General features: G+C 43.3%; 11 protein-coding genes across 17 annotated transcripts in view; 2 read left to right on the top strand and 9 right to left on the bottom strand.

The window, feature by feature from the left end:
* Positions 1-986, bottom strand: part of LOC109901794 (uncharacterized) — a 5,434-nt gene extending 4,448 nt beyond the window's left edge. The window contains exons 1-2 of the mRNA XM_020497753.2: positions 562-986; positions 1-102 (exon numbers count right to left, since the gene is read on the bottom strand). The exon at positions 1-102 is cut by the window's left edge and continues 4,448 nt beyond it. Coding sequence (XP_020353342.2) covers positions 1-102; positions 562-952 — 493 coding nt within the window. The 5' untranslated portion in view covers positions 953-986. The remainder of the gene's footprint in view (positions 103-561) is intronic.
* Positions 987-1,260: 274 nt separating this feature from the next.
* On the bottom strand, positions 1,261-10,147 carry LOC109901801 (RNA polymerase II degradation factor 1-like). 4 transcript variants are annotated; one of them, XM_020497766.2, is made up of 9 exons: positions 9,846-10,147; positions 9,515-9,678; positions 9,192-9,412; positions 8,939-9,026; positions 8,633-8,781; positions 6,271-6,412; positions 5,257-5,986; positions 4,674-5,099; positions 1,261-4,547 (listed from the first exon to the last, which is right to left on the bottom strand). In XM_020497766.2, exons 7-9 carry the CDS (start codon positions 5,510-5,512, stop codon positions 3,607-3,609), a joined length of 1,623 nt encoding a protein of 540 aa, XP_020353355.1. In that variant the 5' UTR covers positions 5,513-5,986; positions 6,271-6,412; positions 8,633-8,781; positions 8,939-9,026; positions 9,192-9,412; positions 9,515-9,678; positions 9,846-10,147; the 3' UTR covers positions 1,261-3,606. The 4 variants fall into 4 exon arrangements, with proteins under 4 accessions (XP_020353355.1, XP_031693862.1, XP_031693860.1 ...); XM_031838002.1 differs by having other exon boundaries at positions 4,674-5,072; positions 9,846-10,097; XM_031838000.1 differs by having other exon boundaries at positions 8,939-9,023; positions 9,846-10,097.
* A 37-nt stretch (positions 10,148-10,184) lies between these two features.
* LOC109901654 (C-type lectin domain family 4 member E-like) lies at positions 10,185-11,649 on the top strand. The gene has a single exon (XM_031838009.1). It carries the CDS (start codon positions 10,309-10,311, stop codon positions 11,137-11,139), a length of 831 nt encoding a protein of 276 aa, XP_031693869.1. The 5' UTR covers positions 10,185-10,308; the 3' UTR covers positions 11,140-11,649.
* Positions 11,650-12,109: 460 nt separating this feature from the next.
* prss1 (serine protease 1) lies at positions 12,110-13,575 on the top strand. The gene is made up of 5 exons (XM_020497789.2): positions 12,110-12,245; positions 12,407-12,569; positions 12,687-12,940; positions 13,069-13,205; positions 13,334-13,575. Exons 1-5 carry the CDS (start codon positions 12,206-12,208, stop codon positions 13,481-13,483), a joined length of 744 nt encoding a protein of 247 aa, XP_020353378.1. The 5' UTR covers positions 12,110-12,205; the 3' UTR covers positions 13,484-13,575.
* Positions 13,576-16,849: 3,274 nt separating this feature from the next.
* LOC109901810 (zinc finger protein 54) lies at positions 16,850-19,269 on the bottom strand. Its single transcript, XM_031838012.1, has 3 exons — positions 18,548-19,269; positions 18,017-18,287; positions 16,850-17,853 (listed from the first exon to the last, which is right to left on the bottom strand). The coding sequence occupies exons 1-2, from the start codon at positions 18,771-18,773 to the stop codon at positions 18,019-18,021; spliced, it is 495 nt and encodes a 164-aa protein (XP_031693872.1). The 5' UTR covers positions 18,774-19,269; the 3' UTR covers positions 16,850-17,853; positions 18,017-18,018.
* Positions 19,270-20,643: 1,374 nt separating this feature from the next.
* Positions 20,644-33,622, bottom strand: LOC109901821 (uncharacterized). Its single transcript, XM_031837992.1, has 3 exons — positions 33,350-33,622; positions 27,594-27,750; positions 20,644-25,433 (listed from the first exon to the last, which is right to left on the bottom strand). Exon 3 carries the CDS (start codon positions 25,386-25,388, stop codon positions 21,486-21,488), a length of 3,903 nt encoding a protein of 1,300 aa, XP_031693852.1. The 5' UTR covers positions 25,389-25,433; positions 27,594-27,750; positions 33,350-33,622; the 3' UTR covers positions 20,644-21,485.
* Positions 33,623-34,105: 483 nt separating this feature from the next.
* Positions 34,106-36,720, bottom strand: LOC109901807 (zinc finger protein 135-like). 2 transcript variants are annotated; one of them, XM_020497776.2, is made up of 2 exons: positions 36,440-36,638; positions 34,106-35,950 (listed from the first exon to the last, which is right to left on the bottom strand). In XM_020497776.2, exons 1-2 carry the CDS (start codon positions 36,467-36,469, stop codon positions 34,742-34,744), a joined length of 1,239 nt encoding a protein of 412 aa, XP_020353365.1. In that variant the 5' UTR covers positions 36,470-36,638; the 3' UTR covers positions 34,106-34,741. The 2 variants fall into 2 exon arrangements, with proteins under 2 accessions (XP_020353365.1, XP_020353366.1); XM_020497777.2 differs by having other exon boundaries at positions 34,113-35,950; positions 36,596-36,720.
* Positions 36,721-41,845: 5,125 nt separating this feature from the next.
* Positions 41,846-59,122, bottom strand: im:7147486 (uncharacterized). Of its 2 annotated transcripts, XM_020497752.2 has the most exons (3): positions 58,960-59,122; positions 52,253-52,422; positions 41,846-46,732 (listed from the first exon to the last, which is right to left on the bottom strand). In XM_020497752.2, exon 3 carries the CDS (start codon positions 46,656-46,658, stop codon positions 43,587-43,589), a length of 3,072 nt encoding a protein of 1,023 aa, XP_020353341.1. In that variant the 5' UTR covers positions 46,659-46,732; positions 52,253-52,422; positions 58,960-59,122; the 3' UTR covers positions 41,846-43,586. The 2 variants fall into 2 exon arrangements, with proteins under 2 accessions (XP_020353341.1, XP_020353340.1); XM_020497751.2 differs by lacking the exon at positions 52,253-52,422.
* A 5,316-nt stretch (positions 59,123-64,438) lies between these two features.
* Positions 64,439-109,766, bottom strand: LOC109901790 (uncharacterized). 2 transcript variants are annotated; one of them, XM_020497747.2, is made up of 4 exons: positions 107,278-109,766; positions 73,918-73,983; positions 73,364-73,695; positions 64,439-73,117 (listed from the first exon to the last, which is right to left on the bottom strand). In XM_020497747.2, the coding sequence occupies exons 3-4, from the start codon at positions 73,644-73,646 to the stop codon at positions 65,427-65,429; spliced, it is 7,974 nt and encodes a 2,657-aa protein (XP_020353336.2). In that variant the 5' UTR covers positions 73,647-73,695; positions 73,918-73,983; positions 107,278-109,766; the 3' UTR covers positions 64,439-65,426. The 2 variants fall into 2 exon arrangements, with proteins under 2 accessions (XP_020353336.2, XP_020353335.2); XM_020497746.2 differs by having other exon boundaries at positions 64,439-73,695.
* A 1,664-nt stretch (positions 109,767-111,430) lies between these two features.
* On the bottom strand, positions 111,431-121,605 carry LOC109901796 (zinc finger protein 271). The gene is made up of 2 exons (XM_020497762.2): positions 121,447-121,605; positions 111,431-114,772 (listed from the first exon to the last, which is right to left on the bottom strand). The coding sequence occupies exon 2, from the start codon at positions 114,678-114,680 to the stop codon at positions 112,659-112,661; it is 2,022 nt and encodes a 673-aa protein (XP_020353351.1). The 5' UTR covers positions 114,681-114,772; positions 121,447-121,605; the 3' UTR covers positions 111,431-112,658.
* Positions 121,606-124,079: 2,474 nt separating this feature from the next.
* Positions 124,080-127,512, bottom strand: fpr1 (formyl peptide receptor 1). Its single transcript, XM_020497778.2, has 2 exons — positions 127,278-127,512; positions 124,080-126,061 (listed from the first exon to the last, which is right to left on the bottom strand). Exon 2 carries the CDS (start codon positions 126,046-126,048, stop codon positions 124,912-124,914), a length of 1,137 nt encoding a protein of 378 aa, XP_020353367.2. The 5' UTR covers positions 126,049-126,061; positions 127,278-127,512; the 3' UTR covers positions 124,080-124,911.
* Between the last annotated feature and the right edge of the window lie 15,904 nt (positions 127,513-143,416).

The raw sequence follows: 143,416 nt of genomic DNA, 5'->3' as shown, positions 1-143,416 counted from the left end.
CAGAATGTGATTTTTCCTTTTCCACATCCTCTGCATCTGAGATATCTTCAATAATCTTATCCTGCTGCACCTCATGAGTCATCCCCATCTTACCATTACGAACTGTAAATACAAAAGTAATACAACATTGCCATTGTGAAGCGTTCATGAGTAAGCATGAATACAAACGCTTTGAGACTAAATATGAAAACAGGCCTACTACACAAATCAATCTCCACACAAATTATGAATAAAGGAATTTGACGACGAAGGGTAAGGTCAGTGTACTATTTTGAGTCGCCTGCATGATCAATATCCTATTGGATAAACGGTTGGCCAATAACAAAGCTAGCTCATTAAGTGCATGAGACAACTAGCTAGCATCTTGGCAATTAAAGTGAGCATGAGCACATTTACAGTCAATGCTGCATCCTGCATGTTTCCAGGGATACCCCGTAGATTTCAGTCTGTTTTTGCACACGACTGTTTTCCAAAATAGACGAAACTTAGATAGCTAATATTGATAAGGCAGGCTATTCGAAGAAAGAAACATAGTCAACGCTAGCTAGCAAACAAACTTACCGTTTCCATTCTCTTTTGCATCCGTGCCGTCTTCCTCGTCCTCCGTCTCAGACCAATCGAAATGCCGCTGCTTGTTGAAGGAAACGTCGGTGTTGTGGGTCTTTTCTTCAGAAGATGTTAAATATACCAACTCATTACATATCTCTGATCTATCATTAGCTCGAAGCGCAATGCTACTTTCAGTCTGGCTAGCAAGCCCATCGGTAACAATACTAGATTCTCTATTTTCATTTGAGTCCTTGGCAATTCTGTCTAATTCAACAGCAAAAGTGTTATCGGGGTCTGTCGATTTATAGTCAGATGTTTCGCATTTCTGTGCTGCACCCCCCGGGTCCCCCAGCTCATCGTTGGGGTCGCCCTGGCGTCTCTCTGACGAATTCACAGCAGCCATGTTTTACCCATGTAGCACTCCTCCAAAGATGGTTCTCTATGACCCCTCTTCCTCAACGTGAAGGCAGAAGGCGAAACGAATTGTATATTATGTTACTGGCCGCTAGAGTGTGATGGTGTGAAGTGAAAGGTCTTCGCCTGCCCTGCATTCTGCAGGTGATGTTGTGTTTATCCACTTCAGATTGTCATGAGTATTGAAACGAAAGCAATGCATTTTACGTTTATCCATGAGCATTCACTCACATCAGTCAACAGATTGCACCATCAGCACTTGTCTGAATAAAGAGCTATTGAAGAGCTGTGGCGAGATATAGTTCAGGGTTGCCTTTATTCATCTTTAGTCAATACATGTCTCAGAACAGAGTCAGACCCTTCAACTATATTTAGGTGTATAAATTGTGCAAAATGGTACACAAATGATTAATTTGTTTACAGATCCCTTGCATTTTATTGTCTACACATCAGAAACTGCATGCAAGATAACACATACATCATACTTGTAGATAATGCTTAATAAATTGATAACATCACGAGAAACAAATAATGAAAATCTGAAGCAAAATACATACTGATGCAGATTTTCATTTAAGAGCTATGTAGGGAAACATTTCCATATCTTAAACAGCCCAATTTTAATGATTTATCATCACATGTTAAATACACATTGTATAATACTTATTTTTTCTAAGATTTGCATGTGTATGTCCAGCCTGTCACACAATGCATGTTTAATATGCATCATAAAACTGGATGAGCAATCAGAACATGTACATATGCATTGGTATATTACATTTCAATGGTTTCATTTACTAATATGCTCTAATGATAGATTGCTGCAGACTCCAAAGTGCTTTCTGTAAATGTAATGCTGATTGTCTATCTACAAGATTTGGGCAAAACAGAAATCGCTGACATTTCTTGGTTCTATTGCAGCAACTTCCAACCAATACATTATGCTAATATATGTGGATGAGGGCTGAACCTTCAATTAGCCTACTGTGTTTAGTTTGAATAATATATACAGTGCATTCGGAAAGTATTCAGACCCCTTGACTTTTTGCACATTTTTGTTTCGTTACAGCCTTATTCTAAAATTTATTAAATCGTTTTTTTCTTCCATCAATCTACACACAATACCCCATAATGACAAAGCAAAAAAATATATATATTTTTTAGAAATGTTTGCAAAAGTATTAAAAATAAAATACAGAAATATCACACTTACATAAGTATTCAGACACTTTACTCAGTACAGAGCACACTCTACTTACTTTGTTGAAATACCATTGGTCGCGATTACAGCCTCAAGTATTTTTGGGTATGACGCTACAAGCTTGGCACACCTATATTTGGGAAGCTTCTCCCATTGGATGGGGAGCATCACTGCACAGCTATTTTCAGGTCTCTCCAGAGATGTTCGATCAGGTTCAAGTCTGTGCTCTGGCTGGGCCACTCAAGGACATTCAGAGACTTGTCCCGAAGCCACTCCTGCATTGTTTTGGCTGTTATTGTCCCTTTGGAAGGTGAACCTTCACCCCAATCGGAGGTCCAGAGCACTCTGGAGCAGGTTTTCATCAAGGATCTCTCTGTACTGTGATCTGTTCATCTTTCCCTAGATCCTGACTAGTCTCCCTGCCACTGAAAAACATCCCAACAGCATGATGCAGCCACCACCATGCTTCACCGTAGGGATGTTGCCAGGTTTCCTTCAGACATGACGCTCGGCATTCATACCAAAGAGCTCAATCTTGGTTTCATCAGACCAGAGAATCTTGTTTCTCGTGGTCAGAGTCCTTTCAGGTGCCTTTTGGCAAACTCCAAGCAGGCCGTTATGTGCCTTTTACTGAGGAGTGGCTTCCATCTGGTCACTCTACCATAAAGGCCTGATTGGTAGAGGGCTGCAGAGATGGTTGTCCTTCTGGAATGTTCTCCCATCTCCACAGAGGAACTCTATCAGAGTGACCATCGGGTTCTTGGTCACCTCCATGACCAAGGCCCTTCTCCAATTGCTCAGTTTACCCGGGAGGCCAGCTCTAGGAAGATTTTGGTGGTTCCAAACTTCTTCCACTTAAAAATGATAGAGGCCACTGTGTTCTTAGGGACCTTCAATGCTGCAGAATTTTTTTGGTACCCTTCCCCAGATCTGTCTCGGAGCTCTACAGACAATTCCTTTGACCTCATGGCTTGGTTTTTGCTCTGACATGCACTGTCAACTGTGGGACCTTAATTTACCACAGTGGACTCAAATCAAGTTGTAGAAACATATCAAGGATGATCAATGGAAAAAGGATGCACCTGATATCAATTTCAGTCTCATAGCAAAGGGTCTGAATATTTATGTAAATAAGTTATTTCAGTTTATTTAAAAAAAATGGCAAACATTTCTAAAAACCTGTTTTTGCTTTGTCATTATGGGGTATTGTGTGTAGATTGATGAGGAAAAACAGTAATCGAATACATTTTAGAATAAGGCTGTAACGTAACAAAATGTGGAAAAAGTCAAGGGGTCTGAATACTTTCCACACTCTACATAACAAATGTGCTAAAGAAACAACTTTTTCGACTTTGGTTTAAATTAGAGGGACACAATTATTTCAAATCAGATTGTATTAGAGAAAATAAATAAAGTACATCAAAGCTTATTTTCATCTTTATCTAACGCCTTCTTCTTCGTCTATGGTCAACAATTCTCCCCCGCCTTGGCCGTTGGACGGTTCCATTAATGACTACGGGTGGATCTGGACGGGTGGTACCATCAAGAATATCTGGGGGTGGTGGTACAGGGGCAACTGCTAAAGTTGGTTGATTACTTGGACTCTGGGGGTGGTGCTGCTGTGGTTGCTGTGGTAGCAGTTGTATTTGTTGTTGTTGCTGCTGCACCAGTTGGGGTTGCTGTAGTAACAGTTGTTGCTGTTGTATCTGTTGTTGTTGCTGCTGCTGCACCAGTTGGGGTTGCTGTATCTGTTGTTGTTGCAGCTGCTGCTGAATTGGTTGTTGAGGCTGTGGTTGCTGCTGCTGTAACTGTTGTGGTTGCTGCATTATTGACTGTTGTGGCTGTTGTTTTTGGGAATGATGTGGCTGCTGCTGTGGTGTTTGTTGTTGTTGTTGCTGCTGTGCCTCTAGGACTCCCAGCAGCCTTTGCAGGAGAACATTGTTTTGCTGTAGGCTGGTTGCCAGTGCCTCTTGAGAGGCCACTAATGTTCTCATATCACATCGGAATCCCTCCCCAAACTCCCGAAGACTCTGCTCCACCCGATCCCCCAGCTGCAGAGCTGCCTCCCCCACGCCGCGGAGCTCGTCCTCCAGCCATAAGCCGCGAGGAGGGGCCTCCAATGGTCCCTGCTGGGCCCCTAGTGATGGCTGGGGACTAGGCTGAGGGGTCCCATTGAGGAAAGGGGCGCTGTAGAGGGGAGAGGGAGGCAGCCAGCGTTCCGAGTTAGGGGGAGGTCCTATCCCCAGTCCCAGTCCTAAACCCAGCTTTTCCTCCATACTGCTCTCTGCCCCCTCGCATTCCGCCTCTCCCACCTCCACTTCCTGCTCACCACTATCCTCATCCTTCTCAAAGCCATCCCTCTCCAACCCTTCACCTCCACCCACTGCAGTAAACAAGAGGACATAGTAGAAAGCAGTGGTTAAAAAGTGCCATTTTTATATGTATTATCTGAATGTTCCTACAAGGCTTGAATCTAAGGCTTTACCTCATTGTTAGTGTTCAGATTTACCTGGTTCTGCATCAGTGAAGCACGTGAAACTGGCCTTCCCTCTGGTGCTTTGCTTCTGTCTGGCCTGGTGAAGTCTGGGGCTTGCCTGAGCTGACCGTCCCAGCATGGAAGCCCCTCTGTTGGATGGCAGGTAACAAGTGCGGTGCCTAGCGTCTGCCAGCCTGCCTCCATTGCGTCTCTTCAGGTCGTCCCAGCGCTTCTTGACCTCGCGGAGGGTACGAGGGACTCTGGACACAGCGTTGACCCGCTCCAGGATCCCTGCCCAGATCCTCTCTCTCTCCCTGCGCCGGAGCCTCCCAGCAGGACCAAAAAGCTCTCCCTCACACCGCGTCACCTCAGAAACAAGCACCTCCAGCTCTGCACCGCTAAAACGACTCTTCCTCTTTCCTGCACCCCCTGCTGTCAACACAGAGGACAAACCTCTGTCTACAGAAAGACAGAGTTGATCTATAGGTGTTTACTATGTGTCATATGAGGTGAAACATAAAAATGTAATAGTCAAAACATATTTATCATAACAGTACAGAGCACCACTGCAACATCAAGACATGCGTTTAATAGCTAAAAGTTGGCTAAAGCTTACGCTGTTCCATGGATAGGAGGTCATCTGAGGACATGCCAGGGGTCATGATGTTAGGATGCACCACCACCACGTTGAAGGGGAGTCCACCAGGCAGCCCGCTGCTTTGGTCACAGCTGCCTTCCGAGTCCTCATCCTCCCTGGGAAAGCCGTCCTCTGAGACGCCCCCTCCGAAGGGTCCCTCCGGAGACTCCACTTTGATGTGCATGGGAGGCGAGTGCTCGTACAGCAGCCCCCCCTCCTCGTAGTACTCAGTCATGAGTCAGGCCTGGTTTACAGACGGACCAACTGACAGTTCCATTCACACCGCGACAGATGGCCGGCCGTACCACAGCATTGTTGGGGACGTGAGCAATATCTACCTGACAACTAACTAATCTTTCAGTGAGGGCAGCATAAGGCATATGTTCACAGGATACAACTAAGTGGCACATTAAAAAAATAGGGGCGCTAGGAGAGCATCATGTGCAGGGACGTACTGAGATCAACATTCACTATAATGTGCATTCGTTTGCATACGATATTATTCATTCATACCAGGTAGCCTACAGCTAAAGTCCTGGAGCAGACGTTCATCAACTGTAAAATGTGGCCAAGAGAGACATGCACTCTCTCTGAAAACTAGAATTTAAATTCCTTTATATTAGTGCAAAAACAACTATATGAAAGTACCCATCAACAAAGATATGCAAAAGTGCAGATACACTTGAGCAAATAGAGGATCGAGGGAATTCTACAAAAGAGAGAAATATAATACATGTTACCAAATAGTTTCACAAATGACAAATAATTTACAACATAAGTTTCAACTTGATGATGATTTCTAGCACCTTTATAATTGCGTTTTTGTCGCAGCGATGCGCATTTTTTTCTGCACCACATCCGCAATGGTTGCGCATTCCGCATATATTACTGGTGATGCTGATATAGCTATGCAGGGCACTGCGCTTCAAGTTAGCTAGCTTTAATCTCGAAAATGTCAATACACTTAGTGGGATAAAATCTTATTTTACTCACCTCACGATTATAAGACAAAACAAAGGCACATTTGATGCAGTTGTCCTAAACGTAACCCTCCCATCAAGCTTGAAATTGTACACAAACCGTAGAGCGTCGCTGAATATTGACGTCACCATTCCACTGTCACATGTTCCCAGCGCTAGATAAAGGGAATAGGAATATGTGAGGCATTTGCTATAAGGGAAGAACAATATGTATGTCAGGAGAAGTGCAGTATTATCATAAGGAGACGTATACTTTGAATGCGGAGGAGGAATGGAGGTCAGCAGGGGTCTAAAAGAGAGAGATAGGGAGGGAAGACGGAAAAGGATGAGCTTGAGTCGGTTAAAAATGACGGGAAAAGGGAGATGGTTTGTTAAATAAGAATGTTAGAAAGTGTAAGCAGAGCCATCTTAAGACAGGGGGAGAAAGGTGAGTTAATGAGGTCGAAGCATCGGAGGTGGTAGGTGTGGTGAAGTTCTCAGGGCCTAGGGTCAGATTAAAGATGAGTCTGTGATTGTAGGAGTGACATATTTGTTAAAAGTGGACCCTTGCCTTTTGGGTGATCCGTTTGTGGTTTCAGGGTGGGTGAAAACAGAGTTTGGTGCTGTGGAATCGGTAAGGGTAACCAGAAGTGGTCTGTGATAATTGTTTGTTTCTGCTGGTCAGAGGGAGAAGGCTCTCCACATTAAGTGAATGGAGGCAAGAAATGTGAATTGTTTTGCTCTCAATGAAGGTGTGCCATTGAAAGGAGTGATTTACTGGGGTAGCAGTAAATGTAAAAGTTGACCAACTGAAGGGGAAGATTCCCAGTGTTTTTGAAGGTTGTCGTTTGGTGTGACGCAGACAGGGTGGCGGGAGTGGTGAAACAGAAGTCATTGTCTGTTCTTTTGAGTTTTGATGCGGTCTTTGCCCGACAGGGATGTTAGGATACATTATCCTGTATGAGCTTCTGTGTCCCGAATACATTACTTTATTACAGGTGTCAAGCTCATGTGGCAACAGTGTGTAGGAGGAAGGCTCCTAGGTGTGAAGTGTGCAGAAGGACATGTGACAAAGGAATGTGTAGTATTGTGGAAAGTAGTGGTATGTGTTAATTGTAGTGGTGTCTATGGGGCTGGGGATTAGAAATGTCCCATGCGAGAGGCAGGTTGAGGTTTCCAGGGTTAGAGAAGTGCAGAAGTTATCATAACTGAGGCAGTGCGGAAGATTGGTCAAGGGGAGGGATCCTGAGAGGAGTGGTGTGAGTTGTAGATCTGTACCAGTACAGAGGGATAGGCCAACAAGTGATGTTTCAGTCAAATTGGATTTGTAGCATTTTATAGCAATGGTTATCAACTGTACTGCAGGGATGGAACGTAAGTCACAGAAAATTGAGGTAGTGGTGGCAGCTGCAGAGAGGTATTTTGGTGTGCGAGGCTTGACATCAGAGTTACAGGGTGTGTTAAGTGGTGTCCCATCCTTTCAGGTTGTTGGCCTGAGGTAGGACTAAATATATTTAAATTGTGGAGTATGGTGGTGGTATTTGAGTGTAGTGTTAGATGGTAGGGTATTTTATTTGTTTTTCAAGAAAAGTATAAGGGAGTTTGACTCCAGTATAGTAAGTGACAGTAATGCAACATCTTTTTGGATGCCAACCTTGTTAAACCTCATTGAAGAGGCATTTGCCATTTGAAGTTCACCAATTTAAGTCAGCAGACAAACGAACACAAACCTTTATACAATAACTGTCTTAGCTGAATAGCTACACATTTAGGTTAATTGTATGCATATTGTCAAAATATTCTACTAAATAAAATGAAAAATCTGCACTTTATTCAACCAGGTAAGCCAGTTGAGAACAAGTTCTCATTTACAACTGCGACCTGGCCAAGACAAAGCGAAGCAGTGCGACAAAACAACAGTTACACATGGGATAAACAAACATACAGTCAATAACACATTAGAAAAATATATATACAGTGTGTGCAAATGTAGTAAGATTAGGGAAGTAAGGCAATAAATAGGCCATAGTGGCAGCTGAAAGACTAAATTTGGGTAAGTTCCATTAACCTAAGAAGCGATGAACAAAAGTATTTTCTACTCATGTCTATTGCAGTTGCTAGTTCACAAGTCATCATATTTCCACTGACAGAAGTTCATTCACATGTCATCAAGTTTCCAGGAAACAGCTTACCAGCTAACAGTGCATTTTAGCATGGAGAGGAAACGGATAGGACAGTGGACAATCAGCATTGAACCAATTTAGCTGTTGTCTGCAACTCTTGCTTTACAAGTTACACATAATAAGCACTATCCAGATACCTGTTTCACACCTTCCTAAAAGCACATATTGCACTTTAAAAGAATGAATAAGTCAAAGACGGTTATTTTCTCATACCAGTTATCATGGGTTTCTGTCTTAGAATGTCTCTTCCAGTCTAAATCAATTATTTGGAAGACATGGTGCTGCTGATCCAGGAGTTGTAGACACCAGGCTTGTTCCTCTGGGCACAGCTGTAACCCAAGGACACAGCACCCTTCAGCTGCCTGCCACCGGCGAATGAAGATGGGGCAAGAGAAAGGTGGTTAGAGGTGCATCTATCAATATTGGTTGATGCTGGTTAATCACAACAGAGGAGAGCTTTTAACAACTCAAATGAAAAGGACAACAGTAGAAATGTGCTATGAATTCAACTCTGTGTACCTGGCAAGACTCCTTGCCTCCCTCCATGAATCCAGTGCAGAACATGTTGGAGGTGATCTGTCCAGGGTCGGTGCTATTACAGCTGCTGCTGCTCAGCATGGGGAGATCCAGGCAGAACAGTGGGTTGGGGTAGAAGGCTAGTATGTCAAACATTCTCCCTTTGGTTCTGAGTGGTCAGTGATATAATTTATAATTGGTTTGATAAACAACAAATACCAAAAGTATTTCTGGGCATATTGTTGATGCTACTCACAGCCTCTGCTGGGTAGGTAGCCCCAGCCAGCAGGTGCCAGAGCTGGCATAGCGGCAGGGCATGACCACAGTGCACATGTAGCTGTTCAGGGAGGCAGGCTTGTTCAGCTTCAGGTCATTGTCCAGTTTGCGGCTGTTGTAACTGGGGTGCATGATGACCTTCACTGAGTTGAACAGCTCAGTGACAATGTTGTGTGGTCACCTAGACATACCTGAATGTGGCTGGGGAGAGAGGGTTAATCAGATGAACAAATACAGTTATGTCGAACATACTCTAGATGGCTTTGGTAAATGTTTTTGAAGAAAGTTTCATCAGTCACTTACGACTTGTAGCAGTGAGCAGCAGACACCAATCATGTGCTGGAGATCAGGGAGCCACCACAGAAGTGGTAACCAGACTGCAGTGATGCCTGGTAGGATGCAGAGTTCTTTCTGCAATCATACCCTCCAACAATCTTGTCATCCTCATTGTCAAATGGGGGCAGCGACTGAAATACAGACCGAAAGAATCAGTGTGAAATTGCATGGAAATACAACTCATGCAAACAGAACGGTACCCGTGTTCAGTAAGTATTCACTATTCAGAGTATTATCACAGGATGGACACCAATGCGAACTTAAACAATTTCTCTCAACGAGTAAAGCAAGGACTTACATGCAACAGCAAACAGAGCCAGGAGAATAAGGTACTTCATGATTGTGTTTTTTAGCTGCAACACAGGACTCAATCACGAAGACAAACTTGTTATATACCCACTTCACCAGCCACATTATCTGACCTTCTCAAGGATTTGCACTTCTGTGAATAGTAGGCCTATATCTGACGCTCAGACGTTGCTCTACCTGGGAAAGAATTATGTCCATCTGAAGTGACACAAGCGTCAGCATTTTTCTTATTCTTATTTTCATACACACAACTTAGGTGGCAGCTTAGTTGAATATTTTCTAACACTTTTAACAATGGCACGGTGGGTGGTTCTGTTGTTATTTCCTGTCTCACTGGTGTCTTCCTGTTGCCTAGGGACTTAACCCCAGCACAGTGAGTACAGTGCAGTCACAGAGACACATTAGAATACAGTGTATGTTATAGTTGAATTGGAATAACAGAGGAAAATAACATGATTTCTGAGTGTATCATTGACAGCACAAAATGCATTAAAAGGGAGGAACGAGACTGTGGTGATTCTGATGAGTGGACTATGGTCCTATTTATCAGTGCAGAGACCCTGAAAGGACATGATTCTGGTACCAAGACAGAAAACACCACACCAAAGAGTAGACCTGGAGAAAGTAACTACGGCTCTGAGAGCTCGATGAGGAGATGTTCCAGAGTTGCTGCAGTGTGTCTGGGCCTGCTGTGCCTTCTCCTACTGGCTGGGATCATGGTGCTGTTTGTCTACTATAATGGAGTCACTGTCCGTTTGGAGGAGAGGTTGTTAGTTTATAGAACCAGCAACAACAACCTGACTGAACAGAGAGACGAGCTACAGGTCCAAAACAAAAACCTGGATAAAGAAAAGGCCGATCTAAAGAGAAGGTACAATATGCTGAATCAAACCTGCCTTGAAGCATGGAAGAAGTTTGGTTCCAGTTTGTACTACATCTCTGACTGGACTGAATCCTGGGATGAGAGCAGACAGGACTGTCTAAAGAGAGGAGCAGACCTGGCGATCATAAACAACAGAGCGGAACAGGAATTCATCTGTACATTTAAAAGGTTTTTCTGGATTGGTCTGACTGACAGAGAGACAAAGGGGACTTGGAAATGGGTGGACGGGACACTAATGGCCACAGGATTCTGGTCTCCTGGTGAGCCAAATGGTGCCTCTATCGACTCTACTGAGGACTGTGCTGAGGTTAACACCTTCAATGACCCAGAGAAAAACTGGAATGATCTCAGGTGTAGTGAACGGCGGCACTGGATTTGCGAGAAATTGGCTGATCAGTAGCTCAACTTGGTACATGCTTCAGATAAACACGCACAAACACACCTACATGTCACACACCACCTGCAAGACTGAAACAATTCCCCATGACATTATCTCACTGAGCCAACAGTACCAACTGTTCTTGTCCAGACTAAACATCTATTCTATTTGTGTTCACATTGTACCAAACATATTAACCGTATGTTTATTTTTGTCATATCTGTCATGTTTTTCCTGTAATATACCAAGATAAATCCCTAATGTATAATAGAGCATTACATTATTCTATTTCATTTAAATACATTCTAGTGACAATCTAAAAATAATTTCCTGTCCCTGAATATTGAAAAAGAAAGCCTTTCAGGAATTTTTATGCAATGAAATACATTCTGAAAATGTACAAATGATGAGTGACATTCTGCTGTATTTGTAACACCATCTATACTGTACAGCATCTATAGGTATTTCTGAGGTCAATAAAACATGATATCATTAGATTACAACAATTAGATATCATGATCATATGATGAATGTTGTTATACTGTTTGTTTTATAGCACTTTTTATATCAAAGAAACAGGCTCTGTAACAAACAGCCTATATTGATAAATGAATCTGAGGAACCCTTAGACACACTCTCCTTTCTGACCAATACTTGAAACCAGTTGCAAAATGCCAGGCTTACTTCAAATGCTAGGTCATGAACCCCCCCCCCCCCCCCCCCCCACCCACCACCGTGGCCTCATAGTGAATCTATTTTGGAGAAAGTATGTGACACAAAACCAAGCACTGTATGAATAAACATTTCTATATTCCTTCAATGAGGAGTCGAGAAAAGGGGCAAATGTCTATTCATTTGAACATGATAGGAATTGACATAGGGATGCAAGGTAATGCCGTTTAGCACACATCCTCAGTTGAGGAGCCTCGTTAGCCATATGTCCGTTCACACGCAAGTTACTGTTTGACAGGTACCAATGGAAATGTATACATGTATGCCCTTGAGACTGACCAATGGCAGAGGACAGAGTGGGTTTATAAGAGGGCTCTGACAGTGGCTCAGTACCGAGGCAAAAACGGACACAACCATGAAGGTCATCATTCTTCTCGCTCTGTTCGCTGTGGCATGTGAGTACCGGTTTATTCAACAGGAAATAATATGTGGGCCAAAAGATTGGAGACTGCATGAAAATACAACTCTGGATTAAGCTATAACTATACACTGTTTGAAAAGTTTGGTACATTTGACCTTTTTCTTTACAACGATTTCTCCTTTACATCCCACTCAGTCGCTGCCCCCATTGACGATGAGGATGACAAGATTGTTGGAGGGTACGAGTGCAGAAAGAACTCTGCATCCTACCAGGCATCACTGCAGTCTGGCTACCACTTCTGTGGTGGCTCCCTGATCTCCAGCACATGGGTGGTGTCTGCTGCTCACTGCTACAAGTCGTAAGTGACTGGTGAAACTTTCTTCAAAAACATTTACCAAAGCCATCTACAGTATGTTCGACATGAAACTGTATTTGTCTGAGTACATCTGATTAACCCTCCCCTCTCTCTCCCCAGCCGCATTCAGGTGCGTCTGGGTGAGCACAACATTGCCGTCAACGAGGGCACTGAGCAGTTCATCGACTCAGTAAAGGTCATCATGCACCCCAGTTACAACAGCCGCAACCTGGACAACGACATCATGCTGATCAAGCTGAGCAGGCCCGCCTCCCTGAACAGCTATGTGAGCACTGTGGCTCTGCCCTCCAGCTGTGCCAGCTCTGGCACCCGCTGTCTGGTCTCTGGCTGGGGCAACCTATCCGGCAGCAGCAGTGAGTAGAATTAACAATATGCCCACAAAGACAGTTTGTTTCTCAAACTGATGATACATTATATCACTGACCACTCAGAACGAAAGAGAGAATGACTGAGAGACTAATCCTCTTCTGCCCATCTCTAGGCAACTACCCTGACACTCTGAGGTGCCTGGATCTCCCCATCCTGAGCAGCAGCAGCTGCAACAGCGCCTATCCTGGACAGATCACCTCCAACATGTTCTGTGCTGGCTTCATGGAGGGAGGCAAGGACTCTTGCCAGGTAAGCAGAGTTGAAGCACTTCCACTGATTCATTAACATTTCCAAAAACCATCCTTCAACCTAGATTGACTGATACCCTGAAACAAATCTGCTCACTTTTAATTTCTGTCTCCCCATCTCTCTATTAGGGAGACTCCGGTGGCCCCGTGGTGTGCAATGGTCAGCTGCAGGGTGTTGTGTCCTGGGGTTACGGCTGTGCCCAGAGGAACAAGCCTGGTGTCTACACCAAGGTCTGCAACTACAAATCCTGGATCAGCAGCACCATGTCCTCCAACTAATTGATCTAGACTGGAGGAGACATCTTCTCTCAGACAGAAATCCATGATAACAACAACTGTCATGAGAAAATAAATTATATTTTACTTTTAAACACTGTCATCGGTTATTTTATCACTAACTGGTTGGATTCTGCATGTTCTACAGGAACATACACTATATATACAAAAGTATGTGGACACCCCTTCAAATTAGTGGATTCGGCTATTTCAGCCACGCCTGTTGCTGAGAGGTGTGTAAAATCGAGCACACAGCCATGCAATCTCCATAGAGAAACATTGGCAGCAGAATGGCCTTGTTGAAGAGCACAGTGACTTTTAAGGTGGCACCGTCATAGGATGCCACCTTTCCAACAAGGCAGTTCGTCAAATTTCTAGGAGCAACAACCGCTCAGCCACGAAGTGGTAGACCCCACAAACTCGGGACAGCCGAGTGCTAAAGTGCGTAGCGTGTAACAATTGTCTGTCATCGGTTGCAACTAGGGCTGTGGGGTTCATGAAATTGTGAATCTCAAGCAAATATCTGTTGGTCTCACAGACTGTTAATGAACATAAATACATTGAGCATCTCCTGGCTCCCACACATGGCCTACAAGCCACTGATGCAGACCTTTGGAACATCTACATTTGAAAAAGTCTAATAAATCCATTTAATATAGCCAACACCATCATAATAAATCCATTATTTATTTTAGACAGGTATAAAGAAACATGATATGAAGAAAATGTAGTCTATTTCAGAAGAACAGAATAGCATTTTTCTTATGTTAGGTCCTGATCTGGCTATGCCATTTGGCTGTGGGCTACACTAGTTCATTTAGCAGACAAGATTTTCTTAGAATTCCGTAGCATTATTTATAGTATGAAGAATACAATTGGACATAGCTGAATAAAATAGAAAATATATTTTCTCCAAACAATGAGGGAGTTTCCACATGCAGCTATTCTGTGTTGAGCGGTTAACAAAGAAACAGGTCCTGCTATATGCTTCATTTAAAGTTATTTATATAACTTTAGCTGTCATAGAAATGTTGAGCAATATATTTAGATTTTAACACATTCTAAGGCTGCGTGATGCGACTCTAATGATGATTTGAAGAAAGTTGCTTGAAAGGCATGAGCTCTGCTTAGTTTTTTTTGCGTAGGCTATACACACTTCATCAGTCTCTGATTCACAATTTGAGTAGCCTTGAATTTCCCAGCTGCATCCCCTTTGTATGGCCGTAATGCCCCCTAAAAAAAATCCATGCCTTTTGCGGCCAGTGACCGTTGTTCCCTTGGGCTGAATACAATAATTATAATTCCCTTCCCCGGCTGCGTGCCTGATTGGTGGAGTGCTGCAGAGATGGTTGTCCTTCTGGAAGATTCTCCTATCTCCACAGAGGAACTCTAGAGCTCTGTCAGAGTGACCACCAGGTTCTTGGTCAGCTCCCTGACCAATTCTCTTCTCCCCCGATTGCTCAGTTTGGCCAGGTGGCCAGCTTTAGGAAGTCTTGGTGGTTCCATCTCTCTTTAAAAATGATAGAGGCCACTGTGTTCTTGGGGACCTTCAATGGTGCAGACATGTTTTGATACCCTTCCGTGCCTCGACACAAACCTGTCTCAATTCCTTCGACCTCATGTCTTGGTTTTTGCTCTGACATGCACTGTCAACTGTGGGACATTATAAAGACAGGTGTGTGCCTTTCAAAATCATGTCCAATCAACTGAATTTACCACAGGTGGATTCCAAACAAGTTGTAGAAACATCTCAAGGATGATCAATGGAAACAGGATGCACTCAAGCTCAATTTCGAGTCTCATAGCAAAGGGTCTGAATACTTATGTAAATAAGGTATTTGTTTTTATTTTTAAATTTTGCAAAAATTCTAAAAACCTGTTTTCACTTGGTCATTTTGGGGTATTCTGTGTAGATTGCTGAGGAGCATTTTTTAAAATCAATTTTAGAATAAGGCTGTAAAGTTACAAAATGTGGAAAAAGTAAAGGGGTCTGAATACTTTTCTGAAGGCACTGTATACTAAATAACATATGTGTGAAATGTGTTTTGGTTTATATTGGACCATTATCATGCAACTGTCTCGAAACAGGGTTTGCAGAAAAAAATACATGTAATCTATGCACTTAAATAGTGAATGGAGGATGCTTTTCTCGTGGTTCATTTTCATTCCAGCCAGATAGGATATACTCCTGTTTTAAAGAGAAGCACGAATAAAAATGGCATACATGGCATACAAAGAACAGCATACAAAAAACAGCATATGATCATAAATTCATTTTAGACTACACAAGCTTACAAACAATTACAATGGCAAAGTCGCAATAATCAAAAGAATGGCTTCAGATCAAAGTCTACATTGAGACTGAAGGGAGCAAGGGTCTTTAAGTTAAAGATCCAGGCAGCCTCTCGTTTTAACAATAGATTATCAAGGTCACCCCCTCTCCTAGGGAGGGTGACATGTTCGATTCCAATATAACGCAGAGACGAAATCGAGTGGCCAGCCTACTAATGACCATCAGCAGCATCAGAGCTTGGAGAAGCCTAATTACCGTGACTAAATGGTCACGTGGAATTTGACTGCCCTCATGACACGTGACCGCCAGTGTGCCAGTAATATAGTCACCGTAACAGAACTAGTTGCAACACTCACTACCGAGTTCCAAATTGCTTCTGGAAGCAACATCAGCACAAGAACGGTTCACTGAGAGCTTCATGGCATGGGTTTCCATTGCCGAGCAGCCGTACACAAGCCTAAGATCACCATGTACAATGCCAAGCGTCAGCTTGAGAGGTGTAAAGCTCGCCACCATTGGATTTGGAGTAGTGGAAAAACATTCTCTGGAGTGATGAATCACGCTTCACCATCTGGCAGTCCGATGGATGAATCTGGGTTTGGCGGATGCCAGGAGAACGCTACCTGCCCCAATGCATAGTGCCAATTGTAAAGTTTGGTGGAGGAGAAATAATGGTTATTCATGGTTTGTGCTAGGCCCATTAGTTCAAGTGAAGGGAAATCTTACCTCTACAGCATACAATGACATTCTTGACGATTCAGTGCTTCCAACTTTGTGGCAACAGTTCGGGGAAGGCCCTTTCCTGTTTCAGCATTACAATGCCACAGTCCACAAAGCGAGGTCCATACAGAAATGGTTTGTTGAGATCGGTGTGGAAGAACTTGACAGGCCTGCATAGAGCCTTGACCTCAACCCCATCGAACACTTTTAGGATGAATTTCAACTCAGACTGTGAGCCAGGTCTAATCGCCCAACATCAGTGCCCGACCTCACTAATGCTCGTGGCTGAATGGAAGCAAGTACCCACAGCAATGTTCCAACATCTAATGGAAAGCCTTCCCAAAAGAGTGGAGGCTGTTATAGCAGTAAAGAGGGGACCAATTCCATATTAATATCCATGATTTTGGATGAGATGTTCGATGAGCAGGTGTTCACATACTTTTGTTTATGTAGTTTACATGTCATAGTAGACATTATTGCTATCAAAATGATCAAAAGCTGGTTTGGTCTGTTTTCATCTTAAATCAGGGTACAGGAGAATTTTTTTTTTTTTATGTGAATCTCTAATAAATATGGTCAGGCTTTTATTTTGAAAACTACTCCATTTTGAAACGGGTGCTTTTCAAGATGTTAGGGCCAGGAAGGTACCAGTATCGTGGCAAGGAAACAAAACACGAAGTGGATTTAACTTCTTTGGGGAAACAGCCTTGAAGTTGGAAACAAACACCATTAGGTTTTTTATCCAGAATCATATGTATTTATTTCTAACCTATAGCTTGGAAAATAAAAGGACCAAAGAGTCTGTTCTGCTTCATGTTTTCATTTTTGCCATGGAAAAAATATTGCGACACTGGTATCATCACAGCCCTAGAAGAGATATGAATTCAAAATATATTTTGTGAGGATTCTGTTGGTGTTGGAGAAAGTTGGCATAAGGGATGACACGAAGGCCTACAATGAAATTATATTTGATTTATACTAAGTTACACGTAATTTCTTCATTAAACAACTTGGTATAAAGTTAGTCAAGGCCCTCCTGTATGAATCTCTCTCCACAGGATGAGCAGCGATAGGGTCGTAGTTGACCCCTGGCAGGTCTAGAAGTCAGGTAGGCATTCCCTGGTGAAGTAGGTGTCGACAGGGATGGGGGGGGGGTGCTTGGCCATCATGTGAAGTTCCCAGGTTCGAGGGTCATTGAAGATGATATGACAGTGCTCACAGCTCATTGGACCAGCTCTGTTTTTTTCATTGTCTATACCTGAAATAACATGCCGACACGGTGAAAGATCTGTCGATGTGTCCTTGAGCAAGACAGTTGACCCCTATTTGCTCCAGGGGTGCCGTACTACTATGGCTGACCCTGTAAAATAACACATTTCACTGCACATATTCGGTGTGTGATAATAGAATCATTGTAATATTTTTTATAAAATACAGAAAATAAAGAATTATAAAGCATGTGAAAACTGAAAGAAATAGTAAGTACATAGACTGTATTAAAAACATTAAAAAATTCTATATACCCTCAGCCTCTCCTCCATCTGTGCTTTCTTGGAGAGTCTTCTGGTCCAGTAGGGGGCAGATTCCACTTGCTGTGGGTGCGTTGGTGAGCTGAGAGCAGGCGGGAGGAGGGGAATGTTCGGTCGCAGACACAGCAGGCAAACACTGTGCGACCTCTGAGATGTCTCTCATACTTCACTGGGTGCTTGAAGCGTAAATGCCTCTCTTCTGTCTCTGCATCCTGAAAGGTCATGAAACACTGGTGGCACTGAGGAGACTGGGGAGGCTGGGCTACTAGAAGAGAAAGCAATTAGACAGGGTCAGGAGAACCAGTGGATACACAAGTGATGTGGTGATTTGCTGCAAAGAGGAAAGATTGTCAAATACAGGTAAATATTGAGTCATTGAAAAGAGAAAATAACAAGATGCATATCATATCTAGATCAGAATAATTGTATTCAAAACACAAGTTCACAGACTTCCAAGTACCTTGCAAATGAGAGGTGAATCCATAGCCTAAACAAGAGGAAATACTAATAAAGAACCAGCCTTACCTGAAACTCTGGTTGAATCATTAGAGATTACTGCAGTGCTTCCCTCCTCTTCCTCTCTCACCGCACTGTCCTCCTCATCCTCCCAGTTCCTCTCCTCTCCGTGCTGTCCCTCCCGGTGGCTTCTGAGTGCCAGCAGGTTGCAGAAGCTCTGGCTGCAGTCATGGCACTGCTGTCGTTCAGCCACAGTCCCGCGGCACAAGTGTGAGCACTTGTGGGAGGGCAGCATGCACAGGCTCTTGAGCGTCCGTCCACGGACCCCAGACGTACTGGGACTGGCCCATGTGACTGCGCTTGTGCATGATGAAGGCGTGGATGAAGCGGTCGCCACACACTGGGCACTGGAACTCCAGTTTGACCTTGTGGCCGTGGGCGACCCGGTCCTCCCCCGCGATGCCAGTACAACAGTGTCCCGTCAGCTGCCAGGAGGAACTGAAGCAGCGCTGACACAGTCTGCAGCACCAACTGGAGTCTGACCCAGAGACATCCTCAGTCTTAACAGCAGACCAGCACCTCTCCTGTCTTCCCTTCCTTCTCTGTTTCCTCAGGGAGTTGGTCATCTGGAGCTGAAGCGCAACCGTGATTAAGTGGGATAGCAGGAGCGAAGGAAGAAAATGTGTTGAGAATCAAGGTTGAAAATAAGAGACTAATATATTGTATCATGTTGTAAAACGATCAATACCACAATTCCGTTTCTGTGCAAGTGTTGGCTTGCAGGCTCCTAAACCCTTATTTGGACCCACCTGTAGTGCCTTGTTCTAGGCCCTCTTCTTGCTCCTGTTTGATGAGCGTGTCAGATGACAGTGGACCATTGGACATCTGCTCCATATGGGGCGGCAGGGTAGCCTAGTGGTTAGAGCGTTGGACTAGTAACCGGAAGGCTGCAAGTTCAAACCCCCGAGCTGCCCCTGAACAGGCAGTTAACCCACTGTTCCTAGGCCGTCATTGAAAATAAGAATTTGTTCTTAACTGACTTGCCTGGTTAAATAAAATAAAAATATGGTCTTCTTCCTCTTGTTTAACGATGACCATCAGCATGTCACCAACCAAATGTCCCTCCTTTACCACATACGGTCTCCATCCTATTGTATTCTTTGAGATTAGTAGGCACATCAATAGGGTATGATTAAAAAGAAATGGCTTGAACATTTGGTCCTCATTGCTAAGGCTTATTATAAACAGTTTGTCAGCTGTAGAACCATACTCTGGTCACCGATCAGACTACTTTTCCAGCATAACATATGTGTGTCATTTCTTCAGTTTATAGCCTTCGCAGTAAAGATAACATATGTTGGTCAAAACAGAACACCTTCACGCAGGATAACTCGGTAACTAATTGGTGCAAGATTGCATGGATAGAATATGTCTGTGAACGTTAATAACCTCAAATTCTGTCGCCTACCTTGCTTGCTCCTCAATATTCAATGGATCCTCTGTCCCTTGCGGTTTATTGCAATGGTGTCAAATATTTCAACGATACGGGTAAACTCTTGCTTTCAGGAGAATACACATATTTACATTATAACTAAATGATATGCATCTTTTTCATGTTTGATGTCAACCGGTGCGCATCCGATAGAATTGCGAATAAAAAAATGTTCACCCCAATGTTTTGACCGTGGCGTGACTGATTTACTGCCGCACATTTGGATCACGCCCCATTGTCGTCTGTAACCGTAATAAACCATTAGCGGCGCCTCACCATTATAATAACGCTTTGTTACAATTTTACACTATACACAAGGGCGCCAAAAAAATGAAATTCCTAAATAGTAATTACATTTAGTAACAATTGAAATTAGCCTCACACATGTTCTTAAAATTAAAATGGAGTCCATAACACATTAATCTGAATTCAAAGTTAGTCTTGCAAAATGTTGAACCTTTTCATTGACTCCCTATCATCTGGGGAAAATTAGTTTGTTCTCCACAGTGAGCAAACTACAAAACCATTCAATAGTTCCATGAGAGCAGTGCCTTTAAAAGGGCATTCGACAACAAAATCATTCGAACCAGCATGTGAATCCCACACGATGTGTCCTGTATGCTTACATATGTACTTGTGCTAGGCAATATGTTTGCAATTAAATAAGCACAACATTAGAAAGGTGGCTTTTATTTGTCTGACACATTAATAACTGAGTGAAACTGGAAAGTAAAATATTACAGTATGTAAACAGCTGTCAGTTCATCAGCAACAGAACAAGAACTGCTTTTCTAAACAAAATAACTTTCTGTAAACATGAGGGAATGTTGGCCTATTAGTTAAAAAGACTAGAGTACTGGCAGTGAAAATATTATTTTTGCATAAGTTACAAATGAACACAACCACAGAATAAAAGACTAACATGCAAAACATGAGGTTTATAATTTTCTTTTAAATAAATGGACAGAATTAAAATAGATGTTAATCACTTGTATTGGTAGCCTAAATTACATAAATCATCAATTGAGAATCAGAGTCTGACAGGAAGAGGTTAACAATGACATTGTCATACCTCTTAATGTTCCATGATCAAGCATTGCAATTTACAGTCAAACTTCCATTGAAAAATAGATTGCAGGCCATGATCTGTCCTCGTCTCAAAACCTGCTAAAACTACTGAAGTGTATAAAAGCACTGACCATCTTTTCAGATTAAGGGACACTTGCCAACGAAAAATAAAATACTGTCAATTTAAAATTGATCATAGTGTAAGTAATTCAAATAACAACCAAAAGTAATCAGCTTCCCTAATGACCAACAAGCAACCAGAGTAACAATCTCCATTCAACAGAATATTCACTCAAACACATCAATACAACAACCTCTTATGTGTTAAAAATGCCACTGTTGGTTGACGTATGAGTAATTTCTAAACTGATAGAGGTAAACCTCTGAGAAAGAGATGGGGGGATAACGTACCTTTGTGATAGAAAAAGGTTCCTCATTTTCACTTCTTTACACCTCTCCCCTTGCATGCTGCAAATAATGCTCATAGAGTTGTGAGACAGCAGGAAACTGAACACCACACTCCGCACAATCCAAACCTCTCATTGTCGCCTTGTCCTCCTTGGATCTAGCAGCACGTTTAGTCGCATTCCCATAAATTCTACTCCGCTTCCTGTTTACATTCCCATCTTTTCTGTTAGGGTATGGAATGGTCTTTACCTGTGAGTACAGTGGCGATAGAGGGCTTGTGAGCGGCTGGGTGGAGTCATAAGACCGGAGGCCTGGTTGGAAACCTGGGTGTTGCATTGGGGGAGGCACAGGTATAAGGGGTGACAGTGAATGTAGTAGGTCTGAATGATTGGAAAAGTAATGAAGGAGATGTGAACCTCGTGGGTGGTTTGCTTGTAGAGGCGGAGAAGGGTAGTAGGTATGGTGGAGTTCCTGATGGGAGTGTGTTATGCCACTGTTCATGTGAGGGTCAAATCCATTCATGTTGGAAGGTACACCATGTTCATGTGTCGAGGGAGAGTAATCATAGCAGTCGTCCTGTACCAACATACTGTGGTCACCTGGTGAGGAATGGCAAAGCTGATGATTGAAAAGCATATCTAGTGTCCTGAAGCTGGCGTTGCACTCCTCACATTGATAAGGCAGGCACTGCTGCTGGTCAAGTCCTTGGAGAGTTTTGTTTGGTCTCTCATCGATCCACTGGTACTCCGGGTGTTCCCGCAGCATGTGCTGCTTGTAGGGCCCAACGAAGCGGAAACCTTGGCGACACTTTGGACATGAGAACCGTCCTAGTTTCTGTCTGTGGACTCGCTGGTGAAGCCAAAGCTTTTTCCAGCTTTCCAGGGTCTTTCCACAGCAGTCACAGGTGTAGCTCTGACTGTGGGCATGAGTTAGCATGTGGGCTCGGAGTCTCCCTGTGTGTCTGAAAAGTCTTCCACAACGTGGGCAGAAGTACTTCCTCGGGTCAGATTTACGATCTAGACTATTCAACTTTGATACAAGGGAGGTGAGATTATTTGTGGGTATAATGCATGTTTGGAAGGGGCGCAGAGTTGTAGCAATGGCTTTATTGGCATGTGTTTGTGAAGACTGATGACCACTTGATTTTTGCTGTGGGGTAGGTTCACAGTTCAGCAATGAGGCAGAGGAAGCTGAACTCTGTCCAAGGTTCTGAAATGGTTGACTATCAGCAGCTGCAGGAAATACTAATTGGGTGACTGGTGAATCACTCTTGACACTTGGTTGCTGCGATCTTTGCTGATTAGGGGCTCTAGGTTTCCAAATCCTAAATTCAGATTTGGATGTCATCTTCTCCCCCCTAACTTTGGTGCAATATTGGTGGTGCTCTTCAAATTCTGACATCACACTAAACAGCTGGTCACAGAATAAACAGCGAAAGAGCTTCACACCAGCATGGGTTTTCAGGTGGGTTTTGTACTGACGCCTCTGAACAAATCTCTCTTCACAGATGTGGCATGTAAAAGATATGAAAGGCTTCTTCCGGCCCTCTCTGTCATTACTCTCCCTCAGACCCTTGCAGGGATGTTTTTTTGCAGACGACAACTGAGTGAAACTCTTCCCACACCGTGTGCAGTTGTAAGGCTTAATGGACCAGTGGGTCACCTCATGAATACGAATTGATGAGCGATTACTAAAGGCTTTCCCACATACTTTACAGATATATGGTTTTTCCCCAGTGTGCATACGTATATGAACCTGCAGACCAGACCAAAAGGGAAACATTTTCCCACAAATGTGGCATTTGAGTATCCCCCCCTTTCCCCTTTTTCTCCTTTCTTTCAGAGAAACAAGGGGTGTATGAGTGGCCTCATTTCTGTTATCCTTCGTTTTACTCCCAGGCTCAGAGTCCTGGTTCGGGTTCTGCGAGTGCCACTTGCAATGAGCAAGCAATTCCTTTGAATTACTGAACTTCATTTTGCAATAAGGACACTTCAGAGGCCGACAGCGCTTGTTATGTTTCTTGACATGACTTTTTAAGTTAGATAGCTGGGCAAAGTCTTGGTCACAATCAATGCACTTATAGGGCCTTTCGCCTGTATGAGTGCGTAGATGGACGGTATATACAGACACAAAATCAAAATGGCGACCGCAGTACTCACACGTTTTCCCTGTGCCTTTTGGTCTCCCTTTTGGTCTCCCCCTAGCCTTCAGGCCACAACTGCTTGTTGGGTTATATTCAGTTGCATCGCCTACACCATCTCTCTCTTCTTTGATTTTTTTACTTGTGAATTCTTCACCTTGTACGACATCTGATTTCGAAAAGGACTCATGCGACATAGTTTCTAATATGTTTACATCAGTGACGATAGGATTTTGGTGACTCTCAGGCAAATCTTTAAATCCTTCATCTGTTGACTTACTTCCATTTGAAAAGCTGTCATTTGTGTTACCCTCATACTCCCAAGCTGACTCGCCACAGTCCATCTCCTCAACAACATCACCACTGCCTTCATCGACCTGCTTTGACATGGTGTCTGGATCTCCCTGTGAGGTCACACGTTGGAGTCTACCTCTATCATCAATGAACCTTTTCCTCTTTCCTTTTTTGTATTTAGTTTTTCCAAAAACAAACCGGGATCGCTTTCTGGGAGCAGTGCCAGCAGTTTCTCCTGGTTTGTCGACTTTGGGTGGCTTTTTGAACTCAGTGCCTTCACAACTAGTATTACAGGACTCAACCTTCACACTGGTGTCAGTGTGGCATTGAAAAGACATGAGACAATTTGACTGTGCCAGGGAATTAAAATCACCCAGCTCTATTTCAATATCCTCACACTTCACATTAGAGATCATGTCAGCAGTCCCACTTCGCTGAGAATCAACGCGACTAAGTGACACAGACACATGCCTTGCAATATAATCTAGTGAACGCTCAGTCTCAATCTTCTGATGTTGTGGTGTAATATCCTGGGAATTCACAGATGCTGTAATAGAACATGATTTTCTCTGTGATTTTCTCTGTGCTAACGCAAACTGCCTCACGAGTGTTGTTTTCTTTGGTGGTCGTCCTACTCTGTGTTTAAGCTCAACAGGAGCTTCCTCAGGCTGAGGACCAATGTTTCCTCTCTTTTCCTCTTCAGATAGCATCTCATCAGGTTCCTTTTTAATTGCCATTTTTTCTTCTGTTACATGGGATTGTTGCACTGAAATAGTGTTCATGGTTTTTCCTGGTTGTTTCTTGGTCGACCCCTTTGGTCGTCCCCTTTTCCTTTTTGGTTCCAAGGGTGAGATAGCCACAGGGCTGGATTCAGCTGGTTGATGGTCTTGGGGGGACGAGTCAAGAACAGACACCGCTGTATTGCTTGGTTCACGGTTTAGAGGTATTGCTTTTGTTTCAATAGCTCTGAGAGATGTGTCATCCCTGTTCTCTACACAGTTTGTAGTAAAAGAAATGTAATTCGTTCTGTCAGACATTGTTTCACTCCAATCCTTTGATTCTGCAGTGCTCAGATGAGAACTTTCCACTGTTTGTAGCATAGTATGCAGCATCTTTGCCTTCTTGTGAGGGCGACCACGTTTCCTAACAACATTTACCGCTGCTGGCCTTGTTACACCCACCAGCTCTTTTGTGATACAGTTCAATGTTTGCTCACTCCCAGTAAGTGATAAATGCACTTCAGGATTAGCACTTTCACATTGAGTTTTAGCATGACCAGGTGCACGTGAATTAACATGCATTTTCTCCATGTTTGCCTGCATCTTTGTGCTCTTTCTTCTGTGATTAATGCCACCGGAGTTTACCTCTACAGGATTAGGAAGGACAGCCAAAACAGGGGTACCTGGTAGTGACCGTGTGTCAGAGGGTTCAGCCACCACTTTGTTCTGTTGGCTTCTACTTTCTCTCTGTAGTTGGGGTCTTTGTAAGGGCTCCTTCATAGGGGGCATGTTATGGCAGCTGTCCACCTCCTTGCTGATCTTCTCTTCAGATGGCTGTTAAAAAAAAAGTTTAAAAAATGATATATATATATATATATATATATATATATAGTGAGGGAATTAAGTATTTGATCCCCTGCTGAATTTGTACGATTGCCCACTGACAAAGAAATGATCGGTCTATAATTTTAATGGTAGGTTTATTTGAACAATGAGAGACAGAATAACAACAACAAAAATCCAGAAAAACGCATGTCAATAATGTTATAAATTGATTTGCATTTTAATGGGGGAAATAAGTGTTTGACCCCCTCTCAATCAGAAAGATTTCTGGCCCCCAGGTGTCTTTTATACGGGTAACGAGCTGAGATTAGGAGCACACTCTTAAAGGGAGTGCTCCTAATCTCAGTTTGTTACCTGTATAAAAGACACCTGTCCACAGAAGCAATCAATCAATCAGATTCCAAACTCTCCACCATGGCCAAGACCAAAGAGCTCTCTAAGGATGTCAGGGACAAGATTGTAAACCTACACAAGGCTGGAATGGGCTACAAGACCATCGCCAAGCAGCTTCGTGAGAAGGTGACAACAGTTGGTGCGATTATTCGCAAATGGAAGAAACACAAAATAACTGTCAATCTCCCTCGGCCTGGGGCTCCATGCAAGATCTCACCTCGTAGAGTTGCCATGATCATGAGAACGGTGATGAATCAGCCCAGAACTACACGGGAGGATCTTCTCAATGATCTCAAGGCAGCTGGGACCACAGTCTCCAAGAAAACAATTGGTAACACACTGCGAGGTGAAGGAGTGAAATCCTGCAGCACCCTCAAGGTACCCCTGCTCAAGAAAGCACATATACATGCCCATCTGAAGTTTGCCAATTAACATCTGAATGATTCAGAGGCCAACTGGGTGAAAGTGTTGTGGTCAGATGAGACCAAAATGGAGCTCTTTGGCATCAACTCAACTCGCCGTGTTTGGAGGAGGAGGATTGCTGCCTATGACCCCAAGAACACCATCCCCACCGTCACACATGGAGGTGGAAACATTATGCTTTGGGGGTGTTTTTCTGCTAAGGGGACAGGACAACTTCACTGCATCAAAGGGACGATGGACGGGGCCATGTACCTCCTTCCCTCAGCCAGGGCATTGAAAATAGGTTGTGGATGGGTATTCCAGCATGACAATGACCCAAAACACACGGCCAAGACAACAAAGGAGTGGCTCAAGAAGAAGCACATTAAGGTCCTGGAGTGGCCTAGCCAGTTTCCAGACCTTAATCCCATAGAAAATCTGTGGAGGGAGCTGAAGGTTCGAGTTGCCAAACGTCAGCCTCAAAACCTTAATGACTTGGAGAAGATCTGCAAAGAGAAGTGGGACAAAATCCCTCCTGAGATGTGTGCAAACCTGGTGGCCAACTACGAGAAATGTTTGACCTCTGTGATTGCAAAACATGACTTAGTACAAAACCCTTGTTGGCAGAGGGGTCAAATACTTACTTCCCTCATTAAAATGCAAATAAATGTATAACATTTTTGACATAAGTTTGTCTGTATTTTTTTGTTGTTATTCTGTCTCTCACTGTTCAAATAAACCTACCATTAAAATTATAGACTGATAATTTCTTTGTCAGTGGGCAAACGTACAAAAATCAGCAGGGGATCAAATACTTTTTCCCCTCACTGTATATATATATATATATATATATATATATATATATATATTTATATATATAAAAAAAAGATAACACTTTAATGCTTTCCTTTTGCGCCGGTCTTAGTTTTCATAATCAAATATAGAGAAACAGGCAGACGCAGCACATATCGCACAAATATATGGGTATATTGTATCAGATACACAGTTCTAGACATGAAAATACCCTGAAGGGGGACACATTAGAACAGTAGCGTCTCCATTGCCAGTATCAGCAGTTACAGGTTTCTTGTTAGTCAGGGCAGGCAAGGGTTTAGGAGGGTTGCTATGGGCAGCAGATAAGGCTGACTGTTTCCTCATCATTGACTCCTCTACTGAAGGAAATTTTACTTCCCATGTCAGTCAGTCTCTTGCTCTGTGTTTTCACATAGGGAAGAGGTGAATTCTCATAAAAACTAGATTCAGGATGGAGTTTTTCTAGCCTCTGTGATACTAGTAACAATATGCTACTATTTCCAATATACATGAGTGACTTTCTTATGCTATTTTAATACTTACTGTGTTTATTTTTAGGCAGGCTCTCTGGCGGGACTGATGAGGAAAATGTAAATGTTCAACGTAGATCCTCCAATAGCAGCCCAGGCAAGAACGATCATCCAGCTTTTGTTCAAACCACGCGTCTCGCGAGGTAACGGCCACTACCGTCTCCAGGTACCTTAACAAAAGAAACAGCAATTTAAGCCACGTGATTCTACATCATAACATCGAAAACGGTCTTGGTTTATCAAACAGTCATGTTATATTTTGAGTCAACTTCCCTTTTGCACGCAGAAATGTTAGTCAGTCTTTTTGGGGCCCCTGGCAACAATGGCCAAGAGCACCTCTTCTATAGATTGGACAAGACAGGGATGGGGCTGTGCTACTGACTTGAAATCATAAATAAAAAATGTAACAACCATACCACTGGTACCACTACATTTTGCATCTGTATTTTTCGCACCAGATTTAGCAGCCTGTGCAACATTTTATCCCATGCTGTCATTCAAAATGTCTTACCAAAAAACAGCCCACATGCATCTCACATACTGATGTAGTGTTGTTCTGTTGGGTTTGAATGTTCCAACTTGTGTCTTCCATGCCTTGAATCAAATTGATAGGTTGTAGGCACCACAACCCATAGAGGCTGTCTGACATCCAGATTATCTAATCGAAGTGAAAAGAACAAGCTACAGGAATTCCCAAATCAAATCTATTCTATTTGTCACTGTAGGCAGCTAGCTACAATGCCTTCAGAAAGTATTTATACCCCTTGACTTTCACATTTTGTTCTATTACAGCCGGAATTCAAAATATATATTTATTATTTATATACACATTTATTGAAAATGAAATACTGAAATATCTAATAATTTACATAAGTATTCACACGCCTGAGTCAATATATATAAGAATCACCTTTGGAGTCTTTCTGGGTAAGTCTCTGGCCCTCCATAATTTTATGGAGGGCCAAGTGTCTGCAGGTTCACATTCTTTCCTTGATTGATGAATTAAGGTCACAGATTTGTAAGGAGCTCCCCTCAACTGGTTGTCTAGGTCTTAATTGAAAGTAAAAGCACTTGGACCTCCATGTGAATGAGCTTCACTCACCTGCTCGAAGAACTTTGCACAGCTGGATTGTACAATATTTACACATTCTTTAAAAAAATTATTCAAGCTCTGACAAGTTGACTGTTGATCATTGTTAGACAGTCATTTAAAAAAGTCTTGTCATAAATGTTGAAGCTGATTTAAGTCAAAACTGTAACTAGGCCACTCAAGAACATTCAATGTCATCTTAGTATGCAACTCCTGTGTGTATTCTGCCTTGTGTTTTGGGTTATTGTCCTGCTGAAAGACTAATTTGTCTCCCAGTGTCTGTTGGAAAGCTGAGTGAACCAGCTCTATTCCGTTTATTTTTATTTACAAAATAAACTATAGTCCTTGCCGGTGACAAGCGTACACATAACATGATGCAGTTACCGCCATGTTTGAAAATATGAAGAGTGGTACTCTGTGATGTGTTGGATTTGCCCCAAACATAACGCATTGTTCAGGACATAAAGTTAATTTCTTTTCAATTTTCTTTGCAGTTTTACTTTAGTGTCTTACTGCAAACACAATGCATGTTTGGAATGTATTCTGTACAATCTTCCTTCTTTTAACTGTAATTTATGTTAGTATTGTGGAGTAATTTACAATGCTGATCGATCATCAGATTTCTCCAATCACAGCCATTATACTCTTAACTGTTTTAATGTCACCATGGCCTCATGTTGAAATCTCTGAGCAGTTTCCTTCCTCTCTGGCAACTGAGTTCGGAAGGACGCCTGTATCTTTGTAGTGACTAGGTGTATTGATACACCACCCCGTGTAATTTTTTCTGAAAGAGCTGCAAAATCTGAACCTCTACAAGTCAGCTGGGCTACACAATCTGTACCCTATCTTTCTAAAATTATCCACACAATTGTTGAAACCCCTATTACTAGCCCGTTCAACAACTTCCGTAACGTCTGAGATCCCTAAAGATTGGAAAGCTGCCACGGTCATCCCCCTCTTCAAAGAGGGAGACACAAGACCCAAACTGTTACCGACCCATATACACTGCTCAAAAAAATAAAGGGAACACTTAAACAACACAATGTAACTCCAAGTCAATCACACTTCTGTGAAATCAAACTGTCCACTTAGGAAGCAACACTGATTGACAATAAATTTCACATGCTGTTGTGCAAATGGAATAAACAACAGGTGGAAATTCTAGGCAATTAGCAAGACACCCCCAATAAAGGAGTGGTTCTGCAGGTGGTGACCACAGACCACTTCTCAGTTCCTATGCTTCCTGGCTGATGTTTTGGTCACTTTTGAATGTTTGCGGTGCTTTCACTCTAGTGGTAGCATGAGACGGAGTCTACAACCCACACAAGTGGCTCAGGTAGTGCAGCTCATCCAGGATGACACATCAATGCGAGCTGTGGCAAGAAGGTTTGCTGTGTCTGTCAGCGTAGTGTCCAGAGCATGGAGGCGCTACCAGGAGACAAGCCAGTACATCAGGAGACGTGGAGGAGGCCGTAGGAGGGCAACAACCCAGCAGCAGGACCGCTACCTCCGCCTTTGTGCAAGGAGGAGCAGGAGGAGCACTGCCAGAGCCCTGCAAAATGACCTCCAGCAGGCCACAAATGTGCATGTGTCTGCTCAAACGGTCAGAAACAGACTCCATGAGGGTGGTATGAGGGCCCGACATCCACAGGTGGGGGTTGTGCTTACAGCCCAACACCGTGCAGGAGCAGGACGTTTGGCATTTGCCAGAGAACACCAAGATTGGCAAATTCGCCACTGGCACCCTGTGCTCTTCACAGATGAAAGCAGGTTCACACTGAGCACATGTGACAGATGTGACAGAGTCTGGAGACGCCGTGGAGAACGTTCTGCTGCCTGCAACATCCTCCAGCATGACCGGTTTGGTGGTGGGTCAGTCATGGTGTGGGGTGGCATTTCTTTGGGGGGCCGCACAGCCCTCCATGTGCTCGCCAGAGGTAGCATGACTGCCATTAGGTACCGAGATGAGATCCTCAGACCCCTTGTGAGACCATATGCTGGTGCGGTTGGCCCTGGGTTCCTCCTAATGCAAGACAATGCTAGACCTCATGTGACTGGAGTGTGTCAGCAGTTCCTGCAAGAGGAAGGCATTGATGCTATGTAGGGAGGTCATACAGGCACGTGGAGGCCACACACACTACTGCACCTCATTTTGACTTGTTTTAAGGACATTACATCAAAGTTGGATCAGCCTGTAGTGTGGTTTTCCATTTTAATTTTGAGTGTCACTCCAAATCCAGACCTCCATGGGTTGATAAATTTGATTTCCATTGATCATTTTTGTGTGATTTTGTTGTCAGCACATTCAACTATGTAAAGAAAAAAGTATTTAATAAGAATATTTCATTCATTCAGATCTAGGGTGTTATTTTAGTGTTCCCTTTATTTTTTTGAGCAGTGTATATATCCTGCCCTGCCTTTCCAAAGTCATCAAAAGCCAAGTTAAACAGATCACCGACCATTTTGAACCCCCCCCCCCCCGTACCTTCTCTGCTATGCAATCTGGTTTCCGAGTGGGTCATGGGTGCACCTCAGCCACACTGAAGGTCCTAAACGATATAACTGCCATCGATAAAAGACAATACTGTCCAGCAGGCTTCATCAACCTGGCCAAGGCTTTCGACTCTGTCAATCACCGCATTCTTATCAGCAGACTCAATAGCATTGGTTTCTCAAATGACTGGCTCGCCTCGCCCACCAACCACTTCTCAGATAGAGTTCAGTGTGTCAAATCAGAGGGCCTGTTGTCCGGACCTCTGGCAGTCTCTATGGGTGTATGACAGGGTTCAATTCTCGGGCTGACTCTTTTCTCTGTATACATCAATGATGTCGCTCTTGCTGCTGGTGATTCTCTGATCCACCTATACGCAGACGACACCATTCTGTATACTTCTGGCCCTTCTTTGGACACTGTGTTAAGAAACCTCCAGACAAGCTTCAATGTCATACAACACTCCTTCCGTGGCCTCCAACTGCTCTTAAATGCAAGTAAAACTAAATGCATGCTCTTCAACCGATCACTGCCCACGCGTCTAGCATCACTACTCTGGACGGTTCTGACATAGAATATGTGGACAACTACAAATACCTAGGTGTCTGGTTAGACTGCAAACTCTTTTGCCAGACTCACATTCAGCATCTCCAATCCAAAATTAAATCTAGAATTGGCTTCCTATTCTGCAACAAAGCATCCTTCACCTATGCTGCCAAACATACCCTCGTAAAACTGACTATCCTACCAATCCTGGACTTCGGCGATGTCATTTACAAAATAGCCTCCAACACTCTACTCAGCAAACTGGATGTTGTCTATCACAGTGCCATCTGTTTTGTCACCAAAGCCCCATATACTACCCACCACTGCGACCTGTATGCTCTCGTTGGCTGGCCCTCGTTTCATATTCGTCGCCAAACCCAATAGCTCCAGGTCATCTATAATTCTTTGCAAGGTAACGCCCCGCCTTTTCTCAGCTCACTGGTCACCATAGCAGCACGTGCTCCAGAAGGTATAGATCACTGCTCATCCCCAAAGCCATATCTTCCTTTGGCCACCTAACCTTCCAGTTCTCTGCTGCCAATGACTGGAACGAATTGCAAATCACTGAAGCTGGAGACTTATATTTCCCTCTCTAACTTTAAGCATCAGCTGTCAGAGCAGCTTACCGATCATTGCACCTGTACACAGCCCATCTGTAAATATCCCACCCAACTACCTCATCCCCAAATTGTTATTCATCTTTTTGCACCACAGTATCTCTACTTACATTCATCTTCTGCACTATCCATCACTCCAGTGCTTAATTGCTAAATAGTAATTATTTTGCCACTATGGCCTATTTATTGCCTTTCCTCCCTAATGTTACATTTGCACACACTGAAGATATATTTTTCTATTGTGTTATTGACTGTACGTTAGTTTAACCCATGTGTAACTCTGTGTTGTACTGCTTTGCTTTATCTTGGCCAGGTCACAATTGTAAATGAGAACTTGTTCTCAACTGGCCTACCTGGTTAAATAAAAGGTGAACTAAAATAAAAGTAATTAATAACTTCACCATGTTCAAAGGGATATTCAATGTCTGCATTTTTTTTTTTTTACCCATATACCAATAGCTGGTCTTATTTGCTTAGCATTGGAAAATCTCCCTGGTCTTTGTGGTTGAATCGGTGTTTAATTCACAACTCAGCTGAGGGACCTTACAGATCATTGTGTGTGTGGGGTACAGATGAGGTAGTCATTCAAAAATTCAGTTAAACACTATTTCACAGAGCGAGTCCATGCAATTTATGTGACTTAAGCGCATTTTAACTCTTGAACCTATTCAGGCTTTCCATAACTAGGTTGAATACTTGACTCAAGCCATTTCAGCTTTTCATTTGTAATCATTTATATTAACATAATTACACTTTGGCAATATGGAATATTGTGCATAGTTCTGTGACAAAATCTCAATTGAATCTATTTTAAATGTAGGCCATAACATAACAAAATGTGGAAAAAGTCAGGGCTGGGAATACTTTCTGAAGACACTGTATGTAGCTGTCAACTAACGATAGCTATAACGAAATTCTGCAGGTAGGCCGACATGTTGGAAAACATGCTCTAGCTCCAGTTAGCTAGCTAAAGAGACATGCACGCAATAGCAAGATAGGTTAACCTAACACTCGCAGTTACTCACCCAAAAATGTGTTAGTGCAAACTTGTCCTCGAACCACCAGTTAGATAGCTGTCGACATGATGAAAGCTACTAGCTAGCAAATGTCAACATACCGTGTTGTAGTCCAAACCCGACAAATATCAATATTTATAAATAATGCATTGCACATAACATTGATGTTTTCGCCAACGTTCAGATACAGTGGTGTGCCATAATTTGAAATGTTAGCTTATTGTATTCGTGATTCAATTGTTTTTTCTCCTCACTCAACATCCGGTAGGCCGGAAATGGCGTCGCGGTGCCTGCCTACCTACCTCATCAAAGGTGGACAACCGGTGTAAAATAAAAATAAAGTTTGCCAAAAAAAAAAACTGTGCAGTGCCTATAAAATTCTCATGAGATAGCAAAATATTCTAAAGACAACAAAACCTTATTTTTGTGTGCTATGTGCATTCACAAGTGACAAACTATGTCTGAGCACTATCCCAAGTCATCAGTGAATATATGATCTGCATTTCCATCATGCTCTCTTGGCAGAGTCTATAAGAGACCCTGACTTGTAAAACAACTAACCAAAATCTTAAACTGTCTCTTACCTTAACCCTACCTCTAACCGTAACACAATTTATCTCTGGAGAAAAAAAATGTTTTGCAGATCAGGAGTGTCCGTATAGCCTTTTCCACCAATCACTTATGGCTGCAGCTATTGCTTTGGTCCCTGAAATACGAAAAACACACAGATCATTACACCGTAGTTGCTACAAAGGAAAGGGAGAGAGCGGAAACAAAACAATATTTTATTCCAAGACCACAGAAATGGCTAAAAAGAACCAACATGTTCTTGTGATATGGCCAATGCTGCTCATACCAAGTTTTCAGTAAAGTTACTGTAAAAAAAAAAACTATATAAAAAAAAAACTATTAAAAAAAAAAAAAACTGCATTTTCAAGACAAACTTTCATACAATGTTTGTGGTTATATGAACCATACAGACTGATTTGATACTGCATATGTAACATTTTCAATATCATTTGACAAACACACAATTGATAAAAAAAATAAAATAATACCTAGGCTACTGACAGATTAGTTGTATTTTGAGTAGTTAGATTAGAGTTAAACTGGTACCTTACAAAAAGGACCCATACCCATAGAAGACGTTTGTCTGTTGCAAATGCAGAGGGTTCACATTGGGAATGCTTTTTGCACTGTTCATGTCTGTAGTACTGAGAGGGAAGAGGTTAATTGTTGGTATGACAGCTGACTTGGTTTGGTGAATGAGCTTTTATGCCGCATTCACGTGCAAGTCAGAACAAGGAAACACAGACATTTTCGATTTACTAACTGGTTGTTATACACGTGCCGTGTTCAACCAGTAAGCAAGTCGGAAATTTCAGAGTTTCCTAGTTCCGACTAGCACGAAAGCGCATCCTCAATCACAAAACAGTCATCGTCTGAAGCCTCAGTCTTTACAGAAATGGCAGACAACCCGGTGCCCCTATCCGGGCCTACTGCCTTGTGGTCGTATACAGTTACATTCGCTGAAGTTTGAATGTTGAACGCCAGCTCCTTGTCACCATTCCTTCGAGGAAAGGAGTATGGGCTGGTCCCCTCCTTCCCTTTTCTGTGACCATTGAGCTGTTTGCCAGACGTTAGACCCAGTTCATGCGCAAAAAAGGACGCCGCCATTGTGCAACGGTGCCTCTCGAGCAGCTTGACAGTTTGGAAGGGCTCCTGACAAACTCTACACTTCAAGTATTTTGTTCCAGAAGTCCCTGGAACAGGCTGCTGTGAGACCATATGCATCCCTAGCTGCAGCTCCCCATTGAACGGGTCAGGACAGTGCTGACGCTGGACAACCTTCTGAGCCTTCCCCACAGGCTGTTTCCTGTTACTCAGCACTGTGGCAGTGGTAAATCTGGTTTCAGGAGTTGCCCGATATGATCCACACTGGTGGTGGCCAGGCTGTGGTGACTTGTTGTTACTGAGCAGGAGAACCCCGCACTGCAGGCAGCCATGGACTTTATTTCTTGCATGAGTGTTGTGGTGCCATACGAGTAAGTCTTTTGTTGCAAAGCCCAGTTCACAGTAGGCACACCTGTAGGGCTTTGTCCTTCCAAACTTGCGCAGGGTCTCCACCAACACCACTGGCTGGAATTGGTGCCAGAGGTCCGTTGTTGGGGCACTTGGACCAGGTGGAGGCTTTGTGGCTCGTGGCATAGTGGCCGATAGCATCGGAGTCAGTCCAGGTTTAGCCCAGCTTCCCTGCCCCGCCGTCAATACCAGCCTTGAAAGCTGCTCCTTGTACTCTCTCTCCCTCTGATATTGTTCCTTCTTTACAGTGCTATAATTAATTACAGTGTGACCTGGTTCATGTAACCCGCTGTGGTTCATCATATCAACATACATGGAGAACTCTGTTCCACAGGAGCAGATGTAACCAGCCGCAGGACAAAAGTGGTCATGAAATGAGATTTGGTCTGGAAAGATCCTTTCACAACTAAAGCAAAAGGGGGGTCCACCATCGCCACGCTCCCTTTTCCATTTCACATTGTTCCACTTTTGCATCTTGACCGGTCCTCGATGCGATGATTCATGTAGAATAGGGCCTCTCTGGAGTGTCTAAGGTAACGAAAGGATAATCGTTTAGAAAGCCTGTTCAACTGTACTGATCACAAATTATATATCAACAGGAAAGTATTACATAAAAAAGCGGGGCACATAATTCAGCAACACAACATTAGGTAGCTGTAGGGCGTGCTAGACTTTAGACTTAAATAACTAACTTGTTAAGTAGTGTGATATTGATAATTTCACTATGTAGCTAGCTAACACCGTGGTCGTAAATCACTATGAAACGTCGTCACCCCAAGCCCGGCGCTGGCCCACATTTGGGGGTCTTTGTTTCTTGGACCAACGGGTGTTCAAAAGCTTAAACCTAATTTGCAAACTAAAGCTTAATAATACATAGATACAAGTAATTATATTTGTCATATATACCTATGTTGCTAGCGAGCTATCCAGCCTAGGAAATGTTTGTTCGTATAGCTAGCTAGCGTCAGCTATCCATCCCCAAAACATAGCTAGCCTAGCTAACGTTAGCAGCATTACCTTACACCGGCGAGTCACTGCTGTCCACATGCTGTCCACATTCGGACATTTGTAACTTTGCTATAATATTGCTACGTGGCTTTATTCATATTTCATAAGCTTATCGGCTGAATTTTGGAACGCATCCGCGGCAGCGAGGTGGAAAATACAACTTACTTCGTTTCGTTGGCGGGTAAACTTCCAAATGCAATATAACACTGCCGCCTGTCGGGTTGGAGTATGCAAGTTGATTAGTTGAGTCAAAGATGAAGAGGCGAAGCGAGAGGGTTTACTACGCCCAAAATCTGTCCACAGAACATGAATTATAAAGCAAGGGAGTTGTTTTTGTTTGGAGTCAATGAGTGTCGAATTTAGTCAAGATAACATTAATAGCTGTTTTGATACGTGAGGTTAACTTGATCTAATAGAAGTTTCGTAATGCTTAGGTTGTAAAAAGTGTAACGACATAAGTGAGACGCACAGGACATCCTGTGCAACTGTGAAGTTATCCCTAGTGAAATTTGAGACTATGTATATTTATGAGGGCGGCATAGCATCTCCATCTCCATTGAAGACAGACGGTTGACGTCAACACCCCTAATTGAATATTCAAAATTATATTAAAGTGACGAGTTGAATCCACCAATCCAAAGAGAATAGACGGGAGCTTGACAGGCCGCTGTTCCACTCTGTGGACAACGAATCTCATTGTTAGGGCAGAGGCAAGCATCGTGTAATTATATCTAGTATCAATTCAATTCAATTCAAGGGCTTTATTGGCATGGGAAACATGTGTTAACATTGCCAAAGCAAGTGAGGTAGACAACATACAAAGTGAATATATAAAGTGCAAAACAACAAAAATGAACAGTAAACATTACACATACAGAAGTTTCAAAACAGTAAAGACATTACAAATGTCATATTATATATATATATACAGTGTTCTAAAAATGTACAAATGGCTAAAGGACACAAGATAAAATAAATAAGCATAAATATGGGTTGTATTTACAATGGTGTTTGTTCTTCACTGGTTGCCCTTTTCTCGTGGCAACAGGTCACAAATCTTGCTGCTGTGATGGCACACTGTGGAATTTCACCCAGTAGATATGGGAGTTTTTCAAAATTGGATTTGTTTTCGAATTCTTTGTGGATCTGTGTAATCTGAGGGAAATATGTCTCTCTAATATGGTCATACATTGGGCAGGAGGTTAGGAAGTGCAGCTCAGTTTCCACCTCATTTTGTGGGCAGTGAGCACATAGCCTGTCTTCTCTTGAGAGCCAAGTCTGCCTACGGCGGCCTTTCTCAATAGCAAGGCTATGCTCACTGAGTCTGTACATAGTCAAGGCTTTCCTTAATTTTGGGTCAGTCACAGTGGTCAGGTATTCTGCCGCTGTGTACTCTCTGTGTAGGGCCAAATAGCATTCTAGTTTGCTCTGTTTTTTTGTTAATTCTTTCCAATGTGTTAAGTAGTTATCTTTTTGTTTTCTCATGATTTGGTTGGGTCTAATTGTGCTGCTGTCCTGGGGCTCTGTAGTGGGTGTTTGTGTTTGTGAACAGAGCCCCAGGACCAGCTTGCTTAGGGGACTCTTCTCCAGGTTCATCTCTCTGTAGGTGATGGCTTTGTTATGGAAGGTTTGTGAATCGCTTCCTTTTAGGTGGTTGTAGAATTTAACAGCTCTTTTCTGGATTTTGATAATTAGTGGGTATCGGCCTAATTCTGCTCTGCATGCATTATTTGGTGTTCTACGTTGTACACGGAGGATATTTTTGCAGAATTCTGCGTGCAGAGTCTCAATTTGGTGTTTGTCCCATTTTGTGAAGTCTTGGTTGGTGAGCGGACCCCAGACCTCACAACCATAAAGGGCAATGGGCTCTATGACTGATTCAAGTATTTTTAGCCAGATCCTAATTGGTATGTTGAAATTTATGTTTCTTTTGATGGCATAGAATGCCCTTCTTGCCTTGTCTCTCAGATCGTTCACAGCTTTGTGGAAGTTACCTGTGGTGCTGATGTTTAGGCCAAGGTATGTATAGTTTTTTGTGTGCTCTAGGGCAACAGTGTCTAGATGGAATTTGTATTTGTGGTCCTGGTGACTGGACCTTTTTTGGAACACCATTATTTTGGTCTTACTGAGATTTACTGTCAGGGCCCAGGTCTGACAGAATCTGTGCATAAGATCTAGGTGCTGCTGTAGGCCCTCCTTGGTTGGTGACAGAAGCACCAGATCATCAGCAAACAGCAGACATTTGACTTCGGATTCTAGCAGGGGGAGGCCGGGTGCTGCAGACTTTTCTAGTGCCCTCGCAAATTCGTTGATATATATGTTGAAGAGGGTGGGGCTTAAGCTGCATCCCTGTCTAACCCCACGACCCTGTGTGAAGAAATGTGTGTGTTTTTTGCCAATTTTTACCGCACACTTGTTGTTTGTGTACATGGATTTTATAATGTCGTATGTTTTACCCCCAACACCACTTTCCATCAGTTTGTATAGCAGACCCTCATGCCAGATTGAGTCGAAGGCTTTTTTGAAATCAACAAAGCATGAGAAGACTTTGCCTTTGTTTTGGTTTGTTTGATTGTCAATTAGGGTGTGCAGGGTGAATACATGGTCTGTTGTACGGTAATTTGGTAAAAAGCCAATTTGACATTTGCTCAGTACATTGTTTTCATTGAGGAAATGTACGAGTCTGCTGTTAATAATAATGCAGAGGATTTTCCCAAGGTTACTGTTGACACATATTCCACGGTAGTTATTGGGGTCAAATTTGTCTCCACTTTTGTGGATTGGGGTGATCAGTCCATGGTTCCAAATATTGGGAAAGATGCCAGAGCTAAGTATGATGTTAAAGAGTTTTAGTATAGCCAATTGGAATTTGTTGTCTGTATATTTGATCATTTCATTGAGGATACCATCAACACCACAGGCCTTTTTGGGTTGGAGGGTTTTTATTTTGTCCTGTAACTCTTTCAATGTAATTGGAGAATCCAGTGAGTTCTGGTCGTCTTTAATAGTTGATTCTAAGATCTGTGTTTGATCATGTATATGTTTTTGCTCTTTATTCTTTGTTATAGAGCCAAAAAGATTGGAGAAGTGGTTTACCCATACATCTCCATTTTGGATAGATAATTCTTCGTGTTGTTGTTTGTTTAGTGTTTTCCAATTGTCCCAGAAGTGGTTAGAGTCTATGGATTCTTCAATTGCATTGAGCTGATTTCTGACATGCTGTTCCTTCTTTTTCCGTAGTGTATTTCTGTATTGTTTTAGTGATTCACCATAGTGAAGGCGTAGACTCAGGTTTTCCGGGTCTCTATGTTTTTGGTTGGACAGGTTTCTCAATTTCTTTCTTAGATTTTTGCATTCTTCATCAAACCATTTGTCATTATTGTTAATTTTCTTCGGTTTTCTATTTGAGATTTTTAGATTTGATAGGGAAGCTGAGAGGTCAAATATACTGTTAAGATTTTCTACTGCCAAGTTTACACCTTCACTATTACAGTGGAACGTTTTACCCAGGAAATTGTCTAAGAGGGATTGAATTTGTTGTTGCCTAATTGTTTTTTGGTAGGTTTCCAAACTGCATTCCTTCCATCTATAGCATTTCTTAATGTTACTCAGTTCCTTTGGCTTTGATACCTCATGATTGAGTATTGCTCTGTTTAAGTAGACTGTGATTTTGCTGTGGTCTGATAGGGGTGTCAGTGGGCTGACTGTGAACGCTCTGAGAGACTCTGGGTTGAGGTCAGTGATAAAGTAGTCTACAGTACTACTGCCAAGAGATGAGCTATAGGTGTACCTACCATAGGAGTCCCCTCGAAGCCTACCGTTGACTATGTACATACCCAGCGTGCGACAGAGCTGCAGGAGTTGTGACCCGTTTTTGTTGGTTATGTTGTCATAGTTGTGCCTAGGGGGGCATATGGGGGAGGGAATGCTGTCACCTCCAGGCAGGTGTTTGTCCCCTTGTGTGCTGAGGGTGTCAGGTTCTTGTCCGGTTCTGGCATTTAGGTCACCACAGACTAGTACATGTCCCTGGGCCTGGAAATGATTGATTTCCCCCTCCAGGATGGAGAAGCTGTCTTCATTAAAATATGGGGATTCTAGTGGGGGGATATAGGTAGCACACAGGAGGACATTTTTCTCTGTTAGGATAATTTCTTTTTGAATTTCTAGCCAAATGTAGAATGTTCCTGTTTTGATTAATTTAATGGAGTGAGTTAGGTCTGCTCTATACCAAATTAGCATACCCCCTGAGTCCCTTCCCTGTTTCACACCTGGTAGTTTGGTGGATGGGACTACCAGCTCTCTGTAACCTAGAGGGCAACCAGTGGGTCCATCTCCTCTATACCAGGTTTCTTGCAGGATGACAATGTCTGTATTACCGATTTCTTTGGTGAAGTCCGGGTTTCTGCTCTTTAGGCCAAAGGCAGATGACCTCAGGCCTTGGATATTCCAGGATAATATAGTATCTCTGGTTGAGTCTGGTAATGAGTGAATGAAGGGAAGAGGGGAGCTAGCCTATTACAAGCCTAGTTTACATTCCGTTTTGCTACTCGGAATGTAAGTTCCTGAGATCAGGATGGTTTGTACGACGCTAGGAAGAAGGCAAATGTTCAAATGATCAACATATTCATTATCAGACATGCATTCCTAAAAACAACTTTTAAGCCTTAATGGTTAACCAGTCAGTCCCCCTGTGACCCATTTACATTTCACCAAATAGTAAAAGCCTTCAATATGGGAAGATTCTGTAAATAGTATTTAGCCTTTACCGCTCACGTCATTCGTGACACACAAAAACTGACATTAGCCCCTCTAGAGTCGACTGACGCACCGTTGCATTAATCTAAATTACATTTATTGTAATTTTAAATCCTCATCAAAAGTCAGTTTAAACTAGAGATGTTTTTTTCTCTTCTTCACCGCATCCCCTAGGGTCGCACTTCCGCATCTGCAGTGAAAGAGCTTGAGTACCGTTTGTCAGACCATGAGACAACCCGAAAACAGGTCTTCTCACAAAAACTTCTGTGGAGTCTGAACGGTTTGACCGAAACAACTACTATGACCACTTTTTGGAAACGGGATACTCTTACAAACACCACAAGTGTCGAGACTCTTCTGAAGTCGGATAGGTCGACGTGTACACTTTGTATGGTAGCGTTCAAACCGTCTGGGTGACAAACTAATAGGACACCACTTAAGCAAAAAATACTTACGTTTTCATGTACCAAATACAATTAACATTCAAAAGGTTTCCATTGCATTAACTTGTGTGGCATATTTTCTTTTATCGACATTTGGACATTTTACCAATACATTTGTTGTTTCCATCAGGCCTGTCATGAGTATATTTCTGCATCAGGTAATTCATACACATAAAATGGTTGGAAACCTGGTTAGTGACAACAATCAACTCAAATCTTTCATCTCTGAATGGGGCTTTATTAAAACAAGGAGCAACACACTACATGCTATTTCCTATACATTTGTTTTGGTGTAAGTGTTCAAATATATACACACAAGTATGTGGACAGCCCTTCAAATGAATGGATTTGGCTATTTCAGCCACACCCGCTGCTGACAAGCGTATAAAACCAAGCACACAGCCATGCAATCTCCATAGACAAACACTGACAGTAGAATGGCCTTACTGAACAGCTCAGTGACTTTCAAAGTAGTACCATCATAAGATGCCACCTTTCCAACAAGTCAGTTCGTCAAATGTCTGCCGTTAGAGCCGCCCTGGTCAACTGCAAGTGCTTTTATTGTGAAGTGGAAACATCTAGCTCACAGAACGCAACCACCGAGTGCTGAAGCGCATAAAAATGGTCTGTCCTCGGGTTGCAACACTCACTACCAAGCTTCTAGAGGCAGTTTGGAACAACATCAGCACAAGAAAGGTTAGTCGGGAGCTTCATGAAATGGGTATCCATGGCCGAGCAGCCGCACACAAGCCTAAGATCACCAGTCCAAAAGACGAATCGTGGGTTTGCTACGTGCCCCAATGCATAGTGCCAACTGTAAAGTTTGGTGGACGAGGAATAATGGTCTGGGGCTGTTTTTCATGGTTGGGGTTAGGCCCCTTAGTTCCAGTGACGGGAAATCGTAACGTTACAGCATACAAAGACGTTCTAGACGATTTTGTGCTTTAACTTTGTGGCAACAGCTTGGGGAAGGTCCTTTCCTGTTTCAGCATAACAATTCCACTGTGCACAAAGCGAGGTCCACACAGAAATGGTTTGTCAACATCGGTGTAGAAGAACTTGACTGCACAGAGCCCCGACCTCAACCCCATCGACCACCTTCGGGATAAATGGGAACGCCGACTGCGAGCCAGGCCTTATCACCCAACATCATTGCCCGACCTCACTAATGCTCGTGGCTGAATGGAAGCAAGTCCCCTCAGCAACGTTCCAACATCTACATGAAAGCCTTCCCAGAAGAGTGGATTCTGTTATAGCAGCAAATATGTAGTTGGTCCCCCCAACTACATATTAATGCCCATGGTTGGGAATGAGGAGTTCGATGAGCAGTTGTGCACATACTTTGTAGTGTATATTCACTTACAAATTGTTTTGTCCCAAATGCACTGATAGCTACCACACTAAGATATAACCATCAATGTTTTTTCACAACCTAAAAGAGCACTTGAACAATAAGTGGTACATTTTAATAATGGCTGAGGAGTTAAAGGGATACTTCAGGATTTTGGCAATGAAGCCCTTCAATTTATTTCCCAGAGTCAGTCCGATTAACATGTCGATACCATTTTTATACCTCTGCATGCAGTTTGAAGGAAGTTGCTAACTAGCATTTGCGCATGATGAAGTCTACGGTAACTCCTTTGAACTTCCTTCATAGTGGGGAAGTAGATAAAGGGCTTCATTGCCAAAATCCCAAAGTATCCCTTTAAGAACATCATTGCATTTTACAGCACAATACAACAGTTTACAACTATGGCCATGAAAATAGGTTCACGTGAGCAAGAAAAGTCTACTCAGAGACAGTGAAAATAGAATCAAAGTAGAATAGTACAATAATGATTATATATGGTGACAAGACAATTAATCCCTCAAATCAATAACAGATCTTGCAAAAACATTTAGCTAAAATCATTGTTCATACATGTTCTGTTGGATTATGATTTTCAGAGTATTCACTCTCATTGTGTAACCTGCGCTGTGTCTCCAGACAAAATGCAATGGACCTTCCTGCGGTGGTCTTTCAGTGACCGTAGGCTGGGATAGAGGCGCTGGCAGATGAGGCAGCGAAACGAGTTGGTCTGGTCGTGTGTTTGCAGGTGTTTCTGGAGTCCCTCCACAGTGCCAAACCAGCGCACGCACACAGGGCAACGCATGGGCTTGAAGGCAGGCTTGCACATTCCATTTAGCTGGTGAAACTTGAGGCTGAGGCCATTGGGGAAGTCCATGCTGCATCGGGAACAGTGGTTTGCCTTCGCTGAAATAGCTCCGCTGTCACCTTTACACCGATTCCAGGAGAGGTGCTTTAGCAGCGCGCCGCGACTGCAAAAGGTGTTGCTGCATCGTATGCACACACAGCGCGGCTGTGGCTTCCTAGGCTTCCGCAGAGGTTGTTGATTTGGCTGAGGGCGCTGTGCTGGCAGAGAGTGTTGCGGAGGCGTATGTCGCTGCTTTGGCAGGGGCTGCCGACGTTGACGTGGCTGCTGTGGAAACCTCAGCAGTAGAGGTGGAGAGCGCTGCGGTTGCATTCCCCCATACATCTGGTGCCGAGGCTGCATGTGTACTTGTAGGTGGACTTCATAGTCTGCCCAGGAACTCAGTGTCTCACCGCATGTGGGGCAGGTATAGGCCTCCTGCGCATGCTTTTGCAAATGCTCTAGGAGGAGCCGTGGGGAAGTAAAGCCTGCCCCACACTCACACGTCACTCTCCTGGGAAGAACATTGGGCAATGACATAATACCCCAATTTGCCCCATTATCCTCCAGATTTTTACTACTTTGTGCCACGAGACGTTGCGGTGCCTGTGCTGCTGATATGCCCTGTTGTAAAAGTCCATTATCATTCTTGGCCATGGTTCTACTTAACTGGCACTTCTTCCTATGAATCAGCATGTTATCTTTGCGGTTAAAGCTCCTCCCACAGACATAGCAATCGAATTGGAATTGACCCTTGTTGACTTTCTGTGCTACCGCCCGAAAAGTAGATTGTGGCAGAAATGACCTATTTCCACACAGCCTTTGATGCTTTTTTAATGTGCACCCTCGACTGTATGTTTTCTGACATCTATAGCAGGGAAAACGTCTAGCACCATCTTTTATGAAATAAGGCACGCCATCCTTTGTGGACTTTACATGACCCTGAGAAATAGGTTCTTGTAGCATTAAATCATCGTCGTCTTCTGCATCTACTGCCTCAATCAGAACGTCAATCTCAGAATCATCTAAAGGCATTGTCCATTCTCCATCTTTACCTTCTTGTTTAAAACTACTTGCTGCGTTGTCCCCTTCACCATCTCCTTGCTGTAGTGTTGCAGATCCTGAATCAATTTCTCCTGGTGTTACATGCTTGGCAACTTCGGGATAGAAGGATGAGAAGCTTTTAGGTGAACCGGACCAGAGCAAATCAGGAAACTGTGGATATGGCCTTGATTCTGCAGAAATCGCCTCCTCCTTTATCTGACGAGTGCTGTCAGTGCCCACACCGATGTTTTTGGAGATTAGAGGCCTCTGGTTGACGCCTGTGACAGGCTCCCTTGCTTTAATGTTTTCCCCAAATGCAGTATTTTTGCACAGGGCAGAGTTGGAGGCATGCTGAAGAGGATGGGGTGGCCCTTGACACTTGTGCACATTGAGATTATACCTACGGGCATAGTTGTGCTTGCACACTTGACAAAAGTAAGGCGTCCTAGCTTTAACACTTTGGAAGCTTCTTTGCGGTTGTCGCTTCTTTTGCTTCTGGAATGATGCAGTCTTTTTGATAGAGTGGCATTTACTCCCCACTGAGGTAAGGTGGTGGGGAGCCAGGGGACAGATGTGGTTGTCTGGAAGGGGTGGTTTTCCAATCATCAGTTGTTTACAGTAACGACAACACTTCACTATCTCCTTCCTGTGTAAGGCATGATGCACTGTCAAGCTGTCCAAGTCCTGAAAAACACTTCGGCAGCGACCACATTGATATCTCCCCTGTGTGGCCCTATTTCTAGAATCAATAAGCTTTTGACGGGTCTCAAGAACTACTACAGGGCAGAAGGTCTGAGTCAAAGATATGATACCACTACTGCCAGATGGACGGGCTATTGTTTTTGCCCCAGACTTTGTAAGCAGGTGTCTTAACTGGCCAATAGAGGGCCCTGGTGTGGATGCTGCTGTGTGTTTGGATTGTGACATCACCTCCACTGGTATAAGCTCTTTTTTGGGGACCACAAGTCTCTTGTGTCTTAATGGGTAGTGTTGAGCAGGTTGATAACGTTTCATGTAGGCATTTGCTATCATCTTCATTATTGTCTCATTCTTAGGTGCGCCGGCATCATCTGAAGATGCACCGCTTGTAACGGGACAGTCTGCATCCTCAGGAGTCTCATCCTGGATGGATTGTGGCAAGGGTTCCTGTGCAGTAGAGATGTTCTCAGGTTGGTCAAGCCCATCAGGCTGTAATTCCTGCTCACTTGCACCTGGAGGGAGGTTGTTCAGCTCTGGAGGTCTGGTTAGGGCAATAAACCCCTTATTTGTATAGACTTCAGGAACAGTGGATGTGCTATTAAGCTGTGGGAGAATTGAACTACGAATGACAGGAGATAGGGGTGAGGGGGGACCGAGGCCCAAAATGGTTTGGCTAAGGGTTGGCTGAGGGGAGACTGGTTGGACAGGTTCAACCAGACTGCATTCTTCTTGGCCCGAATATCTGGCATCAGTCGTCTGGGTCTGCTGCTGGGGGGTTGAGACATGAGATCTTTTATGCTCTAGCATTTCATTAAAGTTCTGAAACTCATCCCCACAATCACAGATAAAAAGAGAGGGAGCCGGGGTCTCAGGTAGTGCTTTGCAGCAGTGCTGGTCTTGGAGCTCCTTGTTTAAAAACACTTCACCACAGTGAGTGCAGAGAGGCTGCTTCTCAGATTGTGGTGGTTGCTTGTCATATTGAACTGCATGAGAAGCTTGGTGCACCAACAAGGATGCCAATCCAGTAAAGGTGGCTGAACAAGCCACACAGCGATACATTTTAGGGGATGAGGTGCTTCCCTGAAGGCCAAGCATTGTGGTACAAGACAGTCACAGTACAAAGGGGGGCTCAGGTGTCCTCAACTGGCTGATCTTGGGTTGTCAGTTTCCTGAAAAATAAAGAGAACACATTTGTCAGGAATATAATTATCTCCTCAAACAATTTGTAAAATGTGTGAATCTCAACTCAATCCAAGCAAAATAAAGTTTAGATACACTGTATGTACAGTGGGGCAAAAAAGTATTTAGTCAGCCACCAATTGTGCAAGTTCTCCCACTGAAAAAGATGAGGCCTGTAATTTTCATCATAGGTACACTTCAACTATGACAGACAAAATGAGAGAAAGAAATCCAGAAAATCACATTGTAGGATTTTTTATTAATTAATTTGCAAATTATGGTGGAAAATAAGTATTTGGTCACCTACAAACAAGCAAGATTTCTGGCTCTCACAGACCTGTAACTTCTTCTTTAAGAGGCTCCTCTGTGCTCCACTCATTACCTGTATTAATGGCACCTGTTTGAACTTGTTATCAGTATAAAAGACACCTGTCCACAACCTCAAACTCCACTATGGCCAAGACCAAAGAGCTGTCAAAGGACACCAGAAACAAAATTGTAGACCTGCACCAGGCTGGGAAGACTGAATCTGCAATAGATAAGCAGCTTGGTTTGAAGAAATCAACTGTGGGAGCAATTATTAGGAAATGGAAGACATACAAGACCACTGATAATCTCCCTCGATCTGGGGCTCCACGCAAGATCTCACCCCGTGGGGTCAAAATGATCACAAGAACGGTGAGCAAAAAATCCCGGGACCACACCTAGTGAATGACCTGCAGAGAGCTGGGACCAAAGTAACAAAGCCTACTATCAGCAAGGGCATTGAAGATGAAACGTGGCTGGGTCTTTCAGCATGACAATGATCCCAAACACACCGCCCGGGCAATGAAGGAGTGGCTTCGTAAGAAGCATTTCAAGGTCCTGGAGTGACCTAGCCAGTCTCCAGATCTCAACCCCATAGAAAATCTTTGGAGGGAATTGAAAGTCCATGTTGCCCAGCAACAGCCAAAAAACATCACTGCTCTAGAGGAGATCTGCATGGAGGAATGGGCCAAAATACCAGCAACAGTGTGTGATACCTTGAAGACTTACAGAAAACGTTTGACCTCTGTCATTGCCAACAAAGGGTATATAACAAAGTATTGAGAAACTTTTGTTGTTGACCAAATACTTATTTTCCACCATAATTTGCAAATAAATTCATTTAAAAAATCCTACAGTGATTTTCTGGATTTTTTTTCTCATTTTGTCTGTCATAGTTGAAGTGTACCTATGATGAAAATTACAGGCCTCATCTTTTTCAGTGGGAGAACTTGCACAATTGGTGGCTGACTAAATACTTTTTTGCCCCACTGTATGTATGCGTGTGTATATATCTATATACATATATATAACTTCATTTCTGAAATTATTTACCAAATTACATAGGTTCCTTCACAATCTCAGCAATGATTATATAATATACACCATAACACTTCAGCTACACTGATGTCATGAGGATACCTGGGCCACCTATTGAGATGAGCCGTTTGTTCAGTAAATCAGGTAACAAAATAGGTGAAAAGGAGACTGGAATGCACCTTTAAGTTAATAGATATTATTCATGTATAAAGACTGGATCAGTGGTGCAGAACACACCCATGCGAGGCTCGCCTACAAAAAGGTTTACAATTACAGGAAAATATCTATAAAACTCAAATTCTCTCAGCCTCAAGGCAAAATGTGTAGAATAGCATGAGAAGCTATAAAACTGCAAAACAAATTCTCTGCTCCATGGAAAAAGTGTAGAATTGTGCTCTTCGTGGATGAAACCTGGTTTTAACTGTACCGGGCAGACGGCAGTGGGCCGGTGTAGTGTGGGCGAGCGGTTTGCTGATGTCAATGTTGTGAACAGAGTGACTCATGGTAGCGGTGGGGTTATGATATGGGAAGGATTAGGCTACGGACAACGAACACAATTGCATTTTATCGATGGTAATTTGAATGCACAGAGATACCGTTATAAGCAGTGGTGTAAAGTACTTAAGTAAAAACATTTTAAAGTACTCCATTAGTCGTTTTTTGGGGTATCTGTACTTTAAAAAAGTGTTTCACTTTTAAGTCACTATACTCCTAAAGAGAATAATGTACTTTTTACTCCATACATTTTCCGCAACACCCAAAAGTACACATTACATTTTTAATGCTGAGCAGGACAGAAAATGGTTCAATTGACACATTATCAAGATAACATCCACAAATGCTTTGTTTATAAATGTCTGAGTGTTGGAGTGTGCCCCTGGCTGTCCGTAAAAAAAGACAACTGTGCGTCTGGTTTACGTAACACCTGGACAAAAGGAATACTTATGTGAGAATGCTATTCATTGACTAAAGCTCAGCGTCCAACACCATAGTACCCTCAAAGCTCCTCACTAAGCTAAGGATCCTGGGACAAAACACCTTCCTCTGCAACTGGATCCTGGACTTACTGACGGACCACCCCCAGGTGGTGAGGGTAGGTAGCAACACATCTGCCACACTGATCCTCAACACTGGAGCTCCCCAGGGGTGCGTGATCAGTCCCCTCCTGTACTCCCTGTTCACCCACGACTGCATGGCCAGGCATGACTCCAACACCATCATTAAGTTTGCAGACTAACAGTGGTAGGCCCGATCCCCGACAATGACGAGACAGCCTATAGGGAGGTCAGAGACCTGGCCGGGTGGTGCCACGATAACAACCTATCCCTCAATGTGACTAAGGAGATTGTGGACAACAGGAAAAGGAGGACTGAGCACGCCCCCATTCTCATCGACGGGGCTGTCGTGGAGCAGGTTGAGAGCTTCAAGTTCCTTGTTGTCCACATCAACCACAAACTAGAATGGTCCAAACACACCGAGACAGTCGTGAAGAGTGCACGACAAAACCTATTCCCCCCCAGGAGACTGAAAATATTTGGCATGTGTCCTGAGATCCTCAAAAGGTTCTACAGCTGTAACATCGAGAGCGTCCTGCCTTACTGGTTGCATCACTGTCTGGTACGGTAACTGCTCGGCCTCTGACCGCAAGGCACTACAGAGGGTAGTGCGTACGGCCCAGTACATCACTGGGGCTAAGCTGCCTGCCATCCAGGACCTCTACACCAGGCGATGTCAGAGGAAGGCCCTAAAAATTGTCCAAGACCCCAGCCACCCCAGTCATAGACTGTTCTCTCTACTACCACATGGCAAGCAGTACCGGAGTGCCAAGTCTAGGACAAAAAGGCGTCTCAAAAGTTTTTACCCCCAAGCCATAAGACTCCTGAACAGGTGATCAAATGGCTACACAGACTCGTTACTTTTATAGCCTCGTTACTGTATATAGCCTGTCTTTTTACTGTTGTTTTATTTCTTTACCTACCTATTGTTCACCTAATACCTGTTTTGCACTATTGGTTAGAACCTGTAAATAAGCATTTCACTGTAAGGTCGACACCTGTTGTATTCGGCGCACGTGACAAATAAACTTTGATTTGATTTCACACACTCAAGTATTTGTGCTGCTAATAGAGAGAGCGACACAGAGGGAGACAGAGACACACCCAGTGAGACACAGAGAGAGAGAGAGAGCGAGACACACACACACACACACACAGAGTCAGAGAGACACACAGAGAGAGAGACACAGATACACAGACACTCAAGACAGGGACCGCCATAGTTGTGACTTTTCCTGTAAAGGGAATATAATATAATTGACTATTAGCATTTAAATGAATGAGGGAACAATCTTGCATATGTTCATAACTGCAAAAGCTTTATTTTTCTTTAAAAAATTAATGAAATTATAAAAAGTTGACATTCAACATTTAACAAGGTAAAAACAAACATACATATTTGAGTGTGAATGTTTGGTTTATATTTCTCACCCTGCACTAAATAATAATAAATATGATGTTCTGGGCATATGCCCAGTTTAATTTCCATGTTTTACAGTGCAGTTCAGGGTATGCCAGAATCACTCAAAACGTTTCAGAGGACCCCAGCCACAGACTGTTCTCTCCACTACCACATGGCAAGCAGTACAAGAGTTCCAAGTCTAGGACAAAAAGGCTTCTCAACAGTTAACCCCCAAGCCATAAGACTCCTGAACAGGTAATGCCCGGGTAGCCATTTGATTGTGTGCCTCCCCCAACCCCTCTTTTTACACTGCTGGTAATCTCTGTTTATGATATGCATCGTCACTTTTACTATACACGCATGTACATATTACCTCCAATTGGGCCGACCAACCACTGCTCCCCACATTGGCTAACCGGGGTATCTGCATAGTGTCCCATCCGCCAACCCCTCTTTTACGCTACTCTCTGTTCATCATATGCATAGTCACTTTAACCATATCTACATGTACATACTACCGCAATCAGCCTGACAAACCGGTGTCTGTATGTAGCCTCACTACTGTATATAGCCTGTCTTATTTCTTTACCTACCTATTGTTCACCTAATACCTTTTTTGCACTATTGGTTAGAGCCTGTAAATAAGCATTTCACTGTAAGGTCTACTACACCTGTTGTATTCAGCGCACGTGACAAAACTTTGATTTGATATGAGGAATTTCTCAAATATTTATACCTTTACTTTTGATACTTAAGTTATTTAAAACCAAAGAGTTTCAAACTTTTACTCAAGTAGGATTTTATTGGGTGACTAACTTGAGTCCTTTTCTATGACAGTATCTTTACTTTTACACAAGTATGACAATTGGATACTTTTTCCACCACTGTTTACGAGATCCTGAGGCCCATTGTTGTACCATTAATCCGCCTCTAGTTTCTGCATGATAAAGCACGGCCCCACGGCACAGGGATCTGTACACAATTCTTGGAAGCTGAAAATGGCCCAGTTCTTCCATGGCTTACATACTGATAGATTAAATGGCAAGTTAAGCCCGGGAATTTTGCTTAAATGCATAAAAGAAAAGTTAGCTTATAACATTGCACCTTTTTTTGTGGGATACACAAGGTGCCAAATCATATGTGAGGAATGCAACAAAGATGCAGAATCATCTGGCCAAGTGAATAAAGTTCCCTCAACGCTCACAACAAGCAACCTCTGACAGAAGTCCCTCCACTTCTATTCAAGGTGAAAATGACGAATCAGACACCTTATCGATAGCAACAGCTCATGGTCCTCCTGGAATCAGAAATGTATGACTCAATGGAGGAACGTAGTCAGAGAAATGCTGATGAATGTCTTGCTCGAGCTATGTTTGCAACTGATTCACCTCTGATGCTCACAGGCAATGTGTATTAGAAGAGATGTTTGAATGTTCTTCGCCCAGCATACACCCCTCCAACCAGACATGCTTTATCTACTAATTTTCTAGATGCAGAGTTCAACAGAGTTCAAGTGAAGGTCAAACAAATCATAGAGAAAGCAGACTATTGCAATCATCTCTGATGGGTGGTCGAATGTTCGTGGGCAAGGAATAATTATTTACACCAGCTCCACCCCTCAACCAGTATTCTACAAGAGCACAGACACAAGGGACAAGCGACACACTGGTCTCTATGATGCAGATGAGCTGAAGGCAGTCATCACTCACCTTGGACGACAGAAGGTATTTGCACTGGTGACAGACAATGCAGCAAACATGAAGGCTGCTTGGTCTAAAGTGGAGGAGTCCTACCCCCACATCATACCAATTGGCTGTGATGCTCATGGATTGAATCTGCTCCTCAAGGACATCATGACACTGAAAACAACGGATACACTCTACAAGAGAGCCAAGGAAATGGTTAGGTATGTGAAGGGTCATCAAGTTATAGCAGCAATAAACCTCACCAAGCAAAGTCAAATCAAATCAAATTTATTTGTCACATACACATGGTTAGCAGATGTTAATGCGAGTGTAGCGAAATGCTTGTGCTTCTAGTTCCGACAATGCAGTAATAACGAACAAGTAATCTAACTAACAATTCCAAAAAAAACTACTGTCTTATACACAGTGTAAGGGGATAAAGAATATGTACATAAGGATATATGAATGAGTGATGGTACAGAGCAGCATAGGCAAGATACAGTAGATGATATCGAGTACAGTATATACATATGAGATGAGTATGTAAACCAAGTGGCATAGTTAAAGTGGCTAGTGATACATGTATTACATAAGGATGCAGTCGATGATATAGAGTACAGTATCTACGTATGCATATGAGATGAATAATGTAGGGTAAGTAACATTATATAAGGTAGCATTGTTTAAAGTGGCTAGTGATATATTTACATCATTTCCCATCAATTCCCATGATTAAAGTGGCTGGAGTAGAGTCAGTGGCATTGACAGTGTGTTGGCAGTAGCCACTCAATGTTAGTGGTGGCTGTTTAACAGTCTGATGGCCTTGAGATAGAAGCTGTTTTTCAGTCTCTCGGTCCCAGCTTTGATGCACCTGTACTGACCTCGCCTTCTGGATGACAGCGGGGTGAACAGGCAGTGGCTCGGGTGGTTGATGTCCTTGATGATCTTTATGGCCTTCCTGTAGCATCGGGTGGTGTAGGTGTCCTGGAGGGCAGGTAGTTTGCCCCCGGTGATGCGTTGTGCAGACCTCACTACCCTCTGGAGAGCCTTACGGTTGAGGGCGGTGCAGTTGCCATACCAGGCGGTGATACAGCCCGCCAGGATGCTCTCGATTGTGCATCTGTAGAAGTTTGTGAGTGCTTTTGGTGACAAGCCAAATTTCTTCAGCCTCCTGAGGTTGAAGAGGCGCTGCTGCGCCTTCTTCACGATGCTGTCTGTGTGAGTGGACCAATTCAGTTTGTCTGTGATGTGTATGCCGAGGAACTTAAAACTTGCTACCCTCTCCACTACTGTTCCATCGATGTGGATGGGGGGGGGTGTTCCCTCTGCTGTTTCCTGAAGTCCACAATCATCTCCTTAGTTTTGTTGACGTTGAGTGCGAGGTTATTTTCCTGACACCACACTCCGAGGGCCCTCACCTCCTCCCTGTAGGCCGTCTCGTCGTTGTTGGTAATCAAGCCTACCACTGTTGTGTCGTCCGCAAACTTGATGATTGAGTTGGAGGCGTGCGTGGCTACGCAGTCGTGGGTGAACAGGGAGTACAGGAGAGGGCTCAGAACGCACCCTTGTGGGGCCCCAGTGTTGAGGATCAGCGGGGAGGAGATGTTGTTGCCTACCCTCACCACCTGGGGGCGGCCCGTCAGGAAGTCCAGTACCCAGTTGCACAGGGCGGGGTCGAGACCCAGGGTCTCGAGCATGATGACGAGCTTGGAGGGTACTATGGTGAGAAGAATAAGAGCACCACATTGAAGCTGCCCAGCAAAACCCATTGGGGTGGTGTTGTCATCATGTTTGACAGTCTCCTGGAGGGGAAGGTGTCTCCAAGAAATGGCCACCTCAGTCTGCCGATATGGACAGCCCCAACAAGAGTATCCTCCTGGAGGATGTATTTTGGGAGAGTGGTGAGCAGCCCGAAACCCCTGAAACCTATAGCAGTAGCCATTGCACGGATTGAGGTAGACAATACCATCCTGTCTGATGTTCAGACTCTGCTTGCAGATGTAAGAGAATAAATCCGTACTGCCGTGCCCACGTCACTGTTGCTCCAAGCAGAGGAAACCGCAGTTCTGAAATGCATCAAAAAGCGTGAAGACTTCTGCCTTAACTTCTTTGGGATAGGGGGTGGTATTTTGACATCCGGATGAAAAGCGTGCCCAAAGTAAACTGCCTGTTACTCAGGCACAGAAGCAAGGATATACATATAATTGGTAGATTTGGGATAAACACTCTAAAGTTTCTTAGATCTTTAGAAATAGTTTCAGGCTTGTTTTTGGAAAAATTTGCCAGAAATTGTAGTTTTTCTAGGTGGCTCCCATTATGGCTGTAGTCTTTCTAAGCGCGTTCTTTGGTATTTTTCTCAGGTAAAGACAATAACGACTCTCCATCTTAAATTGTATTTTTTATTTGCTTATTAGGGTACCTAAGTTTTGATTATAAACGTTGATTGGTAACATTTGGGATTAATTTTGTATGCATTTTGAAGGAAGGAAACCGAGTGGATTATTGACTGAAGCACGCCAGCTAAACTGAGTTTTTATGGATATAAAGAAGGCGTTTATCAAACAACAGGACCATTTGTAATGTAACTGGGACCTTTTGAGTGCCAACAGAAGATCTTCAAAAGTAAGGCATATATTATATAGCTATTTCTGACTTTCGTGTCGCAACTCCCTGGTTGAAAATTATTTGTTATGCATGTGTGTGCTGGGCGCTGTCCTCAGATAATCGCATGGTTTGCTTTCGCCGTAAAGCCTTTTTGAAATCTGACACGGCGGCTGGATTAAGCCCCAAGTATGCTGGCAAGAGCATCCTGTGTGGTGCAGAGATCAACTAGGCCTATGGTGTCATCACTACTGTGTCTCACCACCTTGGCCTGGATGAGGGCACGGTTCTTGGCAGTCTGGCAAAGTACACTTCTAAGCAAGGGCTTTGGGATGGAGATGCAATATGGCAGTCGTGCCAACATATCTCATCAGCCACCTGGTGGAAGGGGCTTTGTGGATCTGAGGCTCTTTCCCCTGTTGCCTCCATCACCCCCCAAATCCCACCAACATCAGCCACCTCAGAGCGCAACTGGTCTTGTTTGGGAACAGACAAAAGCAGGCAACAGGCTGACCAATACAAGGGTTGAAAACATCGGTGGACACCCGGGCAAATTAGGCTTTTTGAGCATGACAACGAGCCATCCTCAACAAGGTTGGAAAGTGCCAGTGTGGATGAGGCCTCAGAGTCTGATGTTCAAGAGGTGGACATTGAGGAGGTCCAGGGAGAAGACATGGAAGCCTGAGAGGAAGACAACTGAAGCTTTAGTTTCTAGACTATCATTTTACAGATGTATGTTGAAAACGTTTTTGGAAGATGCGATGATCATTCCAAATTCCCTTTTGTTGTTCAGTTAAATAATTAAAGTTCAATTCGTAACAATTGTTGCTTTTTTTCTATTGGAAGGACTTAATCATTTGCAATTATGTCTACTTATGGTAAACGGTTTGTTTCCTTCTCCATATGATATGGTACAATATATCCAATGCAAAAAAACATCTACATTTAAACAGTATTAATATTAATTTGCATATTTCTGTTAATTCCCATATATTCCCGTACATTCCCACATTAAGTTTCCATCTCTGAATATTCCCCAAAATGTGCAACCCCACATACTGACCAGACATGTCACGCATTGAGCAAGTTTGGGATGTCCTGGATCGACTTTGCACAACAGCATGTTCCAGTTGCCACCAATATCCAGCATTTCGCACAGCCATTGAAGAGGGACAGCATTCCACAATCAACAGCTTAATCAACTCTATGCCAAAGAGATGTGTCTCGCTGCATAAGGCAAATGGTGGTCACAACAGACACTGACTGGTTTTCTGATCCATGGCCTACTTAAAAAAACAAATTCTGTGACTAACCAATGCATATCTATATTCCCAGTCATGTGAAATCCGTAGATTAGGGCGGTAGGGTCTAATGAATTTATTTCAATTGACTGATCCTTTTATATACGGCGACCCAGTCAAATCTTTGAAATTGTTGCGCTTATATTTTTGTTCAGTGTACATCTCACTCTTTCTACAGTTCCACTGGATGATGTAAATAAATAGTGTTTATTGAAATGTTAACTATCAACGGTTGGTGACTTGTGTCATGTGATATAGGTGGCTTATTGTTAACAGTTTCCTATATACTATTGGCTGCCTAGTGATTGCAACATTATAACTCTCCAATGTGTATAGTTGGCAATGTTTCATTTCCAAGTGCTACTGAAAAAGCTTAAGTGAAATGAACTAACTGCGCGTGATACGTCATTACTCTACTGTAGTCTATCAATAAATTCCAAATCTTTATGCCATACATAACCCAGAGGGCGGCATATGCGAGGTGGTCACTGGACAAACTAGCTATGAGTTGAACATATTTGGCTGAAAAACTAGTAGCCAGTTGTTTCCCATGGTGGAAACCAGAGGCTGGTTGGAGAAGCTTTAGGAGGACAGGCTCATTGTATTGGCTGGAATGGAATTAATGCAACAGTTTCAAACATCAAACATATGGAAACCGCATGTTTGACTACGTTCCATTAGTTAATTCCAGCCAATACAATGGGCCTGTTCTCCTATAGCTCCTCCCACCAGCCAACACTGGTGGAAACGCATCTAACCCGCTGGCTCCTGAAACCCCTGTCCCCATGAGCTCCCGAGTCTAGCCAACTGAGCTGTTTTTAGAAGAAAACAGATGATCGGCTCTGCCGCACCAGCATGCTTTTAAGGCACAGTTGATAGCGCGCTGGACTTCGGGCTAGAAGGTTGAGACCTGCTCCCTGCTGTTTCATTACATTACCCATGCCTCCAAGGGAGACTGCGATCCCACTTCTGACACCAATGTAATGAAACAGAAGGAAGCCGGTCTCGACCTTCTAGCCCAGCGCGCTATCGACTGTGCCGCAAAAGCAGGCTCGTGCAGCAGAGCCGATTTCTGCGCTTATAAACCCAGGGTCGTTACAATATGAATCAAACTGTAGCTAGCTAGCATGCCCTCAACGTTATTGGGGCGTGGGATGGTCAGATTCATATTTACATTTTATGTTAACATTCATTGAAATTGGTGGTTACTACTGGTTTCAGATCCGCCATGTTTTCTGTTTTGGTAGGAAGTCAGAGCGATGTCGATACTCATGAATATTCATGAAATTGCCTAGCCCATCGCAGTAACGCACCCCCACATCCCATTGGTTCCTGCATTTGAGAAAGACATCTTCATGCTTGTGTGACACTTGAATGTGGCTAAAAAAGGGAAATAAACTCTGATAATACTTTTCACTCCAGACTGCTATGTACCGGAGTCCTCCTTACTAGCTGCCCTCACCGTCGTTAAAAACATAACTGTTCCCCCCGTCGTGTGGTAGGTGTACCGGAGTCTGCTGTGTACCGGAGACGTCCTTACTAGCCAATTGTCCTTTGCTCCCGCGTGCCAAATACACGCCCTCGTTGTAGTTAACGTATCTGAAAAAAATAGTGCCCGACAGGCGGGGTAGAAGGACACGGTCTACAGTTGTAGCTAGCCGTTGGCTATTGCTATTGTGCATTATGACCACCTACTGTACAGGAGCGGCCCTCTTTCCCGCCCGTCCTAGTTTAAAATGTTCCCAATATTAGTATAAAGAGGGATTTCTGCAGATACAGAAATGCCCACATGCAGGAACTCCCCGAATTGCGCAGCCCTTTGTGGACATTTCGCTAACGTTCCTGGCCACATAGCTTTCATTTAACATGAATGGGGCTCTTGTTTTTATCGCCCCCAACGTGCTATGTGGATTTCAGGTGATACGGGGTTAGACGGTATATGCTATATGGAGCAATGGTGTATCAAATCATTATTTTAGGATATTTATGCAAAAGTCAAGAAAAACGGTGGGCCCTGAAAGAAAGAAATGTATGAAATGATTTACTGCACATCAACACAATCTAGTAAAATCTATCGACTTCCCTAAAATTATGAACTTTGCACCTGACAAGAGCGCGCTAATAAGAAAAAAAGCATGCATTATTGCAATGACATTTATTTTTGTAGCAAAACCGCACTTCACGCCATATTGGTGGGGTATCTATAGCTTTATAATAATCCATTAAATGTCTAATAAATTCGCAAATTAGCTAAGTGTTTTGAAAAGTACATATAGTACAGAACAAGAACAAGAACTAGTTTAGAAATGCCACGAGTTTTTGGTAGCGCAATTCAATTCGACGATGGAAGACGTAACGTTAGCTAGCTAATGTTAGCCACACAAGCAACCATTGCATTAGCTAACTAGTTGCAGAAATGAGTGACCCAACTACTGTTTTTAAACTACAGCTAGCTAACAAAAACATATGTATGTGCCGTGTGTAGTTTAAAAAAAATACCTAGCAAAAAAAACAAACACGCATTGATGATGTCCAAGAAAACGTTAGTGTAGTGAACAAAAGCCAGCTAGCTTGCCAGCTACCTTGCCAACTAGCTAGCCTTGCTAACAACACACCATAATGTGATTAGGTAACGTTAATGTTACCCGACATCTTTCAATACAATTCTTCCAGATGATTGTGAAAGTTTCGCTTATTACGCATAACAGGTCAAATTAACATATTGACAAGATGTGGGAAAATGCTAACGTCAGAAAGCACGATTTAGGTATGCCATTCTGAAATGTCCTCGTCGTTCAATGACAAAGACAATATATTTAGTAAACTTACCATCAGTAATTTGTCATCCACGGCTACTTTCGTTCAATACCGATTAATTTGCATATTTGAGAAATATTATTTGCAGCCACGCTGCTGTTCAGGTCGTGTATTCGGTTGATGTGTGCTGCTGCACAGCTGTAGCAAAAATGGGTGCGTTCCAGGTGGTCTTCATCACCAGTCGCGCGCACTTGTATCGTCTTTGTGGCTCATGGACTTGTCAAATCTGATCATCTGCGCAGCGTGGCTACATTATAAACGGACTGGAACGTAACCAGTCGCTCTGGGGGAGTTTTTTCTAAATCCTCCCAACGAACTGGGCAGCAGACTGCAGAAATCTTAGAATATTCTGCCAATTTTCGACTCGGAGTCAGAGGGATAAACCCAAACTCATAATGGCATACTGACGATAACTGTAAATAATTATTCAGGTCAAAAACGTCGTTTAATGTAAGTTTCTATATTATAACTTTATTCTCTAGCCTACTTTTTGTACATCAATTTGATGGCGACTCACTGCATTGACAAATGTAATCCCTGCACATTATACCATTGAAACTGTGGCGCTTTATATTTACTATTGAGATGTGTTTTTACTGCCATTTAAAATATATATAAATGTTGTAGGCCTGAATGGTTATGGCTAAAGATTGTCAACACATTGGAAGTTGTATTCCACCTGTTAAGCAAATGGGGTCTTCTTTTCTGGTCTTTATTTGATTATGATTTACTCTCCAGTCAGAATACATGTATACAATACAGGAATACAGTACCAGTCAAAAGTTCAGACACACCTACTCATTCAAGAGTTTTTCTTTATTTTATACATTGTAGAATAATAGTGAAGACGTCAAAACTATGAAATAACCTATATGGAATCACGTAGTAACCAAATCATGTAGTAAACAAATCAAAATATATTTTATATTTGAGATTCTTCAAAGTAGCCACCCTTTGCCTAGATGACAGCTTTGCATATGCTTGGCATTCTCTCAACCAGCTTCAATTAACAGGTGTGCCTTGTTAAAAGTTAATAGTTCATTTGTGGAATTTCTTGACCAAGTCCATATTATGGCAAGAACAGCTCAAATAATAATCCCCTTTCATAGGACAATATCCTAAAACACATGGCCAAATCTACACTGGAGTTGTTTACCAAGAAGACAGTTAATGTCCCTGAGTGGCCTACTTATAAGGTTGACTTAAATCTACTTGAAAATCTTTGGCAAGACCTGAAAATGGTTGTCGGGCAATGATAAACAACCAATTTGACAGAGCATAAAGACTTTTGAAAAAAATAGTGGGAAAACGTTGCACAATTCCGTTGTGGAAATCTCTTAGACCTACCCAGAAAAACTCAGCAGTAATCGCTACCGAAAGGTGCTTCTACAAAGTATTGACTCAGGGTTGTGAATACATAGTTAGGTTGGAGTCATTAAAACTCGTTTTTCAACCACTCCACAAATGTATTGTTAATTAACACACTATAGGTTTTGTTAAGTCGGTTAGGACATCTACTTTGTGCATGACACAAGTATTTTTTCCAACAATTGTTTACAGACAGATTATTTCCCTTATAATTCACTGTATCACAATTCCAGTGGGTCAGAAGTTTACATACACTAAGTTGACTGTGCCTTTAAACAACTTGGAAAATTCCAGAAAATTATGTCATGGCTTTAGAAGTTTCTGATAGGCTAATTGACATAATTTGTAGCGGGGTGCATAATTGGCGGCAGAGAAGTCAGGCACAGGAGAGCAGAACTGGGTAATAACCAGAGATTTATTAAGCAAAACCAACGGCATCCAGACCAACAAGATAAATGGGCAAAAGAATAACCCGTCGTGCGCTCACGGGGAACGCGCACAAGCACTACAATAAACAATCCCACACAAAGACATGGGGGGAACAGAGGGTTAAATGCACAACAAGTAAATGAGGGATTTGAAACCAGGTGTGTGGAAAAACGACAAAACAGATGGAAAATTAAAAGTGGATCCACAATGTATTTCAAGGCCTACCTTCAAACTCAGTGCCTCTTTGCTTGAGGCACTGATTTTCATGGGAAAATCTAAATAAATCAGCCAAGACACCAAAAATTTTTTGTAGACCTCCACAAGTCTGGTTCATCCTTGGGAGCAATTTCCAAATGCCTGAAGGTACCACGTTCATCTGTACAAACAATAGTACGCAAGTACAAACACCATGAGACCACGCAGCCGTCATACCGCTCAGGAAGGAGACACATTCTGTCTCTTACAGATAAACGTACTTTGGTGTGAAAAGTGCAAATCAATCCCAGGACAAGAGCAAAGGACCTTGTGAAGATGCTGGGTACAAAAGTATCTATATCCACAGTAAAACGAGTCCTATATCAACATAACCTGAAAGGCCATTCAGCAAGGAAGCCACTGCTCCAAAACCTCCATAAAAAAGCCAGACTACCGTTTGCAACTGCACATGGGGACAAAGATCATATTTTTTGGAGATATGTCCTCTGGTCTGATGAAACGAAAATAGAACTGTTTGGCCATAATGACCATCATTACATTTGGAATAAAAAGGGGAGGCTTGCAAGCCGAAGAACACCATCCCAACGGTGAAGCACGGGGTGGCAGCATCATGTCGTGGGGGTGCTTTGCTGCAGGAGGGACTGGTGCACTTCACAAAATAGATGACATCATGAGAAAGAAAATTATGTGGATATATTGAAGCAACATCTCAAGACATCAGTCAGGAAGTTAAAGCTTGGTCGCAAATGGATCTTCCAAATGGACAATGACCGCAAGCATACTTCCAAAGTTGTGGCAAAATGGCTTAAGCACAACAAAGTCGAGGTATTGGAGTGGCCATCACAAAGCCCTGACCTCAATCCCATAGAAAATGTGTGAGCAGAACTGAAAAAGCGTGTGCGAGCAAAGAGGCCTACAAACCGGACTCAGTTACACCAGCTCTGTCAGGAGGAATGGGCCAAAATTCACCCAACGTATTGTGGGAAGCCTGTGGAAGGCTACCCAAAATATTTGACCCAGGTTAAACAATTTAAAGGCAATGCTACCAAATACTAATTGAGTGTATGTAAACTTCTGACCCACTGGGAATGATAAAATAAATAAAAGCTGAAATAAATAATTCTCTCTACTATTATTCTGACATTTCTCATTCTTAAAATAAAGTGGTGATCCTAACTGACCAAAGACAGGGAATGTTTACTAGGATTATATGTCAGGAATGGTGAAAAACTGAGTTTAAATGTATTTGGCTAAGGTGTATGTAAACTTCCGACTTCAACTGTATGTAAATGAGATCTGTATTTCATTTTCAATAAACTGCCAAACATTTCTAAAAACATGTTTTCACTGTCATTATGGGTGAGAAAATGTATACATTTAACCCATTTTGAATTCAGGCTTGAGGTCTACCGATTATGATTTTTCAACACAGATACCCATTATTGTAGGACCAAAAAAGCCCATACCGATTAATCGGCCGATTTAAAAAAATATATATATTTGTAATAATAACAATTACAACAATACTGAATGAACACTTATTTTAACTTAATATAATACATAAATAAAATCCATTTAGCCTCAAGTAAATAATGAAACATGTTCAATTTGGTTTAAATAATGCAAAAACAAAGTATTGGAGAAGAAAGTAAAAATGCAACATGTGCTATGTAAGAAAGCTAACGTTTCAGTTCCTTGCTCAGAACATGAGAACATATGAAAGCTGGTGGTTCCTTTTAACACGAGTCTTCAATATTCCCAGGTAAGAAGTTTTAGGTTGTAATTATTATTGGAATTATAGGACTATTTCCCTCTATACCATTTGTATTTCATTAACCTTTGACTATTGGATGTTCTTATAGGCACTTTAGTATTGCCAGTGTAACAGTATAGCTTCCGTCCCTCTCCTCGCTCCTCCCTGGGCTCGAACCAGCAACACAACGACCACAGCCACCATCGAAGCAGCGTTACCCATGCAGAGCAAGGGGAACAACTACTAGAAGGCTCAGAGCGAGTGACGTTTGAAACGCTATTAGCGCGTGCTAACTAGCTAGCCATTTCACTTCGGTTACACCAGCCTCATCTCGGGAGTTGATAAGCTTGAAGTCATAAACAGCGCAATGCTTGACGCACAACGAAGAGCTGCTGGCAAAACGAACGAAAGTGCTATTAATGTTTACACACCTGCTTCTGCCTACCACCGCTCAGTCAGATACTTATACTTGTATGCTCAGTCAGATTATATGCAACGCAGGACACGCTAGATAATATCTAGTAATATCATCAACCATGTGTAGTTAACTAGTGATTATGATTGTTTTTTATAAGATAAGTTTAATGCTAGTTAGCAACTCAAAAATACAGATTTCCGATTGATATGAAAACTTGAAATCGGCCATTCCGATTAATCGGTCGACCTCTAATTCAGGTTGTAACAAAAAAATTTGGAATAAGTCAAGGAGTATAAATACTTTGAGGGCACTGTATCATTAATCAAAAAATGTATGTAGCAACTGCCAATTGCCCCATTAACTGTTTGAATATGTTACAAACACAACCTTTGTCACAATCACTGATTACACATGGATGGACAGAAAATCTACAGTGTGCAAAACATTAGGACCACCTGCTCTTTCCATGACAGACTGACCAGGTGAAAGCTATGATCCCATATTGAGGTCACTTGTTAAAATACACTTCCAATCAGTGTAGATGAAGGAGAGGAAACAGGTTAAAGGATTTTAAGCCCAGATACAATTGAGACATGGATTGTGCATGTGTGCCATTCAGAGGGTGAATGGGCAAGACAAAATATTTAAGTGCCATTGAACGGGGTATGGTAGGTTTGAGTGTGTCAAGAACTGCAATGCTGCCGAGTGTTTCCACTCAACAGTTTTCCGTGTGTATCACTCGGTCTCCCGAGTGGCGCAGCGGTCTAAGGCACTGCAGCTCAGTGCAAGAGGCGTCACTATAGTACTTTGATAGAATCCAGGCTGTATCACATCCGGCTATTATTGGGATTCCCATAGAAACATTGGCCAGCATCCCTGTGGAACGCTTTTGACACCTTGTAGTCCATTCCCCGACAAATTGAGGCTGTTCTGAGGGCAAGGGGGTGCAACGTAATATTAGGAAGGTGTTCCTTATCGTTTTGTATACTCAGTGTATGTAGCATGGGCATTGCACAATTTGCCAGGTCACAATTGTAAATGACAACTTGTTCTCAACTTGCCTACCTGGTTAAATAAAGTTGAAATAAAACATTGATTTTACCCGTTCAAATTTCCAAAAGATGTAGTGTAAAATCTAATTAAGTCAACCTATATATATATATATATATATATAAAACCAATGCATGAGCAAACATTATTTTGCTTGTGACAACTACAGTTTCAAGATCCCCTTACTTTATAATCAAAAAGACTAATCATACACTCAGTTAAAAATAAAGTTATCAATAAGAATCCAACAACAGATGGCCAGTTGACTGGTTTATTTTGTTTAATGTCTTTTGATTGAAACACCATTCATACAAAAGTAACACCCAATAAGGAAAAAAAATGTCAAATGTTGCCCATGAACTACTACATCCAAAACACATATTTAAGGCATTTGAATGAATGATAAACATTCTAACACAGGGAAAATGAATAGCTTACAACAATGGTCAATTTCATGTCAAATACTTAAATGGTTTACGATCATGTAATATTTACATAATATACAATGCTGTGGTTTTAGATTTGGAAAGTTTTCAAATGTTTAGAAGAGCTACATGGATCATACATGGCTAAAAGTATCCCACATCGTTATTAAAGTCTAAGTGATAATATCTTTAGAAGGTTAGGCAGAGTAATGGATTAGCAAGCAGAAAAAGAAAAAAAGAGAAACTGGTCAATATGGATTCCTAAAACTGTCAATGACAGCCCATTCCACTTCTTCAGAGTCAGGAATTTATTCCATTGTCAAAAGCTTACATTTCACTTTGTGTAATGTGAACTGAAACTTTTATAATTGCATTCAGGGCACATAAGACATTTAAACAACTATATACAATTGAACATGGAGATTATTACAAATTAGTGCTCTATGGAAAGGTAATAGTATCAATGAACTGCAGTTCTGACCAGATATAAAATGTTAAAATAGGAGGAAATCTGTAAATATAATCTAAACCTTTTCACGAACCAGGTTGTAGGCCAAACATTTGAGAAGACATGGGGTAAAAACACAGTTAAGCATCTTGTGAGCCAATCAAAAACTTTAAACGATTAAGATGGAAGTGTGAACATAAAATTGCTTGTTGACTGCAAACAGCACCAGAAAAAGAAAAATTCTATGACATTACTGAGTTCATTGGATAATTGAACACAATCAGTGAGGCAGGAGGTCTTTTCTATGTCCATTGTCAAGCTTGTCTTTTTACATTTAGTTAAGTGGGAGGTTTTTGAGGGTGGGAAAAATACTTATGGTCCAGCAGCATGAGACATTTGATGTTCCTCTAGAAGATGTGGGAAAGCAAACGCTTTGTCACACTCTGTGCATTCATATACAACTTGCCCAACATGACTTTCTTGATGCTGCCTGAGAAGAGACAGTCGACTGAATGATTTGTAGCACATGTCACAACGGTGGTCTCCTCCAGATTCCTGTTCGGTGTGCACTTTCATATGCAATGACAGGTCGTGTGCCGAGGTTAATGTTTTGGGGCAAACTGAGCACTTGTACTGGCTCTCACTGTCTGTGGCTTTGTATGTCGGGTGGGCTCGTTCAGTGCCAAACTTATGTTGTCTTCGCTCATGGTCTCTGAGATATCTCTTCAGAGCAAAGGTCTTTCCACAAGACTGGCACTTGAATGGCCGTTCATTGTGATGCTCTTTGTTTAGATGCTGCTGGAGACTACCGCGAGAAGAGAATCGCATTAAGCAGACAGTACAATTAAAGAAGTCCTCCCCAACATCCACCTCTTCCTCCATTGACTGTCTATTAGACAGATGTGGGCGTTCATGGTCTATAACAGCATGTTGCCGACGTGCACAGTGGTGCTGGGGGAAATCACTGCCCAAGAAGCTCTGACCACACTCAGTGCACTCGTATTGTGTTGCAGCAGTCAGATGGCTCCGCTCATGTTCTTCAAGCTTGCTTTTGTTGGGAAATGTCAACTTGCAAACACTGCAAGCAAATGTGTTCTCTGAGTGTATTGAAAGGTGACTTGCCAATTCTATGGCATGAGCAAACCTCTGAGGGCAAATTGGGCATTTGTAAATTGTTCTCTTCTCTGAAACAGTTTCCCAAGCATTTGTCACTGAGCCTCCTTTCAGAGCTTCTGCTGCAGCCTCATCGTCACCGTGTTTATTTAAATGACTGACAAAATTGTGACGGTAGTTGAAACTCATGTGGCATTGATTGCACCGATACACGTATGATTGTGGTATTTGGTAGTGACTGAGCTCATGCTTATTTAAGTGAGACGCTTGCAAGAAATGCTTATTACATTCATGGCATGAATAAGGTCGCTCTCTGGCAGCCATGCACCCATGCTCAGACAGTTGTTCTGGTTCTTTGAAACGTTCATTACAAACCCCACAACGATATTGAAGGTGTTTAATTGTAGAGGAAGAGGCAGTAGGAGAGGGGGATGCAGTCCTCTCTGGTGGAACATCCTCTGTCTCAGTGTGGATTTTCCGGTGCTCTGCCCGACTCATCTTGCAGGAGAATGTGCGATCACATATATCACAAGGGAAATTGTCATCGCGGTGGGTGCCCATGTGCTCTGCCAGCTGCGAGGGCCCTGTGAAGCTGAGCGGGCACTTGGAGCAACGGTGTTGACGGCTCTTTCCATGAGTATGCTTGTGTTTGCGTAAGGCAAAGAGTGAGACAAAGCCTCTGCCACATATTTGACACTGATACTCAGACTTGTGGCTCCGAAGGTGCTGTTGCAGTTGCCCTGCCTGGAAAAAACATTTGCCACATTCTGCACACTCATGAGGTTTTTCACCGAGGTGACAGCGTTGGTGATCCTCAAGGCTTTCTGATGTGGTGAACGTTTTCCCACAGACATGGCAGGGGAAGTAGTCTGCAGAGTCAGAGTCATTGTCCTCATTAGCATCATTTTCATCTTCATCATTACTTGCATTACTTCCTCCATCCACATCAACGTCCATGTCCATGTCAAATTTCTCTTGCACTGCAGTCTCCTTTTCCTTCACGTGGATAACAACATCCATGTTCTTCTGGGTTTGATGCTTCATCCTAATATGTTTAACAAGTGAACTTCTGATTGAATAGTTCTTGTTACAGACATGGCATGTATGAATTAGTTCTTTTGAATGAGCTTGGCTTTGATGGTTTTCTAAAGATTGACTAGTCCAAAACCTTTGTTGACACTCTTTGCAGACAAATGGTCTATTTGAGTCATGACAAGTTCTATGGATGTCAAGGTCAGAAGGACAGGGAAAAGTCTGTGGACATTGTGGGCAAGAAAAGATCTTCTCATTCCAGTGGCCTCTCATATGCCTTGCTAGGTCTGAAGGATTAGCAAACGTCTTACCACAAGGCTGGCAGAATTTCTTTTTTCTTTCTAGCTCCTCACGCCCATGGTCCTCTAAATGGCTGATGAGCAGAAGCCCATCTGTGAAACTTCTATCACACTCTGAGCACTGGTACTTGTTGCCTGGGACTTGTTGACCACTATGTATTCTATCATGGGAAGATCTTCCTTTGCCTTGATTTCCAGAGGAATTCTGCAGTGTTAAATCCTTCAAGTCATCTTTGCAGGAGAAATTAGTCTGCAAAACCCCAGTGCCTGTTGTTTTGTAACCTTGGTTGAAGACTAGGACAGTCTCTTTAAGAGTAGGATCCAGCTCTGAAGTAATTACAGAGTCCGTGTTAACTTCTTCCTTCGTGACCTTTACAAGTCTACATTTCCTTACATGTTTCCGACATAAGTTTTTGTTCCAAAAGCCTTTATTGCATTTCTTGCAGTTGAATGGGTACTCTCCTAAATGTGTACGCATGTGTCTGGAAAATCCACCCTTATTTCCAAAGTGCAAGTTGCACTGTGGACATTTAATGGGTTTGTTCATATCGTTTGGATCACTGTCTTGATCAAGCATGAGATTGTTATCACTATTCTGCCAAGTGTCACCATATCCTTCATCCATTGGCTCCTCTTTTATGTTCACCATGCTGGACAACTGCTCCTGTAGAGGTGAAGCCTGATTTGTTGGAGTGTCTCTATGCGTGTTGAGAAAGTGTTGCTGGAGCTGTGAGAACAGCAGGAAGCGGGCACTGCAATTAGCACAGGAGAACCCTTTTGGGGGACTGCGAGTAGTGGACTCAGTTCGACTACGGGCAGGTGATTTACACTTGACAACACATGTCAGTTGATGGTTCTCGAGTTCGTCTTGCGAAAATACGTTGCCACATCTGTCACAAAGCACTCTGTCAAGAGGTTCCCCTTTGCACCTGTTCAAATGGCGCTGCAGGTAGTCCCTACGGATAAATCTTTCACCACAATTAGAACATCCAAAAGGTTTCTCCCCTGTATGCAAGCGGGTGTGCACCCTCAATTGCTCACCACTTTTGAAAAGACGAGGGCAAAAGGTACATTTGAATTTGCGTTTGTCTTTATATTGCAGCTGGATCCTCTGTAGAAGTCGGTTTGTCTCTCTAGATGGTGGGCTTGTAACATTTAGCTTTTCTGAAAGCTTTGTTTTTGCGTAAAATCTTTGACATGCACCAATGTTTATATGTCTCTTAAGTGATTTTTCATGAGTAAATGAACTGACGGTTCTTATAGCATGTGACATGGCAATATGTCGGGACATAATGCTGTGAGACGGGAAGATCTTTGAACATATGCTGCAGTCAAACCCTTGTTGCTTTCCTGAATCGGTAATGTTCAGGTTATTTTGCCAGCCCCTTCCAACATCTGCAAGACTAATTTTGGCAATGCGAACCTCTAAACGTTGTCTTTTCCCTTTGCAGCGACTCTGGTGCAGCTTTAGATGATCATGTCTGGAGAAACAGCTGTCACAGGCCTTACAGCGATATGGCTTTACCTCTGTGTGCGTTAGGATGTGACGCCTTAAGTTTCGGGATTTCATGAAGATTTTTGTGCAGATATTGCACTTATATTCACCAAGGCTGGCGCTTGGTGGCTTTTGTCTGTTAACACCATCACAGAAAGCTTCATGCTGTAAGCATCGTGATTGGATTCCATAGCTGTGACCACAGTGCATGCATGGATATGATTTTTCTCCAGTGTGTGACCCAATATGTCTCAGGAGAAAACTTCTGTACTTGAACTTGCTTGGACAGTGGGGGCATTTGTGCTGCAACTTGTCCCTGCTACTGGTCCTAATTTCTATGGTGTTTTTTTGCAAGGGCTTGGCAGAGTTGCAAGTCTTCTCATGGAAATTCCGATTATCACTCCTTGTAAAGTACTTTCCACAATTCCTGCAAGGATGCATGTTTGAGTTGCCAGAATTGCTGGTGTTTTTTTGCAAGGGCTTTACAGAGTTGCAAATCCTCTCATGGACATCTCGATTATAATCTCTTGAAAACTTCCTCCCACAATTCCTACAAGGATGCCAGACAGTGCTCACTGGCTCTATAGATTTTATGTTTGAGCCATTGCAAAGTCTTTCATGTAACTTGCGCCTTTGTCTGTAACATTTACCACATTTTGGACAGGGGGTTACTGTATTTTGCATGTGGCCATTGTGGTGCAGTAATAAACGGGGCAATTTTTCAAATTCCCGAGGACAGTATGAACATTTGTATACTTTCCTTATTCTTGTCACCAAAGATTTTGATGAGACATCTTCACTTTCTTTGATAGTGGGCAGTTCTTGTTTGCTTTGTGGACCTGGACACTTTTCTTGGTGCAACTGGAGATATTCTTTTCGACGAAAAGATTCTCCACAACTCTGACAAGAAAATGGTTTCTCCCCTGTATGAATGCGTATATGACGCACCAAAGATGTGCGGGAAGAGAAGAGGCGTTTACAAAACGGACACTGACTTGTAGAGGACTCCGATACATGGTTTAGGCAGTGACTACTCAGTTCTGTGCCACTGTGAAAGACCTCTGGGCATATGGGGCACCCCAACTTTTCTCCCTCTTCCTGCTCTTTGACTGGTGGCAAGGACCCAAGCGGCTCATGTTTTGAGGGGTGCCTCTGTTTTTTCTCTTTGAGTGGCTGCTCTTGCTGAAGTTTGTGATGTGATGCCATATGTCGAAGAAGATACACTGGGTACTGGAACTGCGATGGGCAGTCTGGGCACTGAAGCATGCCCTTTTTGATGTGAGATTGCCTGTGTTGAATCAAGTCCCCAATGGTAGGAAGTATCTTCTTGCAAACAGTACACTGTATCCTTCGCTGGTGCACTTTTTTGTGAGCAACAAGATGGATTTCTTTCCCAAAACGTTTTCCACATTCCAGGCAGCGATATGGTTTGTCACCCATGTGCATACTACAGATGTGTTTCTTCAGGGAATATGAAGTGTTGAACCATTTTCCACAGAAGAGACAGGAAAAGGGCTGGCTGCTGGCTTCACTGTAGAGTGGACCGTCTTTGGGCTCCTCAATACTAGCCTTGGACTTGTTAGAAATTGGAATTATGTTTGAATACCTGAACTTGATCTTTTTTCCAGTGTTTTCAAACAACTTATGTTTCCTCATGTGTCTGTACTTTCCAGAAGAATGAGCAAAAACGGCCGGACAGTAGTTGCATTTGAGACCCGGCTCATTTTGATTCAGTGCTGTTTTCAGTGGCGGCTTTTGTGTTTCTTTCTGGGCCATGTTTTCCTGGCGTTCAGCTTTGGTCCTTGAAGTCTCATTGTGTATATATTCCTTGAGGCACACCAGTCTTATGTGTCTATGTCGGTTAGAAGCATTAGTAAAGGTGGTGGTGCAGAAGGGGCATCGAAATTTCATGTCAACTTTCCCTGAGATTCCCTGTGTAAAGTCTTTAATGCACTGCTCACGCAAATGGTGGGACCGGTTGTAGGAATATTTGAAAAGGCGTGGGCAAAGAGGGCACTTGAATTTCTCATTCATCTCAGCTCCTTTGCATCTTTTCTTGTGCCTGCTAAAATTGCTTGAATAATTGAATGTCATCAGGCATTTCTGACACTTATACGACCTGTATGTGTTCTGACACTTAGGCCGAACCTTATATGACCTGGTTTTTGTATGGTGTACATTGTATCCGTGCTTGTAGAGTTTTGCACTGCTTGCAAAGCTTTTCCCACAAAGACGACAAACATGCTCCTTGCAAATGTCCACTAGTTTCACAAAACAATCTGGAAGATTGGCATAGGGGCTGTCTGGTGGGAGGACACATGGATGTACAGTTCCCTTTTTGTAAATGCTGATACGTGGGGTTGTTTGAATCTGTTTAACAGGAACTTGTGAACTTCGACGCTGGCATTTCTTTTCACGTAAATGTCTGTTCAGACTACGACATTGTGAAAAGTTACAGCCACACCTATGACACTTATGTTCAGTTCTACCCGAGTGCCTCTGCACATGCTTGTTGTAATCACAGAGTCTGTAAAATGTATGTGTGCAGTATCTACATTTGTGAAAAGCATGCCCGGTTGATTTTCTCTTCTGGGGTTTCATATTAGAAGAGAGTTGTGCATTTTCATCAATAATACCACACTGATGTTTCTTGGCTAGTGAATCACATGTCATGTAAGTACCACAGGTCTGACAGAAATTTAATTTGTTCTCAGAGTGGTTACAATGGTGATGCTCAATTAGATGGTCTATACTTTGTGCAGCCTGTTGGCATGCTGCACACTGATAAGCCCCACCTGTGTCATTTTTTAGTTCAGAGTTCCTGAGCAGTACAATAGGGTGCATGCATTTCCTCATATACAGTGAGGATTTCAACTGAGCTGCTTGGTCCTCAAAATCCCTCTCGTCTTCAATGTTATCAATAGTTGAATCTCCTCCCTCCTGGTTCAACTCAGTTGAATCAATAGACCCGGTCTCCCCCCTTTCCTGATTACCCTCGGTGTCACTCATACAATCTTCTCTTGACAATGGTTCACCGTAGCATTCACTTAGCACTGGGGGTTCTTGCTCATCATCTGCTGTGAATACTTTATGAAATGTCTTTCTTGTGTTTTCAAGACCAGCTCTCACAAGGTCTGGTGGCTCGATATGGCGCATTAGGTTCTGTTGGGATGCCTGGTCCTCTTCCAAACAAGACGATACATTTGACTCATCGATAGGTCTTAGCCACTCATTTTCAATACAGGACTTCTGTTCAATTCCAAAGTTGTTCAGACCTAAACAACGCTCCAAAAAATCAAAGCTACTGTGATCCTCTTTCCCTCCACTTCCACGAATGGAATCACTTGCACTTTCCTCATAGGTTGAGTTTGTACTTTGAGTGCCACTACCAACAATCTCTTGAAATCTAGTTTTCAGCGATTGATTTTCAGGGAATTCCAAACAAGACTCAAACGTTTGATTGCTACCCCCTAGGCCTAATCCACAAATGACAGAGGAACTTTTGCCATTTTCTTGACCAGCAACCTTTAAAGAGTCATTATCCTTAACTGAATCCTGATATTCAAAGGCACAGGTATTATCATTCAGCTTGTGAGCAGAATCTTGAGCATTGGATGCATCGATACCCTGCGAGTCCATAGTTCCTTGGGATAATGAATGCTCTTCCTCTTTAAAGCTCTCGCTAACGATGGTTCCTTCATTTTGGCCCTCTAGGCTACTGACATTTGAGTACCGATCATCTTCCTCCATGCATCCCTCTTCCGCATTCTGTGCTTCATCATCCAGTTCCTCTTTTCTCTCATTCACTGAGGCAGTCAAACCTTTTTTGCCACCTGAGGGAGAGTCTGTGTGTTGATCATCTTGCTCCATGCAAGTCTCATCTTTCTCATGTGCTTCTCTATCCAGATGATCCTTTTCTCCCTTGTCCTCTGAAACAGATAGGCTTTCTGGAGCACCGGAGGTCTCTGAGTATTTATTCTCTTGCATCATGAATGTCTCCTTTTCCTTCTCTGGTCGTTCATCTTGATCCTCCTCTACCTCACTCTCTGTTGTAGACATGCTTTCTGGCGAACCTGTGTTGGTCTTTGGGCTCTTCCATGCACATTCATTTTCCTTCTCGTCATCTGCAACCAGTGGAGAATCATTTGAACCATGTTTTAACATTTCACAAGAAGGCCCTTTCCTGTCAACATTGGACTCTGAGCAGCTACTAACATCTGAGTAGTCCTCTGGAATGGAAGAGTTCAATAAGTCACATTCTTGTTTAAGATCATGGGGGTTTAGGTCTGCACCTGAAGTTGAGAGGCAATTACTTGAACTGGCTGCTCTAGCTGAGGCAAAGAGGCTGTTGCTTGTGTGATTAAACTGACCTTCATGATGTACTGGTTGACCCTCATCTTGCCAAACGACGTCATCATAGTATTTCTGTTGTACAAAATCAGAACTAGTATTGGAATTTGAGAAAAAGTTTGAACTCAAGTCTGAGGAAATGTTTTCCGGAGAAACCACGGTGTTGGAAAGGTCATTATGTTCAATGAGGCTTTCAAGGTGGTGCGCCAAACTATCTTCAGAATCCAAAGGCACATTCAAAGTCCTTGAATCCGACGACAATGGCGGAAGGTTCCGAAAACAAGTGTTAAATCCTTGAGCCATGCTCGACCTCCACAGGGGACCTGGGAACACTGTTTTCCAAAACCCAATCCTGAAAGAGAATACATATACATGACATATATTGAATATTGCACACACTGATACCACATACAGTTCATTAAAATACATTGGTAGAAGTGGGTATTGGTGATCAAATGTTAGCTGTACAAGGAGAGTACACCATATCAAGATTAAGACAAATGTCTACATTCGTTGGGCTACATTTCTTGTCACGTTTGTCTCTGCATGCAAAACAATTGGACCAAATACTCACCACCTGCTTTAGCATGTGTGTATGGGGTCCAGGTAGATGTGGGTAAGGCTACATTTACCCATGAAGCTAGAAAATAAAACAGAAAAGGTAATCAAAATTGGTCTTCAAACTTTGTTGATAGAAAGTAACACCAAGTCAGGACGTCATTACATTTAACCATTTCTGAATGGGCCAATGTCATTGGAACAGAGCTTGCAGAGGTTCATGAGTCGAAATACAAAAGGATTTCAAATTCACAAACTCCTCTGGCTCAGTATAGGCACGGTTTATTTTCCCACAGTTTGCAGTTATTTTCCTTGGTGGAGGTAGGGTAGTCAATTTAGAAGCATTTGTGGAGCCCTGTACCCAAGCTGTACTTTGCCGGCCTGATTATGCATCCACCATAGTTGTTGGAACTGTGCTGGAAAGGACAATGTGAAAAGAAAATATCTAAGCCAGCAAAGTACAATCTTGGTTGGCACGGTAGAGAAAGGGGTATTAGGCTACACCGTCATAGCTGGTAGATCGCTCTAGTAAAGACTAAGAGCAGTAGTAAGATGGCAATGTCCAAAAACAACCCAAAAGCTACAGTTGCATTCGGAAAGTATTCAGACCTCCTCCCCGTTCCCACATTTTGTTACGTTACAGCCTTATTCTATAATGGATTAAATCACCCCACCCCCCCTTTAAATCTACACACAATACCCCATAATGACAAAACATAAACAGGTTGTAATTTTTTAAATGTATAAAAAATAAACAGAAATACCCTATTTACAGAAGTATTCAGACACTTTCCTATGAGACTCAAAATTGAGCTCAGGTGCATCCTGTTTCCATTGAATATCCTTGATGTTTCTACAACTTGGAGTGCACCTGTGGTAAATTCAATTAATTGGACATGATTTGGTAAGGCACACACCTGTCAATATTAGGTCCTACAGTTGACAGTGCATGTCAGAGCAAAACCAAGCCATGAGGTCAAAGGAATTGTCCATAGGGCTCCAAGACAGGATTGTATCGAGGCACAGCATTGAAGGGCCCCAAGAAAATAATTGAAGAATGGCGCTGGAAAAGGTGGCTGACGTTTTACGGTCCCCTAACCAAATTGTACTACTGTGTGGTTTCTTTTACGTTATTTGTAACTTATTTGATCATAACAACATACAGGTACTCAAGTCCTTCTGTTCGCCTGATTTCGAATTTCGAATTCCTCACAATCAAATGTAGACCGCATTATCTACTAAGGGAATTCTCTTCGATTATAATCACAGCCGTATATATTCCCCCCCAAGCAGACACATCGATGGCTCTGAACAAACTTTATTTGACTCTTTGCAAACTGGAATCCATATATCCGGCGGCTGCATTCATTGTAGCTGGGGATTTTAACAAGGCTAATCTGAAAACAAGACTCCCTAAATTTTATCAGCATATCGATTGCGCAACCAGGGCAGGAAAAAAACCTTGGATCATTGCTATTCCAACTTCCGCGACGCATATAAGGCCCTGCCCCGCCCTCCTTTCGGAAAAGCTGACCACGACTCCATTTTGTTGATCCCTGCCTACAGACAGAAACTAAAACAAGAAGCTCCCGCGCTGAGGTCTGTTCAACACTGGTCCGACCAATCTGATTCCACACTCCAAGACTGCTTCCATCACGTGGACTGGGATATGTTCCGTATTGCGTCAGACGACAACATTGACGAATACGCTGATTCGGTGTGCGAGTTCATTAGAACGTGTGTTGAAGATGTCGTTCCCATAGCAACGATTAACGATTAAAACATTCCCAAACCAGAAACCGTGGATTGATGGCAGCATTCGCGTGCAACTGAAAGCGCGAACCACTGCTTTTAATCAGGGCAAGGTGACTGGAAACATGACCGAATACGAACAGTGTAACTATTCCCTCCGCAAGGCAATCAAACAAGCGAAGCGTCAGTAGAGACAAAGTAGAATCTCAATTCAACGGCTCAGACACAAGAGGTATGTGGCAGGGTCTACAGTCAATCACGGATTATAAAAAGAGAACCAGCACCGTCACGGACCAGGATGTCTTGCTCCCAGGCAGACTAAATAACTTTTTTGCCCGCTTTGAGGACAATACAGTGCCACTGACACTACCCGCAACTAAAACATGCGGACTCTCCTTCACTGCAGCCGACATGAGGAAAACATTTAAACGTTTAAACCCTCGCAAGGCTGCAGGCCCAGACGGCATCCCCAGCCGCGCCCTCAGAGCATGCGCAGACCAGCTGGCTGGTGTGTTTACGGACATATTCAACCAATCCCTATCCCAGTCTGTTGTTCCCACATGCTTCAAGAGGGCCACCATTGTTCCTGTTCCCAAGAAAGCTAAGGTAACTGAGCTAAACGACTACTGCCCCGTAGCACTCACTTCCGTCATCATGAAGTGCTTTGAGAGACTAGTCAAGGACCATATCACCTCCACCCTAGACCCACTCCAATTTGCTTACCGCCCAAATAGGTCCACAGACGATGTGATCTCAACCACACTGCCCTAACCCATCTGGACAAGAGGAATACCTATGTGAGAATGCTGTTCATCGACTACAGCTCGGAATTTAACACCATAGTGCCCTCCAAGCTCGTCATCAAGCTCGAGACCCTGGGTCTCGACCCCGCCCTGTGCAACTGGGTACTGGACTTCCTGACGGGCCGCCCCCCAGGTGGTGAGGGTAGGCAACAACATCTCCACCCCGCTGATCCTCAACACTGGTGCCCCACAAGGGTGCGTTCTGAGCCCTCTCCTGTACTCCCTGTTCACCCACGACTGCGTGGCCACGCACGCCTCCAACTCAATCATCAAGTTTGCAGACGACACAACAGTGGTAGGCTTGATTACCAACAACGACGAGACGGCCTACAGGGAGGAGGTGAGGGCCCTCGGAGTGTGGTGTCAGGAAAATTGCCTCACACTCAACGTCAACAAAACTAAGGAGATGATTGTGGACTTCAGGAAACAGCAGAGGGAACACCCCCCTATCCACATCGATGGAACAGTAGTGGAGAGGGTAGTAAGTTAAGTTCCTCGGCGTACACATCACAGACAAACTGAATTGGTCCACCCACACAGACAGCATCGTGAAGAAGGCGCAGCAGCGCCTCTTCAACCTCAGGAGGCTGAAGAAATTTGGCTTATCACCAAAAGCACACAAACTTCTACAGATGCACAATCGAGAGCATCCTGCCGGGCTGTATCACCGCCTGGTACGGCAACTGCTCCGCCCACAACCATAGGGCTCTCCAGAGGATAGTGAGGTCTGCACAACGCATCACCGGGGGCAAACTACCTGCCCTCCAGGACACCTACACCACCCGATGTCACAGGAAGGCCATAAAGATCATCAAGGACAGCAACCACCCGAGCCACTGCCTGTTCACCCCGCTATCATCCAGAAGGAGAGGTCAGTACAGGTGCATCAAAGCTGGGACCGAGAGACTGAAAAACAGCTTCTATCTCAAGGCCATCAGACTGTTAAACAGCCACCACTAACATTGAGTGGCTGCTGATGGGAAATGTAAAATATATCACTAGCCACTTTAAAACAATGCTACCCAATATAATGTTCCCTACATTATTCATCTCATATGTATACGTATATACTGTACTCTATATCATCTACTGCATCCTTATGTAATACATGTATCACTAGCCACTTTAAACTATGCCACTTTGTTTACATACTCATCTCATATGTATATACTGCACTCAATACCATCTACTGTATCTGCCTATGCCACTCTGTACCATCACTCATTCATATATCTTTATGTACATATTCTTTATCCCCTTACACTTGTGTCTATAAGGTAGTAGTTTTGGAATTGTTAGCTAGATTACTTGTTGGTTATTACTGCATTGTCGGAACTAGAAGCACAAGCATTTCGCTACACTCGCACTAACATCTGCTAACCATGTGTATGTGACAAATAAAATTTGATTTGATTTATTTTGTACAAAATGTTTCTGCCACTGTCTCTAATGAACAAAAAGAGTTCCCAGATATCAGGACAGCGATTACTCAACCCATACTGGAAGAAGTGTTTTTCCTTTAACCTCTCTTGGGTAGGGGGCAGTATTTTCACGTCTGGATGAAACGCGTGTCCAAAGTAAACTGCCTGTTACTCAGGCCCAGAAGCTAGGTTATGCATATAATTGGATAGAAAACACTCTAAAAGTACCTAAAACTGTTAAAATTATGTCTGAGTATAACAGAACTGATTTGGCAGGTGAAAACCTGAGAAAAATCCATTCAGGAAGTAGGATTTTTTGTTATCGAAGTTTTCTATTCAATGCCATTACAGTGTCCATTGACTTTGGACTCAAATTTCAGTTCCTATGCTTTCCACTAGATGTCAATAGTCTTTAGAAATAGTTTCAGGCTTGTATTCTAAAAAATGAGCGAGTAAGAGCAGTCTGAATGAGTGCACCCTGCCGTGTCAGAGCTTTTTCATGAACGCGACCGAGAGAGTGCCTTTCTTTCTATGAACTTTACGGATACAATTTGGATTTGTCGTCTGTTGTGACTGCGTTTGAGCCTATGGATTACTTTAGAAAATGTGAACAAAACTGAGATTTTCGGATGTAAAGAGTGACTTTATTGAGCAAAAGGAACATTTATTGAATAAATGAATGTCTTCTGAGTGCAACCATATGAAGATCAAAGGTAAGTGATTTAATTTTCTCTATTTCTGACTTGTGTAACTCTTCTACTTGGCTGGTTACTGTTTGTAATGGTTGTCTTCTGGGCTATGTTCTCAAATAATTGTAAGGTATGCTTTCGCCGTAAAGAATTTTTGAAATCTGACACCGTGGTTGGATTCAAAAGAAGTTCATGTAAAATAGTTGTATCTTTTCTGAATTTTTATAATGAGTATTTCTGCATTTGAATTTGGCGCTCTGCAATCTCACTGGAAGTTGGCCTGGTGGGATGCTAGCGTCCCACATACCCTACAGGGGCTAACGAGTTGGACATGAAGGATTTACTTCAGCTGCCCGACAAGGCCCTTATCCCCGTCATTCGCAGGAGAAAGATATCGGGGGAAGCAGGTCTGGGTGCCTTGTAATGATCCGACGGCGACTGGGTAATCTGCCTTTACCTCCATTCCTATTAGCCAACATACAATCATTGGATAATAGAATAGACAAACTACGATCACGTATATCCTACCAACGGGACATTAAAAACTGTTTCACCGACTCGTAGCTGAACGACGACATGAATAACATACAGCTGCCGGGTTTTACGCTTTTTCGGCAGGATAGAACAGCTGCCTCTGGAAAGACAAGGGGTGGCCGTCTGTGTGGATTTGTAAACAACAGCTGGTAGACAAATTCTAAGGAAGTCTCAAGGTTTTGATCGCGCAAAGTAGAGCATCTTATGATGAGCTGTAGACCACACTATTTACCAAGAGTTTTTCATCTATATTCTTTGTAGCTGTCCATTTACCACAACAAACCGATGCTGGGACTAAGACCGCACTAAATGAGCTGTACACCACCATAAGCAAACAGGAAAACACTCATCGAGGCGTAAGTCCTAGTGGCCGGGGACTTTTAATGCAGGCAAACTCATCTGTTTTACCTCATTTCTCCCAGCATGTTAAATGTGCAACCAGAGGAAAAAGAAAACTGTAGACCACCTTTACTCCACACACAAAGCTCTCCCTCGCCCTCCATTTGGCAAATCTGACCATAATTCTATGCTCCTGATTCCTGCTTACAAGCCAAATCTAAAGCACCGTGACTCAGTCAATAAGAAAGTGGTCAGATGAAGCAGATGCTAAGCTACAGGTCTGTTTTTGCTAGCACAGACTGGAATCTGTTCCGGGATTTTTTCGATGGCATTGAGGAGTACACCACATTAGTCATTGGCTTCATCAATAAGTGCATCGATGACGTCGTCCCCACAGTGACCGTACGTACATAACCCAACAAGAAGCCATGGATTTACAGGCAACATCCGCACTGAGCTAAACGGTAGAGCTGCCACTTTCAAGGAGCGGGACTCTAATCTGGGAAGCTTATAAGAAATCCCGCTATGACCTCCTACGAACCATCAAACAGGCAAAGCGTCAATACATGACTAAGATTGAATCGTACTACACCGGCTCCGATGCTCGTCGGCAGGGCTTGCAAACTATTACAGACTACAAATGGAAACACAGCTGCAAGCTGCCCAGTGACACAAGCTTACCAGACGAGCTAAATTACCTAAATGCTCGTGTCGAGGAAAGTAACACTGAAACATGCATGAGAGCATGAGCTGTTCCGGACGACTGTGTGAGTAAGACCTTTAAAACTGGTCAACATTCACCAAGCTGCAGGGCCAGATGGATTACCAGGATGTGTACTTGGCCAATGTCTTCATTGACATTTTCAACCTGTCGCTGACAGTCTAATACCAAGATGTTTGAAGCAGACCACCATAGTCCCTGTGCCCATGAACAAAGTTAATCTGCCTAAACAGATCCGTAGCACTCACATCTGTAGACGTGAAGTGCCTTGACAGGCTGGTCTTGGCTCATATCAACACCAATTAATCTTGATGGTTGTACAGTCGTCTCAAATAAAACTGAAGGACATCGGCGTTACTCTGGACCCTAAACTCTCTTTTGACTAACATATCAAGACTGTTTCAAGAACAGCTTTTTTCCCCATCTACGTAACATTGCAAAAATCTGAAACTTTGTCCAAAAATGCAGATCGTCACTTCTAGGTTAGACTACTGCAATGCTCTACTTTCCGGCTACCCGGATTAAGCACAAAAAAAACACAAGTTAGTGCTAAACACGGCTGCTAGAATCTTGACTAGAACCAAAAAATTCGATCATAATATTCCAGTGCTAGCCTCTCTAAACTGGCTTCCTGTTAAGACAAGGGCTGATTTCAAGATTGTACTGCTAACCTACAAAGCATTACATGGGCATGCTCCTACCCATCTTTCCTATTTGGTCATGCCATATACACTGCTCAAAAAAATAAATGGAACATTAAAATAACACATCCTAGATCTGAATGAATGAAATATTCGTATTACTTTTTTCTTTACATAGTTGAATGTGCTGACAAAAAGAATCACACAAATTATCAATGGAAATCAAATCAACCCATGGAGGTCTGGATTTGGAGTCACGCTCAAAATTTAAGTGGAAAACCACACTACAGGCTGATCCAATGTTGATGTAATGTCCATAAAACAAGTCAAAATGAGGCTCAGTAGTGTGTGTGGCCTCCACGTGCCTGTATGACCTCTCTACAACGCCTGGGCATGCTCCTGATGAGGTGGCGGATGGTCTACTGAGGGATCTCCTCCCAGACCTGGACTAAAGCATCCGCCAACTCCTGGACTGTCTGTGGTGCAACGTGGCGTTGGTGGATGGAGCGAGACATGATGTCCCAGATGTGCTCAATTGGATTCAGGTCTGGGGAACGGGCAGGCCAGTCCATAACATCAATGCCTTCCTCTTGCAGGAACTGCTGACACACTCCAGCCACATGAGGTCTAGCATTGTCTTGCATTAGGAGGAACCCAGGGCCAACAGCACCAGCATATGGTCTCACAAGGGGTCTGAGGATCTCATCTCGGTACCTAAAGGTAGTCAGGCTACCTCTGGCGAGCACATGGAGGGCCCCAAAGAAATGCCACCCCACACCATGACTGACCAACCGCCAAACCGGTCGTGCTGGAGGATGTTGCAGGCAGCAGAACGTTCTCCACGGCGTCTCCAGACTGTCACGCCTGTCACATGTGCTCAGTGTGAACCTGCTTTCATCTGTGAAGAGCACAGGGCGCCAGTGGCGAATTTGCCAATCTTGGTGTTCTCTGGCAAATGCCAAACGTCCTGCACGGTGTTGGGCTGTAAGCACAACCCCCACCTGTGGACGTCAGGCCCTCATACCACCCCCATGGAGTCTGTTTCTGACCGTTTGAGCAGACACATGCACATTTGTGGCCTGCTGGAGGTCATTTTGCAGGGCTCTGGCAGTGCTCTTCCTGCTCCTCCTTGCACAAAGGCGGAGGTAGCGGTACTGCTGCTGGGTTGTTGCCCTCCTACGGCCTCCTCCACGTCTCCTGGTGTACTGGCCTGTCTCCTGGTAGCGCCTCCATGCTCTGGACACTACGCTGACAGACACAGCAAACCTTCTTGCCACAGTTCGCATTGATGTGACATCCTGGATGAGCTGCACTACCTGAGCCACTTGTGTGGGTTGTAGACTCAGTCTCATGCTACCACTAGAGTGAAAGCACCACCAGCATTCAAAAGTGACCAAAACATCAGCCAAGAAGCATAGGAACTGAGAAGTGGTCTGTGGTCCCCACCTGCAGAACCACTCCTTTATTGGGGGTGTCTTGCTAAATGCCTATAATTTCCATCTGTTGTCTATTCCATTTGCACAACAGCATGTGAAATTTATTGTCAATCAGTGTTGCTTCCTAAGTGGACAGTTTGATTTCACAGAAGTGTGATTGACTTGGAGTTACATTGTGTTGTTTAAGTGTTCCCTTTATTTTTTTTGAGCAGTGTATATCACTCTATATCCCCCTACTTACACGTACGCGATGGTCACAAGACGCAGGCCTCCTAACTGTCCCTAGAATTTCTAAGCAAACAGCTGGAGGTAGGGCTTTCTCCAAAAGAACTCCATTTCTATGGAATGGTCTGCCTACCCATGTGAGAGACGCAGACTCGATCTCAACCTTTTAAGTCTTTATTGAAGACTCATCTCTTCAGTAGGTCCTATGATTGAGTGTAGTCTGGCCCAGGAGTGTGAAGGTGAACGGAAAAGCACTGGAGCAATGAACCGCCCTTGGTGTCTCTGCCTGGCCGATTCCCCGCTCTCCACTGGGATTCTCTGCCTCTAACCCTATTACAGGGGCTGAGTCACTGGCGCTCTTCCATGCCGTCCCTAGGAGGGGTGCGTCACTTGAGTGGGTTGAGTCAATGACGTGATCTTCCTGTCTGGGTTGGCGCCCCCCTTGGGTTGTGCCGTGCCCGAGATCTTTGTGGGCTATACTCGGCCTTGTCTCAGGATGGTTAGTTGGTGGTTGAAGAGATCACCCTAGTGGTGTGGGGGCTGTGCTTTGGCAAAGTTGGTGGGGTTATATCCTGCCTATTTGGCCCTGTCCGGGGGAATCGTTGAACGGGGCCAGTGTCTCCCGACCCCTCCTGTCTCAGCCTCCAGTATTTATGCTGCAGTAGTTTGTGTCGGGGGGCTAGGGTCAGTTTGTTATATATTGGATTATTTCGGTGTCTTATCCGGTGTCCTGTGTGAATTTAAGTATGCTCTCTAATTCTTTCTTTCTCCCTCTCGGGGGACCTGAGCCCTAGGACCATGCCTCAGGACAACCTGGCCTGATGACTCCTTGCTGTCCCCAGTCCACCTGGCAGTGCTGCTGCTTCAGTTTCAACTGTTCTGCCTGCGGCTATGGAACCCTGACCTGTTCACCGCACGTGCTACCTGTACCAGTCCTGCTGTTTTCAACTCTCTAGAGACAGCAGGAGCGGTAGAGATACTCTGAATGATCGGCTATGAAAAGCCAACTGACATTTACTCCTAAAGGTGCTGACCTGTTGCACCCACCCACTGTGATCTTTATTATTTGACCCTGCTGGTCATCTATGTACATTTGATCATCTTGGCCATGTTCTGTTATAGCCTGGTTCCTCTAGGTTTCTGGCCTTTCTAGGGAGTTTTTCCTAGCCACCATGCTTCTACACCTGCATTGCTTGCTGTTTGGGGTTTTAGGCTGGGTTGCTGTACAGCACTTTGAGATATCAGCTGACGTAAGAAGGGCTTTATAAATAAATGTGATTTTTACACCATTATCCCAGAAACCCTAGACCCACTCCAATTTGCATACCGCCCCAACAGATGATGCAATCTCTATTGCACTCCTCACTGCCCATTCCCACCTGAGCTGTAGTCAATGAACAGCAGCGTTCAACACCATTGTGCCCTCAAAGCTCATCACTAAGCTAAGGACACTGGGACTAAACACCTCCCTCTGCAACTGGATCCTGACGGGCCGCCCCCAGGTGGTAAGAGTAGGTAACAACACATCCGCCACGCAGATCCTTAACACGGGGGCCCCTCAGAGTTGTGTGCTCAGTCCCCTCCTCTACTCCCTGTTCACCCATGACTGCATGGCCATGCACAACTCCAACACCAAATCAAATTTTATTTGTCACATACACATGGTTAGCAGATGTTAATGCGAGTGTAGGGAAATGCTTGTGCTTCTAGTTCCGACAATGCAGTAATAACGAACAAGTAATCTAACTAACAATTCCAAAAAAACGACTGTCTTATACACAGTGTAAGGGGATAAAGAATATGTACATAAGGATATATGAATGAGTGATGGTACAGAGCAGCATAGGCAAGATACAGTAGATGATATCGAGTACAGTATAACATATGAGATGAGTATGTAAACAAAGTGGCATAGTTAAAGTGGCTATTGATACATGTATTACATAAGGATGCAGTCGATGATATAGAGTACAGTATATACGTATGCATATGAGATTAATAATGTAGGGTAAGTAACATTATATAAGGTAGCATTGTTTAAAGTGGCTAGTGATATATTTACATCATTTCCCATCAATTCCCATTATTAAAGTGGCTGGAGTTGAGTCAGTGTCATTGTCAGTGTGTTGGCAGCAGCCACTCAATGTTAGTGGTGGCTGTTTAACAGTCTGATGGCCTTGAGATAGAAGCTGTTTTTCAGTCTCTCGGTCCCAGCTTTGATGCACCTGTACTGACCTCACCTTCTGGATGACAGCGGGGTGAACAGGCAGTGGCTCGGGTGGTTGATGTCCTTGATAATCTTTATGGCCTTCCTGTAGCATCGGGTGGTGTAGGTGTCCTGGAGGGCAGGTAGTTTGCCCCCGGTGATGCGTTGTGCAGACCTCACTACCCTCTGGAGAGCCTTACGGTTGAGGGCGGTGCAGTTGCCATACCAGGCGGTGATACAGCCCGCCAGGATGCTCTCGATTGTGCATCTGTAGAAGTTTGTGAGTGCTTTTGGTGATAAGCCAAATTTCTTCAGCCTCCTGAGGTTGAAGAGGCGCTGCTGCGCCTTCTTCACGATGCTGTCTGTGTGAGTGGACCAATTCAGTTTGTCTGTGATGTGTATGCCGAGGAACTTAAAACTTGCTACCCTCTCCACTACTGTTCCATCGATGTGGATAGGGGGGTGTTCCCTCTGCTGTTTCCTGAAGTCCACAATCATCTCCTTAGTTTTGTTGACGTTGAGTGTGAGGTTATTTTCCTGACACCACACTCCGAGGGCCCTCACCTCCTCCCTGTAGGCCGTCTCGTCGTTGTTGGTAATCAAGCCTACCACTGTTGTGTCGTCCGCAAACTTGATGATTGAGTTGGAGGCGTGCGTGGCCAAGCAGTCGAGGGTGAACAGGGAGTACAGAAGAGGGCTCAGAACGCACCCTTGTGGGGCACCAGTGTTGAGGATCAGCGGGGAGGAGATGTTGTTGCCTACCCTCACCACCTGGGGGCGGCCCGTCAGGAAGTCCAGTACCCAGTTGCACAGGGCGGGGTCGAGACCCAGGGTCTCGAGCTTGATGACGAGCTTGGAGGGTACTATGGTGTTGAATGCCGAGCTGTAGTCGATGAACAGCATTCTCACATAGGTATTCCTCTTGTCCAGATGTCCAGATGGGTTAGGGCAGTGTGCAGTGTGGTTGAGATTGCATCGTCTGTGGACCTATTTGGGCGGTAAGCAAATTGGAGTGGGTCTAGGGTGTCAGGTAGGGTGGAGGTGATATGGTCCTTGACTAGTCTCTCAAAGCACTTCATGATGACGGATGTGAGTGCTACGGGGCGGTAGTCGTTTAGCTCAGTTACCTTAGCTTTCTTGGGAACAGGAACAATGGTGGCCCTCTTGAAGCATGTGGGAACAGCAGACTGGTATAGGGATTGATTGAATATGTCCGTAAACACACCGGCCAGCTGGTCTGCGCATGCTCTGAGGGCGCGGCTGGGGATGCCGTCTGGGCCTGCAGCCTTGCGAGGGTTAACACGTTCATCATCATGTTTGCAGATGACACAACAGTGGTAGGCTTGATCACCGACAACGATGAGACAGCTTTTAGGAAGGTTAGAGACCTGGCCGTGTGATGCCAGGACAACAACCTCTCCCTCAACGTGATCAAGACAATGTGGACTACAGGAAAAGGAAAACCGAGCACGCCCCCATGCTCATTAACAGGGCTGTAGTGGAGCAGGTTGAGAGTTAAGTTCCTTGGTGTTCACATCAACAAACTAACATGGTCCAATCACACCAAGACAGTAGTTTAGAGAGCATGACAAAACCTCTTCCTTCTCAGGAGACTGAAAAGACTTGGCATGGGTCCTCAGATCCTCAAAAGGTTCTACAGCTGCACCATTGAGATAATCCTGACTGGTTGCATCACTGCCTGGTATGGCAACTGCTTGGCCTCTGACCGCAAGTCACTACAGAGGGTAGTGCAGACGGCCCAGGACATCACTGGGGCCAAGCTTCCTGCCACCCAGGACCTCTATACCAGGCGGTGTGAGAGGAAGGCCCTAAACATTGTCAAAGACATCAGCTACCCTAGTCATAGACTGTTCTCTCTGCTACCGCACGGCAGGCGGTACCAGAGAACCAAGTCTAGGTCCAAAGGGCTTCTTAACAGCTTCTACCCCAAGCCATAAGACTCCTGAACAGCTAATCAAATGGCTACCCAGACTATTTGCATTGACACCCCTGCCCTCTCTTAAGCTACTGCTACTCTTGTTTATTAAATATGCATAATCACTTTAACCTACATGTACATATTAACTCAATTACCTTGACAAACCAGTGCCCCCCGCACTGGTACCCCCTGTTTATAGCCTCGCTATTGTTATTTTACTGCTGCTCTAATTATTTGATACTTTTTACTTAACTAACCATGCAGTTTTAATAGAAATAAGTGTTAAGGGCTTGTAAGTAACTATTTCACTGTAAGGTCTTCAGCAGTTGTATTCGGCGCATGTGACAAATGTAGAGAAATGCTAATTCTTATGTAGGTGACCAAACTATTGTTGATAAAGGGCTACAACTCAGAGTTGAGCCTGTGGGGTCCCCTACAGGATAGCTCCCGCATTACACTAATGGCCAAAACCAGCGCACACACACATGATCTCCGTTGTAGCTGAACGTTGAATGCCCGAAGAGGATTCTACGATGACGGACAGACAACTGAGCCAATGGCGGAAGACTACAGACTACACCCCAGATGAACCAATCCAAAGATCCGATCTTCCAGAATCAACCTACATTCTTTCCTATATAATAGTGGTGTACTGATTGTAACGGTCTCTTCTTCGTCTGCGCTTCCGTACGAACCAGCGGGAGAGCCGTAATTACGCTGTTCTAGATATCTTCACTCTGAATAAACTGTAGCTTGTCATACAATTTACCACCTTGTCTGAATCGATCCTTGACCGACTCGTCCGTCTACATACCAAATTACTAACACAAATAACATTTGATTTGAATAATACAGTGGCCTCCATAATTCTTAAAAATGGAACAAGTTTGGAACCACCAAGAGTCTTCCGAGAGCTGGTTGCCCGGCCAAACTGAGCAATCAGGGGAGAAGGGCCTTGGTCAGGGAGGTGACCAAGAACCCGATGGTCACTCTGCCGGAACTTCAGAGTCCCTCTGCAGAGATGGGAGAACCTTCCTGAAGGACAACCATCTCTGCAGCACTCCACCGATCAGGCCTTTATGGTAGAGTGGTCAGAGGGAAGCCACTCCTCAGTAAAAGGCACATGCCAGCCCACTTAGTTTGCCAAAAGGCACCTGAATGACTCAGACCATGAGAAACAAGGTTTTCTGGTCTGATGAAACCAAGATTGAACTCTTTGGCCTGAATGTGATGATGTTTTTCCAGAAGCAAGGACTGGGAGATTAGTCAGGATTAAGGATAACATGAACAGAGCAAAGTACATAGAGATCCTTGATGAAAACCTGCTCCAGATGGGTTCGGACCTCGGAAGGTGAACCTTCGCCCCCAGTCTAACAGGCCAAAAACAGGTTTTTAGAACAGGACAATGACCCTAAGGACACAGCCAAGACAACACAAGAGTGGCTTCAGGACAAGTCTCTGAATGTCCTTGAGTTGTCCAGCCAGAGCCCGGACTTGAACCTAATAAAACATCTCTGGAAAGACCTGAAAATTGCTGTGCAGCAATGCTCCCCATCCAACCTGCCAGAGCTAGAGAGGATCTGCAGAGAAAAATGGGAGAAACTCCACAAATACAGGTGTGCCAAGCCTGTAGCGTCATACCCAAGAAGGTATCACTGCCAAAGGTGCTTCCACAAATTTCTGAGTAAAGGAATACTTTCCAAATGCACCATTTCTCTCTCCTTTCTCACAATGTGTGCGTGCAGTTGTTCACTTCCCTTCACTGATTTGAAAAGGAAATTACTGGTATACTAGCCCATGCCTCCACCAATTCAATGGGGGCACAACCCTATACCCCCTAGAGCTTAGGCACTTCTGAAGGTTACGGATGGGTGCAATTTATGTTTCCCTTTGATAAGCTAGGCTGCTCTCAGACCTAGGGGGTAGGTAGAGGGTTGTTTCTGGACAGGGTCATAGTCTTCTTCTTGGGTAGACTCCGTAATATGTTTCTTAAACTTCTCCCAGCTATTCCCCTTATCTGGTCTATTCCAGTACTAGCTGACCAGATTCAACAAATCAAGGGCTTGATGATTAGTTGAGCTACTGAAATTGATCAAAGTGTTAGGTAGATAAAATTGCCTAAGTGAAATGTTTGAAAGTAGGCGTACTCGATGTTGGGTTTGGGAAACCCTGCCCTGAGGCACAATGACATTTTACATGTGTAACTAAACTCCCATCAGGTGAGAATTAAACGTAGATAATTTATTCACACAACTCAAAGACAAAACCCACACTAAGGCTATGGTTGATTACCACTGGAGGAGGGTTAAGTAGAGCCGTTAGTAAAATTAGGACAGTTGTGAAACATAACTACGGTCACCCTCATACAGTAAAGCGTGTGTTTTACTGCAGATCTTCAGATGTTTTATCACTTTTATTTTTTTTTTCACCTTTATTTAACCAGGTAGGCTAGTTGAGAACAAGTTCATTTGCAACTGCGACCTGGCCAAGATAAAGCATAGCAGTGTGAGGAGACAACAACAGAGTTACACATGGAGTAAACAATAAACAAGTCAATAACATCTATAATCTATATACATTGTGTGCAAAAGGCATGAGGTAGGCAATAAATAGGCCATAGGAGTGAATAATTACAATTTAGCAGATTAACACTGGAGTGATAAATGATCAGATGAACATGTGCAGGTAGAGATACTGGTGTGCAAAAGAGCAGAAAAGTAAATAAATAAAAACAGTATGGGGATGAGGTAGGTAAATTGGGTGGGCTATTTACCGATGGACTATGTACAGCAGCAGCGATCGGTTAGCTGCTCAGATAGCAGATGTTTAAAGTTGGTGAGGGAGATAAAAGTCTCAAACTTCAACGATTTTTGCAATTCGTTCCAGTCACAGGCAGCAGAGAACTGGAAGGAAAGGCGGCCAAATGAGGTGTTGGCCTCAGGGATGATCAGTGAGATACACCTGCTGGAGCGCGTGCTACGGGTGGGTGTTGCCATCGTGACCAGTGAACTGAGATAAGGTGGAGCTTTACCTAGCATGGACTTGTAGATGACCTGGAGCCAGTGGGCCTGGCGACGAATATGTAGCGAGGGCCAGCCGACTAGAGCATACAGGTCGCAGTGGTGGGTGGTATAAGGTGCTTTAGTAACAAAGCGGATGGCACTGTGATAAACTGCATCCAGTTTGCTGAGTAGAGTATTGGAAGCCATTTTGTAGATGACATCGCCGAAGTCGAGGATCAGTAGGATAGTCAGTTTTACTAGGGTAAGTTTGGCGGCGTGAGTGAAGGAGGCTTTGTTGCGAAATATAAAGCCGATTCTAGATTGGAGATGTTTGATATGAGTCTGGAAGGAGAGTTTACAGTCTAGCCAGACACCTAGGTACTTATAGGTGTCCACATATTCTAGGTCGGAACCATCCAGGGTGGTGATGCTAGTCGGGGAAATGCGTTGCAGGCAGCGAACGGTTGAAAAGCATGCATTTGGTTTTACTAGCGTTTAAGAGCAGTTGGAGGCCACGGAAGGAGTGTTGTATGGCATTGAAGCTCGTTTGGAGGTTAGATAGCAGTGTCCAAGGAAGGGCCAGAAGTATACAGAATGGTGTCATCTGCGTAGAGGTGGATCAGGGAATCGCCCGCAGCAAGAGCAACAGGTGGATTGCATACACAGCATCTTTGCATATGGCTAATTACACTAACGAATGTCCCAGTAAGCAAAGCCAATCTTAAATTTAGCCATTATCATACACAGTGTGACTTCCTGCTTAGAGTTGAAACCTGCCAATAATTTCTCTTCACAATTTCTATTACTTTATTTAAATCAGGGAGTCACCGTTAAGACCAGTGTGGCTTTTACAAGGGAGCCCTGCATATACAATTTCATAAAATACAGAAAGATGTCATCCAAATAAAATACAGCATAATACATATTGCACAGACAAACATAAATATGCACAAAACAGTCAACTAAAAAAACATTCTGTCCATTGCCAAACATGTGACCACTTGCGCAATGTAGCCCCCTACGGGTATTCTTCAACATAAATGCGCAAAACTATGTCACAATGCTGGAGACATCTTGGGGAATACGTAGAATGCGTAAGCTGGTTCATAGCACATTCACAGCTCAATGAGGACTCATTGGCACGCAGCGCTTTCCAAATATGGGGCAGTTCCGGATTGTTTTTTTCCCCAGGCGTTCACCTGCAACATCAGTTCTGTTGTACTCACAGACAATATCTTTACAGTTTTGGAAACTTTAGAGTGTTTTCTAGCCAAAGCTGTCAATTATATGCATATTCTAGCATCTTGTCCTGACAAAATATACCTTTGACTATTAGATGTTCTTATAGGCACTATAGTATTGCCAGTGTAACAGTATAGCTAATAGTCAAAGGTATACAAATGGTATAGCGAGAAAGTCCTATAATAACAACATAAAACTTCTTACCTGGGAATATTGAAGACTCATGTTAAAAGGAACCACCAGCTTTCATACATGGCACATATTGCAAAATTACCTTTCTACACTTTGATTTTGCATTATTTAAAACAAATTTAACATGTTTCATTATTTAGTTGAGGCTAAATAGATTTTATATATGTATTATATTAAGTTAAAATAAAAGTGTTCATTCAGTATTGTTGTAATTGTCATTATTACAAATAAATCAATATAATCGGCATCGGCTTTTTTTGGTCCTCCAATTATCACTATCGGCGTTGAAAAATCATAATCGATCAACCTCTAATATTTATGGTAATCCCCCCTTCCCACAATTTGACGTTTACGCTGCACCCGATCCTATAGCTGTACAGCAAATTTAAAATATTTTCGCTAGCTCAACCGACATAAGTTGACAGTTTGCCGGTCCAATCATAGTGTGCGTTTCAGTAGCCAATCTGTTGCACTTGTTTTTGCAAAGGCGATACTCCGGCTACGTGTAGAGTAATCCACAAAGACTGCCACAAAATGAGCGACAAAACATTACAAATCCTGGCCAGATAATTTCTATTTGTCAGTCTCAATTCAAAGTCGAGTCTCCAAGTCAAGTAATTTTCTATCAAGTCGAGTGTGAACTCAAACAAGTCCAAGTCATGTGACTTCAGTCCACAAATCTGCCTCTTAGTAATGATGAGACTTAGATGTATGCATTTTCACATCTGACAATGATAACTGGACAATGGTCACTAAAATCCAGTGGGAAAACCCCATTAGCAACATATTTATCTTGAGTACTTCTCAAAATAAGCCGAGTCAGGTTTAGCGCAGAGCAATTGTCACTGGCATCCTCCAATTAATATAAAAAATAATAATAATTCTGCCATAGGCCTCCCGAGTGGCGCAGTGGTCTAAGGCATCGCAGTGCTTGAGGCGTCACTACAGACCCGGGTTCGTTCCCAGGCTGTGTTACAGCCGGCCATGACTGGGAGAACCATGAGGCAGCACCCAATTAGCCCAGCGTCGTCCAGGTTAGGGGAGGGTTTGGCTGGGACTTCCTTGTCCCATCGCTCTCTAGCGACTCGTGGCGAGCCAGGCGCCTGCAAACTGACTCTCGGTCGCCAGTTGGACGGTGTTTCGTCCGACACATTGGTGCGGTTGGCTTCCAGGTTAAGCGAGCAGTGTCAAGAAGCAGTGCGGCTTGGCAGGGTCGTGTTTCGGAGGACGCATGGCTCTCGACCTTCACCTCTCCCGAGTCCGTAGGGGAGTTGCAGCGATGGAACAAGACTAACTACCAATTTGATGTCACGAAATTGGAGAGAAAAAGGGGTAAAAGTACAATGTTTTTTTTATTAAATACAAAAACAGCCCCAAATTAGTTGTTCAGTTACCATACTTAAGATAGCAATTCAGATCCAGCAAATCCACAGATAACGCAATCTCAATCGCACTCCACACTGCCCTTTCCCACCTGAAAAAAAGGAAGACCTAGACCTGAGAATGCCATTCATTGACTACAACTCAGTGTTCAACACCATAGTGCCCACAAAGCTCATCACTAAGCTAAGGACTAAACAACTCCCCCTGTAACTGGATTCTGGATTCCTGATGGGCCGCCCCAGGTGGTAAGGGTAGGCAACAACACATCCACCACGCTGATCCTCAACACTGGGGCCCCTGTGGTGCATGCTTTGTACTCTCCTGTACTCCCTGTTCACCCACAACTGCGTGGCCAAGCATGACTCCAATACCATCATTAAGTTTTGCTGACGACAACAGTGGTAGGCCTGATCACCGATAATGATGAGACAGCCTATAGCAGAGGTGCACAATTGGCGGACCTTGGTCGGACCAAGTGAAGGTTCTACCTGGACCTCAACACATCTCATAAATAATTGTTAAATGAAATACTGATGAAGCAAAACTTTTTCTCAATGTGCACATACTGTGCTGGCTCAGCCCAGCTGGGAAGGTCCCAGACAGCGCCCCATACTACTCTGTGTTGTCCAAGCACGTGCGTTATTTAAATCACGTCACGAAACTCAACCAAAGCAAATGTTTACAATGCATGTTAGGAGACTGACGTCAGAGAGCAAGACAACGAGAGAAGCAAAAGCGAGAGGAGAAATTATAGAATGGCGTGCGCAAAAGTCAGGAAAGACGATACAGAAAAATCGAGCTTTCAAAGAGGAGTGGACAGACAAATTATGCCTTTATCCTTCCTGCAGCGAGTGTAAAACCACACTGCCTGATATATTCAGAGACCGCGGCTCTAATAAAAAGTGCCAATGTGAAGCGACACTACAAGACAAAGCACAGATCTTTTGAGCAAACATATCCACAGCAGTCTGAGGTGAGGGCACGCAAAATAAACAAACTCAAAGCCCAGTATGATCGGTCCACCAGAGTCCTCTCCCATGCATTCACTGCCCAACAACGTGCAAACAAATGTTCACAAAAAAAAGCTTCGATTTTGGGTCAACACCAAAAGCCATATACTGGTCAGGGGAGTGATGGAGTACATGAATGCTGTTGCTGAAACTTTACTTGACGGTGAAAAGAACAAGCAAATCCCAATGTCACGTACAACAACAGCAAGAAAGAGTAAAATACTAACAGAGGATGTATTATTGCAGCATAATGAAGCTATTCAGAGTGATCCATGCATAGCATTAGCTGTTGATGAATCTACTGATGTGAGTGATAATGCCCAGCTTCTGGTGAATGTTAGAGTTCACCACACAGAGAAGAAGGAATTCTGAAGACACCACTCGAGACACATACAAGAGGAAATGACATATACATGGCCATAAAGGAGATGCTGAGAAAGAGGATAGATCTAAAACAAGTGTTCTCTATCACCTCAGACGGGGACCCTGCCATGATAGGAAGAGAGAGGAGCTGTGGCACTGCTGAATGAGGACAACCCTGATCTCACAGCTTACTACTGCATCATTCATTAGTTTGTCCTGTGCGCCAATCTGTCAGAAGAGTATGCTGAAGTGATGAATACAATGAAACTCAAACTTCCTCAGGGCATCCTCATCTCATCAACATCGCCTGCTGAGAGAATTCCTGAAGAAGAGGCAAAAGACCTACTGCTGCACAACAACGTAAGACGGCTCAGTAAAGGCAGGGTGTTGGAACGCTTTTGGTCCATTTAAACCTCTTAGGGCTAGGGGGGCAGTGTTCCGAAGTTCGGATAAATGACGTGCCCAAAGTAAACTGCCTATTACTCAGGCCCAGAAGCTAGGAAATGCATATAATAGGTAGCATGGGTAGAAAATACTCTGAAGTTTCTAAAACTGTAACAGAAATGATATTGCATGCGAAAACATGAGGAAAAATCCACCCAAAATACCAAGACAATCGTGAAGAGGGCACAACAAAACCTTTTCCCCCTCAGGAGACTCAAAAGAATTGGCATAGGTCCCCAGATCCTCAAAAGGTTCTACAACGGCACCATCGAGAGCATCACCGCCTGGAATGGCAGCTGCTCGGCATCTGACCGTAAGGCGCTACTGAGGGTAGTGCGTACAGCCTAGTACTTCACTGGGGCCAAGCTTCCTGACATCCAGGACCCATATACTAGGCAGTGTCAGAGGAAGGAACCAAAAAGAAGGTCAAAGACTCCAGTCAACCAAGTCATAGACAGTTCTCTCTGCTACCGCACGGCAAGCGGTACCAGAGCATCAAGTCTAGGACCAAAAGGCCCCTTAACAGCTTCTACCCCCAAGCCAAAAGACTGCTGAACAATTAATCAAAATGGCCACCCAGACTATTTACATTGAACCCCCAATCGTTTTTACACTGCTGCTACTCCCTGTTTATTATCTATGCATAGACACTTTACAAATTACCTGCCGCACATTGACTCAGTACCGGTACCCCCTGTATATAGCCATGTCATTGTTATTACATTTTGTTGAGTTACTTTTTGATTTAAAAAAAATTGTCAATATTTTAACTATTTCTTGATCTGCATTGTTCATTAAGGTCTTGTAAGTAAGCATTTCACAGTAAGGTCTACACCTTGTATTCGGTGCATGTGACAAATAAAATGTGATTTGAGATACATTAAGAGCATGACGGAGGACGATACACTACTAGTGTCATCTGGTTATAATGACCATGGCCCACATTAAGAACGAGACAATCAAACGGCTTAGGGACAGAGGTAACAAGAGAGAAACAATTAAATTGTACATTGTATACACCCCCACTTGTTGCAAAGGGTCGAAAACTCTCCGGTAAATTTTCCATGGGAAGTTAAGTGCGGGAATTCTGCTTAAATGTTTTATTTTAATTTTATGTAACTTATAACAGTGAATCTTCTAGGTCTTGTGGAATATTTTGGTCAAACTATCCCCAATTGCAACCCTCTGCATGCACAGTGCATTCTTCCATCCCATGTGCAGTGCACTCACCCATCACATGTAAGGATGCACGATATATCAGTAAACATATCAGAATCGGCCGATATTAGCTAAAAATGTCAACATCTTATCGGCTTGATGTCTAGTTTAACAGCGATGTTAAAAACCGATGTCAAAGCTACCGTGCATACCTATATAACGTAGGGATAGGACGTAATGACGCCAAGTAAAATTTTGCTCTACACGTGCAACACAGCATTCCTCCCACAAAATCTTGGATCGAGCAGTCATTTGAAAGAGTAAGAAAATTTCAGCGAGACAACGCAACGGCGAAATCCATTAAAGCCAAAATAATGTATTTCATTTCCCTTGACAATCAACCGTTCTGTCATGGGTGATGTTGGCTTTCGCTGACTGGTCGAGCACCGGTACACACTACCAAGTGCGCTATTTTTCATATGTTGCCCTACCGGAGTTACACATCAATAGCGTCACTGCTATTAGCTTCACGACATACATACTATGGAACGCCGTTTGGGTCTTTGCGTGTCAAATAAGATACAGTAGCACCGTCAAAGCTGTACACAAAAAAAGTCTGCAAACACCGGCCATGAACGATGTGTTTACAATACCGCGTTGGTAATAAAGCTTAAATTTGTTCGACCGCAACTTCTAGGGTACCTAGCTAGCACCAATACAACCAGCCTGAAAAGTCATTTTCATTATTCTTAGCAATGATTGAGGAATCCTTGTAAGTAAGTATTAGCTAGGTTGCCACTTGTTCGCCTATTGAAATTGAGCTTCAGTTCATGACAATAAGTAGCTTGCCAGCTACTTAACCCTGTTGCCCAAAATTAACATTATAAGCAGCCAGCTAGTTTCATCTGGCTAGTGAGGCTCGACCGGACAGGTTATATATATTGTGAAGCTAGCCACAATAAAATGGCATTTGCAGTTTGCCTTCAAAATAAAAGTGTCATTGACAGTGATGCAAATTAATACAAAAAGTTGAATTATGCCATACTTTTATTTTTAAGGCTAACCACAAAGTCCACTATTGTGGCTAGCTTCACAGATGGGTCCGACAACCATTAATCAAATAAGAACTGTCTTGTAAATTAGGGTTATTTTAGATGACACCTAGCTAGCTATATTGTTAGCTAGCTAACAATAGCAAAACAACTGTTTCAGTAGCTATGTTTTGGGGGAAGAACTACATTGTTTGCATTCATGCGCAAGCTAGCTTTTTTATTTTATGACCAGCACGGTAGGTGCGCGAGACAACTTTACCAGCATCATAGCATGGGTATCGACAAATCGTTGTGACATATGAAATACGAGTGAGTGTAATCAATGTGTAATAACTACGTTATAAAATGTATTTGATGTCAAGTCATATTCAGGTCCTGATTGGTCAAAGTGTGTTATTTGACGTGTATGTTTTTTTGACACGCAAAGACCTAAACGGCATTCTATAGAAATCCTGGCTGAGAATGAAACGACTGAACAACCAAACAGCAGAGCAAGTAAGTGAAAGAGATAGGTTTTGATTATGTTTTACTGGTAATGGGGACATACGTAAATGCCAACAAAATAACTTTTTGGTCAGTGTGGGTGTGTGACCTTTATTTAACTAAGCAGGTCAGTTAAGAACAAATTCTTATTTACGATGACGGCCCGGACGACGCTGGGCCAATTCTGCTCCCCCCTATGGGATTCCCAATCACGGCTGGATGTGAGATAGCCTGGAATTAAACCAGGGACTGTAGTGACACCTCTTGCACGGAGATGCAGTGCCTTAGATCGCTGCGTCCATGTGTGTGTGTTAACTATTTAACTGTCCCAGAATGCTTAAAAGGCCGCAAAAAAAAAAATATATTTCTTCACATTTAAGGAAAATATTGGATATCGGTATCAGCCAAAAATGTCATATCGGTGCATCACTAGTCACACGCACAGCTGATTCTCAAGATCTTGCACACTAATGAGACGCTATTGAGCCCACACTACTACACTGTCGGATCCAATGACTACATGCTTTCTGGTTTTGATTACAATACTGGGTGAGGTGAATATATTTTATGACAAACACGTTTTTTTTGTTAACTAGTAAATAGTAGCCTACAGCAAAGTGTGTTTAAATATTTTTTTTTACTTGTTAACAATTTCTGCTAGTTCGAGCCTGCTAACTGAGGAGTGTTAATTCACCTGTTTCCATACATTTCCTTTTAAAACATTTATCGTTACAAAGGAGTTGTTTAACCTCATTTAATAAAGTTAAATTCTATTGGAAGGATTTAACCATTTGCAATGATGTCTACTTATAAGGTAAACAGTTTGTTTCCATATGCTATGGTAAATATGAAACAATCAAATGCAAAAAACATCTACATTTAAATGGTATTAATAATATATTCCTGTTAATTCCCACGGGAAAGTTTCCACCTCTGAATATTCCCCAAAATGTGCAACCCTAACCCCCACCAATTCTGTCCGATCTGTAAATGTTAAAACTAGGCAAAGACCAGCACAAAATGATTCAACCAAGTTTCAGAAATTACCAGAATGTCCACATTAGATTGAGTAGCCAAATTATTATTATTTTTTAAATCTATATTTTAAATCAAACTTCTGGTATTTACATGAACTAATTCAAAACCACAGCTGCAGGATTTAAAGGTCAGATGGAGTCTCTAATACAAGCATGCTATGATCAGTTGGCTACCCCTTATTTTAAAATACCATAGGATTGGTTTGAATTGGTATAGGTACAAGATTGTATCTATGCCTCGAGCGAGGACTTGGGTTAAAAATAGTCAATAAGGGTTCCCTTTTGAGGGACTGCAGTATGATAAATCAGTATTGTTATGGTAGGGATTACCTGAGTGGGACTTGGAGTGATTAGTCAAGGTCTTTGCGTATCCTTGAAATGTGAGGACAGGGTCCAGGCACCAAGATCATTTGGATAGACCCCATCCTCTCTGTAGAGCATATTCTGTTTCCGAAAGGTGTTAAAGTAATGCAGAAAAGTAACTCCAGAGTCGTAAGCCAGTCATGTGGTACCAGCAACCTACTGAATCTTTCCATGCCCTGATTTAGTGATGGCACTGGGCCTGAAAAGATTGGACGCTTTTCCTATTTTCCGCAGACTTCCTATTAGTTAGAAAAATCCGGTTTCAGACATTCCGAGCTAGCCATCCTAATGTCATTAAATACCACAAACTACGACAGTGACAGACCCCTTGTTCTGGTGTAAACCGGCACAAAGCACCCATGTAAAATGTCCTGTACCCGAGCCCCAGGATTTCCCCCCCGGGAACCGAGATGTTTCTCACCATTTCTGCCGATTATAAAATCCATTGTGGCTGACCGAGGAGTCGGTACATCAGACACCATTGAGGTCCGGTGATCTGAGCCCGAGGCAGAATCTCCCTGGGAAGGAATCCAGATAGGGGACGATAGCACTGGAACCTCCGAAGCCAGGAGGGCAAAGATGTTCGACAACTGGATTTGGGTCGGTCTTCCCAACGCCCAAGAAGCCCCACATCCTGCTTCCCTCCAATTGGCCTACGCAGAAGGAATGTTGACAGTATCATCCGCTAAAGCAACCAGAAGTGACAGTACTGCTACATTTTCCAAGAGAGTGGGAGACTTCTTTGGGGAGGGGCCCCTTGAAGGCATTAGCCATTCAGTCAATGAGTTGATATTCACAACACATCAGAACGACCTCCAGCCTGAGATGTAGAGAAGGAGAAGGCATGCGGGGGTGCTTTCCACAGTATATTGTGCAAGTTCTTAATCTGTTTGCTAAGAGTACCCACTTCTTCTCCCTAGTCCTCCGCAAGCAAACAATTGTTGCATCGGAACTCTGGTTGGTCCACATTATCCCAGACAAGACATTAGTAAATACAGCTCATGCCGTGCACAAAATGCAAAAATGTTCTTCTGAACGGTGAAACCTCCATGAGAAAACATAGCAACTCAATCTGTAGCAGAGATAAGGATTTGCACGCAGAGTAAAACAAATATTTAAAAAAGATGATAACTGATGTATTTCCCCAGACCTATACTCTAGCCTGTTAAAATGTAACTTTCTGCAACAAACTATTTGCTCTCAAATTTGTGCACTTGCTCTCATAGGGGCGTCTGCCAGACGGAGCTGCAACTGAACCCTACATTGAGGCATGCATTGGCTGCATTTCAAACAAATAAAAGACACACCCTCTCCCCTCAGCCCTCAAATTAAGTTAACACTTCTGATGACATATCATGACGTATGATGAGTTGACACTTGCAGGGCAAGGGAAGAATGAATACATTTTCAATGGACCACCCATGCCCAGAAATGTGTCACCATTTCGTCCCACGGTTGTTTCAGTCATGATGGTACAACCGGTAGCTGTTGTGTGTGCTTTATATGCACAACAGTAAATTATGACTGCATTTCAAATCTTTGCTAGAAGACAACTCATCCTCTGACATCTAAATGCTAGCCATCTGACGATATCAGGTAAATGAACAATTACAAATATAAGTGTGATGTCGGGGAAAGCTAACCAAACAAAAACATCCTTACTTTTATGATGTGTTTGTAACATCATGTGCATCAGTAGCACAACTTCTAATCTCCTTACAAGTGAATGTAAAAACGAATGCGTTCTGGCTGACATTTCTAGTGGATGTACAACCATCGCAAATTGAATTATGGGGCGTTTTAGGTAGAGGTCGACCGATTATGATTTTTCAACGCCGATACCGATTATTGGAAGAAGAAGAAAAAGCCGATACCGATTAATCGTCCGTTTTTAAAAATGTATTTGTAATAATGACAATTACAACAATACTGAATGAACACTTATTTTAACGTAATATAATACATCAATAAAACCTCAATTTAACCTCAAATAAATAATGAAACATTGCCAGTGAAGTATTGCCAGTCTAACAGTATAGCTTCCGTCCTTCTCCTCGCCCCTACCTGGACTCGAGCCAGGAACACATAGACAACAGCCACCCTCGAAGCAGCTTTACCCATGCAGAGCAAGGGATATAACTACTCCAAGTCTCAGAGAGAGTTACTTTTGAAACGCTATATTAGCGCATACCCCGCTAACTAGCTAGCCATTTCACATCGGTTATACCAGCCTAATCTCGGAAGTTGATATGACTTCAAGCCTAACCAGCTGCTGCCAAACGCACAAAAATGCTGTTTGAATGAATGCTTACAAGCCTGCTGCTGCCTACCATCGCCCAGTCAGACTGCTCTATCAAATCATAAATTATACACACAGTAATAGGAGCCTTAGGTCATTAATATGACCGAATCCGGAAACTATCATCACGAAAACAAGACTTTTATTCTTTCAGTGAAATACAGAACCGTTACGTATTTTATCTAACGGGTGGCATCCATAAGTCTAAATATTCCTGTTACATTGCACAACCTTCAATGTTATGTCATAATTCTGGCAAACTAGGCGGCCCAAGCTGTTGCATATACACTGACTCTGCGTGCAATGACCGCAAGAGAAGTGACACAATTTCACCTGGTTAATATTGCCTGCTAACCTGGATTTCTTTTAGCCCAAATATGCAGGTTTAAAAATATATACTTCTGTGTATTGGTTTTAAGAAAGGCAATGATGGTTATGGTTAGGTACACATTGGAGCAACGATACGCACCGCATTGATTATATGCAACACAGGATACGCTAGATAAACTAGTAATAATATCATCAACTAGTGATTATGTGATTTATTATGATTAATTGATTGATTGTTTTTTATAAGATAAGTTTAATGCGAGCTAGCAACTTACCTTGGCTTACTGCATTTGCGTAACAGTCAGGCTCCTCGTGGAGTGCAATGTAATCCGATAGTTAGGGCGTTTGACTAGTTAACTGTAAGGTTGCAAGATTGAATCCCCCGAGCTGATAAGGTAAAAATCTGTCGTTCTGCCCTTGAACGAGGCAGTTAACCCACAGTTACTAGGCCGTCATTGAAAATAAGAATGTGTTTTAACTGACATGCCTGACATGCCTAGTTAAATAAAGTTGCAAAAATAACACAAATTGGCCAAATCGGTGTCCAAAAATACCGATTTCTGATTGTTATGAAAACTTGAAATCGGCCATTCCGATAAAAAAAAAAAAAAATCGGGCGACTTCGAGTTGTAGGCCCCAGAGTGAACAGAATTGAAAATTGGAAAACTGAGGGGCTTACGTTGCCAACTTCCCTTGCTTGGCTAATTGTTTGGACCGATGGCAAAGATGGCCGTATCGGTGATGATCAGCCAATGGACATAAATCTTATCTTATACAACAAGTTGGAAATCACTATTTCAACAATGAGTAGTCTGGAAGGAATCAGTGGCTAACTGCAATCATTGCAAAGCAATCACTATGCCTGGTATGCAGGGGAGTGGGTGTATGGTCCAAGTCCCGTTAGAAGGGTCTCTTTTCCAAGCTTAAAGGGATAAACATTCAACATTGGCCATGCTGTCGATCCAGGATGACGTCTGCTGCATTCAAAACAACAGAAAATGCAGAACTGGGAAATCTCAGACTTCAGTGAGTTCAAGACAACTGGGAACTAAAAAAAAAGAACGAATTACGACTGGGAAAATACGTTTTGAACGGTCATCCAACTCGGAATGCAAGTCGGGTCTCTTTCTAGAATCAAATCATATTTGTCACATACACATGGTTAGCAGATGTTAATGCGAGTGTAGCGAAACGCTTGTGCTTCGAGTTCCGACAATGCAGTAATAACCAACGAGTAATCTAACCTAACAATTTCACAACAACTACCTTATACACACAAGCATAAAGGGATAAAGAATATGTACATAAAGATATATGAATGAGTGATGGTACAGAATGGCATAGGCAAGATGCAGTAGATACATATCAGATATACATATGAGATGAGTAATGTAGGGTGTGTGAACATTATATTAAGTGGCATTGTTTAAAGTGGCTAGTGATACATGCATTACATAAAGATGTCAAGATTCAGTAGATGGTATAGTGTACAGTATATACATATGAGATGAGTAATGTAGGGTATGTAAACATTATATTAAGTGGCATTGTTTAAAGTGGCTAGTGATACATTTTTTACATCCATTTTTCCATTATTAAAGTGGCAGGAGTTGAGTCAGTGTGTTGGCAGCAGCCACTCAATGTTGGTGATGCCTGTGTAACAGTCTGATGGCCTTCAGATAGAAGCTGTTTTTCAGTCTCTCGGTCCCCAATTTGATGCACCTGTACTGACCTCACCTTCTGGATGATAGCGGGGTGAACAGGCAGTAGCTCGGGTGGTTGTTGTCCTTGATGATCTTTATGGCCTTCCTGTGACATCGGGTGGTGTAGGTTTTGTTGACGTTGAGTGTGAGGTTATTTTCCTGTCACCACACTCCGAGGGCACTCACCTCCTCAAGCTTGATGACGAGTTTGGAGGGCACTATGGTGTTAAATGCTGAGCTGTAGTCGATGAACAGCATTCTCACATAGGTATTCCTCTTGTCCAGATGGGTTAGGGCAGTGTGCAGTGTGGTTGCGATTGAGTCGTCTGTGGACCTATTGGGGTGGTAAGCAAATTGGAGTGGGTCTTAGGGTGTCAGGTAGGGTGAAGGTGATATGGTCCTTGACTAGTCTCTCAAAGCACTTCATGATGACGGAAGTGAGTGCTACGGGGCGGTAGTCCTTTAGCTCAGTTGCCTTAGCTTTCTTGAGAACAGGAACAATGGTGGCCCTCTTGAAGCATGTGGGAACAACAGACTGGGATAAGGATTGATTGAATATGTCAGTAAACACACCAGCCAGCTAGTCTGCGCATGCTCTGAGGACGCGGCTGGGGATGCCGTCTGGGCCTGCAGCCTTGAGAGGGTTAACACATTTAAATGTTTTATTCACGTTGCCTGCAGTGAAGGAGAGCCCGCAGGTTTTGGTAGCGGGCCGTGTCAGTGGCACTGTATTATCCTCAAAGCGAGCAAATAAGAAAAACAGCCCCGTCGCAACTTTTTGTAATCTGTGATTGACTGTAGACCCTGCCACATACCTCTCGTGTCTGAGCCGTTGAATTGTGACTCTACTTTGTCTCTATACTGACGCTTAGCTTGTTTGATTGCCTTGCGGAGGGAATAGCTACACTGTTTGTATTCGGTCATGCTTCCGGTCACCTTGCCCTGGTAAAAGCAGTGGTTCGCGCTTTCAGTTTTGCGCGAATGCTGCCATCAATCCCCGGGTTTCTGGTTTGGGAATGTTTTAATAGTTGCTGTGGGTACGACATCGCCGATGCACTTGCTAATTAACTCACTCACCGAATCAGCGTATTCGTCAATGTTGTTGTTTGAAGCAATGTGGAACATATCCCAATCCACGTGATCGAAGCAATCTTGAAGCGTGGAATCAGATTGGTCGGACCAGCGTTGAACAGACCCGAGCGCGGGAGCTTCCTGTTTTTGTCTCGGTCTATAGGCTGGGAGCAACAAAATGGAGTCGTGGTCAGCTTTTCCAAAAGGAGGGCGGGGGAGGGCCTTATAAGCGTTGCGGAAGTTAGAATAACAACGATCCAGGGTTTTACCAGCCCTGGAAGCACAATCGATATGCTGGTAGAATTTAGAGAGTCTTGTTTTCAAATTAACCTTGTTAAAATCCCTAGCTACAATGAATGCAGCCTCAGGATTTGTGGTTTCCAGTTTACGTAGAGTCAAATCAAATGAAGTTCGTTCAGGGCGGTTGATGTGTCTGCATGGGGGGGGGGGATATATGCGGCTGTGATTATAACCGAAGAGAATTCCCTTGATAGATAATGCAGTCGGCATTTGATTGTGAGGAATTCTGTATGGTGAACAGAAGCACTTGAGTTCCTGTATGTTGTTATGATCACACCACGTCTCGTTAATCATAAGGCATACCCCGCCGCCCCTCTTCATACCAGAAAGATGCTTGTTTCTGCTGGCGCGATGCGTGAAGAATCCAGCTGGCTGTACCGACTCCGAAAGCGTGTCTCGAGTGAGCCATGTTTCCATGAAGAGAAGAAAGTTAGTCTTAAGTCTCTCTGGAATGCTACCCTTGCTTGGATTTCATCAACCTTATTGTCAAGAGACTGGTCATTGGCGAGTAGTATGCTCAGGAGCGGTGAGCCTGTCTCCGGAGCCTGACCCCTTTTACGGTGCCGTTGTTTTGGTTCGCCGGCTGGGATCCGATCCATTGTCCTGGGCAAAACACACGATCCGCTTCTGGAAAGTCGTATTCCTGGTCGTAATGATGGTGAGTTGACGTTGCTCTTATATCCAGTAGTGCCTCCCGACTGTATGTAATAAAACCTAAGATTACTTGGGGTACCAATGTAAGAAATAACACGTAAATAAACAAAATACGGCATAGTTTCCTAGGAACGTGAAGCGAGGCGACCATCTCTGTCGGTGCCGGAAGTAATGCTCTAGAGCTCCAACCTGAAGATCCCTAACGTCATGATTCAACCTTGTGCTTCAAGTCAACTGGGAACACCATAAATCCAGACAACACCAGACTTTGATGACAGAATTTGCCCGCGAAGGACCACTGTGCCATCTTCCTGTTCAAGTGAGCACAGGGCAACAAATTGAGTCCAAAAATGTATTGTATGCTGCTGCATAAATTATGTAATATGCCAGGGAGATATGTATACTGTGGCTAAGAAAGTAATACTCAGTGTATGTTGTGTAGTAAGCTGTTAGTAGCCCATATGCCTCCCTAATAATTTGGTATATTAACCACCTCTTAATTTCACCTACTGTTCAGACTTGGTGGTGCACATGTAGCCTATAGCCTGTTTTAGAGAAAAGTAATCATCAAATATTCTAAGCGATTTCATTGTCTGCTTATATACTCCCTATTTATCCTGCGATTCTGACTTGGTGTACAGGGAGAACACTAAGAACAGCACATGTTCTGAATTCTGATGCTGTACATTTCAAAAGTGCAGCACTAATAGTTGACTACATCTGTTCTAGCTCGCTCATTAATGTCTTAAATTGCAATTACGGAGTGCCTCTTATCCGCTCGTTCCCTTTATTCCATGGTTTGTACATCTCAGTTGTCAGTAGAAACCACATCTGGTTAAGCAAATCAGCCATATTAGCTATGTTTTTTTTAAAGGCTGAATGAACTGTATCGCTTTATAGACAAGGCTCCGCTAATAGCCAGGTATAGCAGTGGTAAGGTGTTGGGACAGCTTTCTGTGCAATTAATGCATTGTTTAGTGTTGGTAGTGGCTTTGCTGGCATGCATTGAAAAAAAAATGAGTACCCCACCAAGATTTACATTCTAAATTCACCACTGCGTATAAGACGAAAATACACCGGTTGAACGGGCAAGACAAAAGATTTAAGTACCTTTGAACAGGGTTTGGTAGTAGGTGCCAGGCGCACCGGTTTGAGTGGGTCAAGAACTGCATCGCGGCTGGGTTTTTCACGCTCAACACGCTCCAGTGTGTATCAATTATGGTATTCCACCCAAAGGACATCCAGCCAACTAGGAGTCAACATGGGCCTGCATGCCAGTGGAACACTTGACGCCTTATTGAGTCCTTGCCCCAACAAATTGAGCCTGTTCTTAGGGCAAAAGGGGCTGCAACTAATATAAGGAAGGTGTTCCTAATCTTTTGTACACCCAGTGTATATGGTCAGTGTCACCCAAGCACTGATAGTCTTGATCATGCAGAGGTTGTTAATTCTGCTCTTCACAAGTCCTTATGGTCAGTCCTAGTTATGGAAACAATTTACCTAGTATAACATCAAGGTGTAGACAACTAGTTTAACACTGGTAACAGCAGAAAAGCAGCCTGAAAGTATCTGCAATATCTGAGTTAAGCTGCATACTCAAAAACACAATTTTATAATGGCAGGGGTGTTTGATTTCCTTACATTAGCATCATTACATCAATAACGCCAATAAATATGGCATAATGCCATACATATATTAGTAACTAGGCCTACCCTAGTTACCCTGTGTGGTGACAACAAAACGATGTTTCAGCTTTTCGCATGCAGAAATACAATATAATTTGTCTAGAATCAGATGAGGTTGTTTACTGCCAAAATGTAATGGAATTTCCTACAATAGCCCACGTGTAGCAGTATTTCCATCACACACGTACCTGCATGGGTTGCACAGTTCAACATGTACCCATGCCTATCTCCCAAACATTGAGGAAACGTGAAACTAGATCTAAGTAAATTGATTTAGCTATTCTCTGCTTAACAATACACAGAATTGGGAATTGAGTGCCGGTTAACGTTAACTATGCATGATATCATGCATTTAATTACCTGGCTAGTTACAGATCACGTCAATGTGCCATCCGGGGGTGTATTCATTACGTCTTGCAACGGAAACAGTTTACCGTTAAAGAACCAAACGGAACGAAACGGTTTCAAACGTATTGCAACAGAACCGTCGTAATTAATATACCATACCCCTGGTAGATTTGTATTGAATTGACCGTACCCACTGCAACTGGGCACACACTAGTTAAATCAACGTTTTTTCCCCACGTAATTTCATTGAAATTACGTTCAACCAACGTGGAATGTACGCTGAATTGACGTATGGTCTGTGCCCAGTGGATAGGGGTGAAGCCCCAGCCATGTCGTGAGAAAGCAGAGAATGTCTGAAGAAGCATGCATTTAACTAACCACTCAATAAACAAAATAACTCGAAAATGTTGGCATCCCTTCCAATGCTTAAAATGTGCTTGTGTTCGCTTGGCAATTGTCATCTACTGCCTCCGGGCAGGCTAGCTAACTAGCTATCACCATACAAACTACAATGGTTCTAACCTAGAACTCAATTCAGAACCGCACTCACCAGGCAATGCAGTTTTGCGTGCCGCCGTCCAGACTCCTGTTGTTGTCCACGGTCCCACGATGCTTTAGGTAACTACCTAGCTAGACATTTCCGTGAACACAACAACCATAATGATAATTTTGTTGTTTTTCAGAAATGTCTTTTTTTCTTGTTTTTCTCTTTATCGAATCACACAATGTGCCCGAACCCCGGGAACATTTATGACTCTATGCTATTAGAACCAATGAAAAGGAAAGAGAACCTTGTAAGTACCCGCCCTACACGTTCTATGGCTGCGCAGTACAGCTTCTGCGCACATCCTGCCGCGTGCATCAAGGCTTCTGTGTGATCGCTATGCGTGCAGGACGACCGCTGCTACTGCGGAGGGCCATGACTCCGTTCACTCAAAAGCAGGCAGTGCAGGCGACGACTCTGATGTCCTGTGTTGCTCTGCTCACTTGTGTTGTTATGAACCAATGTGTAATGTGGAAACCCACCTCAATTTCAGAGCAGCCCTTTAGGTTAATCGGTCTACATAGCAGAACAACATCAGCAGTCTGCCTGCTTTAGGTCTGTCCTGGATTGCTTCTGCCTCGTGGCCACCATCTTAGTTGCAAGAATCAAGGACTGGAGGACAAAATGGTGGCTATTTTTTTATGTGCTCCAGCAACTGCACCACTTTACATCATACCAGTCAAGTAAAATACCACAATGACGTGCCATGTTCTGGTAAGGACAGTATTTCAAACCTATAGTTGAATTTGTACAAAAAAAGAGAAACCACTCATGTCATCTATGAGCAAGTGCCTTACTATAGACCAGTTACTGCTATTCACTGTCTTTTGGGGTATGTTTATTCCAAAACCAACTGCAAAGCCACAATATTTAACCAAGCAATAGGTTGGAATGGTGCTATTGATAAGATAAAAAGTCTACATTAAGGGTTGAGAACATCATGGGTTGTCAAGGACCTGTACACACCACTCTTTAACCAACAACTAAGCTACCCCCTAATGTAAAGCATTCTTCTGTCAAATCAATCCAGTTAAGAACTAAGCCTATTGGGTTTGGCCAGTAAAACTAGAATCTCTCCCTAAGATACAAATTGAGGGCCAGTATGGCATAAACAATAGGAATTGTGTAATACTATATGCACCTCCAATGAAACTTGATAGCCAGTGGTATGACCTGAGATGGTTTGGACTGCATGGTTCTGCAAACCAATATGCTATTTACGGGTGATTTAAGAAGAAACAAATCGAGTCAATCTAGATTGTCTGGGAGATGCTGATGTCGTGGTCAACACAAGTAACAAATGCACTTTTCACACTAATCATAGAATGCACAGTGCATCACGTCACCAGTAGGTGGCCATCGTGCTGCAGAACTGCTATCCACATTTGTTTTTTGCTCTAACCCTGAGGTCAGCATTTCCCTTGAGTGTGGACATTGTGAGGAACAATGACCCAAATAAATGTAACATCAGTAAAAAAAACATTTTAAAAAGAGACAGGCCTGCAAGCAAACTGTCATCATTTTATGGATGAAACAGCTTGATTGAATTTGTGTACAGTAAGTTAAAGTGGGTGCGTCCATGATGATCAGCATAGCTTCTTGGAATGAAGTGTGCTTTTGACTGATCATGTGGAGAAAACCCAAGGCATTCTTGACTCATTACCGATTGGTCTTCGGTGTAAAGACAGGTCTCAAAGTTCGTACAAGCTAACCAATGATTGTAGAGAAGTAAATAAGCTTACTCAGCCTTGAGATCCGTACCCTTAAAACACATTTCTCTGTAAGTCTCCCATTGGCGTTAATGAATGATTTACATGAGTCTAATTTGTGGATTTAGGGGGTGTGTGAAACTTACTCCTCAGCCTGAACTGTCCCCACTTGCGCCAGCGAATAGCTATCTTTTTGCATGGCACCAACTGGTAAGACACTTCAGGAGGGCGGTCACGTGTGCTTGCAAGGTAGATATCCTGGGTATGAGCCTCGTGTGAGCCAAATAAGGCGAAAGTGGTACTCGCTAAGCAAGCAGCATGACATCCTTTACAATGGTTCCGTGACCCAGATTTATAGTTGCACTGGGGTCACTATTGAGTAAGTTTGGGTGGGCGTAGCACTTGGGCATGTGTGAAAATTACTCCTCAGCCTGAAGTGTCCCCACTTCTGCCTGCAAATAGCTCATTTTTTGCATGGCACCAACTGGTAAGACACTTCAGGAGGGCTAGTAAGTGTGCTAGTAAGGCAAAGGTCTGAGCCTCAGTACAAGCCTAATCAGGAGGAATTTAGCAAGCAGAATGACGTCCTTTACATGGACAATTATGGAGCCGATGTGGAATCACTAGCTAGTTGGTGGTGCACTAGTAGAGGCTATCATGAAAATGTTCCGGTTTCCCTTGCTTTGCACAGGACATTGCTTTTGTGGAGCAATAGGTAATGCTCCAGGACTGTATTTAATCCGGTATGTCAATGAGTCATGTGCGCGGACCTTCGCGGCTGTGGAAACAATGGCCATGTTCCTCTGCTCAGAATGGAATGGTTCCAAAAGTGCATACTCAGTCAACAGGGAACACAACCAATAAATTGAGCTTAAATGCACTCACTTAAACTGAGCACCCCCTGTTGACTGAGTATGCACTTTTGGAACCACTCAATTTGGTGTAAAGTGTGAACTCCACCCATCCAGCGGGCTAAATCATGCGCACATTGTCCCAATCGACCACACGCACTTGTGGAAATTTGACCGTTTTTATTTTACCTTTATTTAACTAGGCAAGTCAGTTAAGAACAAATTATTATTTTCAATGATGGCCTAGGAACAGTGGGTTAACTGCCTGTTCAGGGGCAGAACGACAGATTTGTACCTTGTCAGCTCGGGGATTTGAACTTGCAACCTTCCGGTTACTAGTCCAACGCACAGTTTTTATTTTACCTTTATTTAACTAGGCAAGTCAGTTAAGAACAAATTATTATTTTCAATGATGGCCTAGGAACAGTGGGTTAACTGCCTGTTCAGGGGCAGAACGACAGATTTGTACCTTGTCAGCTCGGGGATTTGAACTTGCAACCTTCCGGTTACAAGTGGCAATAGCTCCACTTGCTCACCGATAAGCTAGGTGGAAGTTTCACAATGTTGCAAACACCAGTCAAATCCCCAAAAGTGCATAGGAGGTAGGGTCTGGGGTCGATTTTGGATTGGGCCATTGGATACAATCCGATCCTCTACCTTTCTCACCGAAGTGTGCACTTGCTCATGCTCCCTCAAGGCATTGGATTAGTGTAAGCATTAGTTTCCATTGTATAGATGGCAGTGCCCACTTCCGGGAGAAGGGTCAGGAATCGGGAAGCAGCCCTAGGGAGACCTGCCAGGTGAAGGAAAGGCACAATAGGAGTGACCAGTACAAAGGACAGTGACACTGGTCATAACCTTGTCCCCAGGCTAATGCGCACAGTGCATCTAAGCCTGGGATATGAACGATTCAAAGTTGTCCTTAGTGGGAGTGACCATAACATTCTAGAATAGTGACTTGAGTAAAGTATTTGTCTTCATTTAATTTGAGCGAATCACACGACTGCGAGGTTATGGGGAAGTGTTTGTGGGAGATGATTGTTTGGTAGATTAAGCAGATTGAACCAATGCCTATGCACTGTGAGTTTCTCCCCGTCTTTCTGTATTGGCTAACAAAGGCCAAGTTTGACTTGCTGATCCACCAGACTCTCTGAGCATTTGGGCAGAAGTTTCTGGGAACAAGATCACGTTTGTCAGAGGCAATTTTCTTTCCCCCCCCAAAGTCACCTCTGTCCTTGCTACATGATTCTGAAAGAGTCTGATCTACTGAATTTCTTGTGTTCAACACTTGGGACACAGATTCATTTAAAAGTCTGAACCCGCCATGATGTTTCTTTATAGTTGAGAAACTACATCCCATCTTACATATAATTGATATAAACCATCATCCTATGGATCCCAGACATGGTGCTTCTATAACTTGTGTAGGAGGAATATTTCAGTGTAGGCAACACAAAGTACTGGCAGAAAAGGATCTAGCTGACCACGAGTTGGAAAGTCACAAAACTGACATTTCCACCTTACCACATTCATCATTAGTTGAAAACCATGACTGGATGGTCATTTAAATAGGTCAATCATTTGATTTTTAGGAAAATATACATTTCTTTCAACTTTAATGGCACAAAATTAACAAAATCAGGGCCAATGCATGTGTTTTCATTTGGTAGGCAATAAAGGAAGCAACAGTACCATTTGAAAATGTTAATTTACATCACAATGCTACGTGTGGCTTGCATTGGAATCACTGGACTTTGTCGTGCCTTATGGAAAAACATGCTGATCATGTGAACAGATCAGTGGCCACCCGGAAGACTGGCGGCAGAAAACATCTAGAGCAGTGGTTCCCAATCTTTTTCGGTTACTGTACCACCAACTGAATTTTGCTCTGCCCAGACAACCCCTGAAGTACCCCCCCATGTGCATTTTACCCGTAGACCTATGGTCTCATGAGTCATCTCAAGTACCCCCTGTGGATAGGCTAAGTACCCCTCATTGGGAACCACTAATCTAGATAACAGAACCATTAAGTGAATTGAGAGACAAGACCACAATATAGTCAAAATATACATGAGAAAGCCTTTCAAAATGATACAAACATTCCTGGTCTGGTAGTTTGGGAACATCTGACCTTGACAGGTTTTTTTGATCTTGAGAAAGACACCATGGTTGTAAAGACTTGGCAAATGCAAATAAATAACATCTTAAATTGTTTTAAAGCAAAATCCCAATGGAATTGCACTTTTCTAATTACTTTACAAAATGGACAGTCATTGATACCTCAGACCATCTTAACGCTTTGCATGGGTCCAAATCTATCTGCAAAAACGTTATTTCCACTTGGTCTTTAGCAAATTGTGCTCGACTACTAGCTTCAATAATGCTCTCAGAGCATATTAAGGCATTATTCCCACACCATGGCCTTTCCAGGGGTAATGTCAAAGGTTTAACTGGAAGTAACCAAAACAATCTAAAACATTGATACAAAACAGACCTCGAATTCACATGAACGTAGAAAATACATTTAAAAAATCTCGGTAATTCCCAGTCAACATCTTGATCTATGCAGTGCTACATCAAAGTTCAGAATTAATGACCCACCCACAAGAACCATACTGGTTGTAGTTCCTCAATTCATAGCATATAACACTTGTTAACTGCTCCATCATCAAGGAAAGAATCCTAACTTGAGACATGTGCAAGTAACTCGGACTTCTGTAAATCATGAATTGAGGTCTGCATAACAGTGCAACAATTTGTGGTATGTGCATCGATCTCAAGTTAGGGTTCGGACCTCAGGATATAAATACCATGCATATAGTTTCCATTATCCAAGGTTATCGGACCCATGAGAACTCTGGTGCTTCAGAAACTTCTGCAAGGAAGAAAAAGTCTCTGTACACTCAGTGCATTCATACAACACCTCTGCTGGACCAATGTTTTCACCATTCCCACCCTTGACATCGTCAATGTCCCCATGACCGACTAAATCCTTTGCATTGTCTTGGTCAGAGTCCAGGTCTGGATTGGAGTCAGCAGTGGGAGATGCCCGTCCTTCCATGTCCGTTTCCCCGCTTGACTGACTTGGGTGAATCTCAAGATGGCGCCCTAGAGCAGAAGAACTCCGGAAGCGACTTGGGCAGCGAGGGCACTTAACCATTTCACTACCCGGTTCCCTTTTGTGGTACCGCAAATGCCGTTGGTACACACACAGCAGCCCAAACTTTTTCCCACATTGGTCACACTTGTAGTTCCTCCGTGCCTTAGGAGCAGCGAACACTTCTCCAGTAGATGTGGTTTGTTGATCGTCACCATTGTCACTGTCCAATTCTGTTACAACACCGTCTAAAGATTTCTTGGGTTTTCCTTCAGATGACGCATTCTGTTCCAACACATCAGAATTCAATTGGGAACCACCATCTGGTTTAGAATGCAATGCCAAGTACTTAAGACTTGGCTTCTTCTCCAATTCAGGTTTGTGATACATGGCTATATGCCTCCGGACATCACAGCGTTGTGGAAAATGTTTCCCACAGAGAACACAAGTGTGAAGAGTCCCCTTGTGGGATCTATTGTGCCGAGAAAGACTACTAGAGTGACTGAATACACGGTGGCAGTGCTTGCATGGATGTAATTTTGTCCCAGAGCCTTTTTTATAAAGTGGGGGCCTTCCTCCCTTCCTTGCAGGTGCTTTTGTTACGATGCACTCAATGCCAGTATACCTTCGCCGCCTTTTTACAACTCTTTGTGACTCTGAATCCTTATTTAACTTGTCAATTTCTTCTTGTGTCTGATGGGTAAGATGATGCTCCTTCAAGTCTGTTAACTGTTGGAAGCGATCTCCACACAAACCACAGCGGTATGGTCTGAAAGAGGATGGTGTTTTGGAATCAGATTTGCCATTGTGGGTCTTCACATCAACAGTTGCGTCACTGCTATACTGTTTGGTCACATCGGTAGTAGGGGTGCCGCTGCTGTACTGTTTAGTCACATCGGTAGGGGTGCTGTCACTGTACTCGATGGTATGTGATAGCTCATCTTTCTGAGACTGTTGCTCGATTTTGGATGAAGAGTTCACAGATAATGGTTTGTCTTTGGAATGACTCAGTAAGTGGCTCTGCAAGTCGGAGAGCCAGAAAAAACACAGATTACACTTCTTACAGGGATATGTTTTCTGTATTATGTTCTCTTGACTATTCTCTGACTTCCCCATTTGTTTGAGCCCCAGCGATCCATGCTGCTCTTTTTGATGAGCATACAGGGTCTCTTGTTTCAGGAAGCGTTTTCCACACTGACCACAGCAGTAAAATATTTCATGGGCATGTTCTTGGAGATGTTCCCTTAGCCTCTCTTTATCTGTGAAGATCTTGCAACACAAGGTGCACTTATAACCTTGCTCTAAATTACGATACTGTTGATGTCGTTGTAAACTCAGCTGGTTGTTAAACAATTTTCCACATGTTTCGCATCGGTACTGTTTTAGAGGAGAGACACTGCGGCACTGGGAGTGAGACACTGTGTTGACACGTAGATCAGTTTTTGCTGGCTTAGTTTTGAGTACAATGGTCTTTGAATTCTGATAAGGTGAAGGAGTTGAAGATGGGTTGTTTGATGGTCCAGATCTGTCAACCACTATGAAAGTTCCGTTTTCATGGAGAGCATATTCACGGGGAACTTGAAACCCATTGGGTAAACTGTCAAGGGAAAACAAATCTGTTTGTTCATGAGTCCTGAGTCGTTCATGAACAGTAATGTGTTTAACCAAGTCAAGGTAGCGCCTGAAGCCATCCCCACATTCTGTGCAGATGAAGGCATCAACATCTGGTTCAGCGGCGCTTACGTAATCCATTAGGGTGTGTTCAATGATCAAAGTTAAACATGGTTAGTTCCATTCTTCATGAGCACCTTGTTTTGTAGAACTCTTCCTTTGTCTGGTCAGAACTGTGAAAAAGAGAAAAAATAAGTTACTACTTTACCAAACATATGGCGCAGGTGCTGGTCCTGACTAACTATAACAGTTTAATTACAACACCATGAGTTGGAACAAATGATTGGATTCTACAAATTGCCAAGCCTCTCCTGCGCTGCCAAATCGCTACTATATCGGCTTTCAATTCTGTTAGAAAGGCTGACACTTTTTGAAACAAATGAATTAGGTCTCATTCAAATTAGATGGAGACAATTGACACACCTGTATTGTCCGCATACTAGCTCCTCCTATTATCAAAATGGCCTAAAAAAGAGCAGACAAACAGTAACCTTGATCGAAACCTTAGTTTGCTTCCAATACCCTCAGGTCAACCTATTTTGATAAGGTTTCACCCACACCTAGTAAGGATTGATGAGTGATCAAGTTTAATGTGACAGTAACTATTAGAGGTTGACCAATTATGATTTTTCAACGCCAATAACGATACCGATTATTGGAGGACTTAAAAAGCCAATACAGATTCATCGGCCATTTTTTATATTTTTTTTATAATGACAATTACAACAATACTGAATTAACACTTATTTTAACTTAATATAATACATCAAAAAGCCTCAAATATAATGAAACATGTTCAATTTGGTTTAAATAATGCAAAAACAGTGTTGGAGAAGAAAGTAAAAGTGCAACATGTGCTATGTAAGAAAGCTAACATTTAAGTTCCTTGCTCAGAACATGAGAACATATGAAAGCTGGTGGTTCCTTTTAACATGAGTCTTCAATATTCCCAGGAAAGATGTTTTAGGTTGTAGTTATTATTGGAATTATAGGACTATTTCCCTCTATACCATTTGTATTTCATTAACCTTTGACTATTGGATGTTCTTATAGGCACTTTAGTATTGCCGGTGTAACGGTATAGCTTCCGTCCCTCTCCTCGCTCCTCCCTGGGCTTGAACCAGGAACACAACAGCAACAGCAACCCTCGAAGCAGCGTTACCCATGCAGAGCAAGGGAAACAACCACAGGCTCAGTGACATTTGAAACTCTATTAGCTCGCGCTAACTAGCTAGCAATTTCACTTCGGTTACACCAGCCTCATCTCGGGAGTTGATATGCTTGAAGTCAAACAGCGCAATGCTTGACGCACAACGAAGAGCTGCTGGCAAAACGCCCGAAAGTGCTGTTTGAATTCATGTTCACGCGCCTGCTTCTGCCTACCACCGCTCAGTCAGATACTTGTATGCTCAGTCAGATTATATGCAACGCAGGACACGCTAGATAATATCTAGTAATATCATCAACCATGTGTAGTTAACTAGTGATTAGGATTGTTTTTTATAAGATAAGTTTAATGCTAGCTAGCAACTTACCTTGGCTTACTGCATTCGCGTAACAAGCTAGTCTCCTTGTGGAGTGCAACAAGAGAGAGGCAGGTTGTTATTGCGTTGGACTAGTTAACTGTAAGGTTGGTTCCCCGAGCTGACAAGGTGAAAATCTGTCGTTCTGCCACTGAACGAGGCAGTTAACCCACCGTTCCTAGGCAGTCATTGAAAATAAGAATGTGTTCTTTACTGACTTGCCTAGTTAAATAAAAGTGTAAAAATTCTAACACATTTCAGAGATTGGTAGGAAATGGACGTGCTAATGATTAAAATGATGCGTCAAACTGGGTTAAAAATAAGCAAAAAAACATGCAAGTCCACTTTTTGTAGTAAAAAAAAAGTTGTCATTCAACAAGTTTCCCCACAACTAAAGTGAATAGTGTGGGCACCCTCAAAATCTTCAAGGCATTTAGACTTGTGCTTTACACAGTGAGGTAAACGGGACACTTATGGCGTACACAGAGCAAAGAAATTCAGCAGGTCCATGACAACATTTGTGTCCCTTGAGTGTGGCAAATGCACACATCCATTTTGGCTGCATGTCACGTTACTTCTATCGTTCACGTCGGGATATTTCCATAGACTTTCTCTCACACTACATAGCTAGCAGCTTGGTGGCTGGCTGTTTTTCTACAAAAAACATGTTACATTGTTAAAGTTCCACAAATGACCTAGCTAGACTATTAGAGTGGAGTGCAGCAACATGCTGTTTCCAGACATTAGGCTACGTTAAAATTGTTGGGCTTCATTGCATACGAGTACAATCATTTAACATCAACCTTAGCTTAGTATCCGCTCTACGAATAATGCAGATGGAAGATGTTAGCAATGACAGATTACCAATGCATATACAGTAGCTACCCTGAGGAAAATGCAGCTTCCCATAGGCCTATGTGTGTCTTAGACACATATCCAAATTAGCTAGCCAACTACATTTTGTAAAAATCACTTGACAAAAGTGAGGAGAACCATGGAGTACATTTACATGCACACTAATAATTAGGGCTGACACGATAACACTATCGCAATATTTTTTCCATGGCAGAAATGAAAACACAAAGCAGACCAAACTCTTTGGTCCTTTAAAAACCTGATGTATGTGAAATACAATGTGCTATAACTTGGAAAATAAATAAATGTGACTCAATGACAACATAATCATGCTTGTTTGCAACATTAGGGCTGTCTTCCTAAAGAAATGAAATCTGCTTTGTTTGTTTCCTTGCCATGATACCAATGAGTATTGCGAAAATGTATCGTCCCAGACCAACTAATAACAACATTAAACTGATTATGGCAATACTCAGAATTTTGCATTAGTGATGTAAACACTTTACTCTGATTATCTAAATCAGCGTAAGATCCTAAGCAAAGTAAGCACAAACCGTTAAAACACCTAGTTCTTCAGCTGTGCCACCAGAGACTCTGGGTTCACGCCCAGACACTGTCGTAACCTGCCGCGACCGGGAGGTCCGTGGGGCAACGCACAATTGGCATAGCATCATCCGGGTTAGGGAGAGCTTTGCCGGTAGGGATATCCTTGTCTCATCGCGCACCAGCGACTTCTGTGGCGGGCCGGGCGCAGTGCGCACTAACCAAGGTTGCCAGGTGCACAGTCTTTCCTCCGACACATTGGTGCGGCTGGCTTCCGGGTTGGATGCGTGCTGTGTTAAGAAGCAGTGCGGCTTGGTTGGGTATCGGAGAACGCATGACTTTCAACCTTCGTCTCTCCTGAGCCCGTACGGGAGTTGTAGCGATGAGACAAGATAGTAGCTACTAACAATTGGATACCACGGAATTGGGGAGAAAAAGGGGGTAAGATTCAACAACAAAAAAACTAAACTAAAAACTTTTTTTTTTTTTACTGTTCATAGAATTACTTTTTTTGCATTTTATTATTTGTCCTGAAGAGGGAGCTCTTTACATAGGCTTATGGCGAGCGATAACTTGCTTTGGTGAATTACAGCAAGACTGGACAATATCACCCAACACAACTAAACCAGTCAGGGAGGACAGTGAACTACTGTGAACAAACTGTTACTGCATCTACGGTTGAGTGCTGAATAGATAGAAGCTTGCCAGCTCAGGAAAGTGCCAAAATGCACACCGGCAATATACTGTTATGTGAAGTGCCATGGAAGGGTGTTGGGTGTCGTGACAAACAATGGATGTGAAGCAAATGCCGTTCTGAGAACGTTAAACTCAGTGGTAACCTTACAGCCCTTTAGTTAAGCCCATGAAAATATGTCTGTTATACCTTGCATTCGAAAAGTATTAAGCCCCCTTGACTTTTTCCACATATTGTTAAGTTAGCCTTATTCTAAAATTTCTTACATTATTTTCCCCCACTTAATCTACCCACAATACCGCCTAAATACAAAGCAAAAACAATTTTAGAATTGTTTGCAAATGTATTAAACTGAAATATCACATTTACATAAGTATTCAGACCCTTTATTCAGTACTTTGTTGAATCACCTTTGGCTGCATTTACAGCCTCAAGTCTTCTTGGGTATGATGCCTCAAGCTTGGCACACCGGTATTTGGGGATTTTTGCCTCAAATCCTGACTAGTCTCCTGCCGCTGAAAAACATCCCCACAGCCTGATGCTGCCACCATCATGCTTAACCATAGGGATGGTGCCAGGTTTCCTCCAGACGTGACACTTGGCATTCAGGGCAAAGAGTTCAATCTTGGTTTCATCAGACCAGAGAATCTTTTATCTCATGGTCAGTCCTTTAAGTTCCTTTTGGCAAACTCCAAGCGGGCTGTCATGTGCCTTTTACTGAGGAGTGGCTCCCGTCTGGCTACTCTACCACAAAGGCCTAATTGATGGAGTGCTGCAGAGATGGTTATCTTCTGGAAGGTTCTCCAATCTCCTCAGAGGAACTCTGGAGCTCAGTCAGAGTGACTATCGGGTTCTTGGTCACCTCCCTGACCAAGGCCCTTCTCCCCCGATTTCTCAGTTTGGCCAGGAGGCCAGCTCTATGAAGAGTCTTGGTGATTCCAAAATTCTTCCATTTAAGAATGATGGAGGCCACTGTGTTCTTGGGGGAAGGTCAATGCTGCTGGGTACCCTTCTCCAAATCTGTGCCTCAACACAATCCTGTCTCGGAGCTCTACATACAATTCCTTCGACCTCATGGCTTTGTTTTTGCTCTGACATGCACTGTCAACTGTGGGACCTTATATAGACGTGTGTGCCTTTAAATCATGTCCAATCAATTAAATTTACCACAGGTGGACTCCAATCAGGTTGTAGAAACATCAAGGATGATCAATGGAAACAGGATGCACCTGAGCTCAATTTCGAGTCTCATAGCAAAAGGTCTGAATACTTGTGTAAATAAGGTTTTTATTTTATTATTTTGCTAACATTTCTAAAAACCTGTTTTCACTGTCATTATGGGTTATTGTGTGTAGATTTGTATTTTAATCCATTTAAGAACAAGGCTGTAATGGAAAAAAATATGGAAAAAGGGAAGGGGTCTGAATACTTTGCGAATGCACTGTATTTCATCTTTGCAAAGGGTATTCCTCATGCTCTGTCATCCAAATGTTTTCATAGGCACAAACGATATAGCATGTTACAAAGTAGCGCTTGGTAGCTATATTTTAATGTATGGGTTGTCACTTGTCAGGGACTGGTCCATATTCATGTTTCGCCACCCCCATTTCCCTGACGAGTGCTAGTCAGCTAACTAGCTGTGTCAGAGTACTTGACACCATTCACTGAGGATTAGTGTTACCTGGTATCCTTGAGATCCCTACGCTAAACCCTACCCATAACCCTGACCTAACTCGAAACGTATCTGCTTATCTTATCTTAATTGGCGTATGGTCAAAATCAAAGTAAGCATTCACCAATTAAAACATCTGGTTTTCTGAGCAATCTTTCGATTTATTAGGACATGTAAACAAGCTTCAAATCGGCGTTCCAGATGTGTATTTGATCCGAATCAAATAGGCTTTGCAAAAATATCACTGTCACGGTGTTAGAACGTTTCTTTTTATTAGCAATTTTCTGCATTTATTTGAGTCCCATCAGGTAGCCTGATTTCAGTGTCCATGTAAACAGGATTTGAGAAATGTATTGTTTTAAAACAAACTATTACTATGACTAGCCACAATAATCATATTGTGTGCATGTAACCATGCTCATTTAAACTTTTCCTTTCAAGTGACAACTACCAGAATTCAGTGTCTACAGCCCTACAATCGATGAAAACATAGCTAAATACCAAAACATAGAAAATGTGTCCTACGTCCGTTGTTTTCCAACTGGCTAGCATGATGCAGCTGTCTTAAAAGAGGCACATTTTTACTGGAATCTCTGCAGTTTATCCCCCTTTCCCTATAATAACAGCCCCCCCCCCCCCAAAAAAGTGTCTTTCAGGTGCTCCTAAATGTTATATGGTGCTTACATTGTTCTTTCCTCACAATTTATGAAATCAGCTTTATGAGTACCTTTGTAGAGCTGTTTTAAGCACAATCCCTACAGAATTTAATTACATGTTTTATTCCAGCTAACGTTGTAATAATAGAAATGTTGGCAGATGTATTGGTTATTGTGAACATTTCCATTCTAAAATCAGATCCAAAAATGCCATATCGGTTGGGTTCTATCAAATAGCTAATTTCACAGCTCATGAGGACTTTTATACAGTTAATAAAAATAAGTAATTAACATTTGAAAACGCTGGAGATGATTTTTTAAATATGTAGCTACCTAAATCAGTTAGCTAGCTATCCATACACAAAAATACACTCGAAGTGTCCATTTTGAATAAATTGGCTAACTACTAGCTAGCGTATTATAATCGAAACGGGGTACCTTTCACAACCCTGTATGACCAACTATATTTTTGGATATATAAAATAATTTCACTAGATTACTATTATGACAGTCTGGCCAATGGCCATACCATAGTTAGCTATTCTCTGCGTGTGTAGAGCCAGAGTTAAAGCATCGTGACAGCTGTCTTGATACCAACAAAATGTCGGGCTGCTGCTAGCCTACAACTCTACAAAAGCTATTTGGCTAGCTAGTTAGAAATAAAAAAAAGTATGTATTTAAACGAAATGCGGACATGTTCGCGTGAAATGCCTTGCAAGGAGACAACCGGCTGACAGCAGCAAGATAGCTAGCTCAATTATTCGCTTTTTTTGCGCAACAATGATGCCACCGCGACTACTACGTTAGCTAGCTTAGATTGCGCGAGGCCTATCGAACCGTTCATTAAACTAGCTAGCAAGGTTAGGTATAACTTGTATCGGATCGAACTCTGGAATGTACTTACCACATTTTTAAAGTCCGATTAGTATAGACGTTCTCTGCCCATTCGTTATATCGCTCCACTTATATGTTACATTGCGAATCGTGGTGTATCCACCGCTTCCCCGCTAGTTCTTCCCATTTTTTTCTACATAGTAATTACACGAATCCGGAGGAGAAAGGGGCGGAGACCATCAGCCATTCTTCTTCTTCTTCTTCGGTATTATGGCCGTTCGCAAACAAATATTATAGATGAATGCCGCCACCTACTCTAATGGCTGTCCTACTATTATGTAGGATGAATTTATTACACTGGGAAAATTTGCACTACCAACAAACCCATTACAACCTCACCACTACTCCACTACATTGGACCTATCTGATCCTACATGGGGCCCAGCAGCCTGGGAGTAGAGGACACTATCGCTCAAAACATCTCTAACTCTTCTGCAGTAAAATCTCGTACATCCAAGTGCTTCTCAGCAGCTGCCACCAGAACATCTATACTCTGTAATTTACGTTCCATTCTTGCAAAAATCAATCTTAACTCTGCATCAACACTCAGTAGTACAGACAGTGTCTTCTTTGTTTCAACGCGTTCTCCAACGGTTCTGTGTAGCACCAAACGAATCTTCAACTTCAGTTGATCCACTTAGTACTTAACGCCACTCCAGTTATCACTCCTTTTAACGGCGCCCTGTTCCAGAGAGGAAAAGATGTCACAGTTCTTGTCCCCAGTCGTGTGGTGCAGAGCGCACGCTCCCTCTGGAAGGCAGAAACGCACGATTCCACTTCGAGTCACTTTAACTGACCCAACATTCCCCAACCTCTTTACCACCCAACCTGACACCACATATGGATCTGCCAGAAGGCAAGGATCCATTCTCTCCAAAAATCTCACTCCACTGGGCAAGAATCTTTTCTTTGTCATAATCACGATGATGATCAAACTCTGTGTTCTTCACCGCACCTGCCACCGCGGTTAATTCATCCTCACACTGATCACATTCAATTTCCTTCTGGTAGCTCTTCCAAAAGTTCTATGTGATCCACCTTTCCATGTTCATTCAAAACATGTTTCACTTTTCTCCTTTTTTTCCTGTCCGCCATATTCTCCTTCATCGATCTTCCAGATGGTTTGTGCTTGTCCCCATTCCAAATTTACTTACAATACACTATATATACAAAAGTCTGTGGACACCCCTTAAAATGAGTAGATTCGGCTATTTCAGCCACGCCCGTTGCTGAAAGGTGTATTAAATCGAGCACACAGTCATGCAATCTCAATAGACAAACATTGGCAATAGAATGGCCTTACTGAAGAGCTCAGTGACTTTCAACATGGCACCGTTATAGGATACCACCTTTCCAACAAGTCAGTTTGTCAAATATCTGCCCTGTTAGAACTGTCCCGGTCAACTGTAAGTGCTGTTATTGTGAAGTGGAAACATCTAGGAGCAACAACAGCTAAGCCGCAAAGTGGTAGGCCACACAAGCTCACAGAACGGGACTGCTGAGTGCTTGGCGGATGCCAGGAGAACGCTACCTGCCCAAATACATAGTGCCAACTGTAAAGTTTGGTGGTGGAGAAATAATGGTCTGGGGAGGTTTTCATGGTTCGGCTAGGCCCCTTAGTTCCAATGAAGGGAAATCTTAATGCTACAGCATACAAAGACATTTTAGACGATTCTGTGCTTCCAACTTTGTGGCAACAGTTTGGGGAAGGCCCTTTTCTGTTTCAGCATAACAATATCTCAGTGCACAAAGCAAGATCCATACAGAAATGGTTTGTCTAGATCGGTGTGGAAGAACAAAGACTGGCCTGCACAGAACCCTGACCTCAGCCCCTTCAAAGACTTTTGGGATGATTTGGAGCGCAGACTGCAAGCCAGGCCTAATCCCCAACATCAGTGCCAGATTTAACTAATGCTCTTGTGGCTGAATGGAAGAAAGTCCCTGCAGCAATGTTTCAACATCTAGTGGAACGCCTTCCCATAAGAGTGGAGGCTGTTTAAGCAGCAAAGGGGGAACCAACTCCATAATAATGCCCATGATTTTGGAATGAGATGTTTAACGAGCAGGTGTCCACATACACTACAAAAGTATGTTCCACTTTTCTCAATGTTTTCCTGTCCCCCATCTTACTCCCACCTCATGACCACTCCATAAGCTATTATTTCACCAGTCTGTCCTGTAGACTCATACACTGTGGCTGGGCTCACCATTATTCTTGTGATACATTGTGGCCAAAATATCAGTTATAGCCTTGACCCTACTGAATCAGAAATATAGCTAGGTTGACTGAAGTTATAGAAACAGGTTACCTTGAAGGACACCATCATATCTTGCCTGTAGCAAGTTGAACTTCTACAAAATGTGAAAGGATTAAAGAGTTGATCAATTCAAGTTATATTCAATTAGATTACGTTGTTGATGATGATGGTGGTGGTGATAATGATCATCATCATCATGAAAACATTTATTGTTCTAAAGCTGCAAATGCATGAAGTTCAATTGTAAGAGGAATGGTTGGGGGAAAAAAGGTTAAACTTGTTAATTGCTTCCTCCCTCATTGATCTAATAACATAGGACAGGTCAAAGCAATACAGTATGAATTGATATCCAATCTGTAATTTAAAAACCATGACACTGATAATCTTAAATAGATAGGGATGTATTTTTGACATGAGCCAAAGGTGATTTATTTTCAACATTCCATTTCCATTTATTCTGTCTAACTGTGACAGAGCTTTGCTGCCACCATGTGGCAGAGATGGTTATGCGTTCTGGAGATTTCTGGAAAACAGAAATGAATAAGTAGTCGTCTATTCAAGCATTTAGTAACATCATACAAACATAAAAAAGTATACAAATGCAAACATATACTTCAAAGTATTAAGGAAAAACAACATTCCTTCAATAAAACAATTACACGTTTAAATCACAGAAAATAGTCTCTTTGTTAAATATTAGCCTCATTTTAACAAAAACAAGTATGTACAAAAAGTGTCTTTGAATGAAAAGACAGATAATTTATATCTTCAGCTTGAACAATGACGTGTGTATCATACAAATTATTCTTATCTTATCCAGTATTCTCTATTAACAGTCTACCCCCCTTTCAACATTCTCATTAGTAACTGTATTGCCCATACAAAAACAGTGCTGAAATGTGTTCACAGACCCCATCATTTCTGAGTCACAAAAGGTTATTGAAATCAAACTTGTTGATTTGAATTCAGTCCTGGAGATGTACCTTGTTAAAACTGAGTACATGCTCAGCATTCAAATTCTGAAATCCTGCCTTAAACTTTCCCTTAAACTAAGTATCGAGCTGTTTGAAAACATTATTGAATTACCTTGATGATAAGGGGCTTCTAATGTTTGTATTTTCTTTGCTTCTAAGGATGTCAATCATGTTATCTTAAAGCCAAAGTCAAATTTCCACATTGTGTGGTCAATAAAGTTTTTCTCATTATAATATAAGACCCTATACCTCAGCATCAGAATAGGACTTCTCCTTGCTACGGCTTGTGAGTCCAGAGTTTGTGTAGGTGTGGTTGGACTTTGACACTTCCTCGGTGAATGCACTCTCCAGAACCGTCAGAATGGACTTGCGCAGCTTCTCCTTGAAGTCCTGGCCCATGAACACGTACAGCAGGGGGTTCAGACAGCTGTTGAGGAAGGCCAGGCTGGTGGCTATGGGGACCCCGATGGTGGTGACGTGGTCTAACGTGTAGCTGAACTCAGCGGCCGCGTTGTTCACCATCTCGATCAGGGCCATGATGTGGTAGGGGGCCCAGCACAGGAAGAAAGCTGTGATGACGGCGGCGATGATCTTGAATGGCCGCCCGGAGTGGCTGGCCAGGTTGCGGTTCCTCTTGAGCCGGTGGATGATGACGGCGTAGCAAGTGACGATGATGGCGAAGGGCACAACGAAGCCCAGCAGGAAGCGGGTGACGATCATGGCCTGATGGCGGAACACTCGCAGCTCTGCCACCTCCTTTGTGTCATAGTCATCGGAGAAAGCAAAGTTGTTGAAGCAGTTGATGATTTCTTCGTTCTTGTAGGACGCCCCGGTGTCCCGGAAGACAAAGTAGGGGGAGCTGAGGACCAGGGCCCACAGCCAGACACCCAGACTGATATAGGATGCCTTGCGTATGTTCCGATGGTTCTGGGCCCAGACAGGGCGCACAACGGACACACACCTGTCCATGCTGATGACCACCAGGATGTAGACGCTGGCGAACATGTTGAGGAAGCTGATCGTGGAGTTGAGCTTGCACATGAACTTGCCGAAAGGCCAGTGAAAGTCCATGGCTGTGTAGGTCACGCTCAGAGGCAGGAACGCTGTGAAAAGGAAGTCGGCCACAGCCAGGTTGAGGAACCACACCGTGTTGACCGTCTTCTTCATCTTAAATCCCGTCACCCAGATGACAAGTCCATTTCCCAGAACCCCCAGCACAAAGGCCAGGCAGGAAATGATGAGGGACATGATGTTGAGGGACTGACGGAGCTCTGCGTGCTCGTCAACATAGTTGTCTGTCGAGTTGCCTGGCGATGAGTCGTTGTGAGACAGCTCTGTCCAGATCTCAGGATACAAAGGAGTTGTGGTTAAGGCCATCATTGTGTTTGAGAACCTGAGAGGGTAAAGAACATTTTTTGGTTTATTTTCAGGGAAGATGACAGTTTGTTAATATGCAGTAAATTAATTATGTGCAAAGTCTGCATAAACCATTTAATATTTTAATATTTAGTATGTTGTTCTATTGTTTGGATAAATGACCTTCACCACTCTTCAGGCATGCTGCCTTACAATTGATTCCCCCCACTACTTGCTGTTCTTATTTACATCCCCTAGAGTTCACTGACACACTTTAAATGTGCCGATAATGCATGAATTTAGCAAAAAAATGTATTGTGCAATAATGTGAAATTTTACTCTACATTAAAATATTGAGAGAATGTTGGAGGAGTTGATCTGAACAAAAATACCTATTATGTGCAAAGCTGGTTGCCCAATCCCCATATATACCGGTAAGTGAGATATGTATTTCACAGTGTAGCCTGTCCGCCTTTGTAGTGCAATCCATCACAGAACGAAGTACTTGTAGAATGAATGCAAGTTGTGCTACACTGGGGATTCTGACAAGTAGCCCAATGTGACGAAGCAGACAGACAGTAATAATTAAAGTATTTCTCTTTAACTTACCCTCACAAGCCACAAAGGTAGAATTTTTTGGAAACCCCAAGATCATTATAAAAGTCAAGAACGTGCACTCTATAATTCGTTTTTTTTGGTGAGTAATTAAGGAGAGCAATTTGTTCAGAGTTTCACAGCCAATCTTCTATACTATGGAATAGAACTGTGGAATGAGGTAGGAATGTTTTTCATATAGAATGAAAAATAAAATGTAATTCAGTTGATATTTCTCATCTAGTTGGATAATGCGTAATATGCCTATTAAATGCACTGTTTAAGTTACCTATTTATCCTGTAAGAGTAATTTATTGATTTAGTATTGTTTATTCAAATTTGTTAGAAGGGATTATGGATTAATTCAGTATTTTTTTTAAATCACAATTCATACCGTTATTATAGCATTTCTTCCCAATTATTTGTTATTAATAAGTTAATGTTACCCTCAACTGGTATATCATGATCATAAGACAAGCTACACATACAAATTATATGAATGTAACTTTTGCTCGGGTAGTCTGTTTATTCGCAAAGTTTTTAAAAGGGATGGTAAAGAATTTATATTGTTCTATTCCTTCAACTATTGACGTAGAAGCCTACAAATACCAATGTAATCTGATTACTCCAATGAATGGTGAAAAATGTTATAGACATACCTTGAATAACGTGTATATTCAAATCAGAACAGGCGAACGGCTTGAAGGACGTTGTCTGGCACGAAACGGCTTCGACTACACTGCTGTAGTCAGGAGGGGCGCAGACTGTGAAGTATCTTGAAGTGTGTGACGTCAGTTCTTCATATGTTCCGCTGGAAAACAAAGTTGTAAGATCCACTTCACATTAAATGATTTTCGAATGCAAATATCGACATTCTGTGCAAGAAACACATCATTCAACACGTAACAAAGATACATTTTTACGCAATGTTTGTTGGCTAAGTGTTTGTGTGTAGAGCAACCCACAATGACAAAATTAATTGACATTTTGACACAGGCATCAAGCTATATATGCCGCGTTCACATGCTATTCGGAACCAGGAAACTGATTCGTTGAACACTGCACGTGTATAACTACAACTATATAGCAAGTCGTACGTTTCAAAGTGTCCTAGTTTCGACTAGCACATGAACGCAGCACAAAACCAAGGAACGCTTGCTTTTCCATGCGGTGGAGGAGAAATAGGGAAATGTGCTTTGGAATCTGTAACCAAATAAAATTCTGCCATTTCCTTTGAGGGTAGAAATGGTCTTTATATAGCTAAGTGACTATGCTGCAATATTATCTCATTAACTACAATCTATCCACTTATGGTTGAAAGCCAAATGGGTGTTCCTATGGGTACATTCAAACTTGAATAGCCTATTGGAGTATCTATAGATTTGTTGGTGATTTTCAGCATAGTTTGTTGAGATGTTTTAGGTTGTAATTAGTCCTATCAACAATATACACAGAGTATACCAGGAACACCTTCCCAATATGGAGTTGCATCAATTCTTCTGGGATGGACTCTACAAGGTGTTGAAAGCATTCCACAGGGATGCTGGCCCATGTTGACTCCAATGCTTCCCACAGTTGTGTCAAGGTGGCTGGATGTCCTTTGGGTGGTGGACCATTCTTGATCACACAGGAAACTGTTGAGCGTGAAATACCCAGTAGGGTTGCAGTTCTTGACACAAACCGGTACGCAAGACACCTACTACCAAACCCCATTCAAAAGCACTTAAATATTTTGTCTTGCCCATTCACCCTCTGAATGGCATGCATACACAATCCGTGTCTTAATTGTTTCAAGACTTCAAAGTATATATATATTTTTTACCTGTCTACATACCTTCATCTACACTGATTGAAGTGGATTTAACAAGTGACATCAATAAAGGATCATAGCTTTCACCTCAATTCACCTGGTCAGTCTATGTCATGGAAAGAGCAGATGTTCTTAATGTTTTGTACACTCCGTGTAGCTCTATGTGAGTGAATTAGCCTATGTTCTGTTGCTGACTGGCCAAGTGTCCAGGAACAATGTCAGGCACCTTCTCTTTGTGGGGTGAGCTCATGTTTGCTTGAGGTTCAGTGTAATAACTCTGTGTTGACTGTTTGAATCAACATCTGGACATATACACTACCGTTCAAAAGTTTGTGGTCGCTTAGAAATTAGCTTGTTTTTTAAAGAAAAGCACATTTTTGTCCATTAAAATGAAATAAAATAGATTAAAAAATACAGTGGAGACATTGTGAATGTTGTAAATTACTTTCGTTGCTGGAAACGGCTGATTTTTAATGGAATATCTACATAGGTGTACAGAGGTCCATTATCAGCAACCATCACTCCTGTGTTCCAGTGGCACGTTGTGTTAGCTAATCCAAGTTTATCATTTTAAAAGGCTAATTGATCATTAGTAAACCCTTTTGCAATTATGTTAGCACAGCTGAAAACTGTAGTTCTGATTAAAGAAGCAATAAAACTGACCTTCTTTGGACTAGTTGAGTAGCTGGAGCATCAGCATTCGTGGGTTTGATTACAGGCTCAAAATGGCCAGAAACAAAGAACTTCCTTCTGAAACTCGTCAGTCTATTCTTGTTCTGGGAAATGAAGGCTAATCCATGCAAGAAATTACCAAGAAACTGAAGATCTCATACCACGCTGTGTACTACTCCCTTCACAGAACAGCGCAAACGGTCTCTAACCAGAATAGAGAGTGGAGTGGGAGGCCCCGGTGCACAACTGAGCAAGAGGACAAGTACATTAGAGTGTCTAGTTTGAGAAACAGACACCTCACAAGTCCTCAACTGGCAGCGTCATTAAATAGTACCCGCAAAACACCAGCGTCAACAATGAGGAGGTGACTGGGATGTTAGCTTTTTAGGCACAGTTCCTCTGTCCAGTGTCTTTGCCCATGTTACATTTTAAATTTTTAATGGCCAGTCTGAGATATGGCTTTTTCTTTGCAACTCTGCCTAGAAGGCCAGTATCCCGGAGTCGCCTCCACACTGTTGACGTTGAGACCGTTATTTTGGGGGTACTATTTAATGAAGCTGCCAGTTGAGGACTTGTGAGGTGTCTGTTTCTCAAACTAGACACTCAAATACAATAGTCATTTACAACATTAACAATTTCTACACTGTATTTCTGATCAATTTGATGTTATTTTAATGGACAAAAAATGTGCTTTTCTTTCAAAAACAAGCACATTTCTAAGTGACCCCAAACTTTTGAACGGTAGTGTATATGTTTTTATATTCCTCTCTGCACTGCCGAGCATGTGACAAGCAAACTCACAGCATCTGCCAGTAATTTGGTGCGGCCACCACAGCTCTCTCAAATGGCAGGTTACTCCCTCTATTGCTGTGTCCACTAAAGTCCTGAACAGGACATTATGGGCATAATGTTGCCTCTGCATTTTAGAAATGAAACCAGAAGCTCTGTTGACACAGACTAAGCCTGTTGTCTGGATCCATCACAACATGGCCATACTTTATGTAGTCTTTGTTTTTAATGTGTATATTTGCTAAATATATAGTGCTACATTCAGGCACAATTACCAAGAAACTCCAGTATCAAGTTGACCCCATTCTCAGCATTTACTCAGTAACTGTCAAGGGCCTGTTTTACTGTCAAGGGCCTGTTTTACTGTTTTACATTCTTCTAAAGAATCTATTGTGTCACATACAATAATACGGATGTGTGATATAAAATATAATGGGACTAAGAGTTTATGCAAACAGCAAAGGTCACTTTCTTATAAGCAACTTCCTCTTTTATCATTCCTTTGATTTTGAACACCCAGACCTACGTCATACACAGGTTATTTTATCTCCGTTGTTTGGAGAGGGCCCTCGGAGTGTGGTGTCAGGAAAATAACCTCACACTCAACGTCAACAAAACTAAGGAGATGATTGTGGACTTCAGGAAACAGCAGAGGGAACACCCCCCTATCCACATAGATGGAACAGTAGTGGAGAGGGTAGAAAGTTTTAAGTTCCTCGGCGTACACATCACAGACAAACTGAATTGGTCCACCCACACAGACAGCATCGTGAAGAAGGCGCAGCAGCGCCTCTTCAACCTCAGGAGGCTGAAGAAATTCGGCTTGTCACCAAAAGCACTCACAAACTTCTACAGGTGCACAATCGAGAGCATCCTATCGGGCTGTATCACCGCCTGGTACGGCAACTGCTCCGCCCACAACCGTAAGGCTCTCCAGAGGGTAGTGAGGTCTGCACAACGCATCACCGGGGGCAAACTACCTGCCCTCCAGGACACCTACACCACCCGATGTCACAGGAAGGCCATAAAGATCATCAAGGACAACAACCACCCAAGCCACTGCCTGTTCACCCCGCTATCGTCCAGAAGGTGAGGTCAGTACAGGTGCATCAAATTTGGGACCCGAGAGACTGAAAAACAGCTTCTATCTCAAGGCCATCAGACTGTTAAACAGCCACCACTAACAATGAGTGGCTGCTGCCAACACACTGACTCAACTCCAGCCACTTTAATAATGGGAATTGATGTAAAATATATCACTAGCCACTTTAAACAATGCTACTTAATATAATGTTTACATACCCTACATTATCTATCTCATATGTATACGTATATACTGTACTCTATATCATCTACTGCATCTTTATGTAATACATGTATCACTAGCCACTTTAAACTATGCCACTTTGTTTACATACTCATCTCATATGTATATACTGTACTCGATACCATCTACTGCATCTTGCCTATGCCGCTCTGTACCATCACTCATTCATATATCTTTATGTACATATTCTTTATCCCTTTACACTTGTGTGTATAAGGTAGTTGTTGTGAATTGTTAGGTTAGATTACTCGTTGGTTATTACAGCATTGTCGGAACTAGAAGCACAAGCATTTCGCTACACTCGCATTAACATCTGCTAACCATGTGTATGTGACAAATAAAATTTGATTTGATTTGAGATGAGTGAATTACACAAGTGCACTAAAAGCTAAATGTTACTATCAAGTTACAATAGAAAAGCATATATTTTATCACCTTGTCTGCTCTGTGTGGTTAAAATCTTAATATTTAGGCCAGCTGCGAATGTGTCATTTTGTCATTCACCTTTTCCTGATTAGTGTGGACTTTGTGGTGTTTTATAACGTTTGCTTCCGCTGACCTTTTGACACTTTCTTTAGTAGTTTTGCATATTGGATGTCTGCCCTTAAACACGTTGTAAAAGAATGTCCAAAATTGACCTACCAGCAGTCATTCATTGACCGGAACCTTCATGAACTACTACTTCTATGGTCAAATGTGATGTTTTCATTGACCATCACGGCATATTACACTCACTTACATCTTAAAGAAAGCTGGTGCAGTATTGGATGGCCACTATTTTACAAGCTCTGACCCAACTTAGCTATTTTGTGATTATTTTGTTGTTTTGAACATCAGATCGGCAGCGTAGCCTAGTGGTTAGAGTGTTGGACTAGTAACTAGTTGGACTAGTAACGAAAGGTTGCAAGTTCAAATCCCCAAGCTGACAAGGTACAAATCTGTCGTTCTGCCCCTGCCCTTGAACAAGGCAGTTAACCCAATGTTCCTAGGTCGTCATTGAAAATAAGAATTGGTTCTTAACTGACTTGCCTAGTTAAATAAAGATCAAATCAAATCGTATTGGTCACATACTCATGGTTAGCAGATGTTAATGCGAGTGTAGCGAAATGCTTGTGCTTCTAGTTCCGACAGTGCAGTGATATCTAACAAGTAATCTAACAAATTCACAATGACTACCTTATACACACAAATGTAAAGAGATATATAAGAATGTGTACATATAAATATATGGATGAGCGCTGGCTTTGTGGCATAGGCAACATGCAGTAGATGGTATAGAATACAGTATTAACATATGAGATGAGTAATGTTGGATATGTATACATTATTAAAGTGGCGTTACTTAAAGTGACGAGTGATACCTTTATTAAATCAATTTATAAAATGTATTTGAGTGGCCGGAGATTTGAGTCTGTATGTTGGCAGCAGCCACTCTATGTTGGTGATGGCCGTTTAACAGTCTGATGGCCTTCAGATAGAAGCTGTTTTTCAGTCTCTCGGTCCCAGCTTTGATGCACCTGTACTGACCTCACCTTCTGGACGATAGCGGGGTGAACAAGCAGTGGCTCGGGTGGTTGTTGTCCTTGATTACCTTTTTGGCCATCCTGTGACATCGGGTGGTGTAGGTGTCCTGGAGGGCAGGTAGTTTGCCCCCGGTGATGCGTTGTGCAGACCTCACTACCCTCTGGAGAGCCAACGGTTGTGGGCAGAGCAGTTGCCGTACCAGGCGGTGATACAGCCTGACAGGATGCTCTCGATTGTGCATCTGTAAAAATGTGTGAATGTTTTAGGTGACAAGCCAAATTTTATCAGCCTCCTGAGGTTGAAGAGGAGCTGTTGCGCCTTCTTCACCATGTTGTCTGTGTGGGTGAACCATTTCAGTTTGTCCGTGATGTGAACGCCGAAGAACTTAAAACTTTCCAATTTCTCCACTACTGTCCATTCGATGTGGATGGGGGGATGCTCCCTCTGCTGTTTCCTGAAGTCCATGATCATCTCCTTTGTTTTGTTGACGTTGAGTGTGAGGTTATTTTTCTGACACCACACCGATGGCCCTCACCTCCTCCATGTAGGCTGTCTCGTCGTGGTTGGCAATCAAGCCTACCACTGTAGTGTCATCATCAAACTTGATGATTGAGTTGGAGACGTGCATGGCCACGCAGTCATTGGTGAACAGGGAGAACAGGAGAGGGCTGTTGTGGGGCCCCAGTTTTGAGGATCAGCGGGGTGGAGATGTTGTTTCCTACCCTCACCACCCGGGGGCAGCCCGTCAGAAAATCCAGGACCCAGTTGCATAGGGCAGGGTTGTGACCCAGGGTCTCACTAGCGAGATGGCGCTGACAATTGAGGGGGGGGGGGGTGCCTCTACATCAACACTAACTGATGTGCTAACTCCAGAGCGGTGGAAGTGTTGACCCACTGTTCACCCATCTTGGAATACCTGATTGTCAAATGCCCACCCTTCTACCTCCCGAGGGACTTTTCAGCTGTTATCGTGACTGTTGTGTACATTCTACCTCAGGACAAGATAAAAAACAAACCGGCCTTTAACAAACTGTACAAGGCTATAAACAAGCAAGAAAACCTACAAACAGAGGCTGCTTTTCTGGTTACTGGTGATTTTATTTCCACGTCACTAAAACACGTGATGCCCAACTTCCATCAACACATCTTCAACTCCACGAGGGGTGATAATGACCACTGCTATTCTACCCACAAGCAAGCATACAGGGCCCTCCCTTGTCCGCCATTTGCCAAATCAGACCATAAGTCCATACTCCTGCTTCCTGTTTACAAGCAGAAACTCAAACAGGAAGTACCCATGACTTGCTCTGTTGAGAAATGTTCACCAGAATCAAAGATTATGCTATGGGACTGCTTTGCTATCGCTGACTGTAATATGTTTCAAGACTCCACCGATAACATTGACGAGCTAACCACCTCAAAAGCACTGGATTAACATGAAGTTGGCACTAAACTAAACACAGAGATGTTGTAGACAACCCTGAGTCTACGGCCAAAGACAGGAATAAGTACAAGAAGTCCCGCTATGACCTCCGCAGAGTCATAAAACGAGAACAACGACAACATAGGAATAATGTGAAATCATTTTGCACAGTCTCCAACGACCACGTGGCAGCGGCTACAGTTCATTACGGATTATAAAGGAAGACCCAACCGTGATCTGCCCAATGATTCCTCTCTACCAGACGAACTCAATGTATTTTATGCACGCTTTGACAACAATATCGTGCCGGGGGTCACCAACCCAGAGGATTGAGTGATCTCGCTCTGCGAAGCCGACGCGAGAAAGGTTTTTAATCAGGTCAACACCTTCAAGGCCGCGAGGCCCAACGGTATTCCAAGGCACGTTCTCAGAGCATGCGCATACCAGCTGGCATGCATATTCACAGTCATTTTCATCCTCACCTTGTCCCAGTCTGTAATCTCCACATGTTTTAAGATGACCACCATCATTCCTGTCCCCAAGAACTCTAAGGCTTCATGCCACAATGATTACCGCCCTGTAGCACTCACTTCTGTAATCAGGAAGTGCTTTGAGAGGCTGGCACACATTAACTCCACCATCCCAGACACTCTAGACCCACTCCAATTTGCATACCGCCCCAACAGATCCATAGGTGACGCGATCTCAATTGCTCTCCACACTGCCCTCACCCACCTAGATAAGAGGAATGCATATGTGAGAATGCTGTTCACTGACTACAGTTCAGTGTTTAACATCATTGTCCCCTCCAAGCTTGTCACCAAGCGTAGGACTCTGGGTTTGAACACCTCCCTCTGCAACTGGATCCTGGACTTCCTGATGGGCCAACCCCAGGTGGTGAGGGTAGGCAACATCACCTCCGCTACACTGACCCTCAACACAGAGGTGTGTACTTAGTCCCCTCCTGTACTCCCTGTTCTCCCATGACTGTGTGGCCAGGCACGACTCCATCACCATCATCAAGTTTGCTGATGACACAACGGTGGTAGGCCTGATCACCCGGGTTAATGAGTCAGCCTACAGGGAGGAGGTCAGTGACCTGGCAGTGTGGTGCCAGAGCAACAACCTCTCTCTCAATGTCAGTAAAAAAATCCTCATCAATCTACATACAATAGCCCATAATGACAAAGCGAAAACAGGTTTTTTAAGACATTTTTTCAAATGTATAAAAAATAAAAAAACAGAAATACCTTATTTACATCAGTATTCAAACCCTGTTTCCATTGATCATCCTTGAGATGTTTCTACAACTTGATTGGAGTCCACCTGTGGTAAATTGAATTGATTGGACATGATTTGTAAATGCACACACCTGTCTATATAAGGTCCCACAGTTGACAGTGCATGTCAGAGCAAAAACCAAACCATGAGGTCGAAGGAATTGTCTTTCGAGCTCCAAGACAGGATTGTGTCGAGGCACAGATCTGGGGAAGGGTTCCAAAACATTTCTGCAGCATTGAAGTTCCCCAAGAACACAGTGGCCTCCATCATTCTTAAATGGAAGACGTTTGGAACCACCAAGACTCTTCCTAGAGCTGGCCTTCCGGCCAAAGTGAACAATCAGGGTAGAAGGGCCTTGGTCAGGGAGGTGACCAATAACCAAGTGGTCACTCTGACAGAGCTCCAAAGTTCCTCTGTGGAGATGGGAGAACCTTCCAGAAGGACAACCATCTCTGCAGCACTCCATAAATTAGACCTTTATGGTAGAGTGGCCAGACGGAACCCACTCCTCAGTAAAAGGCACATGACAGCCTGCTTGGAGTTTGCCAAAAGGCACCTAAAGGACTCTCAGACCATGAGAAACAAGATTATCTGGTCTGATGAAACCAAGATTGAACTCTTTAGTCTGAAAGCCAAGTGTCAAGTCTGGAAGAAACCTGGCACTATCCTATTGGTGAAGCATGGTGAAAGCAGAATCATGCTGTGGGGATGTTTTTCAGAGGCAGGGACTGAAAGATTAGTCAGGATCGAGAGGGAAAGATGAATGGAGCAAAGTAAAGAGAGATCCTTGATGAAAACCTGCTCCAGAGCTCTCCGGACCTCAGACTGGGGCAAAAGTTCACCTTTCAACAGGACAACGTCCCTAAGCACACACCCAAGACCAGACAGGAGTGGCTTCGGGACAAATCTCTGAATGTCCTTGAGTGGCCCAACCAGAGCCCGGACTTGAACCTGATTTAACATCTCTGGAGAGACCGGAAAATAGCTATGCAGCGAATTTCCCCATCCGACCTGACAGAGCTTGAGAGGATCTGCAGAGAAGAGTGGGAGAAACTCTCCAAATACAGGCGTAGCAAGCTGGTAGCGTCATACCCAAGAAGACTTGAGGCTGTGATCACTGCCAAAGGTGCTTCAACAAAGTACTGAGTAAAGGGTCTGAATACTTATGTAAATGTGATATTTCAGTTTTAAATTTGTAGTAAATTTGCAAACATTTCTAAAAACCTTATTTTGCTTTGTCATTATGGGGTATTGTGATGTGGATTGATGAGGGGGAAAAAACTGTTTAATCCAATGTGGAATGTGGAAAAAGTCAAGGGATTTGAATACTTTCCGAGTGCACTGTACATGTCTACTGACTCTACACACGCACACCCACTCACATACAAGCTGCTGCTACTCTGTTTATCTTATATCCTCTGCCTCGTCTCCTTACCCATATACATACCTCCATCACTCCAGTGTCTCTGCACAAACATGGTATTGGAACTGACCCTGTATATAGTATGCGTATTTAGTTACTTATTGTGTTCTTCATATTTCATATTATTTCTAGTGTGTTTTTTCTAGTATTCAATTGTTATTGATTATTGCATTGTTGGGTATCGAGTTTGCAAGAAAGGCATTTCACTGTAAAACAAACCCAGTGAAACTTGATTCATGTTAATGTTTAAGCCTTTACAACTGACTCACCATTTTTAGGTTTAAACATTACAGTGCAGAACAGCACAACATGAATTCTCATTGAGAATTAAGGCTAACCTTGACATGAACCCTTAACTATTTGCATGCATATTATTTCTGAGGAAAGACGCAATTCTTTGACATAAAGTATGCTGACGTACTGTAGATAACATTACATAAAATAAGAAATACTTTATTAATCCCAGAGGGGAAATTGAGACATGTCCACTGTGTTCATCCAATCTGGACACAATCATGAAGTGGAACAACATTTATTAAAGGGGCTGAATAATTTTGCACGCCCAATTTTTCAGTTTTTGATTTGTTAAAAAAGTTTGAAATATCCAATAAATGTCGTTCCACTTCATGATTGTGTCCCACTTGTTGTTGATTCTTCACAAAAAAATACAGTTTTCTTTCTTTATGTTTGAAGCCTGAAATGTGGCAAAAGGTCGCAAAGTTCAAGGGGGCCGAATACTTTCGCAAGGCACTGTAAGTATTCAGCGTCTGCACCTTTTACCACAGGAGAGATTTCTGACACTGGGACATAAACAATTATTTCCACCCTGCTGGGGACAGTTCAAAGCAATAAGGGAAATGATTCTCTGTTGATTTATCCTCAAGGAATGCACTGTTACATCTGTGCTTATCTAATCTTGAGGTGGTCCATATGTTACACTTCTGGTTGATTTCTTTGTACTGATGTCCGGACCAGATGAAATACTGTATTTAAGTCATATATTTTGCCTTTAAAATAACAACGTATCTTTCTGGTTATTATTCTTGGAAGTATTATTCTAATTGATTGCTCTCTAATCATTCTGTGCAGCTCTTGTAGCAAGTGGTTCAAAACGACAGTGTCTGGAGGGGATATTAATAGCTATACCTAAGCTATAGTTTGAGGGAAGCATTCGCAGACCATGTTTTGCCATACTTCTTGATTCACCAACCAAACTTGCAATTAGGCCGGGCTGCACAAATACCAATTTGGGCTTGTAAAACAACCAGTGGGAGTTTGAGGGGAACTCAAAAATGGAGGAGAACTCAATTTTTTGGGGTAGAGGTTGGGGGAGGGTGGTGAAATGTGGGGGAGGGAGGTGGGGCTGGGGTTGGGGTTTTTATTATTCATAACAGCTGTATTGAGAAGGTGTGGCATCAACAAGAGAGAGCCAAGCTAAATTCACGGTGTTATTGCCTCGCCCAAGGGTAGTGAAAAACTAATGACATAGCTCACAGCCATGTTGTGATTCACCCTGTGTGTTCATAGCTGTCGAAAGGGGGGAAATGTCAGCTCATTGCTTTTCTACATCTCCCAAATCTGTTTGTTGAGGGAGGGAAAGCCTTACGATGTCGCAGAGAGCTGCTGGAGCTCCCATAACATTCCAATTGTCTTGAAGACATAAAGCCAACACACAATGTGAATATTCTGTCCTATAACCGCCAACGTTTGTTGATCTATTTGCGGTGTTGCTTGGAAATCAGGCTGTAGTGTCGTAATGGAGAGGTCAGGATTTTTTTTTAGAGTCAAAGTGACTGCCAAACTTCCCCTCACCGCACAAACCCGTTACTTTTCTCCAAAACATTTCACCACACAAATGAAAGAGCTGAGCGTCACTACCCCAAACCACTTCCTTATATACAGTGGGGCAAAAAAGTATTTAGTCAGCCACCAATTGTGCAAGTTCTCCCACTTAAAAAGATGAGAGAGGCCTGTAATTAAAATGAGAAAAAATATCACATTGTAGGATTTTTTATGAATTTATTTGCAAATTATGGTGGAAAATAAGTATTTGGTCACGAACAAAAGTTTATCTCAATACTTTGTTATATACCCTTTGTTGGCAATGACAGAGGTCAAACATTTTCTGTAAGTCTTCACAAGGTTTTCACACACTGTTGCTGGTATTTTGGCCCATTCCTCCATGCAGATCTCCTCTAGAGCAGTGATGTTTTGGGGCTGTTGCTGGAAAACACGGACTTTCAACTCCCTCCAAAGATTTTCTATGGGGTTGAGATCTGGAGACTGGCTAGGCCACTCCAGGACCTTGAAATGCTTCTTACGAAGCCAATCCTTCGTTGCCCGGGTGGTGTGTTTGGGATCATTGTTATGCTGAAAGACCCAGCCACGTTTCATCTTCAATGCCCTTGCTGATGGAAGGAGGTTTTCACTCAAAATCTCACGATACATGGCCCCATTCATTCTTTCCTTTACACGGATCAGTCGTCCTGGTCCCTTTGCAGAAAAACAGCCCCAAAGCATGCCCCTCTCTCATCTTTTTAAGTGGAAGAACTTGCACAATTGGTGGCTGACTAAATACTTTTTTGCACCACTGTACAGTATGTCCCTACTTCCAACCACAATGCCAGCCCCCTAGGCAGACCTAAGAGACACAGAATGATCAAACATGGCAGAGATTGACATCATACAAGATGACGGGGACATGTGCCATACAGATCTGTGGCAGAGGACCATCTGACAGTCTGTGTCCCAGCAAATCTGGGAGAAAGGGGGAGGGAGGGTTGGATGGGTAGGGAGGGATGGATGGGTAGGGAGGGATGGATGGGTAGGGAGGGTTGGGAGGGTGAAACAGGATGAGGAGGAGCTAGCCCCTAATGGTGTAGAGGAAGAGGAGAATAAGGGTTGTTGTCCCTCGTCGGACTAAAAGGGCTGTGGAAAAAATGTGAGCAGCGGCGCTGGCCCACTGTCAAGGTCAATAGCCCCCTCAGGCAGCATAAGAGAGGACTGTGACATATTTCTTGCTGCTTTTCCCCTGCCTGTTGACCACATCCAGTGAGCTCTGTTTTGCGGAGCCTCAAGAAAGCGGGCATCTGGGTGACACATGGTGCAGTGTGGACACCACTGTGTGCACTCCCATCTGGGTGACACATGGTGCAGTGTGGACACCACTGTGTACACTCCCATCTGGGTGACACATGGTACATTGTGGACACCACTGTGTACACTCCCATGTCGGGTGACACATGGTACAGTGTGGACACCACTGTGTACACTCCCATCTGGGTGACACATGGTACAGTGTGGGCACCACTGTGTGCACACCCATCTGGGTGACACATGGTACAGTGTGGACACCACTGTGTACACTCCCATGTTGGGTGACACATGGTACACTGTGGACACCACTGTGTACACTCCCATCTGGGTGACACATGGTACAGTGTGGACACCACTGTGTGCACTCCCATGTCGGGTGACACATGGTATAGTGTGGACACCACTGTGTGCACTCCCATCTGGGTGACACATGGTACAGTGTGGACACCACTGTGTGCACTCCCATGTCGGGTGACACATGGTACAGTGTGGACACCACTGTGTACACTCCCGTCTGGGTGACACATGGTACAGTGTGGACACCACTGTGTACACTCCCATGTCGGGTGACACATGGTACAGTGTGGACACCACTGTGTACACTTCCATGTCGGGTGACACATGGTACAGTGTGGACACCACTGTGTACACTCCCATGTCAGGTGACACATGGTACAGTGTGGACACCACTGTGTACACTCCCATCTGGGTGACACATGGTACAGTGTGGACACCACTGTGTGCACTCCCATCTGGGTAACACATGGTACAGTGTGGACACCACTGTGTACACTCCCATCTGGGTGACACATGGTACAGTGTGGACACCACTGTGTGCACTCCCATGTCGGGTGACACATGGTACAGTGTGGACACCACTGTGTACACTCCCGTCTGGGTGACACATGGTACAGTGTGGACACCACTGTGTACACTCCCATGTCGGGTGACACATGGTACAGTGTGGACACCACTGTGTACACTCCCATCTGGGTGACACATGGTACAGTGTGGACACCACTGTGTACACTCCCATCTGGGTGACACATGGTACAGTGTGGACACCACTGTGTACACTCCCATCTGGGTGACACATGGTACAGTGTGGACACCACTGTGTACACTCCCATCTGGGTGACACATGGTACAGTGTGGACACCACTGTGTACACTCCCATCTGGGTGACACATGGTACAGTGTGGACACCACTGTGTACACTCCCATCTGGGTGACACATGGTACAGTGTGGACACCACTGTGTACACTCCCATCTGGGTGACACATGGTACAGTGTGGACACCACTGTGTGCACTCCCATGTCGGGTGACACATGGCACAGTGTGGACACCACTGTGTGCACTCCCATGTCGGGTGACACATGGTACAGTGTGGACACCACTGTGTACACTTCCATGTCGGGTGACACATGGTACAGTGTGGACACCACGGTGGACACTCCCATGTCAGGTGACACATGGTACAGTGTGGACACCACTGTGTACACTTCCATGTCAGGTGACACATGGTACAGTGTGGACACCACTGTGTACACTCCCATGTCAGGTGACACATGGTACAGTGTGGACACCACTGTGTACACTCCCATGACAGGTGATACATGGTACAGTGTGGACACCACTGTGTACACTCCCACCTGGGTGACACATGGTACATTGTGGACACCACTGTGTACACTCCCATCTGGGTGACACATGGTACAGTGTGGACACCACTGTGTGCACTCCCATCTGGGTGACACATGGTACAGTGTGGACACCACTGTGTACACTCCCATCTGGGTGACACATGGTACAGTGTGGACACCACTGTGTGCACTGCCATCTGGGTGACACATGGTACAGTGTGGACACCACTGTGTACACTCCCATCTGGATGACACATGGTACAGTGTGGACACCACTGTGTACACTCCCATCTGGGTGACACATGGTACAGTGTGGACACCACTGTGTACACTCCCATCTGGGTGACACATGGTACAGTGTGGACACCACTGTGTGCACTCCCATCTGGGTGACACATGGTACAGAGTGGACACCACTGTGTGCACTCCCATCTGGGTGACACATGGTACAGTGTGGACACCACTGTGTGCACTCCCATCTGGGTGACACATGGTACAGAGTGGACACCACTGTGTGCACTCCCATCTGGGTGACACATGGTACAGTGTGGACACCACTGTGTACACTCCCATCTGGGTGACACATGGTACAGTGTGGACACCACTGTGTACACTCCCATCTGGGTGACACATGGTACAGTGTGGACACCACTGTGTGCACTCCCATGTCGGTTGACACATGGCACAGTGTGGACACCACTGTGTGCACTCCCATGTCGGGTGACACATGGTACAGTGTGGACACCACTGTGTACACTCCCATCTGGGTGACACATGGTACAGTGTGGACACCACTGTGTGCACTCCCATCTGGGTGACACATGGTACAGAGTGGACACCACTGTGTGCACTCCCATCTGGGTGACACATGGTACAGTGTGGACACCACTGTGTGCACTCCCATCTGGGTGACACATGGTACAGAGTGGACACCACTGTGTGCACTCCCATCTGGGTGACACATGGTACAGTGTGGACACCACTGTGTACACTCCCATCTGGGTGACACATGGTACAGTGTGGACACCACTGTGTACACTCCCATCTGGGTGACACATGGTACAGTGTGGACACCACTGTGTGCACTCCCATGTCGGTTGACACATGGCACAGTGTGGACACCACTGTGTGCACTCCCATGTCGGGTGACACATGGTACAGTGTGGACACCACTGTGTACACTTCCATGTCGGGTGACACATGGTACAGTGTGGACACCACTGTGTACACTCCCATGTCAGGTGACACATGGTACAGTGTGGACACCACTGTGTACACTCCCATCTGGGTGACACATGGTACAGTGTGGACACCACTGTGTGCACTCCCATCTGGGTAACACATGGTACAGTGTGGACACCACTGTGTACACTCCCATCTGGGTGACACATGGTACAGTGTGGACACCACTGTGTGCACTCCCATGTCGGGTGACACATGGTACAGTGTGGACACCACTGTGTACACTCCCGTCTGGGTGACACATGGTACAGTGTGGACACCACTGTGTACACTCCCATGTCGGGTGACACATGGTACAGTGTGGACACCACTGTGTACACTCCCATCTGGGTGACACATGGTACAGTGTGGACACCACTGTGTACACTCCCATCTGGGTGACACATGGTACAGTGTGGACACCACTGTGTACACTCCCATCTGGGTGACACATGGTACAGTGTGGACACCACTGTGTACACTCCCATCTGGGTGACACATGGTACAGTGTGGACACCACTGTGTACACTCCCATCTGGGTGACACATGGTACAGTGTGGACACCACTGTGTACACTCCCATCTGGG

This window comes from Oncorhynchus kisutch, linkage group LG13 (genome assembly GCF_002021735.2).
Source record: "Oncorhynchus kisutch isolate 150728-3 linkage group LG13, Okis_V2, whole genome shotgun sequence".
In the NCBI taxonomy this organism is placed as follows: Eukaryota; Metazoa; Chordata; class Actinopteri; order Salmoniformes; family Salmonidae; genus Oncorhynchus; species Oncorhynchus kisutch.
The sequence above is the reverse complement of the archived record's forward strand: the minus strand, read 5'-3'. Positions and strand labels throughout refer to the sequence as shown.

Excerpts from the sequence above, each read along its gene's own strand:
- LOC109901654 (XM_031838009.1), top strand. The coding sequence starts at position 10,309 with ATGATTTCTGAGTGTATCATTGACAGCACAAAATGCATTAAAAGGGAG.
- fpr1 (XM_020497778.2), bottom strand. The coding sequence starts at position 126,048 with ATGATGGCCTTAACCACAACTCCTTTGTATCCTGAGATCTGGACAGAG.
- LOC109901790 (XM_020497746.2), bottom strand. The coding sequence starts at position 73,646 with ATGGCTCAAGGATTTAACACTTGTTTTCGGAACCTTCCGCCATTGTCG.
- LOC109901821 (XM_031837992.1), bottom strand. The coding sequence starts at position 25,388 with ATGCCCCCTATGAAGGAGCCCTTACAAAGACCCCAACTACAGAGAGAA.
- LOC109901810 (XM_031838012.1), bottom strand. The coding sequence starts at position 18,773 with ATGCTGCCCTCCCACAAGTGCTCACACTTGTGCCGCGGGACTGTGGCT. Across the intron at positions 18,288-18,547 it reads TGATTCAACCAGAGTTTCAG|TAGCCCAGCCTCCCCAGTCT; the intron begins GTAAGGCTGGTT and ends TTTCTCTTCTAG.
- LOC109901796 (XM_020497762.2), bottom strand. The coding sequence starts at position 114,680 with ATGGATTACGTAAGCGCCGCTGAACCAGATGTTGATGCCTTCATCTGC.
- LOC109901801 (XM_020497766.2), bottom strand. The coding sequence starts at position 5,512 with ATGACTGAGTACTACGAGGAGGGGGGGCTGCTGTACGAGCACTCGCCT. Across the intron at positions 5,100-5,256 it reads CCTCCTATCCATGGAACAGC|ACAGAGGTTTGTCCTCTGTG; the intron begins GTAAGCTTTAGC and ends GTCTTTCTGTAG. Across the intron at positions 4,548-4,673 it reads CTTCACTGATGCAGAACCAG|TGGGTGGAGGTGAAGGGTTG; the intron begins GTAAATCTGAAC and ends TGTTTACTGCAG.
- prss1 (XM_020497789.2), top strand. The coding sequence starts at position 12,206 with ATGAAGGTCATCATTCTTCTCGCTCTGTTCGCTGTGGCAT. Across the intron at positions 12,941-13,068 it reads CAACCTATCCGGCAGCAGCA|GCAACTACCCTGACACTCTG; the intron begins GTGAGTAGAATT and ends GCCCATCTCTAG. Across the intron at positions 13,206-13,333 it reads GAGGCAAGGACTCTTGCCAG|GGAGACTCCGGTGGCCCCGT; the intron begins GTAAGCAGAGTT and ends TCTCTCTATTAG.
- LOC109901807 (XM_020497776.2), bottom strand. The coding sequence starts at position 36,469 with ATGTGGACAGCAGTGACTCGCCGGTGTAAG. Across the intron at positions 35,951-36,439 it reads CAGTGACTCGCCGGTGTAAG|ACACTCCAGAGAGGCCCTAT; the intron begins GTAATGCTGCTA and ends TCGTTACCTTAG.
- im:7147486 (XM_020497752.2), bottom strand. The coding sequence starts at position 46,658 with ATGCTTGGCCTTCAGGGAAGCACCTCATCCCCTAAAATGTATCGCTGT.